Here is a 144,179-nt window from a genome sequence, read left to right as displayed (position 1 = left end):
TTAGAATTTAAACAGGCAATACGAGCATGACTGACCATTTTTTTTTCTTTCTTCTTACGAAGCACACAGTTCTTAATAAAATGACCAGAGCTTCCGCAATAGAAACACAAGCCTTCAGAAAGTCGGCGGTCTTTTTCCTGAGAGCGGGGTGCCATCGCCCCAATTTCCATCGGCTCTCCATTGTCAGCACAGAACCTCTCAGGACTCGAAGCTGACATAGCAGAGGATTTGCTCTCATTAACCCTTGCACGCAGTCTCCTGTCCACCCGTATAGCTAATTGCATTGCCTCCTGCAAGTTTCCAGGTGTGGGATAAGCAATCAGTAAATCCTTACCCCTTTCACCTAGCCCTGCCAGAAACAAGCTTTTCAAAGCTGAATCGTTCCACCCTACCTGGGCAGACCACCGACGGAAGTGAGAACAATATTTTTCCACATTACCTGATCCCTGCCTCAAACGTCTTAATTCAGACTCAGCAGATGAGACACGATCAGGATCATCGTACAACAAACCCAAAGCAGAAAAAAAACTATCCACTGAACTAAAGCACGGATCACTAGGTTGGAGAGAGAAGGCCCATCCCTGAGGATCTTTGCGCAAAAGTGACATTATGAACCCTATGCGCTGTGATTCATCACCAGAGGATCCGGGTCTCAAACGAAAATATAATAGACAAGCATTTTTAAAAGAAAAAAAATCTTGTTGTTCGCCAAAAAATAGATCAGGCAGACGTACCTTTGGTTCCACAAAATGCGCTCCAGAACAGCTACTCACGTGTTGTTGGAGCTTGGTCACCTCCAGAGAGAGTCCCTGCAAGCGTTGAGCCAAATCTTGCACCGAGATCATGATGGAAAACTGGAGGTCTTTCCCCAGAGAAAATCCTTTCCTTTTTATTTTTTTTTTTATGGCTGGACTTACTGTTATGATCTGCTACAGAGACTAAGGAAAGGCAGGAGATCTGTCCCTACAATAGAACTAAACTAGATCCCTACGATGTAACGGGGAACCTGATCCTGCGATCAGACCCGCTAAAGTCCTCGGCTAGTCTGAACGCAGACCTATAGATGTGGGGGAGGGATCCCTACAAGATCTAGGGACTGGGACAAGTTGGACACCTCCTAGCAGAAATAGTAGCAGTCAAAGACAAACACACAACAAAAAGCATAGAGGTCCGAAGACCTAGCAAAACTAACAGAGAACGGCAATAGAGCAACAAGCTAGCTCAACAGTAGTAAATACAAATGAAGTCCAGCAAAGCCAGGAGGGCGGAGCCGGATTAAATAGGCAAAATGGTCATGTGACCAGCAAGCTAAAAAAAAACTAACAGGAGAGTTGTAACATTGTTAGCGGACACCATGTCACGTTTGGAGAGCCCGTGATGTGCCTAAACAGTGGAGCTCCCCCACAAGTGACCCCATTTTGGAAACTATACCCCTCAAGGATTTTATTAAGGTGTATAGTGAACATTTTGAACCCAGAGGTATGACACAGAATTTGTTTACATTAGGCCATCATATTGAATAAGTTGTCATTAGTCTTGAGCGCAAGTGCTCGCTACTTGAGTTTGCATCGGGTACTCAGGTATGCACCATGTACAGCGTGTGCTCGAGTGACATGCTCGAGTCCCTGCTCCGCATGTTTCACGGTAATTAGACACCCGCTCGTGCATGGCAGGCAATCCCCGTAAAGTTTTTTTGGCCGTGAAGCATATGGGGCAGAGACTCGAGCATGTCACTCAAATACCCACGATACTCAATGCATACCAGAGCACCCGATGCAAACTCAAGTAGCGAGCACTTGCGCTCAACACTAGTCGCCATATCGTCATCTTATTTTCTTACTTTTGAAAAAAATCCCAACCCCATCACAACCCTAACCCCAACCCTAACCCTAGCACAACCCTAACCGTAGCACAACCCTAACCGTAGCACAACCCTAACCCTAGCACAACCCTAACCCTAGCACAACCCTAACCCCAAACCCAGCCCTAACCCTAGCCCAATCCTAACCCAAGAGTTTATTTTTGACGCCGTTCCTCGTGCGGTATAAGTGATTAGACGACTTTATTCTTCGGGTCGGTGTGATTACAGCAATACCAGAATCATATGGGGTTTTTATGACTGACAGCTGTCACACACTAAAAGACGCATTTTTTGTAAAATCTAGTTTTTGCATCACCATATTTTGAGAGCTATAATTTTTCCAGATTTTGGCAGACAGTCATGTGACGGCTTGTTTTTTGCGGGATGAGTTGACGTTTTTATTGGTGCTAATTTCAGGCACATGACATTTTTTAATCGCTTTCTATTCCGATTTTTGGGAGGCAGAATAAACAAAAACCAACAATTCAGGAATTGTTTTTTTTTTTTTTTTTTATTCTGTTCTGCGTGTGGTAAAATTGATAAGGTAGCTTTATTCTTCGGGTCAGTACGTTTACAGCGGTTCCACATTTATATCGTTTTTCTATGTTTTGCACTTTTACATAATAAAAGCAATTTTATAGAAAAAATTATTTTTTAGCATAGCTTTATTCTGCGAGCTATAACTTTTTTATTTTTCGGCTGATGGAGCTGTATGGCGGCTTGTTTTTTGCAGGACGAGATGACATTTTCAGCGGTACCATTTTTATTTATATTTGTCTTTTTGATCGCGTGTTATTCCATTTTTTGTTTGGCGGTATGGTGATAAAGCATTGTTTATTGCTTCGTTTTTTTTTGTTTTTTTTTACCGTGTTCACTGAAGGGGTTAACTAGTGGGACAGTTTTATAGGTCAGGTTGTTCCGGACGCGGAGATACCAAATATGTGTACTTTTATTGTTTTTTTTTTTTTTTATAATAATATTTATTGATGGGTACATTATATTTTTATTTTTGGTGGATTATTTTTTTTATTTTTTTTTTATATTTTTGCAATTTTTTTTTTTTTTTCACTTTCTGAAAGTTTATATACTTTATTACTTTGTCCCACTCTGGGACTTTCACTTTTTTTCCTCTGATCGCCTGCATGGCACAGGAATGCAGCACCATCCCTGTGCTATGCAGGCTATCAGCGCTGGATAGGGAGAAGATTGTTTGGAGATGCACTGCGCATGTCCAAACAATCTTCCTGCTGTCTGGTGACCCGGATGTTGTCATGACGACATCGGGTCATCATGGCAACACCCAGGAAGCCTTTGCAGACAGCGCTGGAAGCCGGAAGAGGAGGTGAGTATCTGCGATCACCTCCCCTTGCCCCCGCAATGCTGCGATCGACTTCGATCGACTTCGATCGCAGCATCGTGGGGGTTAATGTGCTGGGAGCGGTGCAGGACCGCTCCCTGCACATAGTATCGGGTGTCAGCTGTGACAATCAGCTGACACCCGGCGACGATCGCTCCCGCACAGCCTGTGTGCGCGCGATCGCCATGACGTACTAAAACGGGTCTGGCTCTTAAGTCCCAGGGCACAGACGCGTATTAGTACGTCAAATGTTGTTAAGGGGTTAATTATAAAACATATTATATGGTAACAATTTCTTTACAATGTTTGACAGTAAAGTAAGAAAATCACATAACAGAATAAATTATCAGAATACACTAGAATTCAGGGGCTGGTAGTTTAAAATGATCTACTGGTGGGAAGGGGAACTAGATTGTCATTAACTATACCAGGCAAGGGGCAGTCTTTTAAAGCCTTGGCAATACTCTGTTTCTATCACAACTCGCTGCCTGTTTCCCCCGTTACTCTCTATGCACATTTGCGATACCGCTCTGTCGTCTGCTGGTCTCTGTCTGACTACTGTCTTTCCCTCTATCCGTTCCCGGTACCATAGGTCCCTGTCAGGGGTAACGGCCCGTCTCGTGTGTCCTTCCTGGTCGCTGGCCTGACCGTGAATCTCTGATCTGACACCTCCGAACCTTCTGCGACGTCCTGTCGTTGGCAAACACATCTGAGAACCTTACCACCGCAACCTACTCCCATCCTATTGTGGCGCCCCTGAGGGTTCGGTCGCCACAGAGGTACTGCATCTCACCCAGAGATGTGGTATCTCACTCTCAGGTAAGGAAGGAGTACAGCTCAGGACCTTAACACCTGCATCCAACACATACCCGCAGTGGGGGTAGGGAGAGATTCCTCCTAAGGGAGAGAACAGTCCCAGGTCCCTAGCTGAGGGGAGGTGCTATGTAGTGGGTGTGGGTGGAGGACGTAGTTAGGGGAGCACATGAGAGGAAGGTATATATAGAGAAGCCATCTTGTTGAGTTGAGTCCAGATCAGAACAGTGAGCAGTGAGTGAGAACAGTCTACATTGAGAGGAGTGGAACAGGGCTCTGCAGGAGCTCTGCTCAGGCAGAGGGCCTGAGGAGAGGCCCAGGACTGAAGGAGAAGGAGAGGGAGCAGGAAGGGCTCCAGGAATGAGGAAGGGATCCCAGGGGTACGGGCAGTGCTGGAGGCCACCCGTATGCCCGAATCTACCAGGAGGTGGAGGGGTCAGGCCACACAAAGAGGACCGGTCCCTCAACTAGCTGAGCACTTTATGTCTCAGCTAGAAACCGGAGGCTACAGTATTTCAAGTCCTGCAGCCAACAGTCCATATCAGTCTCACCAAGAAGGTAGCTATAGAGGACCCAGGGGACGGAACAGACGTCGCCCGACAAGGCTCGCAGGTAACGGATTGGGACACTTGGTATGAGGTGCAGGGAGACGGCCAGAGAGAGGACACACAAGGGGGTACTCCGGAGCTATCTGAGGGTTGCCCGAACCCCTCCCTGAGTAAGCACAGCACGACGAAGGAAGTTACGCTGGTACCTGTAACTTGGACTGCAATAACCGTGAGTAAAGACCTTGAGGACTGCACCCCATTGTCTCTGTGATTATTGCTGCGCCATCAGACCCTGCACTACAATGCCCAGAACAACCTATACCATCTACACTGCCCTGGAGCTAAGCTCTACCTGTGGAGAGCTGAACCAACCCTGCTGCACTAACACCCGCTCCAGAGGACCTGCTCCGCAGCGGCGGCTCCACATAGCCGCATCCCACAGGTGGCGTCACAAACTTTGTATATAAAAACTATAAAATCCTCTTTTTACTGACCGCCCTGGGTCACGGACCAGGTCACTGCCACTGTGACATCTCCCCTAGCAACGACCGGCCCGGCACCGAGTACCCCACGGCCCAGGGGGCGCGTCACTGTCGACCGACGTCACTCGAGTGAGGAACCGTGACTGGTGTCGCTCGGATCTTTCAGGCTTGACCGTTGACGTCTGGGCTGGGATCCTTGACTGGCATTACTCAGGTCTTCGTGGCTTGATCGTCGTCGTCTGGGCTAGGAACCTTGACTGGCATCATTCAGGTCTTCGGGGCTTGACCGTCGACGTCTGGGCGCATGTGTGGCACTTTTCTTCTTGACAGGAACTCTGGACGCTGCTGTCGCTCTTCCCGTCATTCTCCTCGGTGCCAAAATCACCTTAGAACTTGCACATGCGCTGTTTTTCTCCTGAGTTGGTTTCCCTGACAACACTGTACCAGGTCCTGATCAAACGCCTCCCCTCTGGCACTAGTCCTCACTGTTCTGGTTCCAGTGTCTTGTCTCCTTGCATCATATCCAGTCTATGGCCTGCATCCTGGAATGCAGATGAGAGGCCTGTGCATGTCACCATGTGACTCATCTGACTCATTTCCGGTCGTCAAGGCACGTCATATCCGGCCAATGATCCGCATGGTGGAAAGCAGATGGGACGCCCACATATCTCAAAAATAAGGAAGAGGAGAAACAACTGTGCTCATTTATTCAATGATAATCAGATTTAAAAACAGGGATTCATGTGACAGGAAAGACGCCAATGCATCACAGGAATGGAAGCAAACAAATGCAAGAGGGAGAGAATAGAAAGAATAGATTTTTTGATAGGGTCTGTTTACCCCTTCATCCAGCCAGCCCCTACACCATCTATCCACCCCATATGGATAGATATCACGCTCTAACTAGCGCTTCTGTGGGATGTTGTTTCTTGATCACATGGACCCGCAGAAGAGCTAGTTAGAGCGTGAAACAGCTGTCGTCCACCTCCTCCCCACACTCCCTGCTTTCCATTTACTTTATCCGAATATGAAATAAAGGACTCTTATTTTTCATAAACGGTGAGTGCAACTTTTCATCATCTCCTTTCTACTGAATTATTGTTTCTGCATTTTACACTGTGTGCAGAATTATTAGGCAAGTTGTATTTTAGAGGATTATTTTTGTTATTGATCAACAACTCTGTTCTCAATCAGCCCAAAAGACTCATAAATATCCAAGCTTAATATTTTTGGAAGTTGGAGTGGGTTTTTTTTAGATTTGGCTATCTTAGGAGGATATCTGTTTGTGCAGGTAACTATTACTGTGCAGAATTATTAGGCAACTTAATAAAAAACAAATATAATCCCATCTCACTTGTTTATTTTCACCAGGTAAACCAATATCAGTGTAGAAAATTTAGAAATAAACATTTCTGACATGCAAAAACAAAAACAAAAAAATAGTGATCAATATAGCCACCTTTCTTTATGATGACACTCAACAGCCTTCCATCCATAGATTCTGTCAGTCGCTTGATCTGCTTTCGATCAACATTGCATGCAGCTGCCACCACAGCCTCCCAGACACTGTTCCGAGAGGTGTATTGTTTTCCCTCCCTGTAGATCTCACATTTTATGATGGACCACAGGTTCTCTATGAGGTTCAGATCAGGTGAACAAGGGGGCCATGTCATTATTTTTTCTTTTTTTAGACCTTCACTGGCCAGCCACGCTGTGGAGTAGTTGGATGCATGTGATGGAGCATTGTCCTGCATGAAAATCATTTTTTTCTTGAACGATATTGACTACTTCCTGTACCACTGCTTGAAGAAGTTGTCTTCCAGAAACTGGCAGTAGGTCTGGGAGTGGAGCTTCACTCCATCTTCAACCCAAAAAGGTCCCACAAGTTCATCTTTAATGATACCAGCACCCCACCTCCACCTTGCTGGTGTCTGAGTCGAAGTGGAGCTCTCTGCCCTTTACTGATCCAGCCTCTGGCCCATCCATCTGGCCCATCAAGAGTCACTCTCATTTCATCAGTCCATAAAACCTTTGAAAAATCAGTCTTAAGATATTTCTTGGCCCATTCTTGACGTTTTATCTTATGTTTCTTGTTCAAAGGTGGTCCTTTTTCAGCCTTCCTTTCCTTGGCCATGTATCGCACACCTTGTGCTTTTTGAGACTACAGTAACGTTACAGCTCTGAAATATGGCAAAACTGGTGGGGAATGGCATCTTGGCAGCTTCATGCTTGATTTTCCTCAATTCATGGGCAGCTATTTTGCGCCTTTTTTGGCCAACACGCTTCTTGCGACCCTGTTGGCTATTTGCCATGAAACGCTTGATTGTTCGGTGATCACGCTTCAAAAGTTTGGAAATTTCAAGACTGCTGCATCCCTCTGCAAGACATCTCACAATTTTGGACTTTTCAGAGCCCGTCAAATCTCTCTTCTGACCCATTTTGCCAAAGGAAAGGAAGTTGCCTAATAATTAAGCACACTTTATATCAAAGTGATCAAAATACGCAATTGCCTAATACTTCTGCACCGCAAGTTTATGCGATGTGTATTTGCCGTTAAGATTCAGGTGTGGTCATTATGCATTCAGAAGGTGCTGCAGGCTTACTCTTTATTTAGCTACATATATATTTTTGTGAACTTATAATTCATAGAACAGTCTCCCCCTCACTCCTTTGCCTCAGTGTCCTTGATTTCTGTGCCCCTGGCTAATTCCCCCCACCCTCCATATTCCTGAAATTCAGTGAGTGCACTCGCTCTATTTCCGTTTCTCTCACTCTTGCATTTGTTTGCTTCCATTCCTGTGATGCATTGGTGTCTTTCCTGTTGTCTAACATGCAGATCCCTGTTTTTAAACCTGATTATCATTGACTAAATGAGCACAGTTGTTGCTTCTTTCTCATTTTTGGGTGTCATTATGTGATTGTACATCCTAGTAATTGACTTTCATTTAAGGCACCCTGTTACCCATTCTATATAATTCTAAAATATTGGGTTTTAAAATAGATGCTTTTTTGATTACTCCTTTGGATAAATAATGATGCTTGTTTGCATCCTATTATGTAACCTGAATACAGGCCATGACACGTTACTGCCTTTCCTGCGTTCCACCCTGTCTGCTGCAGACCGTAAATTACATGCGGTGCGATCTGGAGGGGGAGACAAAGGATGAGATACGCTGCCATCCCGTCTGCATTCCACCATGCGGACCATAGGCCGGATATGATGCGCCTCGACAACTGGAAATGAGTCACATGAGTCGCATGATGACATGCGCAGGCCTCTCATCTGCGTTCCACCATGCAGGCCATAGACCAGATGTGATGCACCTCGGCGCCCGGAAATGAGGTACCAGTGAGCCCAGCGCACACATACTTAAAAAGCATATCGGAGTGAGAACCCTGAGAGATTTACTATGTCCTGTTGACCGCGGTTAAGCGGCTGGACAAACCCCCCTTTCTCTGGCTACTTATTGGATGGAGTATTGTCAGTCCCCCTGTTGAACCCAAGGATAGGTAGAAACGCGTCGGGTGAATACTCATAGCCAACATTTTAAACATTTTAATCTCTCTATGCTCTACTACCCTGACTGAATGATTGGAGTAATCAACTACCAAGCTGGGTGAGGTCAATCCGTTGTCTTAAGGTTTGAACCCTTTACCCCTGAGGGTGGTTTGCACGTTAATGACAAGGCCAATTTTTACAATTCTGACCACTGTCACTTTATGAGGTAATTACTCTGGAACGCTTCAATGGATCCCCCTGATTCTGAGACTGTTTTTTCAAGACATATTGTACTTCATGATTGTGGTAAAATTTCTTCGATATCACTGGCGTTTATTTGTGAAAAAAATGGAAATTTGGCGAAAATGTTTAAAATTTTGCAATTTTCAAAATTTGAATTTTTATGCCCTTAAATCAGAGAGATATGTCACACAAAATAGTTAATCAATAACATTTCCCACATGTTTACTTTACATCAGCACAATTTTGGAACCAAAATTTTTTTTGTTAGGGAGCTATAAGGTTTAAAAGTTGACCAGCGATTTCTAATTTTTCCAACAAAATTTACAAAACCATTTTTTTTGGGACCACATCACATTTGAAGTCACTTTGAGAGGTCTTTATGTCAGAAAATCCCCAAAAGTAACACCATTCTAAAAACTGCCCCCCTCAAGGTGCTCAAAACCACATTCAAGAACATTATTAACCCTTCAGGTGCTTCACAGGAATTTTTGGAATGTGGAAGAAAAAAATGAACATTTAACTTTTTTCACAAAAATGTTACTTTAGACCCAATTTTTTTTATTTTCGCAGGGTTAACAAGAAAAAATGGACCCCAAAATTTGTTGTGCAATTTCCCCTGGGCACGCAGATACCCCATATGTGAGGAAAAACTACTGTTTGGGCGCACGGCAGGGCTCGGAAGGGAAGGAGCGCCATTTGACTTTTTGATTGAAAAATTTGCTTGAATAATTAGCGGACGCCATGTTGCATTTGGAGAGCCCCTGTGTGCCTAAACATTGGAGCTCCCCCACAAGTGACCCCATTTTGGAAACTAGACCCCCAAAGGCACCTATCTAGATGCATAGTGAGCACTTGGAACTGACGCGCCCCCTGGGCCAGTGTTGTTTGGGGGATTACCCGGAGCCGGATCAGATAGGGGGGGGTTGTAGTCTCCGAGTGGCGGTGACCCGGTCCGTGCCCAGGGTGTCAAGCTCAGTGTGTGGCAGTCCTTATAGATGTTACTAGATGTTCTTTTATGTCGACTACGCCACCCGTTGAATTGCGGTCAATACGGCCGCCGCTGCAGCAGGGTCCGCTGAGGCTGGTGATGTGTGTGCAGCTCAGGTAGTATAACCCCCAACGGGAGGGGTATAGCCTCAGGGGGTCAGGTGTAGAGGATGGTGGTTGTGGAGGTGCAGTGAGGATGGTAATGAGACTCAGAGTCGGGCTGTGCAGTTCAGGGTCTTTACTTACTGCTGTTATGCTGGTCACTCCGGCCTTGAGTGACCGCCCGAGCCGTGCTGCGTCCACCAGGTCCTGGACTCGGCCAACTCCCAAGTAATTCTGGAGCGTGATCCTGAGCTCCCTTTCTGACGTTCCTTCTCTCTGGCCTTCCCCACCAGGGATCCACCTAAGTCCGGCTCCCTCGGGCCTCTTGTTGGTAAACCCTTGTCTCTGGGTTTCCTGACCCTATTCCTGGTCTGCCTTCCGGGTGGATTTAGTGGGTGGTCGTGGCAGATCCTGCCCACGACCTCCGGTCTCTGGCTAAGGATTAGGGCCCTCCACCAGCTTGGGATCCGGTACCCTTGTGCCAACTCTTCACCCGCTGATCTAATCTTGGGTTCTTGGAGTTCTCTCTTCTCCCCCTCTGGGTCCTTCTTTCTCCTCTCTCTCTCTGGGCCTTGGAGCTGCTCTTCTCCTCTGCTCTCTTCCTCTGACTCACTCTACAAAAGACTGACAGACTGACTGACCCTGATCTAAGATGGTTCCCACCTTATATACTCCCTCTATGTGTGAGCTCAGGTGACCAGCACCCAATGAGCTCCTAGCACTACCCAGACTGCTCCCCCTATCTGCCCCTACACTACTGGGATGTTCCACCCCCCTCCCACTCCAGCCAGGGACAGACACTGTCGTACCTGCACATTTCTCTAGTGGGAGTACCATTGGTCTGTCCCCCGGAAATGGGATGTGTGTAGTGCATGCAGCCTACTGAGCTCAGTTCCACACTCCATCCTTACCCGGGAGTGGAATACCACACCTCTGGATTGAGGTGTAATACCCCTGTAGCAGCCGAATCCTCAGGGTGCTACAGAACCCCTAGGTGCTTCACAAATTAATCCGTAAAAATAAAAAAGTGTTTTTTTTCCCACTTTTTCATTTTTACGCCCCTTAAAAGAAATGAAGGACTCATCCACGCAGATGTCCCTTTGAGGCACGTATACTTCACCAAACTTGTTGTTGAAGTACTCGATGACCGGCCGAACTTTGAAAAGACGATCAAAGTTCAGGTCATCGCGTGCAGGACACCTTGCATTATCTTGGTAATGCAAGAACTTGTGGATGGCCTCAAAACGTGTCCGGGTCATGACCATTCGGAACACTGGAGTGTTATATAAAACGTCAACACTCCAGTATTGCCGAACCTCTGTTTTTTTCAGGATCCCCATATGAAGGATCAGGCCCCAAAACTTCATCATTTCTTCTGCGTCTACAGGAGACCAGTTAGAAAATGATGAAGAGTGGTTTTGTTCCAAAAATTGATGAGCATACAAAAAAGTTTGGCCCACCATGAGGTTTATAAAATCCTCATAGAAAAAGACTTTGAAAAAGTCTATTTCTGTGAGGCCGGTGGTGTCAAACTTGATTCCTGATTCCGCCACAAAATCAGGAATCAGTGGCTCAAAATTTTCGGGGGGCAAGGTCCATAAGGGATCAGTAGTGGGGGCGCTGGAACATCTTCTCTCCTGCGACGACTGCGGGGCGGTCCAGCAGCACCTGAGGAGGAAGAGGAGGAGGAAGAGGAGGACGATGAGGCGTCGGAAAATTAAAGAAATGTGGGATCCTCGCCCTCGCTGTCAGTCTCAGTGTTGGAGGCAACAATAGCGTATGCCTCCTCCGCTGAATAGCCAGTTTGGGATGATGACATTGATCGCACCAATCAGAGATGGCTGGGGCCTGGGCACACACCACAGGGGGTCACAGGGAGGTGACAGGCAGGTCACAAGCCGGTCACCGCCCTGTGACCGCCCTGTCACCTGTGTTCAGGTACTCTGATTGGAGCGATCGATGTCATCATCGATCGCTCCAATCAGAGCTGGCTGGGGGCTGGCTGGGGGATCTATGACATCACAGGGGGTCATGGCGAGGTGACAGACAGGTCATAAGCCGGTCACCGCCCCGTGACCGTCCTGCTACTGCGTGGTCCCGCTGTGATCGGTGCGATCGATTTGATCGGCGATCGCACCGATCCTAGCAGTTTGGGGAGAGGGCTGGAGTTACTAGGCAACAGCCTAGGAGCACCGATCCTAGGCTGCACATCACTGTTTCCGGCAATCTGATTGCCGGAAACAGTGAGAAATGCTGTGATTGGCTGTTCAGAATTGAACAGCCAATCACAGTGATCGTGGGTGTGAAGGGGCGGCGACACCCCCCGAGATGCCGGCGCCATCTACCCTAAGGTAAGATGGCACTGGAATTTTAATGCTATCACCGCGACTTCGGTCGCGGTGCCGCATTAAAGATAGGGCGTATAAATACGTATCTGGTCCATAAGACCCAGGGCACAGATACGTATTAATACGCCCTATGTCGTAAAGGAGTTAAATACTATACACTATTATATGGTATGTTGAAACCAACTATGAATATTGTCATTGTTATAGCATCCCATGATTGATGTTTGAAAGATCGTGACTGGCATAGAAATAACTGTATTTACTCTGTGGATGACTTGACCAAAGCTACAGCATTATTTCTTAATCGACAACCACAGCAATATTTCTCTATCTGATTACTCAGTGATAGACTGTGATTAACTACATTCACTTTGCTGATGACACAGATAAGATCATACTTATTCTGTTTTATTACTCTGTCACAGTTCTTTCATACTTCCCTGTCTGGCTTACCGATGACAGACTGTGATGGATATTTGAGATATTTATATCTTTGATTGATCTTACACCCACAAACGGTGTAGTACTGGTTTTATTTTTAAAGCGTTTATATACTGTATGTATCTTCTTGATGTTGGTCTGTGAGGAGACCATTTTAGTTGTTATATATTAAAGGTTAAGTTTTAGATCCCATTCTTGCTGGCATTCCTTATAATAATGCCCCTGAGCAGTCCTGTGACGGCACATAAGAGCATGTTAGCAAATAACTTGGCACTCAGTTTGTGAATTAATTTAAATAATTTTTATAATTTTTAACCACAGTCCGTAAATTGTACGTACAGACGTTTCGGTCTATATCAGACCTTCATCATACGTCTGTATGTACAATTTTTGAACTGTGAATAAAAATTATTTAAATTAATTCACAAACTGAGTGCCAAGTTTTTTGCTAACATTATTAATGGAATTTGACCCTACTTGAGCCCCCTTTCCAGTGGTGCCATGGTTTACCCTATTATGGCATATAGGCGCAGTCACAGGTCATACCTCCAAACTTTTAATACATGGAAAGGAATATGTGTTGCCGGACTTAGTTATTTTGCCACTACTGAAGCCCCTTAGTGTTCTATCACACTATGGTACCCCTTCAATGCCCCCATAGAGTATGATGCCCCCCAAAAAAATCATCCATACAGAATGATGTTCCCACATTCTTCCACCTACCCAGCATGATGCCCCCACAAACCTCATACAATAAGATGGTCACTCCAGCTCCCCACACATTATGATGGTCACAACAGCCCCTCACACATTATGGTTGCCACCACTGACTCCCACACAGTTTAATGTTAACCACAGCTTCCACACAGTTTAATGGTCACTCCACAGCATGATGCTATCTTCAGCCCCCAACACAGTATGATGGTACCCCACACAATATAATGTTTACCCCAACCACAGCCCCCCCACAGTATGATGGTCCCCCCACAGCCCTCCACATAGTAAGATGATCCCAACAGCCCCAATACATTGATAGTCACTAGTGCCCCACACACGGTATGATGGTCCCCCCACAGCATGGTGGTCTCCATAACCATCCACAATTTGATAATTCCTCCACAGAAGGTGATGGTCCCACCACAGTCCCTCACACAGTATGATGGTCTCCACAGCTCCCTCACACAGTATGATGATTCAACCACACAGTAATATGATTCCACTACAGTATGAAGGTCCCCCACAGCATGATGTTTTCCACAGCCCGACACAAAGTATGATGGTTCCACCACAGTCCACTACACAATATGATGGTTTCCACAGCCCCCCCACACAGTATTACGGTTCCCCCACATTGTTCCACACAGATTGATGGTCCCCAAACATAGTATGATGGTCCCACTACAGCTCCAATACAGCGGGATGGACAACCCACTGTCGCCCATATACTATAATGGTCACCCACAGCCCCAATACAGTATGATTGTCCCCCCACAGCCCTGCATATAGTATCATGGTCCCCCACAGTCCCTATATAGTATGATGGTCCCCCTCACAGCCCCAATACAGTATGATGGTCCCACACAGCCCCATATATTAAGAGGGTCCCCCTTGCAGCCCCAATAGAGTATGATGGTCCCCACAGCACCCATACAGTATGAGGGTCCCACAGACAGCCCCAATACAGTATGACTGTCCCTCATAGCCACCATATAATATGAGGGTCCCTCTCACATGCCCAATACTGTACGATGGTACCCCACAGTTCCCATGTAATATGAGAGTCCGCCTCAAAGCCCCAATACAGTATGATGGTCCCCCACAGTCCCCATATAGTATAAAAGTCCCCCTCACAGCCCCAATACAGTATGATGGTCCCACACAGCCCCATATATTAAGAGGGTCCCCCTTGCAGCCCCAATAGAGTATGATGGTCCCCACAGCACCCATACATTATGAGGGTCCCACAGACAGCCCCAATACAGTATGACTGTCCCTCATAGCCACCATATAATATGAGGGTCCCTCTCACATGCCCAATACTGTACGATGGTACCCCACAGTTCCCATATAATATGAGGGTCCCCCTTAAAGCCCCAATAGATCATGATGGTCCTCTACAGCCCCCATATATTATTATGAACCCCTTTACAGCCCCCATATAGTATAATATTACCCCACACAGCCAAAATACTGTATGATGACCCCCACAGTATTATGGACACCACAGCTCACCAGAACTCACACAAAAAAAAACTTTATGCTCAACTAATCCAGCCTCCACATCTACTGCAGCTGCTACATCTTGTTCTATCGTGTCTTGCAGTGGATATGCACATGCCCTGGTCCGTTTGATTTTCTTGCGTTCCACGTTAAGCTTTGCAAGTAGCCTGGCATGCTCCCATGTGTTATATATCCTAGGCCTATATAAGGCCTTCCAAGACACACACCTGTGTCTTGGTTTTGCTCTAAGATTTGCTAGTAACTCTCTTAGTTGTCTGTGTACAATTGAAGTACACAGTCATCAGGATGTCTCCTGGCTTTCTGTAGTTTCCCATCCATGAGCTACTTGTCTGCGGTTTCCAGTAAACTTTCTACCTGTCAGAGGAGGACATCACCTACTTGTCTGCGGTTTCCAGTAACCTTGCTACCCGTCAGTGGAGGACCTCACCTGCTTGCATGCAGTTTCCAGTATTGCTACTTATTTGCCTGCAGTTTCCAGTATCGCAACCGGACTGCAGTTCCCAGGACATCTTCCTTGCTGTCTGGGGCTACCAAGTTGTTCAGACTGTCTAGTTTCTCTGGACTTCTGTGTGCTACCTGTTCCTGGTCTTGTAGGACCTCTTCTATTTGTCTGCCTGTGGTTTTCAGCGCATCCTCCTGGGTATGTGCAGATTCCATGGTATTAGACTTTCTTGTTACTCCAGAATTTTGTCTGCTACCTGTCTGTGATCTCCTTGACGTTCCCCGCCTGACAGTGGTTTCCAGCATCCCGTCTGCTTGCGTGTGGTCAACAGGAACGTTTCCTACTTGCCTGTGGTTTCCAGAGTGCGAGGATTCCACCCCTATGACTAAACGAGCAGGTATGATATAAGTATATAAAATGCTACATACTCATGATGACTCATAACCCAATTTTAATGAAAAAAGAGTGTTACAATGCAATGGGGGCAGTTTACATAGTAGATAGGACATGACAGGAGGTTCCCTTTAAACTCTAAGGCGAAAGGATAGTGGAGGAAGGAAGAGCAGACAGAATCACTAACACAGGCAGAAAAATGGATCCATGCTGCAGCTTCTAGCAAGTAATTTACCTTACCCAGAACTGGACAGAAATCCAAAGCAATCAATACTGCTGTATACCAGTCCACATGCTGCTTATAAATGTGTTACAGAGAAAGAAGATCAGGAACCCATATTTCTGTGTTTTCTATGCATGAAAAACATTATAGTAGCTAGTCTCCACACACTAAGTCAGAGAGAACACAAAATTGGAGATAGCGCTTGCAGAGAGTAAACAAGTTATATAACAGCCAAAAATAGTGTTATTCCTCATTAGCACACAATTCACACATATTCTATAAAGTTACCTGAAATGACAAGTACACTTTTACAACTAAAATGAAAAGCAGCAAAAAGTTTAAATGGACACTTCCGTCAATATTTTTTTTAATATTAATCCCTTCTTGCTACAGCCATTTGAGACGCTAGCCACTACTCATGGACTAGCCGTGAGGCAGAGTGGTCAAGAGGTCTAAGGTCAAAAGCCAGGAAGGTACGTCAAAGACAAAGGGATAAGGGGTTGTACAAATGGGTAGTCAAAAAGCAAATCCAAGGTCCGGCAACAAAAGATCAGAATATCAGAGCAAAGAGTAAATACATCACTGAGCTGAGGCTACAATTGACAATGATCTAACATTGCCAGCCAGTTAAACAGCCTGGCAATTATCCAGAAAGGAAAACAGCCCTACATGTTTCTGCTATCCATAGGGCGGGCGGCTGAGCTGTCACTCACAGCCTGACACGCCCTTGCTATTTAAAGGGTGGCTGATCGGTCACTCACAGCATCCCTAGGACACAGCGAATGGCGGGATCGTGACATTACCCTGTCTTCTAGGGGGCCAACAGACCAACTGGTTTTCCAGGAAACCGAAGTTGGAAGGCCCTGACCAGATGATTGGCCTTCACGGAATGAGCCGTAACCCAGGATCTCTTTTTGGGTCCGTATCACCTCTAATGAAAAAGATATTGGAGGGAATTTCGGACCCTTCGAGAATCCACAATCCTTTGCACCTCGTACTCTAACCTTCTATCAACGGAAACTGTAGGAAGTGGAGATGAGGGATCCAAACAGAAGAGATAACAACAGAGGACTTGTGAAAAACATTCGGAATATGAAGTGAGGGAGGAAGTTTCAATCTAAAGACAACTGAGATGCTTACCTCCAGAATCTCATACGGGCCAATAAATTTAGGACCCAACTTCAACGAAGGTACCTTCAGCTTAATATTTTTTTTTTATGATAACTAAACCTTATCACCTAGCCTGAATATGGGACCCGCCTAACGTTTCCTATCAGCCTTCCATTTTTGGAGAAGCTGAGCCACCCCAATATTCTTTTGGACCTCCCTCCAGACATCACAAAGTTTCTATATGGCCACCTGTACTCAAGGACACCCAGAGCTCAGCCTAGAAAATTCACCAAAATGGGAATGAAAACCTTAATTACAAAAAAAGTGAGGTTCCAGTAGACTGATTGATCTGACTGTTATAGGCGAACTCAGCAAGAGGTAAATTTGAGGACCAGTCCTCCTGCTGAGATGCAACAAAACACCTTAAAATTTGTTCCAACAACTGATTAGTCCTTTCTGTCTGACCATTGGTTTCAGAGTGGTAGGCAGAGGAAAATTACAAATCAATCCCCAATTTTCTATAAAATGCTTTCCAGAATTTGGGGACAAATTGAACCGCCCTATCAGATACAATGTTCAGAGGGATTCCATGCAGCCTCCCCACATGATTGATAAACAACATGGAAAGTATTTCAGCAATTGGTAGCCCCAATAAAGAAACAAAATGGGCTTGTTTACTGAATTGGTCAACCACCACCTAAATAACAGTCCATGGTCTTTCTGGAATTGATAATGGAGCCAATTCCCCGGCCAGCCGGTTATGACAGACTTTAGCGCATGCGCAAACATCACAAACAGAAACAAAATCTCCAATATCAATATATATTGATGGCCACCAAAAAAAGCCTTGCAATGGCTTTTGCGTAGCTGTGACTCCAGGGTGACCACTCAAGACAGAATCATGAAACTCTTGTAACAGACGCAATCTTAGGTACACCATTACAAATAATTTGGTCCTAGGAGTAGTGGGAGGAGCCCATGACTGGACTCTATGTATCTCTGCTTCCAACTCCGAGGATAGCATGGAAACCACAATGCATTGGGGAAGAATGGAGGATGGAGGTTCAGGAGGAGAAACGGAGTCAAGGCTGCGTGGTAATGCATCTACCCTCACATTCTTGGACCCCGGTCTGAACATAATAAAAAAATGTAATCCTGAGAAAAAGAGGGACCATCTAGCTTGTATTGGTGTCAACTGTTTAGCTTATTTAATGTAAGCTAATTTTTTATGAACCGTCACCACCGTGACTTGATGTACTGCTCCCTCCAAAAAATGTCGCCATTGTTCAAAACCTAATTTGACAGCAAGAAGCTCGCAATTCCCAACATCATAATTTCTCTCAGCAGATGAAAATTTCCTAGAGAAAAATGCACATGGCCATAAGTTGGTCATAGTTTTGGAACTTTTAGATAATACAGCCCCTACCTTGACCTTTGAAACATCCACCTCCACAATGAACCGACTCTGGAGATCAGGTTCGATTAAAACAGGAGTAGACATGAAACACTCTTTCAATTTATCAAAAGCCCCGATAGCCCCAATTGCATCTGGTGACCAAACTTTAAGATCCAGCCCCTAATGTGTGAGATCAGATAGAGGTTTAACGATCTGGGAAAAAACCCTAATAGATGTCCTATAGTAACTGGCAAATCCTAAAAAACGTTGTAACGCTTTATGGTCACGGGGTTGAACCCAATCAATTATGGCCTGTACCTTCCCAGGATCCATTTTAAACCCTTCAGCCAATACAATGAACCCCAAGAACGATATTTCTTGAACAAAAAAGTACATTTCTCCAAGTTTTTGTAAAACAAAAAGGACAGGTTTATAGCGTGAATCTAGTTCAGGCGAGAAAATAAGAATAACATCAAGATATACCACAATAAACTATCCAATACAATCAAAAATATATCACTCATAATGCAAAACCTACAAACGACAAAAAATATCTCATACCCTATCATCATTATATATAAATGTAAAGCAAAGTTGCATATGAAATATAGGGTACTTAGTGAACTATTTTTGATCAAAAAAAGTATACAAGCCGTCTCACCAGCGACAAGGTGACCCTAAATTGGGACGGTCCTACACTGTCTATATTAAAAACCTTACTGTATATCAAAGTTGAAGTAATGCATATAAAAGGGTAGACAAATAGAACCGGGTCCCAATATCAGACCACCTAAGCCCGTGGGAAGCTACATATATACTAACCAGCTCAACAAGGGGGATGCCACACCCCTAATTTGCACAGAATGCAAACAAGACAAAAAAACAAGCAATGTGAACTGAGGTCTAAGATGGTACACATGCAAGAAATAAGAGCATGTTCACACTAGCAAAAAGATGCAAAACCTACAAAAGACAAAAAATATCTCATACTCTATCATCATTATATATAAAAGTAAAGCAAAGTTGCATATGAAATATAGGGTACTTAGTGAACTATTTTTGATCAAAAAAAGTATACAAGCCGTCCCACCAGCGACAAGGTGACCCTAAATTGGGACGGTCCTACACTGTCTATATTAAAAACCTCACTGTATATCAAAGTTGAAGTAATGCATATAAAAGGGTAGACAAATAGAACCGGGTGTCACGGGTGTGTTGCCACGAAGATCGTCACGAGTACACAGCCTGACTTCTCGCAGCTGACTTCTCTCTCTCTCTGGGCTAGCTGAGGTCCAGCCTCGCCCAGCTGCAATCAATGCTTCTTTAGTGAGACTCCTTTATATTCCTGCAGGTCTGTTTGGGAGGTGTCGGTGAAAGCTTTTCATTCAGACTTACAGAGCGGATCGTGGTGTTTGGAGTTGCTGAGATAAGTGTATTTGGAAGTGTTTTTTCCCTTTCCTCGCTTTATCATTTATCTCCTTTCCCGTTGGTGTTCCCTCTGTTGTAGTTGTGTAGAAGTTGTATGCAAGGTGGTTTTGGTTTTTCCCTTGTACTGTCTCGTTCGTCTAAATACTGTGTGTGGGCATATTATTTCTGGTTCCCAATTGTTGTGATCGGGGTCCTTCTCAGGACTAGATTACTTAGGTGCAGGGATCCTCAGGAGGTAGGGGTTACGCTGGCGGCCTGGACCTCTGTACCTTTAACAGTACCTCCAGGGTGAGGGATTAGTCAGGGCCCCAGCTTAGGGTCAGCTTAGGCCCCCTACCTCCAGTATTCTGTGACAGTGTGACACCGGGTCCCAATATCAGACCAACTAAGCCCGTGGGAAGCTACATATATACTAACCAGCTCAACAAGGGGGATGCCACACCCCTAATTTGCACAGAATGCAAACAAGACAAAAAACCAAGCAATGTGAACTGAGGTCTAAGATGGTACACATGCAAGAAATAAGAGCATGTTCACACTAGCAAAAAGATGCAAAACCTACAAAAAATATCTCATACCCTATCATCATTATATATATGTAAAGCAAAGTTGCATATGAAATATAGGGTATTTAGTGAACTATTTTTGATCAAAAAAAGTATACAAGCCGTCCCACCAGTGACAAGGTGACCCTAAATTGGGACGGTCCTACACTGTCTATATTAAAAACCTTACTGTATATCAAAGTTGAAGTAATGCATATAAAAGGGTAGACAAATAGAACCGGGTCCCAATATCAGACCACCTAAGCCCGTGGGAAGCTACATATATACTAACCAGCTCAACAAGGGGGAAGCCACACCCCTAATTTGCACAGAATGCAAACAAGACAAAAAAACAAGCAATGTGAACTGAGGTCTAAGATGGTACACATGCAAGAAATAAGAGCATGTTCACAGTAGCAAAAAGATGCAAAACCTACAAAAGACAAAAAATATCTCATACCCTATCATCATTATATATAAATGTAAAGCAAAGTTGCATATGAAATATAGGGTACTTAGTGAACTATTTTTGATCAAAAAAAGTATACAAGCTGTCCCACCAGCGACAAGGTGACCCTAAATTGGGATGGTCCTACACTGTCTATATTAAAAACCTTACTGTATATCAAAGTTGAAGTAATGCATATAAAAGGGTAGACAAATAGAACCGGGTCCCAATATCAGACCACCTAAGCCCGTGGGAAGCTACATATATACTAACCAGCTCAACAAGGGGGATGCCACACCCCTAATTTGCACAGAATGCAAACAAGACAAAAAACCAAGCAATGTGAACTGAGGTCTAAGATGGTACACATGCAAGAAATAAGAGCATATTCACACTAGCAAAAAGATGCAAAACCTACAAAAGACAAACTGCTGGTGCATTTGTTAACCCAAAAAGCATGACAAGATTTTCAAATAGACCCTCCGACATTAAAAACCCCATTTTCCACTCCTCACCCTGCTGGAAACCTATCAAATTATAAGCCCCTCTAAGGTCAAGTTTAGAAAACCATTTAGCCCATATAAGCGGATTATATAGGTCAGGGATGAGTGGAAGTGGGTAAGTATTCTTAACCGTAATTTTGTTTACTTCACGAAAATCGGAAGGACGGAGACCACCATCTTTCTTTTTAACAAAGAAAAACCTAACAGCCACAGGCAAGTAAGAAGGACAGATATGACCCTTCCGTAAACTTTCATTTACATAGTCTTTCATGGCAGTACGTTCAGGTCCCGACAAATTGAGCAGGCGAGCTTTCAGTAATTTGGCATTAGGGACAAGATTTATAGCACAATCATAAGGTCGATGGGGAGATAATATCTCTGCCTCTTTCTCTGAAAACACATCTCCGGATTCTTTCAGGTACCCCGGCAGACCCTCCAGACTAGCGGAACAAATTTGTATAAAACTAACACAATTTTTATGACAATTGGGGCTCCACTTAACAACATCCTTCCAGATTATGTATATGTAGCCATGGAAACCCCAATACCAACCCAGCAGACAAATTCCAACACAAAGCATGAGATGGACTCAGAATGAAGTGTTCCCACTCTAAGTGTAAACTCCACTGTTACCAGCTAGACAAGGTTCTGGAGTAACGGTGTCCTATCAATGGTAAAAATTTTAATGGGTCTGTCCAACCTAACTGTCCCTATTACTAATTTCTGAACCAGTCCTGATTTCATGAAGTTGGTGGCAGACCCTCAGTAAATGCGAGCTAACATTGGTATCAACTGATTCTTAGAAAATACATTTAGAAGTAGCTTATCTGAGGAGTAAAAGGGTACATGGAAGTCTGAGTGACCTCAACAATCACCCAGACTTAGGCTTTTCTCGACAGCCTGTGCGCCTGAGAGCTTATTGAGAAGTTCTTAAGAATATGTCCAGCGTGACCACAGTAGAAGCAGACTGCGAGATCGCACCGCCATCTTCTCTCACTGGTCCGAGAACTGGTAGCTCCAACCTACATTGGTTCTGCTTTACATAAGTCGACCAATTCGGCAATAATGACCGAAACCTACTGTCGCTCTTCACGTTTCTCCCGAATCCTGCGATCCATCCGAATGGCCTGGATCATAACCTCTCCAAAGGGAAAAGTATGCAAAGCCAGTGTATCAGACACGCTTCTGTGGAATTGGACCATTGCTAGAACTCAACTATAGTCCTCTGCAGAGCGGACCCCGTGTCAGTTCATAATCTTTGCCTCTGCGACCTGGATCCTCTCAGGTTTATCATATGTCAACCTTCAGGTGTCAAAGAAGGCATCAACAGAAGGCTGTTCTGGAGCTTGTGAGGACAAGGAAAATGCCCAAATCTGAGGGGCCCCTCATAGTAGGTGTAACGGGTCTGGGAGGTGGAACCTCAGAGCAACTATACAAAGGGCAGTCCTTGTAAGGAAGCGGGTGGCTCCCAGGGAAGGCGGGCAGGTAGTCACGGCCAGTGACAGGGACAGTCTCTGGGTAGAGGGGCAGGTAGTCACGGCAAGTGACAGGGACAGTCTCTGGGTAGAAGGGCAGGAGGTCACGGCAAGTGACGGGGACAGTCTCTTGACAGGCGGATGGTCACGGCAAGTGACAGCAGGGTAAGAGTCTCTAGACAGGCAGGTGGTCACGGCAAGTGACAGCAGGATAAGAGTCTCTAGACAGGCAGGTGGTCACGGCAAGTGACAGCAGGATAAGAGTCTCTAGACAGGCAGGTGGTCACGGCAAGTGACGGCAGAGCCTCCAGGTAGGCTAGCAGGCAGGTAGCAGGTGAGCGCTCCCAGGTGAGCGGGCAAAAGTCTCTGGACAGGCACGTGGTCACTGCAAGTGACGGCAGAGCCTCCAGGTAGGCTAGCAGGCAGGTAGCAGGTGAGCGCTCCCAGGTGAGCAGGCAATAGTCTCTGAACGGGCAGGTGGTCACGGCAAGTGACGGCAGAGCCTCCAGGTAGGCTAGCAGGCAGGTAGCAGGTGAGCGCTCCCAGGTGAGCGGGCAAAAGTCTCTGGACTGGCAGGTGGTCACGGCAAGTGACGGCAGAGCCTCCAGGTAGGCTAGCAGGCAGGTAGCAGGTGAGCGCTCCCAGGTGAGCAGGCAATAGTCTCTGGACGGGCAGGTGGTCACGGCAAGTGACGGCAGAGCCTCCAGGTAGGCTAGCAGGCAGGTAGCAGGTGAGCGCTCCCAGGTGAGCGGGCGGGCAGATCCATAGACAGACTGACAGGTGTTGGAAGGCAGACTGTCGGACCGCAGGAATGCAAGCAGATAGACAGAAATCAGGTAGGAATCAAGCAGAGATCTGGCAGGTAACTTGGAAAGTGCTTGACAACTAGGTCACACTGTATAAATCCATGCAAACGGCATGGATTTATATAGTGTGACCGTAAAAATTAAAACAAATAAAGCTATACTCACCCCCGATGCCCCGGCGTGGCTGCAGCGCTGCTTCCTGTCTGGTTCCCGGCTGCCGGCATATCGCGAGACAGAGCGGTGAAGGGCCTGCGGTCACATGACTGTGACATCACCGCAGGTCCTCAAGTGATGCCGGCTTTCAGAGAGAAACCTTCGGACAGGTGAGTATAACTTTATTTGTTATTTTATTCTTTTTTTACAGGTACAATGGTACCCAGGTCTGGATGAGAGTCTCCTCTCCTCCAGAACTGGGTACCATCCGCACATAGAGACGCATAGAAGTCGCTTGTAAAAATGTACAGTCGCGGTTTCTATGCGTCTCAATGCAAGTCAATGGCGGGAGTTCCGCTGCGCTTCCGCAAAATTGACATGCTGCGGATTTTTGTACGCAGCATAAACGCTGCGGAAAAATCCACAGCATGTGCATAGAACATGCGGAATCCCCTTGGGGACCATGGGGTGCGGATTACCTAGCGTTTAACAAGCGTTTCCACTGCGGAAATTCCGCAGCATAAACGCTTGAAAAACGCTATGTGGGCACGCAGCCTTAATCCATGCCGTTTGCATGGATTTATATAGTGTGACCTAGTTGTCAAGCACTTTCCAAGTGATGCTATCGCCTGGAAAGTGCTTGTCAATCTGCATGCGGAAACGCATGTGGATCCGCATGTATTCTGCAGGAAAACGCATGCACAATCTGCATGCGTTTTTTCTGCCAGGGAGATGCAGAAATGCTGCAGAAATTTTCTGCTTCATTTCTGCATCGTGGGCACATAGCCTATAACTGAGAAGTGTGACGTAACGTGACGGGAACACGCAATCTGTGACGTCCGCAAAAGGGAACCGCCCCTAAACACAAACCAACCAATGACAGAACAGAACTCACGCCCCTTTGTTACGGCGCACGCACGGCTCTGTGACGTACTCAGTGGGAAGGAAGAGGAACCGGTGGCGCTTGGTGATCAGAGATGGTGGCCGTGATGATCCCGCAGGCCTGCTCGCAGTGTGACGCTGGGGAGAGAAGCTGAGCCCGGCGACTGCGATGGTCTTCACGGTGAGCAGACGGAACATCGTGCCCGCTTTATCGTGCGTGTCACTGCCTGGAAAAAGAGCGGAGCCTGACTGGCCGTGTAGGCAGCGTGCGCGCTGCTGGCCGGGGCCGTGCACTGGCTCAGTCATGGCAGGCTGCTCACTGCGAGGTCTGCTCTCCAGACGGGAAAGACCACAGTGAAAGCTGTCACATCTCCCCGGCCACGGGGGTCCCGGACTCTGCATTCTATATCCGCCCTGTAGGGGGAGTGCCAGACACCACCGCTATGAGTGCAGGGCTGGCATCACCCGCTGCTGACTGTCCTGTACATGGGGCCATTGCCCTGACTGACAGCACCGCGTACTCTACCGACTGACGGCACCGCGTACTCTACCGACTGACGGCACCGCGTACTCTACCGACTGACGGCACCGCGTACTCTACCGACTGACGGCACCGCGTACTCTACCGACTGACGGCACCGCGTACTCTACCGACTGACGGCACCGCGTACTCTACCGACTGACGGCACCGCGTCCTCTACCGACTGACGGCACCGCGTCCCCTACCGACTGGCGGCACCGCGTCCCCTGCCGACTGGCGGCACCGCGTCCCCTGCCGACTGGCGGCACCGCGTCCCCTGCCGACTGACGGCACCGCGTCCCCTGCCGACTGACGGCACCGCGTCCCCTGCCGACTGACGGCACCGCGTCCCCTGCCGACTGACGGCACCGCGTCCCCTGCCGACTGACGGCACCGCGTCCCCTGCCGACTGACGGCACCGCGTCCCCTGCCGACTGACGGCACCGCGTCCCCTGCCGACTGACGGCACCGCGTCCCCTGCCGACTGACGGCACCGCGTCCCCTGCCGACTGACGGCACCGCGTCCCCTGCCGGCACCGCGTCCCCTGCCGGCTGACCTGTAAGTGGGGCCATTGCCTTGCCTTGACTGACAGCACCGTGTGCTCTACTGACTGACAGCACCGCGTGCTCATCATTGTGGCAGGTAGTGATGGCTGTAGTAGGCTCCTGCCTGGACATTACTGCCATCATTTATTTGACTGTGATTGACAGCGATTATTTCACTGCCTGACTGACCTTAGTCGGTGCGGATCCATGAGGTTTTGCACATACTGCGGACACTAGCCAGACCTACGTGTGGGGCGATTGAGTTCATAAGTTTGCAGTAACATATGAGGTATTACTGATAAACCCGTTCACAGTGGCCCCCGAGGTGGGTATGGGTTTTTGTCACATGTGGCAGCACATCGTGGGACTTTACCCTTAGGAACAGACTTGCATGTACCGAATTCTAAAACTCGGCATCTTCTCTGAAGAATTACTGTAGTTGTTTTTCTTTATAAATTCACCAACACCTGATTATTTCATTGTCTGCGCTACATGTAAAGAATTCCATTCTTTAAGGAAGAATTTGGAGCAGATCTGTTTCAAAATCCTCCAGAAATAAACTTTGTAAACCTAGCCATTCATTCTGTGCATCATGTAATCAGCTAGAACTAGTACCACTTCTGCCTTCTGTAATAACTTATCATCTCATACACTATTCTCATCAGTGACCAAATAGATTATCAGTTTACAGTCAGGAGTCTGAATGGTCATCATCTTTATTGTAGCTGGCTAACTGGAGCTGTGTAGCCATCATCATTACTATGATAGGAGTTTGTTTCTACCTTTTGGAAAAGGTTACATTAGACTCATTATGCAGCATGGTCTGGTGACTGAAATGGTGACCTCCATTAGATAACATGGTACTTCTCAGCAATGGTCATAAGATCACATAACTTAACGGAGGAGAAAATAGCCTTCATTTTATAGATTTTTTAAGTAGTCTGGGACCCTTGCCATTGGAATGGTCATGTCTGTGGAGCTGAAAGAAATGGCCAGAGTGCTGTACTCTAGTCCGTGAATGGAGAAGCAATGGGCATGCTCTTCCTTCTAACTCCTCCTCCCTGACATTGAGTAGTGAGAAGGAATGGTGGATTCCCCATCATCTCTAGATTGTTAGTAGTAGCTGTGCTGTGAGTGACTCCAAAAGCTGTAATCCTTACAGGTGGCTGAATATCTGTCATACGTGTCAAACTCTGTCCTGTGGGCGAAATCTGGCCCTCAGGGTGATTTTATTTGGCCCGTGACACCAGAACCACCACCTCTATGTGGGCCCCATTATACTGTATGGAGGACTATGTGGGCCCCATTATACTGTATGGAGGACTATGTGGGCCCCATTATACTGTATGGAGGACTATGTGGGCCCCATTATACTGTATGGAGGACTATGTGGGCCCCATTATACTGTATGGAGGACTATGTGGGCCCCATTATACTGTATGGAGGACTATGTGGGCCCCATTATACTGTATGGAGGACTATGTGGGCCCCATTATACTGTATGGAGGACTATGTGGGCCCCATTATACTGTATGGAGGACTATGTGGGCCCCATTATACTGTGTGGAGGACTATGTGGGCCCCATTATACTGTGTGGAGGACTATGTGGGCCCCATTATACTGTGTGGAGGACTATGTGGGCCCCATTATACTGTATGGAGGACTATGTGGGCCCCATTATACTGTATGGAGGACTATGTGGGCCCCATTATACTGTATGGAGGACTATGTGGGCCCCATTATACTGTATGGAGGACTATGTGGGCCCCATTATACTGTATGGAGGACTATGTGGGCCCCATTATACTGTATGGAGGACTATGTGGGCCCCATTATACTGTATGGAGGACTATGTGGGCCCCATTATACTGTATGGAGGACTATGTGGGCCCCATTATACTGTATGGAGGACTATGTGGGCCCCATTATACTGTGTGGAGGACTATGTGGGCCCCATTATACTGTGTGGAGGACTATGTGGGCCCCATTATACTGTGTGGAGGACTATGTGGGCCCCATTATACTGTGTGGAGGACTATGTGGGCCCCATTATACTGTGTGGAGGACTATGTGGGCCCCATTATACTGTGTGGAGGACTATGTGGGCCCCATTATACTGTGTGGAGGACTATGTGGGCCCCATTATACTGTGTGGAGGACTATGTGGGCCCCATTATACTGTGTGGAGGACTATGTGGGCCCCATTATACTGTGTGGAGGACTATGTGGGCCCCATTATACTGTGTGGAGGACTATGTGGGCCCCATTATACTGTGTGGAGGACTATGTGGGCCCCATTATACTGTGTGGAGGACTATGTGGGCCCCATTATACTGTGTGGAGGACTATGTGGGCCCCATTATACTGTGTGGAGGACTATGTGGGCCCCATTATACTGTGTGGAGGACTATGTGGGCCCCATTATACTGTGTGGAGGACTATGTGGGCCCCATTATACTGTGTGGAGGACTATGTGGGCCCCATTATACTGTGTGGAGGACTATGTGGGCCCCATTATACTGTGTGGAGGACTATGTGGGCCCCATTATACTGTGTGGAGGACTATGTGGGCCCCATTATACTGTGTGGAGGACTGTGTGGGCCCCATTATACTGTGTGGAGGACTGTGTGGGCCCCATTATACTGTGTGGAGGACTGTGTGGGCCCCATTATACTGTGTGGAGGACTGTGTGGGCCCCATTATACTGTGTGGAGGACTGTGTGGGCCCCATTATACTGTGTGGAGGACTGTGTGGGCCCCATTATACTGTGTGGAGGACTGTGTGGGCCCCATTATACTGTGTGGAGGACTGTGTGGGCCCCATTATACTGTGTGGGCCCCATTATACTGTGTGGAGGACTGTGTGGGCCCCATTATACTGTGTGGAGGACTGTGTGGGCCCCATTATACTGTGTGGAGGACTGTGTGGGCCCCATTATACTGTGTGGAGGACTGTGTGGGCCCCATTATACTGTGTGGAGGACTGTGTGGGCCCCATTATACTGTGTGGAGGACTGTGTGGGCCCCATTATACTGTGTGGAGGACTGTGTGGGCCCCATTATACTGTGTGGAGGACTGTGTGGGCCCCATTATACTGTGTGGAGGACTGTGTGGGCCCCATTATACTGTGTGGAGGACTGTGTGGGCCCCATTATACTGTGTGGAGGACTGTGTGGGCCCCATTATACTGTGTGGAGGACTGTGTGGGCCCCATTATACTGTGTGGAGGACTGTGTGGGCCCCATTATACTGTGTGGAGGACTGTGTGGGCCCCATTATACTGTGTGGAGGACTGTGTGGGCCCCATTATACTGTGTGGAGGACTGTGTGGGCCCCATTATACTGTGTGGAGGACTGTGTGGGCCCCATTATACTGTGTGGAGGACTGTGTGGGCCCCATTATACTGTGTGGAGGACTGTGTGGGCCCCATTATACTGTGTGGAGGACTGTGTGGGCCCCATTATACTGTGTGGAGGACTGTGTGGGCCCCATTATACTGTGTGGAGGACTGTGTGGGCCCCATTATACTGTGTGGAGGACTGTGTGGGCCCCATTATACTGTGTGGAGGACTGTGTGGGCCCCATTATACTGTGTGGAGGACTGTGTGGGCCCCATTATACTGTGTGGAGGACTGTGTGGGCCCCATTATACTGTGTGGAGGACTGTGTGGGCCCCATTATACTGTGTGGAGGACTGTGTGGGCCCCATTATACTGTGTGGAGGACTGTGTGGGCCCCATTATACTGTGTGGAGGACTGTGTGGGCCCCATTATACTGTGTGGAGGACTGTGTGGGCCCCATTATACTGTGTGGAGGACTGTGTGGGCCCCATTATACTGTGTGGAGGACTGTGTGGGCCCCATTATACTGTGTGGAGGACTGTGTGGGCCCCATTATACTGTGTGGAGGACTGTGTGGGCCCCATTATACTGTGTGGAGGACTGTGTGGGCCCCATTATACTGTGTGGAGGACTGTGTGGGCCCCATTATACTGTGTGGAGGACTGTGTGGGCCCCATTATACTGTGTGGAGGACTGTGTGGGCCCCATTATACTGTGTGGAGGACTGTGTGGGCCCCATTATACTGTGTGGAGGACTGTGTGGGCCCCATTATACTGTGTGGAGGACTGTGTGGGCCCCATTATACTGTGTGGAGGACTGTGTGGGCCCCATTATACTGTGTGGAGGACTGTGTGGGCCCCATTATACTGTGTGGAGGACTGTGTGGGCCCCATTATACTGTGTGGAGGACTGTGTGGGCCCCATTATACTGTGTGGAGGACTGTGTGGGCCCCATTATACTGTGTGGAGGACTGTGTGGGCCCCATTATACTGTGTGGAGGACTGTGTGGGCCCCATTATACTGTGTGGAGGACTGTGTGGGCCCCATTATACTGTGTGGAGGACTGTGTGGGCCCCATTATACTGTGTGGAGGACTGTGTGGGCCCCATTATACTGTGTGGAGGACTGTGTGGGCCCCATTATACTGTGTGGAGGACTGTGTGGGCCCCATTATACTGTGTGGGCCCCATTATACTGTGTGGGCCCCATTATACTGTGTGGGCCCCATTATACTGTGTGGGCCCCATTATACTGTGTGGGCCCCATTATACTGTGTGGAGGACTGTGTGGGCCCCATTATACTGTGTGGAGGACTGTGTGGGCCCCATTATACTGTGTGGAGGACTGTGTGGGCCCCCATTGTACTGTGTGGAGGACTGTGTGGGCCCCCATTGTACTGTGTGGAGGACTGTGTGGGCCCCCATTGTACTGTGTGGAGGACTGTGTGGGCCCCCATTGTACTGTGTGGAGGACTGTGTGGGCCCCCATTGTACTGTGTGGAGGACTGTGTGGGCCCCCATTGTACTGTGTGGAGGACTGTGTGGGCCCCCATTGTACTGTGTGGAGGACTGTGTGGGCCCCCATTGTACTGTGTGGAGGACTGTGTGGGCCCCCATTGTACTGTGTGGAGGACTGTGTGGGCCCCCATTGTACTGTGTGGAGGACTGTGTGGGCCCCCATTGTACTGTGTGGAGGACTGTGTGGGCCCCCATTGTACTGTGTGGAGGACTGTGTGGGCCCCCATTGTACTGTGTGGAGGACTGTGTGGGCCCCCATTGTACTGTGTGGAGGACTGTGTGGGCCCCCATTGTACTGTGTGGAGGACTGTGTGGGCCCCCATTGTACTGTGTGGAGGACTGTGTGGGCCCCCATTGTACTGTGTGGAGGACTGTGTGGGCCCCCATTGTACTGTGTGGAGGACTGTGTGGGCCCCCATTGTACTGTGTGGAGGACTGTGTGGGCCCCCATTGTACTGTGTGGAGGACTGTGTGGGCCCCCATTGTACTGTACGGAGGACTGTGTGGGCCCCCATTGTACTGTACGGAGGACTGTGTGGGCCCCCATTGTACTGTACGGAGGACTGTGTGGGCCCCCATTGTACTGTGTGGAGGACTGTGTGGGCCCCCATTGTACTGTACGGAGGACTGTGTGGGCCCCCATTGTACTGTACGGAGGACTGTGTGGGCCCCCATTGTACTGTACGGAGGACTGTGTGGGCCCCCATTGTACTGTACGGAGGACTGTGTGGGCCCCCATATTGTATACTGGTTGGCCTGCGACATTGTCCACGTTTTTCATTTTGGCCCTCTGTGTGTTTGACGTCTCTGATCTATGTTGTAATGTACAGGATCTCCATAAATAGATGAAATAGCACATTACTGATGGGAGACACGGTACAGTAATCTGAGTTCAGCTGCTGCACCTGGCAGAAGAATGTGGCTTGTGCCCCCCGCAGCGCAGCAGGGAGTTTCAGATTTGCATTTTCTTTCTCCCTTTTAAAAGAAATGTTGTACCTAGTAATGGAAAGTAAGACCGCCGGATTCAGAGATGACAGAGATTTAGGAAAACTGGTGCAATGGAATAATTGCTATAGCAACTAGTTTGCTTCCTTAATTATCATATGGGCTTCTGAGAAATTTAGAGAAACCAAGAACAAGAAAAATACCCAAATAACTGAAAGTAGATGTATAAATCGCACAGTGCAAAAATAATAATAAATAATAAAGGGTATTTAGTTAACATAATTTTGATCAAAATAATGTGAAAGCCATCCCGCCACTTCACGGCAACCATTATGGGACAGTCCTAACTCTAATATTAAAAACCTTACCATTTGTCATTTCTGAGAAATTGAGTCTGATTGCTAAGATCAAGTGCGCAGGTTTTCAGAATTCGCCCTTTATGCCTATTCGGCAAAGATTTTTGTAAAATCAAAATTGTATCCAGTTATAATCATGGCTAAAGGTCAACGAAGCCTTGAATAGGTGGCATATGTAAAGACTTTTCCTTAAGTTTGTAACACTGTATATTTTGCATGTACTGCAAATACACCAAGCGTATGGACAAAATAAATCCATAGGTTGTTACCAAGTTTGTTGTCTTGGCCTCAGGGCTGTGGAGTCGGAGTCGGTATAAAATGGACCGATTCCTAAAATATATAATAAATTGGGTACAGTAGTACAATGCAGGATGTGCTGTAAATGTTTTCATAAGAATTTGGGAAAGTTGTGAAATGTCCTATAAATGTCTGTTCTGTTCCTGATGTAAGGGTCTCAGCTTAGGTGAGATGAATCTGTGCTGCACTTTATGTACACGCTCAGCAGTGAGGCCGTGCTGTGAAGACGGACATCAAGGGGGCGAAGGTTTGGCTTACTGACTCCACAGCCCTGCTTGGCATACGTTCAGTGGGTATATGGTGACTATACCTTTCAGTGCAAAGTGGCCCATTATGGGAAATAATCTAGCATGTTTTTATTGGCCATGTAAGCACCTGTATTGTGTATGGGTGCATATGACTGGAGTGTCCTTTCTGTGCTTATATATATAATATACTGGTGTAATATTACTGTGTTTTCATTTACTTTGTTTAATTTCAAATTCTTGTTTTTCCTCTGAAAGAAAAATAAGATGCCGAATCTTGAGGCCCAAGTAACTAGCAGCTTGCTGCAATTTCCGGAGACCACAATAGAAGCTCTCCAGGAGGATGAAATTAACCTGGAATCTGTCTTGCGTGCAAAGTTTACCCCAGGTAAGAGATATGTAACATCTAATAGAACGATGGTCTGTTTGCTCATTGTTTTACCAAATGAATGGTAAACGTTTTTTTTTCCAGTCTTCTTTAATCTTTTCTGATAAGTGATGATTGTTAGATTGGTGGGGTAAAAGTAGGACTAAAGTGGAGTTCATACAAGCGTATCTTGTGGTCCGTATACGGGCTGCATCGCCTGACCTCGTGGCCGGCTTCCCAACCTTAGCTTACAGCCTCGGGTCTGAAGCGGTACGTTTTGGACCTTGTGCTTCATATACGGACTGTAAAATACAGTTGTGCGAGCCCTGCCTTACACCGATCTAACAGTTATCCCCTATACTATGCAGCTAACTCTCTGTTGTGGGGGCATATGCCCAGTGTTTCTTGTAAAAACTTATATCTTTAATCTGTTTTTACAAATATGAAGTTATAGGCTCAGAAAAGGTTGGCAGTGCATGTGTGTAATTTATTTCTCTTTTCTGTAAAGGGAGAGCTGGGCTTGCTTGGCTCGCATGTGGACCGCAGCTTGAAGTTACCAATTCAGTAACGGGTGAAAGACTTTCTGCATACTGTTTTAGCTCAGTGACTGAGAGACCTCCCACTGTTGTCGCTGTCAAAGAGTTTTCATGGCAGAAGAAGACAGGACTTCTTGTGGGTCTGCTTGAAGCAGAAGGCAGTGTTCTTTGCTTGTATGATGTCGGCATTTCAAAAGTTGTTAAAGCAGTGGCGCTCCCTGGCTCGGTAAGCACTTCTAAACTTGATTGATTTGCTCGATCCTTTTTGGGAAACTGTTATAATTTATATATTTTCTTGTGCTTTCAGGTAACGGCTGTTGAACCCTTAGTGAATGATGGCGGAGCCAATGCAAGTACTCAGCATTTACACCAGAGTCTAAGATGGTTCTTTGGCGTGGCAGCTGTGGTTACAGATGTTGGGCATGTTCTTCTTATTGATCTATGTTTAGATGATATCTCTTGCAATCAAGATGAGTTGGAAGCGTCAGGTATTTTTCTTAATAAATCAGGATTTTTAAAATGTATTTTAACAAAACTAAATCAAGTTGTGTTAAAGGGGTGACCACATTTTAGTAATTGATGGCATATTACTAGGATTTGTCAGCACACAATAAACACAAGGGGTCTGACCTCTAGAGCACCCAACAATCCTAGGAATAACCTTTCCCTTCTGAACATTGGTGTGAGGCCACCTGCTGCGGCACTTCTTCATTCAAGTGGATGGGGCTCTTTGCCTTTCCCAGCACAGTTCAGATATCACGACCACCTTTGTGCAGAAAAAAAATTAAGAGCCTGAAATGCGCCCCCCCCACCCCAAATTGGTTTGGGGCCCCAGAGATCAAGTGATGGCATATCACATATCAGCATTATGCTATTTACTTGATTTGGAATTCCCTTTATGATTTCACAAAACAACATAATGCCATTAACCTCTTTAGTGCCTTTGCGATATACTGTCTGTATTCATTCCTCGTGGTTTTTAAGATGTCTGCTTGCTGTCCTTTATTAGTAATATTCATTGTTTGCTTCTGGTGGATAAACATTTTGCACTGGTCATGTGATGGGCACATAGCTACAGCGCTGTGTACACACGTGCTTCTCACTAAATTAGAATATCATCAAAAATTGTATTTCAGTTCTTCAATACAAAAAGTGAAACTCATATATTATATAGAGTCATTACAAACAGTGATCTATTTAAGTGTTTATTTCTGTTAATGTTGATGATTATGGCCTCCAGCCAATGAAAGCACAAAAGTCATTATCTCAGTAAATTAGAATTAAAAAACACCTGCAAAGGCTTCCTAAGCATTTAAAAAGGTCCCTTTAGTCTGTTTCAGTAGGCTCCACAATCATGGGGAAGACTGCTGACTTGACAGATGTCCAGAAGGCAGTCATTGACACACTCCACAAGGAGGGTAAGCCACATAAGGTCATTGCTAAGGAAGCTGGCTGTTCAGAGTGCTGTATCAAAGCATATTAATGGAAAGTTGAGCAGAAGGAAAAAGTGTGGTAGGAAAAGGTGCACAAGCAACTGAGATAACCACAGCCTTGAAAGGATTGCTAAGAAAAGGCCGTTCAAAAAAATAGGGGGAGATTCACATGGAGTGGACTGCTGCTGGAGTCATTGCTTCAAGAGCTGCCACCGCACGGACGTATCCAGGACATGGGCTACAAGTGCCACATTCCTTGTGTCAAGCCACTTATGACCAATAGACAATGCCAGAAGAGTCTTACCTGGGCAAGGAGAAAAAGACCTGGACTGATGCTCAGTGGTCCAAGGTGGTGTTTTCAGATGAAAGTAAATTTTGCATTTCATTTGGAAATCAAGGTCTGAGAGTCTGTAGGAAGAGTGGAGAGGCCACAATCCAAGCTGCTGGAGGTCTAGTGTGAGGTTTCCACAATCAGTGATGGTTTGGGGAGCCATGTCATCTGCTGGTGTAGGTCCACTGTGTTTTATCAAGACCAAAGTCAGCGCAGCCGTCTACCAGGACATTTTACAGCACTTCATGCTTCCCTCTGCGGACAAGTTTTTTGGAGATGGAAATTTCATTCTTCAGCAGGACTTGGCACCTGTCCACACTGCCAAAAGTACCAATACCTGGTTTAAAAGCCATAGTATGACTGTGCTTGATTGGCCAGCAAACTCGCCCGACCTTAACCCCATAGAGAATTTATGGGGTATTGTCAAGAGGAAGATGAGAGACACCAGACCCAACAATGCAGACGAGCTGAAGGCTGCTATCAAAGCAACCTGGACTTCCATAACACCTCAGCAGTGCCACAGGCTGATCGCCTCCATGCCACGCCACATTGATGCAGTAATTGATGCAAAAGGAGCCCCGACCAAGTACTGAGTGCATTTACTGAACATACATTTCAATAGGCCAACATTTCGGATTTTATTTCATTTTTCAAGCTGTTATAAAGTATTCTAATATACTGAGATACTGACTTTTATGTTTTCATTGGCTGTAAGTCATAATCATCAACATTAACAGAAATAAACACTTGAAATAGATCACTCTGTGTGTAATGACTCTATATAATAGATCCCTCTGTCTGTAATGACTCTATATAATGGATCCCTCTGTCTGTAATGACTCTATATAATAGATCACTCTGTTTGTAATGACTCTATATAATCACTCTGTTTGTAATGACTCTATATAATAGATCACTCTGTGTGTAATGACTCTAATAGATCACTCTGTGTGTAATGACTCTATATAATAGATCACTCTGTGTGTAATGACTCTATATAATCACTCTGTTTGTAATGACTCTATATAATAGATCACTCTGTGTGTAATGACTCTATATAATCACTCTGTGTGTAATGACTCTATATAATAGATCACTCTGTGTGTAATGACTCTAATAGATCACTCTGTGTGTAATGACTCTATATAATAGATCCCTCTGTGTGTAATGACTCTATATAATAGATCCCTCTGTGTGTAATGACTCTATATAATAGATCCCTCTGTGTGTAATGACTCTATATAATCACTCTGTGTGTAATGACTCTATATAATAGATCACTCTGTGTGTAATGACTCTATATAATAGATCCCTCTGTGTGTAATGACTCTATATAATAGATCCCTCTGTGTGTAATGACTCTATATAATAGATCCCTCTGTGTGTAATGACTCTATATAATAGATCCCTCTGTGTGTAATGACTCTATATAATCACTCTGTGTGTAATGACTCTATATAATAGATCACTCTGTGTGTAATGACTCTATATAATAGATCACTCTGTGTGTAATGACTCTATATAATAGATCCCTCTGTGTGTAATGACTCTATATAATAGATCCCTCTGTGTGTAATGACTCTATATAATAGATCCCTCTGTGTGTAATGACTCTATATAATAGATCACTCTGTGTGTAATGACTCTATATAATAGATCCCTCTGTCTGTAATGACTCTATATAATAGATCCCTCTGTGTGTAATGACTCTATATAATATATAAGTTTCACTTTCTGTATTGAAGAACTGAAATAAATTAACTTTTTGATGATATTGTAATTTTGTGAGAAGCACCTGTAGTTATGAGCTATGCCCGTATGTGTCTTGTATTACAAAGACTGACTTTCACTAGGCAAATTAAAGGTTTCTATTCAATTACATCAAATGGAGGTATTGAAAACTGTAGAGAATTAATGTAGAAAGTCTATTAAAATATTGTATAACTTGTATTTAAAGAAACCGTAATATATTTAAGGGAAGAAGTAAATTTAATCTAGTGTAAAACAGTAAAGAGAGGCGAGGGATTTGCTGCAGTGGTATCTTTCATTTACACATTATAGCACTTGCTCACTTAGTTTGGGAATTAGTCAGACATCAGCATAGAGAAGACCCAAAATGGATAGGACAGACTGCACGATGTAAAATGTGTCAAATATTCCTATTGTTTTTCTACCCTCCGCTCCTCCCTCCTGTCCTTATATTTGTTGCAGGATCTGTCTTTTGGTAGGACATAATGAGACTTGGTGTAAGGAGAAGCACAAATCAAGATGGTGCAGGGAGGTGGCGAGGGTGGACTTCGGTTTTGCTTCAGTTTGGGCATTTTAAAACGTTCAGAACAAAATGGGTATCTAGGAGCGAGCTTTACTCCAATGTTCTTAATACGGACAGACCTTTTTCAGATTCCCAATTGTTATTCAAAACTCCTTTTAAGTGGTCACTGATTCTATAACCAACGCTGAAATCAATACTACAAACCGCTCATCGCTTTTTGCATGTTTAACTTGCTGCCTCCTGATAAAGTGGCTGAAGAGCTGACTAAAATGTATTTTTTTTATTTTCCCTTTTAACAAACGTTCTGCGGCTGTTGGTATTATTCCCCTGTACCTGGGATAGGTTGTGTTGGATGTAATGACATGACAGCGTAGCTCTTCTCCTAGGGGTTTTCCAGGGGGTTCCTGGCCCTTGTAATGACTGTAAATGCTGGAAGTGAGATCTGAGAGTGATGAGATTTTTTTTTCCAAAACTCGCCATTCCCTCTGAAAAAAAAAACCACAGCTAAAATGTGTTTTATATCACCTTACTGCTGGTTGTACTGCTGTATTATAGCCATGCTACTTTTCTGTGTTCTGCATAGGGGCAGGAGAGCAGGAGCCCCTCATGTCTGTATAGGAGACATCATAGCTAGTCTTTACTTAACAACTTATTCCACTGAAAATCAGAGAGGAAATGTAACAAATGTTTGTTCCTCATGTACAAACACGACAGCTTATGTAATTACAGGCAAATAGACTTAAAGGGGTTGTCCACTACTGGGACAACCCCTTAAACGAAATGTTCGGCCCCCCAATAAAAAAACCCTATATTCACATCCCGTGCCGGCTTAGTTCCAGCGGTGTCAGCACTCGCGGTCCCGGGTCTGTGATGCGGTGGAATGACCTGTGATGCCCGGCGCCCAATCAGTGCTGGCGTCAGTCTGCGCCTTCGTACAAACTGAACATGGAGGATCCCAGATTTCTTCTTCATGTTTAGTTTGTCTGAAGGCCGGGACTCTGACGCCAGCACTGATTGGGCGCCGGGCATCACAGGTCATTCCACCGCATCACAGACCCGGGACCGCGAGTGCTGACACCGCTGGAATGGAGCCGGCATGGGAGGCGAGTACAAGTTGTTTTTTTTGTTTGTTTTTTTTATCAGGGCTGAACGTTTAGTTTTAAGAAGGTGTTAGTGACAACCCCTTTTAATGTTGAAATGCTTGTTTCTGTCAATTTATTTATAGACCTTGAAGTCATTAGTGGGATACCTGCAGAAATCCCTAAACTCCGAAAAGCGGCTAATCGAGAGAGACGACACATAGGTCTTCAGCTGCTTGCACCTTCTGGAGCCATGGTCACCACAGTCAGCTATATAGCTAGAACTAATCACCTGGCTGTAGGATTCTCTGATGGATACCTCTCTTTATGGAACATGAAAACTTTAAGACGAGAGTAAGTAAAGTTTTGTTTATTTTTCCATATTCAAATGCATTACTTCATTCTTAGATACATTTCAAGATTTTCCCTCACGTGGCTGTATTAAGCTTGTTTTATTAGGGAAAATTGTTATTTTTTCTGGCCACACATTATTGTACATAGTAATTTAATATATAACTTTGATTAAAATGTGTATATAATGATTTTTTTCAAAGCTACTGCATATACTCGTGTATAAGCTGACTTTTTCAGCACATTTTTTTTTATGCTGAAAAAAAAAAAACCCTCGGCTTATACTCGAGTATATACTTACATTCTGGCTGTGGGGTGGGAGAGGTTGCGGCGGAAGAGCGGTGCACAGTCGGTAGCCGGCTGCTGCAGCTACCATGTGTGCCTGCTGCTAAAGAAAATTAATATTCACTCTTCTCCACGCCCATGGGGGTGGAGAGGAGTGAATATTCATTTTCTTTAATAGCGCACACTGTCAGTCGCAGCCACTGGCTCCGTTATCCTCTGTGCATGCTATTGGAGCACACCGTATCGCTGAGCTGCTGCAGGAAACAGACTGCTGCGACTGACACTGCGCTATTAAAGAAAATGAATATTCACTCCACTCCACGCCCATAGTCCCGGCGTGGAGAAAAGTGAATATCCCGGCAGCTCACCTCAGCGTCTGAGGGCGCATGGCAGTGGCGTCATGCGCTCATCAGCTGCTGGAAGAACAGGACGCAGCACTGGAGCAGAGGGAAGGTGAGTAGAAGTGTGTTATTTTTTTTCATGTGTGCATTGATGGGGGGCCATGCATACCAGGATTGGGGATGAGGATGATATGCACACCAGGATAGGGAAATTTACCAGTAGCTGCTGCATTTCCCACCCTAGGCTTATATCCAAGTCAATACATTTTCCCAGTTTTTTGTGGTAAACTTCAAGACTTATATATATATATATTTTTTTTTATTCTGTCCAAGTTGCATTGAAAGCCAATGGGAGGTGGGAAATGCTTAACCCCTTTACCCCCGAAGTTTGTTTGAACGTTAATCACCAGCGCAATTTTTACAACTCTGACCAGTCTCCCTTTCATGCAATAACTCTGGAACGCTTCAACGGATCCCACTGATTCTGAGATTTGATTTTTTTCATGACATATTGCAATTTGTGATAGTGGTAACATTTATTTGATATGATTTACGTTTATTTGTGAAAAAATTCGAAATTTGGCGATAACTTAGAAAATTTTGCAATTTTCAAACTTTGAATTTTTATGCCCTTAAATCAGAGAGATGTGTCACACAAAATAGTTAATACATAACATTTCCCACATGTCTACTTTACATCAGCACAATTTTAAAACCAACATTTTTCTTTGTTAGAAGGGTTAAAAGTTGACCAGTGTTTTCTCATTTTTACAACAAAATTTACAAAACTATTTGTTTAGGGACCACATCACATTTGAAGTGACCTTGAGGGGCCTTTATGACAGAAAATACCCAAAAGGGACACCATTCTAAACATTGTACCCCTCAAGGTGCTCAAAACCACATTCAATACATATATTAACCCTTCAGGTGCTTCACAGGAATTGTTGGAATGTGGAAGAAAACACTGAACATTCTACTTTAGACCCAATTTTTTTTTTTTCATTTTTGCAAGCGTAACAGGATAAAATGGATCCCAAAGTTTGTTGTGCACTTTCTCCTGAGCACGCAGATACCCCAAATGTGAGGGAAAACCACTGTTTAGGGGCATGGTGGGGCTCGGAAGGGAAGGGGCCCTGACTTGGCTATTTGAATGTAAAATTTTATTTTTACACCAGGACACACCGGAAGCAGAATACTACTGTCAACATTGTTCCTTGCTCGTGCTGATGCATCGGCATGGGATAATGATGAGGGCAGCATTGATCACCCAGCGCTTGGGAACAGCGTTAACTTTACCACTGATTCCCAGGTGCCAGTTCGTGTGCTCCTGATGCGGCACACAGTTGCCACACGTATGTCACACAGGTACACACGGACACGGTTATCTCCGGTACCAGTATTTCCTTTACCGGAAATATCAAGACGCGTGAAACCGGCCTTACTCTGGACTCAGTCTGGCCTCTGTTTAGCTGTGTCCTGTTTTTCAGTCGTTAACAAAACTGTGCCCGACGGCACTTTTATGCACGCCTAATAAAAAGACTGACAATGTTGGATCACAGGCCAGACGGCGTCCACGGTGCCTCCATCTGCCTCATTACAGGGAATCTTCCGCTGGGGGTTCCTTCTGAATCGCATACTTACATGGAAGCCCTAGCGTAAGCGCTCAGCACAGAGCGCAGGATAAATGTGAGCCGAGCCATACTGCGATCTTTGGGAGGCAGAATGAACAAAGCAGCAGATGAAGAATTGTTTTAATTTTTTACGCCGTTCCTCATGCGGTGTGAGTGATTAGATCGGGTTTTTATCTTTGGTAGCTGTCACACACTAAAAAACATTTTTGTTTTTTTTGCATCACTATATTTTGAGAGCTATAAGTTTTCCATATTTTAGCCGACAGTCATGTGACCCCTGACGAAGCTGCTAGTGGGCAGCGATACGCGTGGGTGACCACAACAGGTATACTAACTTTGACCTCTTAATAGCGCATACAGTTATTATATTACACTCTGTATACTTTTGAACTCTGAGTGCCTGCATAGTAGATGGTTTATGATTAACATTATGATCAGGATGTTTAGGCGATATTATTAGATGTCCTCCTCTTTTGATTGATCCTATTTATGCATCTTGTATTGTATCAATATTCTATATACTACTGCACTTTATAGTCATTCACTATTGAACCTTATGATCATGTACTTTTCTATCTTGGGCTATTTATGACTTTCTTTATGGTCACTATGACACATGTCTTGAATGATGACTGATTTTTCTATTCTAGTTAACCTGTTGGTGCATGTGTGGGATATTACGCCCTCACATGGTTTTGCTTTCCTTTTTTAAATGCTTTTAATGTTTTTTGTGTGGTCTAATGTCTTTTTGTCAAACTTCTGTTCAATAAAATGTTATATATTTTTGTAATACAAATATTTGGGTGCCTGGCTCTTTGTACCTGTGGCTCTTTCTCCTTCTTTCCACACCATGGCAATGATGTCACTGGGTCTCCGATTCAAGAGCAGAGCGGCATTTGTTTTTCTGCTCGCTCGCTAAATGCTGCGATCGCAGCATTTAAGGGGTTAAAGTGCTGGGAGCGGTGCGGACACTGCTCCTGGCTCTGGGTTCCAGGTATCAGCTGGCACCCGCCGGCAACCGCGGCTGCACAACTTGTGTGGGCGCGATCGCCGAGAAGTAATAACACTTACCTGGTCCATAAGGTCCAGGGCACAGGGACGTATTATTACGCACAATGTTAGAAAGGGGTTAAAAAATCTGAACATTTTAATGTAATGATTTTGAGAATTTGGAAAAACCAGAATGAGCACCAAAAATGATTTTCACTGCAGGCGCTATGTAGAGCACTTTGATATTTTGCTACAGACTCAATCAAACATCGGACCACAATGATTAAAGCGAACCTGTCAGCAGGATTTAGCCCTTTAAATTAAAGGCATGGCGATAATAGCACTGTGGTGCTGATTACTGATACCTGATGTGAAGGGATCCGCTCAGTGGCTGTTGAATACTCACCTTTATGACGTTTTCAGAAAATGACGTCTTGTGTGCGTCAGAGGCGCTGCATATGCAGTGATGGCTGCGTTGTGGAATTTTATAAAGTATGCGAGTCCCTGAATAATCTGTTACCTGCTTCAGAAATAGAGGAGTCTGGTGTGGAGGGGTGGAGAACCAGAAGACAACCCAGCCCCCACGCCCTGTCCTGAAGCACAAGACACCATTTTATGAAAACTTTATAAGATGAGTAATCAGCAGCCACTGAGCGCATCCCTTCACACCAGGTATCATATTAATCAGCATCGCCGTGCTATTATGGCCATGCCTTTAGTTTATAGGACTAAAATCTGCTGGCAGGTTCTCTTTAACCGGTGTGAAACGTGCTTGCCGGCGCTTAGTGTGGTGGGCTGCATCATGTTTGTACAGGCCGGATATCCAGAAGCCGTGATGTGTTATTATAGCAGCTCTGCATGCAGTTATCATCTGGGATAAATCATAATTGTATGTCGCTTTGTGTAGGACATTTTAATGACTTAATGTGTATATATATATATTTTTTCAGATACCATGTTCAAATTGAAGGGGGCAGAGTTCCTGTTTTCTCCGTCACTTTTCAAGAACCTGAGAATGACCCCCGAAACTGCTGTTACCTTTGGGCTGTTCAAACGAGTCAAAGGTAATTGTTAAAATCCAATTACTAACATTGCATCCTTTCCCCAAATTATTTTACATTTCAAAATTAAGAGTTCTGTATTTTGTCATTTCTTTAGCTCTCCAGTTATGTTCTCATCATAACCTTTTAATCTTTTCTACTATAGTGGTAGAGATTTAAGCTTTCATTTGCTGCAGTTGGCTTTTGGGGACAGAAAACGTTTACCATCAGGACAAATTATGTATGAGGTAAGATGTCTGTATATTTTTATTCTGTATGGTTTGTAATGTAAAGGGGGCATTCTCAAGTTGTCTGTAGAGCACCTCACAGCTCTGAACCCTCCTTACTTCCTTGGTGAGTGCTCCTCCTCGAGTGACACTTCTGGTCAGGAGCTTTGTTTTATTACAACATTCACACTGTCATTGTTTGTTCTGTTACCACTTTATTTACATTATGGATGTATACACATTTGACTGCTTTAGGATCTTCACCCACCTCCAGCTGGTGGTCACTGTTCACTTTCCACTACATCTCTCCTGTGTCCCTTGCTGTCTTTGGTTATGTTTAAGTCCTTGCATATATTGTGTAGGGATTCATGCTCGGCAGTAGACTGCTTTTACACAGGCACTGGATTTTATTTTTTAAAGAAAACAAAACCATAAACACAAAATCCCTAGCCTTGTCCAGGCACTAACTGAACAAAATAGACCTTGGCTACTCATACACGACTCAGCTAGTCCAAGTTTGGTCAAACAAAACTGCTATTGTCCAAAGCAACCACTCATATTTGCAGTTTGGCGCACATGGCCTGTGTAGTCTCTTCTCAGAGTGGAATTCTGGCTTGTCTCTCTCTAACATCTCCAACACAACCCACTCTGCTTAGTCTTCCCCAGCTGACTGACTAAGGTGAACACCTAGCCTGGCTATATGCAGAGAAATCCAGGTGCACTTAATCAGAATCTGTAGGGCTAGGTTTTAACCCTTTGCACCATCTGCCAAAACAGAGCCTATAGGGCTTCAAATTGATTCAAATGTGAGGCTTGATGAGCTGCCACTAGATTCACACTGCCTGAATTATAGACGGCATGAAACATCGTGGTTGTACGATTATAGCCGTGTACACTTTTCACTGGAACCCCGCAGCATTTCAGAGAAAAATTTGTTTGAAAAGCCAGCCATGGACTATAGAAATAGACCTGACAAATCCGGCATGGTCCTTGGCTCACTTGTTCCTGCCCGCTCCAGTTGATTGATTTTGACAGGTCTCCTCCTATGTACACACACATGGTACAGACCTGTCAACCACCTGGAGTGGGGCAGGGAGAGGCTAGACTAGGTATATCTATTCCTATAATATAAATCTATCTATCTATATGTCAATTATTCTTTCTTTATTTTTTTTACAGAACTTGGAATACTGTGAGGAAAGGTATAACCTGGATCTTTCAGCGAATACCCTATTTTTAAGAGGTCAAACAAACAGCATGAAGTTACTGGGCTGTCAGACTATAGAAAAATTCCATGCTCATAGCGAAAGAGAAGACGGTCTCCATGATGGTTTGTTTTTCTGTATTTTTCTCTTTCATGTCTTTTATTATGTTTGCAAGGCATATACAGAAACTGATCTGAAATTTGACTATGTAGAGTACAACAAAGTCTTATCTCATACATCATTGTTAATCAGAAGCCGACTAGATTAAGTTTCTTCAAATGTAAAATATTTGGACCATCCTGGTCTGTCTGTACACGCTATTGTATACGATCACTTTCAAAAATTGGAAAATCCCTTTAACCCCTTAATTTTGGGGTCTTTAGGACAAATATATATTTTTTCATCACATTTTTTGAAGATATAGCTGAATGAGGGCTTGTCTTTTGTGGAATGAATTGTATTTATAGGTGGAAATAGAAAAAATTACAAATGTATGTATGTGTGTATATAAAACACACATATATACATACACTTTGCATTGTTCACCATGCAGCTTCGCATAAATGTTGATATCATTATAGTAATCAGAGATATGGAATGTTTTTCAAAGGATATATATATATTTTTTACACTACAATATTAGTACCCTAAGGGAACTTGAACATAAAATCTCATGATCATATTGTTAACGCACATCGCTACAGTGGATTACCTAATTTATCCCCGTCAACCTATCAAACCCCGACTCTGGCAGTATCTGTTAAACTGTACTGTATGGCAGACCAAAAGGCCATTTTCGGGCTCTTGGTTGCCATAGTCCATTGGCACCGCTGCGCACATTAGAGGTGCTGATGATGGTCTGACAAAGGGAGCGCTCTTTTTTTTTTGGTCAGATTCTTTGTGTGCTGTTGTCACTATCGGCATATCAGATTGAACTGCTAAACCTGGTGAGAACACATCAGAATCCTGGCTGTGTATATCAATTGAGCTCCTGCTGCTCCGATGCAGAGGCTGTACCGTACAGATCCCTCAAGCAGTGCACAAAGTGACCTGATCATGACGGTTTTATACATCAGTTTGCGTTAAGGAGAGAATGTTTTCAATCCCCAGAAGTACTTGAATCTACAGTTAGGTCCATATATATTTGGACAGAGACGACATTTTTCTAATTTTGGTTCTAGACATTACCACAATGAATTTTAAACAAAACAATTCTGATGCAGTTGAAGTTCAGACTTTCAGCTTTCATTTGAGGGTATCCACATTAAAATTGGATGAAGGGTTTAGGAGTTTCAGCTCCTTAACATGTGCCACCCTGTTTTTAAAGGGACCAAAAGTAATTGGACAATTGACTCCAAGGCTATTTCATGGACAGGTGTGGGCAATCCCTTCGTTATGTCATTCTCAATTAAGCAGATAAAAGGCCTGGAGTTGATTTGAGGTGTAGTGCTTGCATTTGGAAGGTTTTGCTGTGAAGTAAACATGCGGTCAAAGGTGCTCTCCATGCAGGTGAAACAAGCCATCCTTAAGCTGCAAAAACAGGAAAAAAAAACATCCAAGAAATTGCTACAATATTAGGAGTGGCAAAATCGACAGTTTGGTACATCCTGAGAAAGAAAGAAAGCACTGGTGAACTCATCAATGCAAAAAGACCTGGGCGCCCACGGAAGACAACAGTGGTGGATGATCTTAGAATAATCTCCATGGTGAAGAGAAACCCCTTCACAACAGCCAACCAAGTGAACAACACTCTCCAGGAGGTAGGCGTATCAATATCCAAATCTACCATAAAGAGAAGACTGCATGAAAGTAAATACAGAGGGTTCACTGCACGGTGCAAGCCACTCATAAGCATCAAGAATAAAAAGGCTAGACTGGACTTTGCTAAAAACATCTAAAAAAGCCAGCACAGTTCTGGAAGAACATTCTTTGGACAGATGAAACCAAGATCAACCTCTACCAGAATGATGGAAAGAGAAAAGTATGGTGAAGGCGTGGTACAGCTCATGATCCAAAGCATACCGCATCATCTGTAAAACACGGCGGAGGCAGTGTGATGGCTTGGGCATGCATGGCTGCCAGTGGCACTGGGTCACTAGTGTTTATTGATGATGTGACACAGGACAGAAGTAGCCGAATGAATTCTGATGTATTCAGAGCCATACTGTGTGCTCAGATCCAGCCAAATGCAGCCAAACTGATTGGTCGTCGTTTCATACTACAGATGGACAATGACCCAAAACATAAAGCCAAAGCAACCAAGGAGTTTATTAAAGCAAAGAAGTGGAATATTCTTGAATGGCCAAGTTAGTCACCTGAACTCAACCCAATTGAGCATGCATTTCACTGGTTAAAGACTAAACTTCAGACAGAAAGGCCCACAAACAAACAGCAACTGAAAACCACCGAAGTGAAGGCCTGGCAGAGCATCAAAAAGGAGGAAACACAGCGTCTGGTGATGTCCATGAGTTCAAGACTTCAGGCAGTCATTGCCAACAAAGGGTTTTCAACCAAGTACTAGAAATGAACATTTTATTTACAATTATTTAATCTGTCCAATTACTTTTGGTCCCTTTAAAAACAGGGTGGCACATGTTAAGGAGCTGAAACTCCTAAACCCTTCATCCAATTTTAATGTGGATACCCTCAAATGAAAGCTGAAAGTCTGAACTTCAACTGCATCTGAATTGTTTTGTTTAAAATTCATTGTGGTAATGTCTAGAACCAAAATTAGAAAAATGTTGTCTCTGTCCAAATATATATGGACCTAACTGTAAGTAACTATATTCCGCAAAAGCATGAAAAAAAAATCTAAATGTTTAAACCTTTTCTGCTGTTTAGTAGATTTACTCTTTCAGAGCACTAGATGCTGTGCATTAGATGAAATTAAAGGGGGTGACCACTGCTGGACAACCTCTTAAAGGGAAACTGTCACCCCCTGGGACTTTTCAGACCTCTAATATGGGCATACAGGTGATAGAAATGTAAATCTATACATACCTGTATGCCTCATATTAGAGGTCTGGTTGGTTTGAAATGTCTTTTTATTCAATCTGTTTACTGATCCTTGGGGGACGGGAAGAAATCCCCACCTACTTTATGAATTACAATGTCCCCCACACCCACTCCCTTGCCCTGTGACATGCAGTCTCGTCTTCCAAGTCCCGCTCATGCTCACATCACCTTTAACACAAGGCGCACTTTTTTTTTCTCCTAGCTATGTGACTCCCTGGCGTCTGCTCACAAGATCACTGCTGGAAACATAACCGGGAGAAAAAAGTGTGACTCGTGTTAAAGGGAATCTGTGGCCCCCCCGGGTGATATCATACCACTACTATGGCCATACAGGTTATAGAAAAGTAAGGCTATGTGCCCACGATGCAGAAATGCATGCGGATTTTACATGCGTTTTTCCCGCCAGGTAGAAGCGTTTGTCAAGCGTTTTTGCATGCATTTCTACATGCGGGTTATTAAGCGCTTTTCAAAGCAATTTTAGCATCACTTGGAAAGTGCTTGACAACTTGGTCACACTATATAAATCCATGCAACCGGCATATATAGTGTGACCAAGTAATAGTTAAAAAGGAAAATAAAAATAAATGAATAAAATAAGAATGGTGAAAAGTAAAAAATAAAGATTGTACTTGCCTTCCGATGGCCCGTGGTCTTCTTCTCTGATGTGTCCAGTTTCCCCTGTGTCTCGTGGTGGTGTGAAGGACCTGCGATGACGTCATTGAGTCATGTGACAGGTCACGCGACCGCCGACGTCAGTGGTCGCGTGACCTGTCTCATGACTCAATTACGTCATGTCAGGTCCTCACACCACCGCGAGCCGCCCAACACACCGCACGCATCGCTGAGGAGACCGGGAGGACATCAGAAGGTAAGTGTAATCTTTATTTTTTTATTTTAAATTCTTTTTTTTTACAGGTACCATTTTACAATTACGCTGCGTGTCCGCAAAATTAATGGACATGCTGCGTATTTTTCCGCATTGATAATCCGCAGCGGAAATTTCCGCACAGCACATGCGGATTATCATTGGGGATCATGGGGCACATATTACCAAGCGTTTTTTAAGCGTTTTCGCTGCGGAAATTCCACGGCAAAAGCTCTTGAAAAACGCATAGTGGGCACGCAGCCTTAATCTATACATACCTGCATGGCCCATAGCTGAGGTCTGATTGCAGAGAAAAGCACTTTAATTAATTATTTTTTCCACAGGCTTGAAGCAAACCCCGCTTATGTGCTTATTATTCCCCTAAATCCCCGCCTCTCTGCTTAATTATCATATCCCCCCACTCCCCTGCATGTCACAGGACCCTGTGTGGTGCACTGTGCTCCCTGACTTCCGGGCATGCGCAGAGGGCCGCTCACATAGAGCGCGCTTTGCTTCATCCCGGCCTCGACTCTCCGTGCACTGTGCTGCAGGGTTCTATTGCGCAGGCGCCGGGAGTCACCGTCACTTTCCGGCATCTGCGCAATAGAAACCTGCAGCGCAGAGCACAGGTAGACGGGCCTGGATGAAGCAAAGCGCGCTCTATGTGAGCGGCCCTCTGCGCATGCCCGGAAGTCAGGGAGCACAGTGCACGTCACAGGGTCTGTCACAGGGCCCTGTGACGTGCAGGGGAGGGGGGATATGATAATTAAGCAGAGAGGCGGGGATTTGAAGGAATAATAAGCACACAGGCGGGGATTGCTAGGCGTCTCCCGGACACCAAGCCTATGGAAAAAAGAATTGATTAAAGTCCTTTATGCCCAGAGGTCTGATATTGCCCAGGGGGGTGACACATTCCCTTTAAAGGTGAGGTGAGCGTGCGCGGGACCTGGAAGCACATGCAGGGGAGTGGGGTTGGGTAACATTGTAATTCCCAAAGTAGGCGGGGATTTCTTCACCCCAAGCATCAGTATACGGATTGAATAAAAAGACATTTTGAATCAACTAGACCTCTACTCTGGGCCATAGCGGTAGGTATACATTTACATTTCTATCACCTGTATGCCAATATTAGAGGTCAGATAAGGGCCAGGGGGTGACAGATTCCCTTTAATAATGGACCAAGTTGCTATCTAAATTAATAATGGTGAAAAAAAGCAATATGATGTTGCTCTTCTGTTTTTAGCCTTCTGTTCCCCGCTTGTCTCTTAACATACAAATATCCCATAATTGCTGCCGTGGTCATGTGACATTTGTTCATGCCAGGAGATCGGCAGAGTACACAGGGCTGAGGGCAGAGGTGCAACGCCGACAGATTGGTAAATCCAACATGGTAAGCTAAACCTCCGACTCCACAGCACGGCCTCACTACTGAGCGTGTACATAAAGTGCAGCACAGATTCATCTCACCTAAGCAGAGACCCTTACATCAGGAACAGAACAGACATTTATAGGACATTTCATAACTTTCCCAAATTCTTACGAAAACATTTACAGCACATCCTGCATTATACTACTGTACCCAATTTATTATATATTTTCAGAGTCGGTCCATTTTATACCGACTCCACCTAAATGGAGACCGACTCCACAGCCCTGGTTACATTTATTAAATCAGTAAGGTGACTGAGGTTGAGACGTCAGTGGAGTAGCTGTATAGAGCTACTATATATGCATATGTGCTAATCAAACTGCCCTGCAGTTACGCAATGTGGCACTTAGCAGTGGTATTTTTGTGCCAGACATCCATATAACTGATTTGTGAGCTACAGTGTATAGTTTGATGGATAGATATATTTGTGTGTGTATGTATATAAATTAACACATGTGGAATTATATACTTAACAAGAAAGTGTGAAACAACTGAAAATATGTCTTATATTCTAGGTTCTTCAAAGTAGCCACCTTTTGCTTTGATGACTGCTTTGCACACTCTTGGCATTCTCTTGATGAGCTTCAAGAGGTAGTCACCGGAAATGGTCTTCCAACAATCTTGAAGGAGTTCCCAGAGATGCTTAGCACTTGTTGGCCCTTTTGCCTTCACTCTGCGGTCCAGCTCACCCCAAACCATCTCGATTGGGTTCAGGTCTGGTGAATGTGGAGGCCAGGTCATCTGGCGTAGCACCCCATCACTCTCCTTCTTGGTCAAATAGCCCTTACACAGCCTGGAGGTGTGTTTGGGGTCATTGTCCTGTTGACAAAATAAATGATTGGCCAACTAAATGCAAACCGGATGGAATAGCATGCCGCTGCAAGATGCTGTGGTAGCCATGCTGGTTCAGTATGCCTTCAATTTTGAATAAATCCCCAACAGTGTCACCAGCAAAGCACCCCCACACCGTCACACCACCTCCATGCTTCACGGTGGGAACCAGGCATGTAGAGTCCATTCGTTCACCTTTTCTGCGTCGCACAAAGACACGGTGGTTGGAACCAAAGATCTCAAATTTGGACTCCTCAGACCAAGCACAGATTTCCACTGGTCTAATGTCCATTCCTTGTGTTCTTTAGCCCAAACAAGTCTCTTCTGCTTGTTGCCTGTCCTTAGCAGTGGTTTCCTAGCAGCTATTTTACTATGAAGGCCTGCTGCACAAAGTCTCCTCTTAACAGTTGTTGAAGAGATGTATCTGCTGCTAGAACTCTGTGTGGCATTGACCTGGTCTCTAATCTGAGCTGCTGTTAACTTGCGATTTCTGAGGCTGGTGACTCAGATAAACTGATCCTCAGAAGCAGAGGTGACTCTTGGTCTTCCTTTACTGGGGCAGTCCTCATGTGAGCCAGTTTCTTTGTAGCGCTTGATGGTTTTTGCAACTGCACTTGGGGACACTTTCAAAGTTTTCCCAATTTTTCGCACTGACTGACCTTCATTTCTTAAAGTAATGATGGCCACTCGTTTTTCTTCGCTGCTTTTTTCTTGCCATAATACAAATTCTAATAGTCTATTCAGTAGGACTATCAGCTGTGTATCCACCAGACTTCTGCACAACACAACTGATGGTCCCAACCCCATTAATAAGGCAAGAAATCCCACTTATTAAACCTGACAGGGCACACCTGTGAATTGAAAACCATTTCCGGTGACTACCTCTTGAAGCTCATCAAGAGAATGCCAAGAGTGTGCAAAGCAGTCATCATAGCAAAAGGTGGCTACTTTGAAGAACCTAGAATATAAGACATATTTTCAGTTGTTTCATACTTTTTTTGTTAAGTATATAATTCCACATGTGTTAATTCATAGTTTTGATGCCTTCAGTGTGAATGTACAATTTTCATAGTCATGAAAATACATAAAAATCATTAAATGAGAAGGTGTGTCCAAACGTTTGGTCTGTACTGTATATATAATATATGTATGTGTGTATGTGTATATATATATATATCTATATCTCTATCCATATGTATATTTGTCACAGGGCCCTGTGATGTGCAGGGGAGGGGGGGATATGATAACTAAACAGAGGCGGGGATTTAGGGGAATAATAAGCACATAGGCAGGGATTTCTTGACATTCTACAGGAACGGGGAAGGAGACAGTAGGTTGGGGGTGGTTGCAGTAGCTTTGGTGTTGAGGTTGCAGCAAGCAAGGTCATGGCAGGCTGTAAGCTTGTTTGAAGAGATGGGTTTTCAGGTTCCGTCTGAAGGATCCAAATGTGGAGGCTAATCAGACGTGTTGAGGCACAGAATTCCATAGGATGGGGAGAAATCTTGGAGGCGATTGGGTGAGGAACGAATTAGTGTGTAGGAGAGGAGGTGGCCTTTGGAGGACTGGAGATTACGTGAGGAAATATATCGGGAGATTAGTTCAGAGATGTACAGAGAGGAAAGGTTATGGATGGCTTTGTAGGTCAGTGTTTGTAGTTTCAACTGGATATTCTGCGCAATTGGGGGCCAGTGAAGAGATTTGCAAAGGGGGGTAGCGGAGGAGTAGCGATGCGAGAGATGAACCAGTCACGCAGCAGAGTTGAGGATGGACTGGAGGGGTGTGAGAGTGGTAGCAGGTAGGCCACAGAGGAGCATGCTGTTGTTGTCGAGGCGGGAGATGATGAGGGCATGCACAACCAGTTTAGTAGATGGAGGGATTCTGGAAATTTTTGAGCTGCAGGCAACAAGAGGTGGCGAGAGCTTGGATATGGGGTTTGAAGGACAGGGAAGATTCAAGGGTTACTCCGAGGCAGCGGATTGCCGGTACTGGGGAAAGTGTGGCGTCATTTATTGTGATAGAAATATCAGGTGGGGAAGATACGCAAGATGGGGGAAAGATGAGTTCAGTTTTGTCCACATTGAGCTTTAGGAAGCAAGAGGAGAAAAGGAGGATATGGCTGATAGACATGCTGGAATTCTGGACAGCAGAGCGGTGACATCTGTGCCAGAGAGGTAGATCTGGGTGTCATCAGCGTACAAATGGTATTGGAAGCAGTGAGATTTTGAGCTGTCCCAGGCCAAGGGTATAGATTGAGAAGCGTAGTGGTCCTAGGACAGAGCCTTGAGAGACTCCCAGAGTGGGGGCGGGATGAGGAGGTAGCGTGGGAGATGCTAAATGTGCGGTTAAAAAGGTATGAGGAGATCCAAGATAGGGCAAGTTTTTGATGCCAAAGGAAGAGAGGATCTGTAGTAGGACTGGCAGTGGTCTACTGTGTCAAAGGCTGAGGACAGGTCAAGAAGGAGAACAGAATTGTCAGCTTTGGCTGTAAGTAATTAGTAATTTTGGTAAGGGCAGTTTCGGTGGAATGGTGTGGGTGGAAGCCAGATTGTTAGTTGTCGAAGAGGGTTAGATGAGAAGTGAGAGGAAAGTTCAGCGTGAACGTGTTGCACAAGGCTTTTGGAGGCAAATGGGAGCAACGATATAGGGCGGTAGCTAGACAAGGCGGTTGGGTCGAGGGATGGCTTTTTGAGGATGGGCATGATTGTGGAATGCATGAAGGCAGCGGGGAAGGTACCAGAAGTTAGTGATTGGCTGAAGAGATGGGTAAGGGATGGGATGAGTGTGGGGAATGAGTGTCGAGGGCGACCAAGTCAATAGCTGATGTGAGAATGGCATTGTAGAAAGCAGTGGCGTTGACGGTGTCGTGGAGTGAGGATATGGATATCAGTGGTAGAATAGAGTCAGAGAGTGTACGAGTGTCTAGATGTGCAAGGTTTCTGCGGGGGTGTGCTAGTTGCTGGGCATGGGTGGCAGGTGAGGAGAACTGGGATGAGAGAGTATATGGTGGTCAGATAAGGGTAAGGGGGGGTTTTGAGGTTAGATCGGGAGCAGAGTCGGATGAAGGTGAGGTCTAGTGTGTGTCCGTCTGTGTGGGTAGCTCAGGAGGACGAAGTCCAAAGGATGAAGTAAGCGACAGGAGTTTAGATGCTGTTGACTGGCGAATGTCAGTGGGGATGTTGAAATCACCCATGTTGATTGTGGGAATGTCAGCAGAGAGAAAGTAAAGAAGCCAAGAGGAGAATTGGTCAATAAAGGCAGTGACCGGGCTCTCAGGTCGGTATGACAGCCACTTGGAGGGAGAGTAGATGCGGACAGAGTGGACTTCAAAAGAAGGGAGGGTAGAGGTGGGATAGGGATAAAGGTGTAGTTGGTAGAAAGGAAAAGACCTACTCCTCCACCATGTCTGTTACCAGGGCGAGGAGTGTGGGTGAAGTGGAGCCCACTATAACACAGCGCAGCAGGGGAGACAGTGTTGGCGTGTGTCAACCATGTCTCTGTGATGCCCAGGAAGGAGAGATGGGCCTCTCTGAGAGGTAAAGAGGTCGTGGACAAAATAGAGCTTGTTGCAGACAGAGTGGGCGTTCCAAAGTGCTCCAGAGAGAGGGAGCAGGGGGGTGGGCGTTAGGGGCACGGGTTTTATTTGGGAGAGGTTGCGGTAGTTTGCAGTTGGTTGGAAGCGATAGGAGGAGGAATTGGTGGGAGTTGTGAATTATGGGGCTCCAGGATTGGGAGAAGGAGAGTGTCCGGCTTGTTTTATGTTTATAGATAGATCTGAGGTTGAGGAGCAGGTGTGCAGATGAGGTCAGGTGAGGGGGTAAGCGGGAAGGAGAGATTATTATTTGGTTAGAGAGTGCTGGGGTTTGGGGGATAGTGAAGGAGAGTAAGGATTAGTGGTGCAAAGACAGCAAGGGCGTATGTAAGCATAATGAAGGTTTAAGTGTGAATGAGAGAGAGAAACTAAGCACAATTAGTAAATAGTTACTCCTACCTTCTGGCCTACTTCCGGCTTATTTCAGATTAAGACCCTTAAGCACGACCCTTCAGAGCCAGACCCATCTTTATCTAGAAGTTTCATCTCTACCCAATGTGGGTTTGCGTTTTTTTTTTTATTTATTGGGATTCGCCCTTTTATGATTCAGAATAAGATGTTTAGATTTTTTCCAACCGCTTCAATTAAGTGCTTATGACCTGCTATTAAAGGGAATCTGACATCTGATACTTGCTGCCCAATCTGAGGGTGGCATGATTCAGGCAGTGGCTGAGATCAGTTAGTGGATTGGGCATGAAGTGTCAGATGTCAGGTTCACTGTAAAGCGCTTGCACGTACTGTGTGTGTTCGGCTACTGCTGCTAGACTGCATTTGTGGCCGGTTCCTTTGGCAATAAGCTGTAAACAATAAAAAAAGAAAATTTTTAAGTAACCTGTCGCCATGAAAATGCAGTCCTATCTGCAGGCATCATGTTATTGAGGAGGAGGAGGAACAGATTAGATTGATATATAGTTTTGTGAAAAAAAAAAATTCAGTGTAAGCTGTTTTCATCACCTAAATCTGTTCTTTCTGAGACTTTCAGTCCAGTGGGCAGTCCTGTCAATGATTGACATCTATCACTGTAAGTACACTTGTACAGAGAAAGTTGTCAATCACTGATAGGACCGCCAACTGGACAGAAAATCTCAAAAGGCAGAGGTTTGTGATGAAAATACGGGTTATACGGAACTTTTTTTCAGTAAACTATAGATCAATCTAATTTGATTTTCCTTCTCAATAACATGATGCCTGCAGATAGGACTGCATTTTCATGGTGACAGGTTCCCTTTAATATCAGGAGAACAGATGCAAATTTTAATGAAAAGTAACTGCAACAGTGATTATGTATTTTATCAAATGCAACATATGTAATATTTTATGTAAGATTCACTTCTACGTCATTAAAAACACATGCAATAGAACATCTAAATAGGTTTTGTGATACTAACACACAAGGTTTCCAATCCAGTTAAAATGTATTACTTTTATACTGCAGTTAAAAGGATTGTTCACCACTCGGGGAAACCCCCTCCTCAATCCCTATGTTTTCCCCTTGTAAAATAATACATATACTCACCTCTGTTGCCGGTGCTGTTCCCGAGGTGTCTACACGGGGTCTCCCAGGGCTCGCATAACATTGTCATACGATCCTTGCGGCCAATCAGCGCTTGCTTCACTCTGCCCTATGGGTGTTATTTTACTGGGCCAAACAAGGATTGAGATGGGGTTGTCCAAGTAGTGGACAACCCATTTAAAGACCGCGTCTGTCTGAAAATGCAGTACTTTATATGCATGTACTTTGTGGAGTTTTAAAATCTTCTAATAAAAATTGTGACCTGCAGGTTAAAACTTATTTCAAGATTTGTCAATGAAATGGAAAGCCCTCTAGGGTATTATTATAGACTGCAAATAATGTTTTTGTACATATTTCTAGCAATATGATTTCTTTTCAGTTACATCGCCTGATACCAGTGTGTCAATATTTAGCTGGCAAGTTAATACGTATGGACAAAATAAGCCTTCAATTTACATGGGAGTGTTTGATATAAATCGTTGGTCTCAAGCACAGATGCCGGATTCTTTAAGGTAAGATTTTTTTTTTTGTGGGAGAGGAGAGTAATGGCATTCCTTTCATTGTATACTCCAATTATTTTCTTTCTCTCACAGGCCTGGTCAGTTTCTTAGAAACTGTTCATATGTTGCATTTTGGTCTCTTGAAGCCTTGACAAACATGACTGATGACACCATCTTTGATGTTCTTGTACATGAACGTAGTTTGAGTAGAGGTGTTCCACCTGCATATCCACCACCAGAACAGTTCTACTTTCCAAGCACCTATAATTTTGGTAATGATTATTTTTAATTATTATTGATGGCCTTGAATAGTAAATTAATTTATATATATTTTTTCCTATATAAATTAGACCTATTTTAATATAGTAATGTTTATGTACCCCTCCTGCTACAGTTTGACCCTGTGATAGTACATGCTCTGGCATTATTTCGGCACCCTGATTTTGTGCCATTATTAGTCATTGTTCGCTTCTGGGATTTGAACTGAAAGCGGTCTAGAAGCCAGTGCAGTAGCCATTGAGCTATACACTGAATAAATCTAGGCGTTCTATTAGGTTATATGATTTTCAGTGCAAACCAGTCTGCAACTCATTGGGACTTTCACACATACCTCCTCCAAGCCAAATATAAATGATGTGTGACTTTGATATGTGATTCTGATATCTGACTTTCTTCAAACATCAGAATCACAGTGACTTTTAGACACCTCGGGTATTTTCATGGTTGATCTCATAAGCCAAGAAAAACTTCTTTCATCAATTGAGTGAATAGCTCAATGGTAAGTGCACTGGCTTCTGGACAAAGTTTTGGGTTCAAGTCCCAGCGAATAGTGACTTTTTTTTTATCACATGTCAGTCAGTTCTCAGACAAGGTATTTAGCCTCAAACTGGCATTATTCTGATGTTTGACTTTGATGTCTGATCATGTCCTAAAATGGACACTGTAAGTTGATTCCCTGTCATAAACAGGTACAGTGTTCCACCTCACCCATCTCCTCCTCACCCTTTCAGCAGCAATAATGTGCCATCTGTCCATTCCACATCTCATCCCTATAGATCACCAAGAACAAATGCCACTTCTCCATCCCACCTGTCATCAGGAATGATGCACCCCTTGTCTGTCCCTCTCCCGTCCTCACCTGTGATCAGTAGGAATGATGTGCCATCTCTCCATCCCACGCCTTATTAGCAGGACACACAGTGCATTGTGAAAGTATTTGGCCCCCTTGAACTTTTCTACCTTTTGCCACATTTCTGGCTTCAAACATGAAGATATAAAATTCTAATTTTTTGGGGAAGAACCAACAACCAGTGGAACACAATCATGAAGTGGAACGAAATTTCTTGGATATTTTAAACTTTTTAAAAAAATTAAAAACTAATTTAGGTTTAATGAGTTTTCTGACGATATTTTTTTTGTTTTCTGTCATATTGAAGATGCTACTTGCTTGTTGAATTCCGGAGTTATCCACATCACATGCACTGGCTTTCATAAAGAGGTAAAAGAACAATGAAATCTTTCCTATCTAAAATTGACAAATTTGCTTGAGATTTTTATTTATTGAAAATTATAATTTTTTTCTTTAAAAGGAATCTGTCAGCATGTTTTTCCTATGTAAATTAAGGACAGCATGACGGGGATAAAGCACTAAACTCAATGGTGTCATATGTCCACGCTGTGTGGTGGTGTTACACTTTAATCACCTTGATTAACATTGCTGTGAGGATCCGGCAGGCCGGCAATCGTCCAACTCAGCCCCCTTCTGTGATAAGCACCTCACTGTCTGTAGAGAGCCTGGTGTGGGCAGGGGCAGCTTTCTCATCTCTGCTGCATTGCTAAACCTAAAAATTGTGTCCCTACTACTGCGCCCAGTAATCAAAGTGGTACATCGTTGGATTCAGGGTCTCTTTGCCTACATCAGGCTGCTTAGAGGAGGTAGCAATAATCTGCTGAGAGATTCCCTTTGATCATTAAATCTTCTTGGAACAGTTTATATACAGTAGATGCACTTTGTTTTTGCAACACTTTTCACCTACTCAAATGAATGGGAAAAATAACGTTTTACATACATACATACATACATACATACATACATACATACATACATACATACATACATACTACATACGTACATACATACATACATACACCATACATACATACACCATACATACATGCATACATGCATACATACATGCATGCATACATACATACATACAACAAAATGCACGTTTGTACGCAGTGTTTTTTTTTCCAACGCTTTGTTTTGGGGCAGAAGCATTTGCAGCAAAAATGCAATGTCTGAACATTTATGTTTCTGCTTGTCAATGGAAATCATTAAAGTGAACCTGTCACAAGGTTTGTCCCATATAAGATATGGCCACCACCGTTCAGCCCTGATATACAGCATTCTATAATGCAGGGTCTATGCCCCCAAGCCGGCCTGCAAGACAATAAAAAGATGTTTTATTATACTTCCCTGCGTGGCGGTCGAGTCTGGTCCGAGGGGTGTCGCCCGTCCTTGTCCAGCGTCGTTGTCCTCCTTGCTTTGTGTGGATGACTCGTCCTGTACGTCATCCACAGATTCTCCCGGCATCGTGCTCCTACACAGGCATACTTCTCTGTCCTGATGAGGGCAGAGTACAGTAGTGCAGTGCGCATGCGCCTGGGCTCTTTGACCTGTTCTGGCACATGCACTGCAGTACTTTGCTCTGCCCTCGACAGGGCAGAGAAGTAGGCGTGCACAGGAGCGCAATGGCAGGGGACTGTATAGATGACATACGGGACGCGTCATCCACGCAAAGCAAGGAGGAGGATGACATCGCAAGAAGGGAGGCACCGAACCAAGACGAGCGACACCCCTCCACAAATTTTCCAGTGATCAAGACCTCCTGATGTCAGGCTCGAGAGGATCGGGATTCTTCGCATTCCTCTTTCCTTTTGCCGTGGTCCGGAGGCCGACATCTTGCTGATCAAGGGGTCCCTCAGCCTGTCCGGTTGAGCCAACGCTCCCGAGGAAAACTGCTTCCCCCTCGGGGGGCTCTCAGTTCACGCTGCTCAAGCCCTGCGTGCAACTCCTATGCGTCCTGAAGATTGAATTTGCAGCACTTCCGGTTATAAAGGTAGCGACATGCAGACCTCTAGTGCCCGGTGAGCGTTCCACCGTGGAACGCACTGCTTCTTTTTTTTTTTTTTTTTTTTAAATGGTGCCAAATCCTAAATTTAAGGTGAAATGCCTTTTTGATGATTCTGATGGAAAACGGGTGTGATAATACTATTTAAGTATTGTTAGAGGGGAGCTGAGGTTACCAGTGCATCCAGAATGACCGCTATGGAAGGACAAACCACTGGTCGCTCTGATACACCTGCTGAACCACCAGTACAAGTCAGTTATCTGGGGATTACTCCCTTTCTGTTTCACTTACTGATTCCATCTGTCTTCTTTAGTATTTTTATTCTATGATCCCTTGTTCTTATAGGACAAGGTGATCCCTGAAAGATCTGTGATGCCTTTGGCCACTAAGAAAAGAGGGAAATGATTTTCCATCTGTAACACAAAGCTACCGGATACATATGGGAAACAATTATGCACTGACTGTATTGCCAAGGTGGTTAAGGAGGAACATTCCTCTTTTATGACTGATATAAGCACCATAATGTGGGAAGAATCTAGTTCTGAGGAGGAAGAATTGTCAGGTTACTCTGATCCTGAACAAGAGGAAAGAGAAGGATCTATCTCCGTTTCCCCAAAGGATAAAAATAAATCTTTTTTCCTGGGAAGATACTGATGTACTTCTATCAGCCGTGAGAAACACCATGAAAGTCGAGGACACTCACCAGCCCTCCCCGGTACAGGATAAAACGATCGAGGTTTGAGAAGCCGTATGAACAGAGTATTCCCCGTTAATAATCATATTAAAGCCATGATACTAGAGGAGTGGAAAGACATGAAAAATACACTAATTTATTCCCAGAAGTTTCAAATCACGTCTACCGTTTGAACCAGAGGCAATTAAAATTATGGAAACAAATCACTAAAATTGATATCCCGATATCCAGAGTAGAGAAGAAAGCATCCACCCTATTTGAGAACTCCTCATGTTTGAAAGACCCTATGGACAGGAAAGCAGACTGTCTTCTCAAAAAGACCTGGGAGACCTCTGCTACAATAATAAAAGCTTAAATAGCAGCTACCTCGGTAGCAAGGTACATGAATATATAGTTAAAGCAATCAGAAGGTCATCTGAGGAAGAAGACTTCCAGAGATGAGGTCCTAGAATCCATTTCATTACTAAAAATGGCAATGGGATTTATGGCTGACTCCTCAGCCGAGTCAATTAGATTTGCCGCAAGGAATGGGGCACTTTCCACCATGGCTAGGCGAGCAATATGGCTAAAAACTTGGTCAGGTGATAGCCATTCAAAGAACAAACTGTGTTCCATCCCCTTTTCTGGCCTTTGAGTATTCGGTCCAGTTCTGGGCGATATGGTATAAAAAGCCTCAGAGGAAAAAAAGGGGTTTCCAGAAGAAAAACCTAAAGTATCATCCTTTCTGAGGCCTCGTTCCTATCAAAGACCAGAATATACTGGGAAGATGGAGCTACCCGAAGGGAGGTAATAGAAGGAATATCTTTGCCAGTGCAGGAAATGGCACGTGTAGACAATGATGCGAAGAGAGTAGTTGGGAGACTCCAATACTTAAAGCATGGACAGAAGTATCCAACAATCCATGGATACTCCAATCAATTGCAGAGGGATGCAGAAGAGCTTTCGTAGGGAAGATTCCACCTATCTACGCAGTCCCCACAGGTCTCCAGAAAGCTAATGACGGATGTGGAAAAATTGGTGGATTCAGAGTAGTAATACCAGTGCCAGAAGCAGAATGGCTTGTGGAATACTATTCAAACCTATTTTCAATAAAAAAAACAAAACGGGGGGGGGGCGATTTATAAATATAAATTCTCTAAACATGTCAGTGGCATACAATAAATTCAAGATGGAGTCGATAAGATCATCTATTCCACTAATAAAACATGATGATGTGTACGATAGATCTATTTTCATGTACCCATTCACCCTCACAGTCAAAAATATCTAAGATTTGCACTGAAAAAGGGGGAGAACATTCTGCATTATCAGTTCAGATGCCTCCTATTTGGTCTATCCTCAGCCCCACGTATCTTCACCAAACTAGTGGCAGAAGTTATGGCTTTCCTGAGAGAGCAGGGAGTATTAATTGTCCAGTATTTGGATGATTTCCTATTAATTGCAGAGTCACCCCAGCGACTAAAAGCCAGTATAAGGGTATGTGCACACGATGCAGAAATGCTCAGGATTTTTTCCTGAGCGTTTCTGCATCTCTCTGGCAGGAAAAAACGCATGCGGATTGTACATGCGGTTTCCTGCCAGGGACATGCGGAAATGAAGCGGTCTTCACTTTCATTTCCGCATGCGGGTTGACAAGCGCTTCCCAAGCGATTTTAGCATCACTTGGAAAGTGCTTGTCAACTTTACACTATATAAATCCATGCAACCGGCATGGATTTATATAGTGTGTGAATGTCAAAAAATAAAAAATAAATCTATACTTTACCCTCTGATGGCCCCCGGTGTCCTGCTTCATCGGTCCCGGCTGCCGGCAGTGAAGACTTTAGGACCTTCCGACGTCAGCGTCACGTGACCCGTCACATGACTCTGACGTCAGCGAAGGTCCTTCATTCAACCGCGAAGTGCCCGGGAAGCCAGCAGGACGCAGCGCGGGCCGTCAGAAGGTGAGAATATATATATTTTTTATTTTATTCTTTTTTTTTTAATGGTACCTGGGTCTGGATGAGAGTCCTCTCATCCACACCCGGGTACCATCCGCACATTAGACCGCATGAAAAGCGCATCAACATATACAGTGATGCGGATTCCATGCGGTCTAATGCAAGTCAATGGTGGCAAAAGAGCAGCGTTTCCGCAAAATTAATTGACATGCAGCGGATTTTTGACCGCAGCGTTTACGCTGCGGAAAAATCCGCATCATGGGCACAGCACATGCGGATTTCCATTGGGGAACATTGCTGCCCTTCTACCATGCGTTTTTCATGCGTTTCCGCAACTGCAAAAACGCCGCGGAAACGCATGAAAAACGCATCGTGTGAACTCAGCCTAACTTCAACCGTCTTGATTATAAAAAAAAATCTGGGATGGATTGTAAACTGGAAGAAATCAGATCTTATACCAGGAAGAAGAAGAAACATCTTCCTAGGAATCCTCCTAGACTCAAAACTAAAAATATCCCTTTTACCAGTCATAAAAACAAACTTAGAGACAGAGTCCTCTCTTTCGGAAGGAAATCACAAATCTCCATCTGGGAAAGCATGAAAATTTTAGGATTAATGACAGCTTCTATACCCAGAGTTCAGTGAAGCCAATTCCACTCGAGACAACTACATCAGATTCTAACAACCTGAAACAGGAAGATGGACGGTCTAGACAAGAAAATAAGCTTGTCTGTGATAACCAGGAAGTCATTAACATGGTGGACTTCCAGGGCCAACCTACAGAAGGGGATTATGTGGAAGTTGTCTCCATTTGTAACAGTCACCACCGACGCAAGCAACAGTGGCTGGTGGGGTCCATATAAACGATCAGTACCTACAAGGTACCTGGTAGGGGCGAAACCTTCCCAGATCATCAAACCTCAACTCCAGGCAGTCTGGGAAACATTAAAAAGATGTCGGGCAGACCTAAAGAACCAATACATCAGAATCCTGTCAGACAATATCACAACAGTGGCCTTTCTCAGACATTAAGGGGAATCAAGACATCACCATCTGCAAGATTTAGCAGGAAAGATTTTTTAGTGGGTAGAAGAAACAGTACTATCAGTAAGTGCAATACACCTGAAGGGGTCTCAGAACTCCGTGACAGATTTCCTCAGTCGGGAAACAGTGCAACAGTCAGAATGGGAACTAAAGTGGGAAGAATTCCATCGCATAATACATCGATGGGATACTCAGTGGTATCTGTTCATCACAAGGAAAAACGCACAAACAGCCAAATTCTTCTTCCTCGATCCAAAAGACAGGCTAACAGGGGTAGATGCTTTGTCCCAGAAATGGGACATGGACTTGGCATATGCCTTTCCTCACTTGCTCTTAATTCCAGCAGTGCTAAGGAAGATACTGGAAGACCAAGCCAAGGTAATAGTAATATTACCCTTTTTGGCCCAGGAGAAGCTGGTTTCCTTTACTGAAAAAATGTCCCTAAAAGATCCAATCGTTCTTCCAGAGAGACTGGATCTGCTGATCCAGGGGCTGATATACCATCCCAACGTAAAGTTCCTCCAACCTGCATCCTGAGAGGCAGATCTTGAGATCTAAAGATCGTTCAGATTCCGTCAAATCAACTATGCAAAATAGTAGAAAGCCAGTAACATCAGCAATATACACGAAAATCTGTGGAAAAAATTGTGCACAGTATCAAGAAACTGACAGATTTCTAGTCCTAACATTCTAAATATACTAGAGATTCTACAGACTGGATTTCATAAAGGCCTAAGAGCTAGCACCCTAAAAGTGCAAATTGCAGCCTGTGGAGACACTGGGTCTTTCATGGGCATAATACTACTCAGACAACACAGGGTGAGAGTAAAACAGTGTGGCAATACTTTATTAAACCACCAATAACACCAAGGCGGATGGGAGAAATACAAGCATCGTCAACGATCCATACCTAAGGCTCTAGACGACTGCATTACCGTCAGGCTAGATCCAGCTTTTTTTTTACCAAAAGTAGTAACTTTTCATATGAGCAAGGAAATAGTCTTACCCTCTTTTTGCCAAGGCCATAAAAATAATCAAGAACTGACTTCACTCCCTGGATGTCAGGAGAGTAGTCCTCCATTACTTGGAGACAACAAAGGACTGGCGAGTAGACCCTAACCTGTTCGTACAGTTTGCAGGCAAAAACCAGGGGAAAAAGACATCAAAAACAGTGCTGGCAAGGTGGGTTAGGTCAGTGAGAAGTCTGACCTGTTCGTCTGAAGGAAGATCCTCTCCGGATAACATCAGGGCCCATTTGGCTAAAGCAGTAGCCACATCACGGGCAGAACGAGCAGGGGCCTCGGTGGACCAGATTTGCAGAGCTGCAACATGGACAAGCCTGAACATCTTTTGCAGACACTATAAACTGGACATTCTATCAGGCCAAAAAATGGCCTTCAGAAGAAAGTCCTCAAAGTAGTTGTCCCACCCTGAATGTATACTCTGGTATTCTCCTGATGGTGATGTCAGGAGGGACATTCTGGAAAGTAGGCATTAGTCCACCGGTAATAGGTTTTCCAGGAGTCCATCATGACAGCACCTATTACATTCCCTCCCTAACATTCCAGTCTGCGTCTGTGAAGGTAACATAGATAGAAGGAAACTAAATAAAATAGAGTGCGTCCGTCATGGTGTGGTACTTGGAAAATTACTGGGGTTTGGGTGGAGGGAGAGCCTTTTATCCTCTTGTGTGTTCCTGTCCCTATCAAGGATACGAAGGACGACCTCCTGATAGGTTTTCCAGGAGTCCATCATGACAACACTATTACCGGTAGGACTAATGCCTACTTGTCTTGCAGGCTGAGTTAGGGGCATGTATACAGCATTGTTATACTGCTGTATATCAGGGCTGGAAGGTGGTGGTCTTACCTCATATGGTAAAAACCTGTTGACAGGTTCCCTATAATGAGTAACTAAACCTTCACTCTAAGTCTGGTGTAAAAAGCCTTGAAAAGTCGCAACATTTTTGTACAACACGAGGCTGCTCAAAAATTTAGCAACTTTTGTCATTTTCACACCCAAATCTACCAGCTACAAAAGGTTGGAGAGACGGAGTTTGGCAACACCCCCCCCCCTGTTTGTAAAATTTATGATGAGCTTATGGTGTTCCATCAAGACAAGCGTGAAAAACGCCAGTCTTGATGAATTGGTGCTTTTAATGCTTCATGTAGATTCATTTCCAATATAAAGTGATGGTGAACTCTAGGTATATACTTAGTTACAATGTTGGTTGTCCTAGCGGTGAAGATATCATACTGCATTATTTGTTTTAAGACTCTGCACTACTTAAAGAATATTGGATCATCTTTGAATGAAGAGATTGCAGATGGTTATACCAGATGCTTAGTAGCTGGTCTCCTGTCTCCAAGCCTTGCTGATGTTCAGCCTTCCAGCCTGACTCGGGTAAGCTCCCCTTACTGCCATGTTGTATTTCACTTCCTATAAAATTCAGCCTTTACAGCTTTTATCTGATATCTAGGAAGAACAGCTACAAGCTGTGTTATCAGCTGCCATTGAAACTAGCTCCATCAGTCTTTTAACTCGTTGTATCAAGCAATGGATTGTAGAAGGTAAGTGTAAACAACAAAAAATGTATTCACATTTCTATTTGTGCAAAATACACTATTTTGACTTTTCTCACCTGGTTCTGACTTGTGTAATTCACTTTGAAGAGAAACCCAGGTCAGCTCCAAACCTTCGCTTTGTGCTTGAATGGACGTGGGATAAAGTGGTCCTTACGAAAACCAATTTTGACAGAATTGGTAAGTTTTTGTATTGTTTTTTTGTAAGTATATACTGTACATGTGGTAATGGCTCTTATATATATGTCAAAGGTAGTGTCCCTGCCTTTAATGTGAGATCGCATGCTGAGCTCTCATCTTTCCCTGCACTTGATGGCTGATTTAATCAGCCATCAAGTGCCTCCGCAGATGCAGCGGTTCTCCACCCGCGGCTGTTAACCTGTTAAATCCCGCCGACAATCGCTGATAGTGGGATTTAACACTTGCCCACCACAAGCATGTCATGTGATCGCGAGGTGCCAATGGGTTGCCATGACAGCCGGGGGTCTGCTGACCCACGTGCCTGACAGTGTGAATATCCTGTGACCATTGTCTCGTGGCCATCACTCATAGGAGAATCATCATTTCCGCAATACATGCTGGAGCACTGCAAAAATATGCAATAAGAGGCAATCAAAGCATCGCGTCTAACCCAAAATGGTATCAATGAAAACATCAGCCCAGAGCGCAAAAATAAGCCAACACCCAGCCCCAGATCCCGTAAAATGAAGAAAACATTACAAGTCTCTGAAAATGGCGACAAGTGATATTATTTTTGTTTTTTTTTAAAAAAAAATTTCCAGTTTAGGAAAAAAAAAAAAAACTGCATGTTTGGTAGCTGCGTACTTGTATTGATCTGGGGAATCATATTGCTAGGTCAGTTTTACAATATATAGGGAACATGGTAAATAAAAAAAACAATTGTGGAATTGTGCTTTTTTTTTGCAGTTTCTCCGTATTTGCAGTTTTTGACTCGTTTTCCAGTACACTATGTGGTAGAATGGTGTCATTAAAAAGTACAAGGATGCATGATGGGATTAGATACACCAGTCTGGGGCGTATTGCGCATGATTGAATTGGATACACAGGTCTGGGGTGTACTGTGCATGATAGGAATAGATACACCGGAGTGGGATGTATTGTGCATGATGGGATTGGATGCATCACTGTGGGGCGTATTGCGCGTGATGGGATTGGATACACCGGTCTGGGGTGTATTGTGCATGATTAGATTAGATACACCGGTCTGGAGCGTATCTCACATTTTGTTGCTCACTGTCAGTGATACTGACAAGTAGACTGTCACCGAGGATGGCCGGCAGCTCCGATTCTGTTAGTTGGTGCTGCTCGCTGTATCATAAGCTGGAGATAGATATGTGACCCTTTTGCCATAGAAGTGGACGGAGCGGGGTCACGCTTGCCACCACTGCTGCCATAGAAGTGGACGGAGCGGGGTCTTGTATTACACCACTGCTCCCTTAGAAATGTGTGAACCTGCTCCATCCACTTCTATATGAGCAATGGTGTAATGTGTGACCCTGCTCTATTTACTTGTATGGGAGCAGTAATATAGTGAATGGAGCAGGGTCACACATTAAACCACTGCTCCTATAGAAGCGGACGGAGCACGGTCACACATTACACCTCTACTCCCTTAGAAATGTGTACCCCTGCTCTGTCCACATCTATGGGAGCAGTGGTGTAATAGAATGGATAAATGTCCTGTAAATATATAATTTCACAAGCTCTCTACATATAATAAACTTACACCCTTTAGTGCCTTTCGTTTGGCACTAAAGGGTGTTTACCCTAATAAATGAAGAAAACGACGTGGGGTTCCTCTTATTATTGGTAACCAGCCAAGGTAAAGCAGGCAGCTGCGTGCTGATATTATCAGCCTGGGAAGGTTCCTGGTTATTGGGCCCTTCCCAGCCTAAAAATACCAGCCCACAGCCGCCCTAAAAGTGTTGCATCACATTAGATGCGCCAATTATAGTGGTTTGCCCAGCTCTTCCCGACTGCCCTGGTGCGGTGGCAATCAGGGTTATGGTAGTTGAGTTTGACAGCTGTGATTTGTCAAAAATCACATCTGGCATCAAGCCCTGGTGTTAGTAATGGAGACTTGTCTATCAGACACCCCCACTACTAACCCAGAAAGACAAAAACACAGACAGAGAAGTACATTTAAATTGAAAAAAACATTCCCCGGCACTTTCTCTGGTTCACCAATCTATTTTGGGGTGGTGGGGGGGGACTCCATGCTGGTCCGCTGTAGTCCAGGGAATCCTCCGTAGTCCACAAATGGAAACCTGAAGAAAATAAAGAGAGAAATAGACAAGACATTGGCCCTCGTTCACCAATTTATTTAAAAAAAAAAGTTCCCATGCAGGTCCGACGTAGTCCATGGCAACGCTCCATAGGCTGTAGCAGCAGCCACTCCAGGTACCCATGTGCTCCACGAGACCCGGCGGCTGTGATGAGCGGTGATGTAACTACACCGCTCATCAGTCACATAGTGCTCCATACAGTATAATGGCCCCATATAATAATAATAAGCTTTATATAGCGCCAACATATTCCGCAGCGCTTTACAATTCAGAGGGACATATACAACAGTCATAAGTAACATGGTTAAAGATAATACAATAATTAAAGCAAAAATAATGACGACCCTGCTCGTAAGAGCTTACAATCTACAATGAGGTGTGGGTAACACAAAGTACAGGGGCTTATTTACAATAATGGTCCATTTAGTGCTCCATACAGTATAATGGCCCCACATAGTGCCCCTCCCTACGGGGTGATGTCCCCACATAGTGCCCCTCCATCCTGGTGTAAATGGCCCCCATCTATACAATGCATATAGAAAAAAAACACTTGTGTTTACCTTCCCTGTGCGCCCATGCAGCACGGCTTCCTGTTCTGTGTGTTTTGATCAGAGCACAACAGCTTGATGATCTCCCTGCTGTGCTCTGAGCAGGTTGATGGGGAGCACAGCATGTGTATGTGTGTATGTACACACATACACACACACTCTCACTCTCACACACACTCTCACTCTCACACACACTCTCACTCTCACTCACACACACACACACACACACACACACACACACACACACACACACACACACACACACACACACACACACACACACACACACACACACACACTTCTCAAAAAAATAAAGGGAACACTTAAAGAACAGAATATAACGCCAAGTAAATCAAACTTCTGTGAAATCAAACTGTCCACTTAGGAAGCCACACTGACTGACAATCAATTTCACATGCTGTTGTGCAAATGGAATAGACAATAGATGGAAATTATTGCCAATTATCAAGACACACTCAATAAAGGAGTGGTTCTGCAGGTGGGGACCACAGACCACATCTCAGTACCAATGCTTTCTGGCTGATGTTTTGGTCACTTTTGAATGTTGGTTGTGCTTTCACACTCATTGTAGCATGAGACGTACTCTATAACCCACAGAAGTTGCTCAGGTAGTGCAGCTCATCCAGGATGGCACATCAATACGAGCTGTGGCAAGAAGGTTTGCTGTGTCTGTCAGCGTAGTGGCCAGAGGCTGGAGGCGCTACCAGGAGACAGGCCAGTACACCAGGAGACGTGGAGGGAGCCGTAGGAGGGCAACAACCCAGCAGCAAGACCGCTACCTCCGCCTTTGTGCAAGAAGGAACAGGAGGAGCACTGCCAGAGCCCTGCAAAATGACCTCCAGCAGGCCACAAATGTGCATGTGTCTGCACAAACGGTCAGAAACCAACTCCATGAGGGTGGTATGAGGGCCCGACATGCACAGATGGGGGTTGTGCTCACAGCCCAACACCGTGCAGGACGCTTGGCATTTGCCACAGAACACCAGGATTAGCAAAGTGGCCACTGGCGCCCTGTGCTCTCCACAGATGAAAGCAGGTTCACACTGAGCACATATGACAAAGCTGTGATATTTCTATTGTATCAAACTAAGCCCGTGTGTGATCGTAGTGCAGAACTGGAATAAGCCTTCTATGGTAAACATTCATAAGGCCGATCATCAGCTAACGTGTTCTCTCTCCCGCAGGTGCACAGCTTTTTGATGGTTCATGCCATTTCATTGATTCTCAGACACTCCAGTCTCTACACCACTGTCAGCTCCGCCTCAGTAACCTTACAATTGTCTTGAACTGTTTTAGGAAAGAGGCCAAAGAGCTTACAAAACAAGGTACACAAAGGTCTACCTAACGCATCTGTGTTTTGTTTTTCTTTGTTTTTTCATAACAACTCTAATTATAATAATATAAACAAGCTAGAATTTTAAGTTTGCCTATCATTACGAAATCTAAAACTTATAAAAACTATCGACGGATGAAACAAATGGGAATTTGTTCGGTTTTGAGAGCAGTGACCACTCAGCAGTGAGTGTCTGTTGCTGGATTTGCAAGTGGAGTCAGAGGCCGGGCAGTCACAGCTGAAGTGCTACAAGTGCTGAGCTGCCACCATCCTTTCAGATCCAAACTTCTTCCATGTCAGCAGGTTTCTCAGTCAGTATCAACATTTGAATTAGTTTGTGATTAGGACAAAATGCTAAGAACCCTACAAAAACGTAACTTTTTCTACATAGACCCTTTCCCTCACCATGGGGTGCATTTCATTGAGTTTTTCTAGTACCCAGAAGTTAAGGAAATCAAGTTGACAATTATTCTTCTTGGCTTCTACCCAGTCTAATGCAGTTTTCATTTGTCAGCGGATTTTTGCCCTAGGCAGTATCATCAAATAAGTAATGTGTATCAAATACAGCAAAATATTTTAACGTGTTTCCTACATTATTTGACTTAAACATTTCCTATTTTCCTTCATTAGGATTAGTTAACTTAACCAATAAGCTTTCAGTGACCAAGCTCTTAAGTCACTATGCCTCTGTAGTCCTTTGGTTTTGTCGTTGTGGTCTTCTGCCAGATAACCCAGGTAAGGGCTTGCTCCCACTTGCTGTTCAATCCAATAAAAAAATCAGATTGCACTCACCCCAATGTTACCCTATGGTGTAGCTCACATCTGCGATTATTTTCTCATGCGAAAACGATTGTACCCGAGAATTGGATTGTACGCGCCCATATAAGTCTATGGGTGCGTGTGAAACATCACACTGCACTTGGATATCACCCGAGTGCAGTGCGATTCCCGCCGGCAACAGGAGATGGAGAAATGACTTTCTCCGTCCCCTCTCCAGCTGTGCTGCGATCCCCTCATGCGAGAGAATCCGGGCACTGACACTCGGCTCACGCTCCCAGCAGAGCAGGAGCCCACACTCATTAGCATTTCTGATGCCATAAGCTAGTGGGACCCCGGCATAAACCTTCAGGGCAGAAAACATCTCCAATGCACAGCCTTTTTGGGTCCGAGAACAACATGGTCTGATCGAACCAACTCCATGGCCTGCAATAGTACTAAAGACTTACCTTCTGAGACATTTACTTTATATTGAAAGTATGTGCCATAAATAACAACTAGTTGCTGGATCAATTTATAGAGCTCCCACTCGTGAGGAAAATAGAGGTACCATTCTAATTGGTTTGCTGACCAGAAAGTAAGAGACCATGCATTCAGCTCTATACATTGTAGTATACAGTACAGACCAAAAGTTTGGACACACCTTCTCATTTAAAGATTTTTCTGTATTTTCATGACTATGAAAATTGTACATTCACACTGAAGGCATCAAAACTATGAATTAACACATGTGGAATTATATACTTAACAAAAAAGTGTGAAACAACTGAAAATATGTCTTATATTCTAGGTTCTTCAAAGTAGCCACCTTTTGCTTTGATGACTGCTTTGCACACTCTTGACATTCTCTTGATGAGCTTCAAGAGGTAGTCACCGGAAATGGTCTTCCAACAATCTTGAAGGAGTTCCCAGAGATGCTTAGCACTTGTTGGTCCTTTTGCCTTCACTCTGCAGTCCAGCTCACCCCAAACCATCTCGATTGGGTTCAGGTCTGGTGAATGTGGAGGCCAGGTCATCTGGCGTAGCACCCCATCACTCTCCTTCTTGGTCAAATAGCCCTTACACAGCCTGGAGATGTGTTTGGGGTCATTGTCCTGTTGATGCCTTCAGTGTGAATGGACAATTTTCATAGTCATGAAAATACAGAAAAATCTTTCAATGAGAAGGTGTGTCCAAACTTTTTGTCTGTACTGTGTGTAGGACACTGAAACAGTCGAGTGTTTCCCTTCTCCCATCATCTACAATGCATATAAGGGCCATTCACGCATGTGACATTTCTTCATCTGATCTACTCCTTTCTGTGCTACAGGAATCAGGATTCGCACATTCTGCCACAATACGGCTCCCCCAGAAATGACCCCACAGCACACCATAATTACCTTCCCTTTCAGTGCTATGCCTCGCTGGTCTTCTCCATGACATATAAAATACATATGACCAAGCACATGGTTGAGGGCACACTGAAGGGTATCCTGGGCCACAGATTATGCACTTTTGATCTAGAGCAAGAATTTTTTTTTTTAATTAGCCAATGGCCTTGTTGGATAGGTCATCAAATTTGTTGTGACCGAACAACCCCCTTAACTAATAAATGTTTTGCTGCAATTGTCACGATTTTCTTGACCAAAACAAAATGAATGTACTTTTTGTTTTTCATTTTGCTATATACTTGTGTTTATTCTCCCTTTTTTTTCCTTGTTCATTCGGTCAGATGGAGCCGTGCAGTTGACCAGGCCATACTACAATTATCAACTGGTTCAGCACTACTATGCTGAGCGTCGGAAAAAGTTGGAGCATTTGTCTAGGTAGTGAAAATGTTGCTCTGTTTTCTGTAATACGGACTTCAGTTCCCTACCACTTTTTCTAGTCAGTTTGTCAGAAATCCCTATTGGAGCTCATTCAGACGTCCATAAAAACTGTCTGAGATGGAACTGCAATGCACATTCTGGCCAATGCTCTCCAGACTCGAGAGTGACCGGCTCATAGAAATACATGAAGCTGTCACGCTTGGGTCTGGAGACCCGCAGCCAGTCTGTGCATTAGCGTCTGTGCTTAGACGTCTGAATAAGCCCTTTGCTGATGGTGGTTTTTTTTTTTTTTCCCTTGACACAAAATTGAAAAATCTAAAGGAAAGAGTCTTGCTCCTTTTATTGGATTTATTCCCCAAAAATTGCATGCTAGGTAACACATTCATCCTTCTCCATCACCCCATTTCTGCCGCATGAAAGTGCACACATTTTAGTTGGAGCAGAGAGCTTTTGGTGTAAATGCCATCATTGGGACCGGATTGGATTAGGTTCTTCTGTATAGATCAGAGGCTGTTAATTGCTGTCCGACCTACATGTTACTTTGTGCTGCTGGAAAGCCACAATTACAAGGTTCTAGAAGCGCTGGAGTGTCCAGGTCTGACCGTATATAAATGACTCTGGGCTGAATACTTATTGACAACATCCAAATCTGAGACTGTTAAGGGGGAGAAAAAAAGTAACATTTAATTAAATATAAGAAAACATTTTAAATTTGTAAATGTATATGGCCATGATAACAGATGAATAAAACTTCTCAGACATTTTCGGAAGGCAGAGATTACAAAATTAAAAAATTGTTCTGAAGGCCAAACGTGACCCTTGCCTTTAAGGAGTTATACAAACTGATTAATAATATTGCGCAACATTTTTTTTATTGCTTTTAGGGGTATAAAGGTAACACTTTTTATGTTTCCTATGTTACAGAGGTAAATGGAATTCTACCTTGATGATCGATAACCTGATTTCTCGGCTTGGAGAAAGAGTTGAGCATTTATGGAAGAGAGACGGTGGCTCAGGCAAATATCCACCTGCTACCTTGCATGTAAGAAAAACCAATAAGGCAATCTTATGTTTATGCCATAACTGTTTAGTACTGTTCCAATCACTTCAAACCCATTTAACTATACATCACAGGCCAAGTTCTTTCTCTTCCAAAGTGTTAATGCTAATTGGGTGCTGAAGTGGAACTTACAACTGAACCTCATTGAAATGCATGTTCAGTGTAAAACAGCATGGAAAGTATCTGATCTGTTTCTGCTGTGGACTCTTCATTATGATCAGTAAAGGTTCTGGTGTGTGGTCCTCTTTAAGCGTTTGAAAACATTTTCATACCATCTTTTTATCGATTACTTCAATAAATTCTTGGATGTTAGAAGCTGGAACATTTTTCCATTGCAGTTTTAGACCTTTATACTTTATCCGGTAGCTTTAACAAAAGTTATTGGATATATCGCTACTATTTCAAATGTCTGCCTCTGAAGTTGATGTAAAGTTCCTAATGCTTAGCGGGCAACAGAAGGTTGTCCAGCAACTCAATGAAATAACTTTTATTCCTCATCCATCTCCGCCGGTCATCGATCCACCAAGGCTGATGCTGCAGTGGAGTGCTATTGAGCCCCTAATCCGTAGAGGTTCCTGAAGGGTTTAGCCTGTGGACTTCCAAAAAAAATTGGAAGGATGAGTATTATAACCCACCCTCCCCCAAATCGCACTGTTGCCTACTGAATTGCTCCTCCAAACCTCTGCCTTAGGGGCTTCCTCCTGGGTTTGTTTGGGGATTGTCTCCTTTTTATTTCCTAATTTTCAAAATCTAATTTGTAGTGCTATATCATAAAACTATTTTATCTCGCTCTCCCTGCTCGGGATAATCTGAGGCTTGACTTTTTGTTGTCAATGGGCACTTTTCACGCTGTTTGTGGGACGGTCACTTTTTTTTTTTACTGGCTTTCAGTCCTGGGCTTCTCCTTTGCCTCCATCTGATCTTCCTGTTCGTCTACACCTCCTTTCTACAGCTCCAGCCACCTTTCTGCTGCCAACATAATTTTGGGACGCAGTTCTGTGATTTTACGGCTCTTGAACCTCTCCCTGGTACTTTTAGGCGTCGTCCTGGTCCTATTTAATTTTTTTCTATGTGCCATGTCCTTTTCCAAGGGAGAACTTATTTTAGGAAGCTTTCCCCCTGTTGCACTGGTCACCTATTTTGTTTGTTTGCTCTGTGACAAATGTTTATCATGTGGTCAGTGAGGCTGCCTTAACGCTTCGCCTACTCACAACCCCTTAGATTCCCCTAAAGAACTGAGCAGCATGTGCCAGATCTTTGACTTTGGCTCAAAGTAACCTGGCCACCCTCTCCCAGTCCACAGTTGATTTCTCTAGATCGCTTGCTAGCCCAACTTGCGTGTCAATGTTTTCTTTCCTAAGTCGAGTAATTCTGCCCTGTCTCACATAGAAATTGAGGCGCATACTTCCCTATGCACAGATGCTTTCACAAGACATAGGATTTCTTCCCACACATCCTCTGGCATTCCTCGGACAGTGCCACCGCGGATGAGATTGCGTCTGCCCCTGCCCAGTCTGATTCTCCAGGGGTTACCTCTGAGTGATTCTGAGTCTGAGCAGAATACTAAGCTAGCCTCTGCATTGCATGACCTTTGCTGGGCAATGAGGGCCACCCTCGAAGTCAAGTAAGTAGTGTCCTCCTCTCCTTCCCAAAAAGTAGTTTCCTTCCGTCAAGTCCGGCAACCATTCTCTTTTCCAACCATGAAGACTTGGTGATGCTCTTACCAAAGAATGGCAGTACGGACTGACTCGTGCCTTCCTCTAGGAGGTTTGAGGTAATTTTCTCCTTGCAGAGTAATTAGTTGTCAAATTTTCTATACCTCCCTCTGTTGAAGCCCAGGTAGCTAGTGTCTAGAGCCACTACCTTGCTCTTCTCTCATTCAGTATCCCTCAGATAAAAGTTCAGGACTCTAAAAAGTGGCAGCAAGTTGATGTCATGCTTCTGTGGCGTGTCTCGTATTTACAAAAGGTGTGATTTCTTGTGGCAATAACCTCCATTGATAGCGTGCCTGAGCACACTTCCCTTTCCTGCGGGGCTCTCTTATTTTGTTCCCTATCAGGACAAGCTGTTCTTGTTCTCTGTGCTACATTGTTTTCCAAAAGTTGATCAAGTCATTCCCCATTAATGATAACATTGTTCTCCCCTCCTTGTGCCTATCCTCCTGCTGGTCCCTGTGAGTGTTTTCCCTCTGTCTAGATATGGTCAGAGCCATTAGGGCCTATCTTTCTTATGGAAATCTTCCAGAGATCCAATTCTCTTTTTGTGATCCCTGATGGGTCACACTAGGCTGGTCAACCTCCAAGACAACCATTCCCATATTGATCAGTTTCACTATTATGCAAGCTAACAAGACCAAGGGTAAATCTCCACTGTTCAAGATTACTGCTGATTCCACAAGGTTGGTCGGAGCCTCCTGGGCAGTCTGGTTGGCTGCTATCTGGCCTCTGTCCACACTTTTTGTAAAATTTTACAAGATTTACACTATGGCTTCTGCCAACTTGTGATATATGGTGCTGCAGTCTGGTATGCGGTTTGTTATTTGTTGTTTTTCCCCAACCATTGGGCGTTCTCTGGGATGCTCACGGTCCTGTAACTCGCAATTATAGAATTGTGAAAATTGCATTTTTCTTACTGTAAAATCCCTTTCTCATTGAATATACTGGGTCACATTGCTGTTGTCTTCCCATTTTTCAGTACTTTATATGGTATGTTGAACATCTTTTTTGATTTTTTTTCTTATTCTTTCAATATAGTAGTATGAAAAATTTAAAAAAAAAGTAAAGCTGAAACTTACAAATGTTCAATTTCTTCATAATAGTCCTATGCTACTTTTTATCTCCCTAAAGCATCTCTCTCAACTAGTTTTAACCGGACAGCCCCTTTATCACTTATTTGCAGTATGGGTGATGACTTGCTAATCGGTTGGTGTCTGGGTGTTGGGACCCACACCAACGTGGAACTTTCATTCCCAAAGAGGAACATTTATCCCCGATTAGAAATGGAGCATCATATCGGATGGCTGCCCCTATAATCATGCACAGAAAATATGATAGTCATACAACTTAACTCGGAAGAAGAATGATATACGATATGGTATTATTTACCCCTTCACAACATCTGCCATATATGTACGGCACTTTGGGTAGTGCATTCCCGCAAACTGCTGTTCATGTACGCCGCTGCGAGGTCCTGTCACTGCGCTGAATCACGATGGCTGCTGTCTCTTACAGCTGACCATCCCTGCACGTTGTCAGTTGTCATTCCAGTAACTTGGGTATCTATGGTTATGATAAATCATATAGTGAGTTAGTTGCTAGTGGTATTATCCATGGATGCACATGAGGTAAGCGACATAGTGAATCTGAAGAACTATACTTAATTTTTAATTGGAGGTATTTGCTAATATTATAACTACTGCTTGATCTTTGAGATGGGAATACCCCTTTTTAACTTTTTTCGTTCTTGCTAACTGATCTTTAACACTGTGTGTTGCAGGCACTTCTAGACGTGTATCTACTAGAAGATACAGATGAAATAAACAAACACACAATTGTATCCTTTTTCCGTTTACCAGATGACCTAAAACAAAAAGGTCTCATGATTTCCACCATATTTGTGATTTATGCCAGACAAAGGCGTATGGTTTAGTGGAAAAGGCCTGGCTTAAAGTGCAACACTGTGGGCCAAAAGTTCACCAATTTCTTTCACAAATTAAGCTAGAGTTCTCTTGTCTAAACCAAAACATATAGTTTTGTGCAAAACATTTATAATTATTTACAAGACTATGTATTGCAAATAACCTTAACCACTTGTATACCAGATGGTCTATTTTTTGTTGGATGTCATGTACTCGTTCTCAGATAAGCCGGATTCTTCCATAGAATCATTTCCCGCAGCTTTTTCCATCCCTTGTGGTCTAATAAAACTTACTCAAGGCTTTTGGCTTCTGGATCACAATGATTATCAGGTATTGTTTTTACTGTTTACTTGTATTTTTAATTATTATAGTACCCTTAAGGTTGTGTAGATATCTGGGCTGGTAATATCATCCTGGTAATTCTACTGAACTCAACCGGTTCAGTAAAAATACCTTTTCACTTTGCTTTATAAAGAAGAAACCCCTTCAGAAATGCTGACATGTAGCTGATCTGGCTCTAATAGAAAACGGGGAATTTAGAGTTTTGTCCTTCCACACAATCCATACCATTTTACTTCAGATACACACTTCATTTACAGGGGTTGTCCACTACCGACAAACCCTTAACTCCATTCCCCCTAGAAATGAAAAGTAATGTATATTAGTCTTCCGCAACGGTTGGCAGTCAAGCGAGATAGGCGCTGCTATTCCTGGCAGGTGACATTGTTGTTTCACATGACTGCCGCAGCAAATCCGCAGCGTATTGACTGCAGCCTTTACTATTTTGTCAGAGCAGACGTCTGCGATTCTTGTCTTGTGTCCACATCAACCTGTCACCCGCTGGGAACTACAGCATCGTCATTGCTCAAGGTGCTGCGGCAATTGAATATACAGTGTGTGTCTATGTATATATAGTCTATAATTGATGTTATGTATGTTAAAGGGTTTGGGACTTTAATATTGATTCACAATCTTTAGGATAGGTCACCAGTTTCCAATCATTGGGGGTGAGACTCTCCACACCCCCACTTATCAGCTCTTCCAGTTGCCAGTGGCAGCCAGACGTACTCAGTTGTGAAGCGGAATTACACAGTCCGACAACTGCACAGTAGTCTCTTCCGTGTACTGTACAGGCGGCAAATGTGTAGTACCAGGTTGTGGCCACTTTACAGTTGATGGCGCTGTGCAGCTCCACAGCTGACACTTAAAGCATCTGATTGGTGGGGGGGAGTTAAATGTCACACCCCCAGCATTCAGATATTGATGACCTATCGTAACGATAATCCGTCACTAGCAAAGTCCCAGACAACTGCTTTTAAGGATTTTATTACTCATTTCTCTGAGCTGCCGGCTTCTGCACATCTTTAAGGTAACCTGTCACCTCCAAAAAAATATGCTATTTATCTGCATATATAGTGGTAATCTGCAGGTAAGTGGCTATGGAATCATGTCTGGAAAGCTTACTGGAGAAAGGGATGAAAAAAAGTTAATTTCCCAGAATTAGGACATGAATTCACATCCTAGGAAGGGGTCCGCATGTGTGGAGGGGACTTAGGAGCTGAGCGTCTTCCACACTTGGCTAATGCTGGCTGTAAGACATAGCTGACATCAGTCTCTAACAGCCGCTGCCGGAGAGAAGTTTCCGTTGCGATGGTTACCAATTTAAACACTGCTGCCAATCTGGTGGGGACCGATTAGTTACTATGACAGCCGGTGGTATGCTGAAGATTCTGTCATTGTCCTCTTAATACCACGATCTCAACTACAGTGGGGAAAAAAAGTATTTAGTCAGCCACCAATTGTGCAAGTTCTCCCACTTAAAAAGATGCGAGAGGCCTGTAATTGTCATCATAGGTAGACCTCAACTATGAGAGACAAAATGAGAAAACAAATCCTGAAAATCACATTGTCTGATTTGGAAAGATTTTTTTTTTAAATTTTGGTGGAAAATAAATATTTGGTCAATAACAAAAGTTCATCTCAATACTTTGTTATATATCCTTTGTTGGCAATGACAGAGGTCAAACGTTTTCTGTAAGTCTTCACAAGGTTGGCACACACTGTTGCTGGTATGTTGGCCCTTTCCTCCATGCAGATCTCCTCTAGAGCAGTGATGTTTTGGGGCTGTCACTGGGCAACACGGACTTTCAACTCCCTCCAAAGATTTTCTATAGAGTTTAGATCTGGAGACTGGCTAGGCCACTCCAGGACCTTTAAAAATGCTTCTTACGAAGAAACTTCTTCTTTGCCCTGGCGGTGTGCTTAGTATCATGGTCATGCTGAAAGACCCAGCCACGTTTCATCTTCAATGCCCTTGCTGATGGAAGGAGGTTTTCACTCAAAATCTCATGATACTTGGCCCCATTCATTCTTTCTTGTACACGGATCAGTCGCCCTGGTCCCTTGGCAGAGAAACAGCCCCAAAGCATGACGTTGCAACCCCCATGCTTCACAGTAGGTATGGTGTTCTTTGGATGCAACTCCACATTCTTTCTCCTCCAAACACGCTGAGTTGTGCTTCTACCAAACAGTTCTACTTTGGTTTCAGATGACCATATGACATTCTCCCAATACTCTTCTGGATCATCCAAATGCTCTCTAGCAAACTTCAGACGGGCCCGGACATGTAATGGCTTATGCAGGGGGACACGTCTGGCACTTCAGGATCTGAGTCCCTGGTGGCGTAGTGTGTTACTGATGGTAGCCTGTAAAGTTGGTCCCAGCTATCTGCAGGTCATTCACTAGGTCCCCCCGTGTGGTTCTGGGATTTTTGCTCACCATTCTGGAGATTATTTTAACCCCACGGGGTGAGATCTTGTGTGGAGCCCCAGATGGAGGGAGAATATCCGTGGTCTTTGTATGTGTTCCATTTTCTGATTATTGCTCCCACAGTTGATTTCTTCACACCAAGCTGCTTGCCTATTGCAGATTCAGTCTTCCCAGCCTGATGCAGGGCTACAATTTTGTTTCTGGTGTCCTTCGCCAGCTCTTTCGTCTTCACCGTAGTGAAGTTTGGAGTGTGACTGTTTGAGGTTATGGACAGGTGTCTTTTATAATGATAACAAGTTCAAACAGGAGCCAGTACTACAGGTAATGAGTGGAGGACAGAGGAGCCTCTTAAAGAAGAAGTTACAGGTCTGTGAGAGCCAGAAATCTTGCTTGTTTGTAATTGACAAATACTTATTTTCCACCAAAATGTGAAAAAAAAAATCTTTCCAAATCAGACAATGTGATTTTCAGGATTTGTTTTGTCATGTTGTCTCTCATAGTTGAGGTCTACCTATGATGTCAATTACAGGCCTCTCATCTTATTAAGTGGGAGAACTTGCACAATTGGTGACTAAATACTTTTTCCCCACTGTATATACTGCATTACTGTATGTGCTATAAACGATCACCGGTTTCACAAAAATGTGAATAAAAAGTTTTTAAAAGTTGAATAAATTAAAATCGCCCCCTTTTCCTCAGTTTAAAAATAAAGGAACAAAAACATTTGTTGTTGCTGCATTCATAAAAGTACAGTCCATTAAAATACGTAACGAATTAACCCATTAACCCATAAAAAAAAAAAGCTAGAATTTCATTTTTTTGGGTCACCTCACCAACCTGGAAAAAAGTAATTAATAAGCAAACCGTGCATTATATGTACACAAAATTGGTTTCAATAAAAATGTCAGGATAGCACACAAGAGTCTAGGAAAATGGCAACACAAAATAATGTTTTGCTTTCTAAGACCACTTAGAGGACCGGTCACCAAATTTTCCATGTTCAACTGGATATAATAATGGTTGCAGAGCAGTATAAAATGTTTGTTTTGTGTTTTTTTCCTCTTTTTTTTTTTTTTTTCTTAAATTTTACCCCTAATGAGTTATCACAGAGATGTCACTGGTGACGTATGGTTCTTACACCTGTATGATGCTGACCAATCCATAAGCCGGCAGCAACATAGCAAACACGCCCCACCATAGCGTAGAGCAGGTTTGTCAGTGAGTAGGATGTAATCCCGTTTATGTCTGCAGTGCGATCAGTGATTAGAAAAGAGCTGACAGAAGGGTTTATGGGACACATTTAAAGGGAACCGGTCACCCCCCCCCCGGTGATATCAGACCTCTACTATGGGCATGCAGGTGATAGAAAAGTAACTCTATACTACCTGTATGGCCCATAGTAGAGGTCTGATGGGAATCTGTCCCCCCCTGGGAGATATCTGACCTCTACTATGGCCATACAGGGTATAGAAAAGTAACTCTATACTACCTGTATGGCCCATAGTAGAGGTCTGATGGGAACCTGTCACACCCCCCCCCCCCCCCCCCCCCCCCCCCGGTGATATCAGACCTCTACTATGGGCATGCAGGTGATAGAAAAGTAACTCTATACTACCTGTATGGCCCATAGTAGAGGTCTGATGGGAACCTGTCACCCCCCCGGTGATATCAGACCTCTACTATGGGCATACAGGTGATAGAAATGTAACTCTATACCTACCTGTATGGCCCATAGTAGAGGTCTGATGGGAACCGGTCACCCCCCCGGTGATATCAGACCTCTACTATGGGCATGCAGGTTATAGAAAAGTAACTCTATACTACCTGTATGGCCCATAGTAGAGGTCTGATGGGAAATCTGGCAACCCCCCCCGGTGATATCAGACCTCTACTATGGGCATGCAGGGTATAGAAAAGTAACTCTATACTACCTGTATGGCCCATAGTAGAGGTCTGATGGGAATCTGTCACCCCCCCGGTGATATCAGACCTCTACTATGGGCATGCAGGTTATAGAAAAGTAACTCCATACTACCTGTATGGCCCATAGTAGAGGTCTGATGGGAATCTGTCACCCCCCCGGTGATATCAGACCTCTACTATGGGCATGCAGGTTATAGAAAAGTAACTCTATACTACCTGTATGGCCCATAGTAGAGGTCTGATTGCAGAGATATGTGTTTTTATAAAAGCACGTTTTCTATCCCCTGTATGGCCATATTAGAGGTCTGCTATCTCCCAGGGGGTGGCAGATTCCCTTTAAACTCCGCTGTACTGCCCCTCCCTGCACACTGCCACTCATGCAGGAGGTTAGGCTAGAAGAGGTACATCGCACACTGAGAAACCTGCTCTAAGCTATGGTGGGGGGTGTTCTTTATATGCTTTGTTGCTGCCTGCTTATGATTGGAGGAAAAGTGCACAACCCCCTGTGGAAACAAGAACACCCCCTTGCACTTAACAATTGTTAACTTGTTAGGTGCAAAATACATTGCTAATATCATCGCAACAGAGCCAAAATGAGAAAAAAACCATATTTATTCCTCACTGCAACCATTGTGTCCAGTTACACATGAAACATGTTCTCAAAGTCTCTAGTTAAATATAGAGAAATTGCTGCATGTTTGGTATCACTGTAATCGGACTGCCGTCAACCGCCAAATGAACACCCTCAAAAAAAATAAAATCCAATAATGGAGGATTGGGATGCATTTTTTTTCCTCCATTTGAACCCACTTGAAGCTTGTTTTACCATTATTCAGTATATTGTGTGGTAAAATGATTGGCACTATTCAAAATTAAAATTTGTCCTGTAAAAAATAAGCCCTCATACATTTTTTGATGGCGAAAGGTAAAAAAAATGACTGCAAAAATAAAAAAATCACCATGCCCTGAAAGGGTTAAGTTTTATTGTAGATTTTTTTCCTTTTTCTTTGCTCTCTTCCATAGGATGGTGCAGGGAGCTGCTAGTCCATACAGTGAGCGTGACTGGAATCACTGTCCCTGCAGTTGACGCTCTGCAGAGCAGCCAGTCAGTCTGCAGAGGGCCATTATTACCACTCATTTTGCAGAGAAATATGTTTTTTGGAGGTGATAGGTTCCCTTTAAGAAAGAATAACAGATCTTTTTTCCACTTCTAGAATTCAGTGGACTGTCTGCTCCATCCTGCCACAAGTAAGGTAATGCCATGGCAGCACAATCTGATTATAGAGACCTTAATGTGCCATGGAGACCACAGACTGGCCCTACGCTATATTCTAGCTATGAAGCCTCCAATATTCAACAGTGCAGAGGTCAAACGTCACATGACTGTATTTTTAGAAAACAGGTAAGTTTTGTTGCCTTTGTCACATGTTAATTTCTAGTTGTCTTTAGACAATTAAAGAATCATGATGAATTGGGGCACAGCGATAGGTTTATGGTATCCACTGGCTGTATATTTAATGACCTATCACAATTTGTAGGCACATTTTTGAGGCCTGGAATCTGCAAAAGCTCCACTCCAGCCGATTGAATGTTGAAGAGCTGCTGAAACATATGTATGAAACATGTCAAGAAATGGGGCTTGTGGAAGATTTGCTGAAGCTTGCCTTCACAGATTCTGAACAAGTAAGAGGCCATAAAGCCAGCATAACCATGACTGTAGAAAGTTTCTTTACTCTGTCTGTCTCGTTCTCGCTATCGCAGCTTTTAGAAGCCCTCTCCCACCCAATCAGCACCCCTGCGACACAAACACGGGCTCCTGATGGCAGTCATGGCAATCTGAGGTCAAATAATGACCTCCGTCTGCCAGCTACAGTGGCCTGTTAGACCATGCAAGAAGGATGGCCTAAAAGTCTTTTGTTTGTGTAACACTGACAGGTGTAATGCATTATCCCAGTGATCAGAGTAATAAAAGGTAAAATCCCATAAAGGAATGAAGTAAAGTAAAAAAAAAAAAAAAAAAAAAATTGAAAAAATATTTTAAATAAGAACAAAAAATTAAAAATAATTCAATAAATATGTATATGTCTGTAAAGAGAAACGAAAAAGTGCTCATTTTGTATTACCACATCCAAAACGACCCGAACTATAAAACTCACTATTTAACCCCTTCAGTGAACACCATAAAATGGCAAACTATGCTTTTTCATCATACCATTGAAAAAAGTGGAACAAAATGCAATAAAAAAGACGTATTTAAATAGCTGGTAACGTCGTCATCTTCTCCCTCAAAAAAAAGACGCCATACAGCTTCATCAGTGGAGAAATAAAAAAAAAAAAAAGCTATAGTCCTCACATGACTGTCAGCAGAAATATACAAACATTATAGTTCTCAAAATATGGGGATGCAAAAACTGTTGTGTTTTTTTTAATAAAAGGGGGGGGGGTTTAGGGCGCAAAAGTGGCCAAACACAAAAAAAGTAATAAACCTGGTGTCTCTGTAATCATGCTGACCCACAGTGAAGGCGTTAAAAATAAAACCAATTCTGTTGATTTGTTCACTTTGCCTCCTAAAGATTTAAGTAAGGCTCAGCTCACATTTATCCTGCTCTCTATGATGAGAGACCAGACCGAGTACAGAGGAACTCTGTTGCATCATCATAGAGGAGAATGGATCCCTCAGGGGTTTCATCTGAATCACATCATTCGGAGATTTAGATGGAAACCCCAATGTAAGTGCTCAACGTAGAGCACAGTATAGATGTGATCCCAAATGTTATGTAAAATGTTCCCAATAAAAGCTTTGATTTAATTCACAAAAAAACAAGTCCCCACTCAGGTCCGTCACCTGTCAGTGGAAATATAGAGGGTTTCCACCTTACTGGTTGCACAAAGGCTCTGGAAAAGTGAAATTGCTCACCGCAAAAGAAATCCAGCAAATTCTGCACTCCCAGATCCAAATGCCCCCCTCCGTCTAAGCTGCACAATGTGCCTAAACCACGTTTAGCGTCCACAAATTTGGCACTTCTGTAGCGTTGAGGGCCCGCTTAAATTACGGGGTACATGTTTCCGGAAGCACAGGTTGGGCATAATGTATGGGCACTACAATGGCAGGTTTGCATTTTTAACTCTGCATCATCCATTAAAATTGTCACTACACCTGTAAATAAATTCCCAATTGGGTGTAATTTCCAAAATAGGGTTACTCGAGGGGGAGGTTCTGCCCTTCTGGTACGTTGGGCTCTGTATGTGGAGTCCACAAACTATTCTACAATAATTTATTCTCAAAGAGTCCTAGCGCTTCCTCCCCCCCGAGTCTCACCATGTGGGTAAGCAGTACTGTATAGCCACATATGAGGTATTGCTTGGTCAGCAGAAATTGTGTGATAAACTTTGGTACCATTTCTACCCATTTTCCCTCGTAAAACAACATTTTTGTGGTATGAATACAGGATAAAAAATATCTTTTTACTGTGTTAGACAGTAGATAGAAAAATATTCAAATTTAAGAGTCCTCAGTGGTTGATGCCTTTTAATTGCTAACTGAAAAGATGGTAACAAATAGCAATCTTTTGAGACTGCTCGGGTGTCTTCGTCAGGTATTATTCTGTGACACATTCTACTATAACTTGTTCACAGAGAGACAAATAATGCTCCTTCCATCCTGAGTCTCGCTGTATGGCTAAGCAGTGCTGTATTGCCACATTCAGAAGAAATTGTGTGGCAAATTTTGGTACCATTTTTACCCATTTTCCTGTGTGAAAATGGAAAATTAAATTATTTTTCTTCACTGCTCAATGGTATAAAATTCTGTGACACACCCGTGGTGTAGGGTGAATTCACTGAAGTGTAGTTTGTAAAATGTGGGTCACTATTGGTAAGGTTCTGCTGTTCTGGCACCTCAGGGGCTCTTCCAGTGGGTCATGGCACCCGTAAATCATAACAGTAAAATCTGTACTACAATATGGTGCTCTTTCCCTTCTGAGCTTTCCACTGTGCCTGAAATGTAGTTCCTGCTACATGTTGGGTATTGGTGCTCTGGGGGAAAAATGGACCTCACAGGTAGTTGTGCAATTTTTCCTATTAATTCTTATAAAAATGGAAAATTTAAGGCTAAAACAACATTATAGTGTTAAAAATGTGATAATTGTTTCTTCACCACCCAATGGTATAAAATGCTGTGAGACACATGTGATGTCCACATGTTAACTGCACCCTTGCATGAATTTATTGAGGGGTGTAGTTTGTAATGTGTGGAAATTTATTGGTGGTGTCTGTTTAACTGGCAATGTAAGGGACACTGCCAATGAAACATGGCACCCTCAAACCATTCCAGCAAATCTGCACTCCTATGGTGCTCCTTCCCTTCTGAGCCTTGCACTCTGCCTTAAAACTAGCTTTCAACCACATATGGGGTATTGGCAAACTCGAAAAATTTATCCAATTTGTTAATCAATTTCTTCAATTTACTCAGTCCAATATTATACAATTCTGTGAGTCACCTGAGGGTTAAAAATGCTCATTTCACCCCTAGATGAATTTCTCAAGTGGTGTAGTTTCCAAAATGGGGTCACTTGTGGGGGGTTTCTCCAATAAATTCCAGTCAAAATGGCACACCAAAATTCAAATATGTCTCCTTTACTTCCGAGCACTGCCTGTAGTTTTCCCCTAAATATGGGTTATCGACGTACTCGGGAGAAATTGCACAACAAATTTTGTTGCCCAATTACTCCTGCTTCTCTTGTGAAAATGAAAAGTTTGGGGCAAAACCAACATATTTGATGGAAAAATGTGATCTTTCATTTTCACGGGTTAGCGTTATAAAATTCTGTGAAGCACTTCTGGGTTCAAGGTGCTCACCAAACCTCTAGAAATATTCATTGAGGTGTGTAATTTCCAAACTTGGGTCACTTGTCAGGGGGATTCCACTGTTTAGGCACATAGGGGCTCTGCAAACACGACATGGAGTTAACTATCTATTGAAGGCAATTTTGTAGTCAAATGGTGCTCTATCCCTTCCAAGCCCTGCCGTGCGCCCAAATAGTAGTTTTCCTCCACATATGGAGTATCTGTGTACTTGGGAGAAATTGCAACAAATTTTGGGGTACATTCTTTCCTTTTTCTCGATTTAAATGAAACATTTGGGACCACAGCAACATTTTTGTGGGAAAAATGTAAAATTGTATTTATTTCTTCCATATTGCTTTAATTCCGGCGAAGCACCTAAAGAGTTAATAAACTTCTTGAATGTGGCTTTGAAGACTTTGAGGGGTGCAGTTTTTAAAAGGTGTTACTTTTGGGTATTTTCTGTCACATAGGCACCTCAAAGTCACTTAATTTACAAAACCAACATTTTTTATTTTGTTGGAAAAATGAAAAATTGCTGATAAACTTTTAACAATTGTAACGTAACAAAAAAATTGTTTTAAAAAAAAAAGTTGCTTATGTAAAGTAGACATGTGGCAAATATTAGTTTATTTATTTTTAGTGGTATGACCATCTTTTTTTAAAGGCATAAAAATGAAAAGTTTGACTTTTTTTTTAATTTGTCAAATTTCCAATCTTTTCATAAACACAAAGCATATTGACCTAAATTTATCACTAATATGTGTCATAATTACTGAGATATGATGTCGCATTCCAGAATTATTGCCACACATCGGTCAGAATTGAAAAATGTTGCCTGGTCAGGAAGGGGACACCATGACTTTTTGAGGGTTTCCAATATAAATGCCCCTCAGTCACTTCAAAAATAGATTTTGTAAATGTCTATAAAAAATTGCTGCTTAACTTTTAAGCCTTCTAACAGCCAAGCAAAATAAAGAAATGTTGGAAAAATTATGTTAACGTCTTAAATGCTTAACTATTTTTTTGTGACCTAGCTATCTGGCTCCATGACAGTAAATTCTGAGTTTCAAAATTTCTAATTTTCCAAATTCTAAATCGTGCTGCTCTCAGATTACATAGCAAAAATTTGGTGACAGATTCTTTAACCCCCCGAGGGTGGTCGGCTCATTAATGACCAGGCCAGTTTTTACAATTCTGACCACTGTCACTTTATGAGGTAATAACTCTGGAACGCTTCAACGGATCCCCCTGATTCTGAGAATGTTTTTTCATGACATATTGTACTTCATGATTGTGGTAAAATTTCTTCAGTATGACTTGCATTTATTTGTAAAAAAAAAAGACATTTTCAAACTTTGAATTTTCATGCCCTTAAATCAGAGCGATATGTAGCACAATATAGTTAATAAATAACATTTCCCACGTTTCTACTTTTACATTTCCCACGTGTCGACTTTTACATTTCCCACGTGTCTACTTTTACATTTCCCACGTGTCGACTTTTACATCAGCACAATTTTAGAACCAATTTTTTTTTTTGTTAGGAAGTTATAAGGGTTAAAAGTTGACCAGTGATTTCTCTTTTTTCCAACAAAATTTACAGAACCATTTTTTTAGGGACCACATCACATTTGAAGTGACTTTGAAGGGCCTTTATGACAGAAAATACTCAAAAGGGACACCATTCTAAAAACTGCACCCCTCAACGTGCTCAAAACCACATTCAAGAAGTTTATTAACCCTTCAGGTGCTTCACACAAATTTTTGGAATGTGGAAGAAAAAAATGAACATTTTTATTTTTTTTTCACAAAAATTTTACTTTAGACCACAATTTTTATTTTCGCAAGTGTAACAGAAAAAATAAAGCCCAAAATTTGTTGTGCAATTTTCTCCTCAGCACACCGATACCCATTATGTGGGGGAAAACCACTGTTTGGGCGCACGGCAGGATTCAGAAAGAAAGGAGCGCCATTTGAGTTTTTGAATGTAAAATTTGCTTGAATAATTAGCAGACGCCATGTCGTGTTTGGAGAGCCCCTGATGTGCCTAAACAGTGGAAACTTCCCACAAGTGACACAATTTTGGAAACTAGACCCCTCAGGGAACTTATCTAGATGTGTGGTGAGCACCATGAACCCCAAGGTGCTTCACAGTAGTTTAGAACATGGAGCCGTAAAAATAAAAAAATCTAACTTTTTCCACAAAAATTATCTTTTAGCCCCAAATTTTTCATTTTCACAAAGGTAAGAGGTGAAAATTGACCCCAGAAAGTGTTGTGCAATTTCTCCTGAGTGCACCGATACCCCATATGTGGGGAAAATAGACTGTTTTGGCGCACGGCATGGTTCAGAAAGGAAGGAACACAAAATTGGCTGGAATTGAGAGTGGAAGCCATGTCGCGTTTGGAGAGCCCCTGATGTGCCTAAATAGTGGAAACCCCCCACAAGTGACCCCATTTTAAAAACTAGACCCCTCAAGGATTTTATCAAGGGGTATAGTGAACATTTTGAACTTAGAGGTACGACACAGAATTTGATAACATTAGGTCATCAAATTGTCATTAGTCTTGAGTGCAAGTGCTCGCTACTTGAGTACTCGGGTATGCACCATGTATCGCGGGTGCTCGAGTGACATGTTCGAGTCTCCACTCGCATGTTTCATGGTTGTTAGACACCCAAAAAAAAAAAACATGCTTGGACCACTCGTGCATGGCAGTCAATCCACGCAACTTTTTTTTTTTTGGCAACGAATCATATGGGGCGGAGACTTGAGCATGTCACTCGAGCATCCGCGATACTCAGCGCATACCTGAGCACCCGATGCAGACTCAAGTAGTGAGCACTTCCGCTCAACACTAGTCACCATATCATCTTTTTTTTTTTTTTTTCACTTTTAAAAAAATCCCAACCCTAACCCTAGCGTTTATTTTTTACACCGTTCCTCGTGCGGTATAAGTGATTAGACGACCTTATTCTTCGGGTCGGTGCGATTTCAGCGATACCAGATCCATATCAGATTTTTATGATTGACAGCTGTCACACACGAAAAGGTGCTTTTTTTTTTTTTTTTTTTTTTTTTTTTGCATAGACTAGTTTTAGCATCGCCATATTTTGAGAGCTATTATTTTTCCATATTTTGGCCGACAGTCATGTGATGGCTTGTTTTTTATGGGACAAGTGAATGTTTTTATTGGTACCATTTTTGGGCACGTGACATTTTGTGATCGCTTTTTTCTTCCGATTTTTAGGAGGCAGAATAAACAAAAACCAACAATTCAGGAATTGGTTTTTTTTTTTTTTGTTTGTTTGTTTTTTTTAATGCATTTCCGCATGTGGTAAAATTGATAAGGCAGCGTTATTCTTTGGGTCAGTACGTTTACATCAGTGCCACATTTATATATTTTTTTTATGTTTTGGCGCTTTTACACAATAAAGAGTGTTTTATTGAAAAAAAAATTTTGTATCGCTTTTTTCTGTGACCTATAACTTTTTTTATTTTTTGGCTGATGGAGTCTTCTACATCTCCCTTCTCCACTGGTAGAATCTCCTAGCTGGTTATCCAGTATGCATTCAATCAGACAACGCCACAGCCGTGGCATACATACACCGACAGGGCTTAACAAGCCGCAAATCCGTTATCACGGCGGTCTCATGGATTCTGGTCTGGGCCGAGTGACACGTGCCAGCAATATCGTCAGTACACATTCTGGGGGTGGACAATTGGGCCGCCGACTTCCTTAGTCATCAGACTCTCCTCGGGCGAGTGGACACTCAACCCCATCGTGTTCGATAAGATCTGTCACAGATGGGGCACCACCGACGTCTATCTAATGGTGCCTCACTTCGTAGCCAGGTCTCGCTACCCCTCTGGCAGTCGGTTATGACACCCTCCTCATTCCATGATTTCATTTTCATCTTCCTTACCTCTTTCCGCCTCTGCCACTGATCCCGAGAGTCATCAAGAAGACCAAGGCAGAGGGAGTCCCAGTAATCATGGTGGCTGTAGACTGGCCCAGAAGGGACCTACTCTCTCTCTCTCAGGGTCCCCTCTTCCACCAGAATTCTCTGTCTCTGAATTTAATGGCATTGGTTTTGAGAGAAGCATGTTTTTCATCCCAGGTCATACAGACCATGGTCAGAGCAAGAAAGCCCGCGTCCTCACGCATTTAACATCGGACTTGGAAGGCCTTTTTTTTTTCTTTTTTTTTTTTTGATGGTGTGAAAACAACCTTTTCTGCTCACATGTCTTTTTCTCTTCCATCCATCTTGGCTTTTCTCCAGTTGGGACTCGACTCTGGGCTTTCTATCAGTACTCTCAAGGTTCAGATCTCTGCACTCTCAATTCTTTTTCAACGGAATTTGGCTTCTCGTCCCAAGCTCAAGACCTTCCTCCATGGAGTTGCTCGCCTGGCTTTGCCATATTGCCCTCCTGTAGGCTCTTGGGACCTTAATCTGGTCTAAGCATCCTTCAGCAAGCCCCCTTCGAACCTATCCATGACATCTTGTCGTCATTCCTTTCCTGGAAGGTTGCCTTTTTGGTAGCCATCACGTCCTTCAGAAGAGTTTGAGCTGGCAGCTCTCTAGTCGCTCTCCTTTTCTCATTCTCCATCAGGACAAGGTAGTTTTCAGACCAGTTCCTCCTTTCTTAAGGTAGTCTCCTCATTCCACATCAACGAGGACATTGTTCTGCCTTCTTTCTGGTCATCTCTGGTTCATCCCCTTGAAAGATCCCTTCACAAGCTGGACCTGAGCAGAGCTCTGTGTCTACCTATCAAGGACCGCTTCATTCAGATGTTCTGACACCTTGTTTGTCATCTGAGGGTCATCGCAAGGATCTCCCTGCTACAAAATCTAACCATCGCTGAATTCGCTCGGCTATACTGGAGGCATATCGCGCTACACACAGGCTACCCCTTCCGGGAGTAAGAGCGCTCTCCACCCAAGCGTTGGGGGCTTCTTGGACTGTTTGCCAACAGGCCTCTGCAACCCAGATTTGCAAAGCTGATACCTGGTCATCTCGTTACACTTTCACAAGGTTCTACAGAGTAGATATCTACGCCTCGGTCTATGCTGGCCTAGGTATGAAGATTCTGCAAGCGGTGGTCGCCTGCCGTCCAAGCTGATTTGGCAGTTATTCTATTCCCTCCTTGGGACTGATTTAGGACATCCCATGGTTACCTGTGTCCCCCAATGAAGCAATAACGAAAGAAGGATTTTTTGTACTCACTGTAAAATCTTTCTTAGAGCCTTCACTGGGGGACACAGCATCCTCCCTGGTTTATGCCTATGTTGGGCCTATGTGCCTCTGTTGGGCCTGTATATAGTTCGGTTGTTTGTTGCTTCTCTTACTGCTTGTTCACTAACTGACGAGCTTTGTGCCAGTCGATGGGTGTATACTGCTGAGGAGGAGCTAATTCTTTTTTTGCCTAGCGGCCTCCCAGCGACAGATGCATACACTCATGGCTATCTGTGTCCACCAATAAAGGCTCAAAGAAAGAGCTTTTACGGTGAGTACCAAAAATCCCTCTTTTGCGGGACGAGTTACAGATTTTTTTGTTGCCATTTTGGGGCACATAATGTTTTATGATTGCTTTTTATTCAGATAGTCAGACACAATGAACAAAAAACAGTAATTTAGTTATTTATGTTTTTTATTTTTTGCGCCGTTCACTGTGTGGTAAGTGATAAGACTGATTTGTCCATTGGGTCGGTACGATTACAGAGATACCAGATTTATATTGTTTTTTTTATGCTTTGCTATTTTTACACACTAAAAACAATGTTTTACAAAAATGAATTAGTTTTTACATTGCCATATTCTGAGAACTGTAACTTTTTTTTTTTTTGCTGAATGAGCCATATTGCAGTTTTTGTTTTGCGGGACGGTTTGGCGATTTTAATTTATACCATTCTTTTTTTCTTCATATGACTTTTTGAAAGCTTTTTATTAAAAATTTTTGTGAGTCAGTCTGATGAAAAAGTGACATTTTTGGTGTTTTTTTTTATTTTCTTAACGCCGTTAGCCGTAAGGAATAAATAACGGACCAGTTTTATAAAGTGGGTCGTTCTGGATACGGTGTTAACAATTGTGGGGTTTTTTGGGTTGTTTTTTTTCACAAACACTGCTTTTTGAGTGGCAAAATGACTTTTTGTGATTTGGGTGTGCTTTTTTGGGTGTGTTTTTTACATATTTTATTTTACTTTTTCACTTTTCTTTGTACTTCGTCCCACTGTGGGACATTTTTCGTGTACTGCAGTGCATGAGACGGTCAGTGAGTCATGGAGTGTGCTTGTGAGACCAGGCTTATAGCTAGATCTTACGGACCATCGTACCCTGGGGTCATCAGATGACCTCTAGGTACCATGATAACCATCGGTACCCGCAGTTTTCATTTTGTGGGTCCCATGGTTACAAAGGGGATCTTGCAACCCCCTTACAACCAGTTAAATAGCTCTGTTGCGATTGACAGCAGTATTTGAGGGGTTAATTTGCCCGATCAGTTACAAAAGCGGCCAGGGCCGATTATAGCAGGGTGTCAGCTGTCGCATACAGCCGACGGGCAGCGCTACAATCTTATTCCCAATCGCCGTTTTAAAACAAATCAGGAATAAGGCCCCTTTACAACTGCCGTTCTAATACGTATCGGCAGTCGTTAAGGGGTTAAAGTTTCAGCTGTTTTCAAGACATATCCACCTAAATTTACCCCTGAAATAAAGCACAGTGTCACGAAAAACCCTTTATATGGCCTATTCAGAAATGCTAAAACTGGCAGTGACAGGAAAAGGTTAACTGCCACAAATTGTAGGACATTTTCCCTGTGCGATTATACGACGTTTCTTTTAGAATTGTCACTTTTGTTCCGGTAGGAACAGTGATTCAGACAGAACGTGAAGGTTTCCTTTTGCCTTATGCTTTAATAAATCTTTATTTTTATTATAGGATTACTTGCATACATATTTGCGCACAAACGGAGGTATTCAAAATCAAGAGATCTTGTTGGTACATCATTTACAGAGAGCAAATTACATACCAGCTTTGCGGCTAAACCAGTCACTGAACAATTATCACCTAGTAAGTCCTCTGTTTCATTTTAAAGAGTATCATGAATATATATGTAAGTAATAACAATAAGTGAAAGTGATTCCATAGTTCTGTCTTTTAAGGACTGGAAGGGCTATCTCTCCTTTTCAAAAATAGTTTCTCTGACTGTTCTGTCTGAACACTGAGATGGTGAGGTGCCAGCGCCGAATACATGCCTTATAATGCCCCTTTTAAATACAGTATATAGATGCTTGCAGCTTCACCCCCAGTTGGAGGTGTCTGTTTTCAGGAAACATAGGAAAGGGTTCTTTACAGTCAGAGCAGTCAGACTGTGGAATGCCCGACCACAAGAGGTAGTAATGGCAGACACTATAACAGCTTTTATACAAGGCTGGATGATTTCCTTGATACACGTAACTTTGTGGGTTATAGTTAATTTAGTGACAAAATGTACAATTGGTGGAAGAAGGTTGATGGACCTAGGTCTTTTTTGCAACCTATGTAATTATGTAAAATATCTTTTTATTTTGTGTTTCACACATTTTTTTAACATCATTAAAAAAAATTTTCTTTTTTTAATTGTTGGCTTGGCATATTATCCCCCATTACAGAGCAAATCTATCGCATCAATGCATTGTAAAGCTCATCTCGATCTGGTCTGGCTCCTTCCTGACACTAATTGGTCATATAATCGCTGGGATCAAAGTGTAATGGGAGATTACGGCTTCCTAAATGGCATACATCCCTGACTTGAGTAAGAAATCAGTCCAATGTTGAAACATGTAGCCTTGTATTCCTTTAATAATTTCTGTTGATGACTTTACCTGCCTGTCATACTCTGCAACGCTCGTATCACCCCTTTTTTTTCATTTAATTTATAAACTTTTTGTTTGATCTGTATACATTGCTTTTTTCAGCAATGTATACAGCGATCGTGTAATTTCTGCCTTCTTTACGGGCAGTTCTCCATTCCTGCTGCTGCACATCTCCATGCAGCTGCTGATTCTGCAAGGATGTTCCAAAACTAAATTGCAGAGTCATATGCAGACCTCACAGACAATTTTGGCAATCAGCAGGTTATTAATTATGTAATAATTGTTGGCTAAAGCAATCCCCCATAGTCATTTTGCTATGTAAAGATTACGTTGCATTTCGTGAGGAGAGTATCTGAAAAATGTGTTCAGCTATGGATGTATTTTTATACTTTTTCTTTTCTGTGCAGAATGATTTTGACAGATGCCAGCTGGAAAGAGGAGCTGCCAGAAACTCTATAGTGGATCACTATGTCAAAATACTCCCAAGTGTGCAGCAAACTCTGGCCAGATCCTATCCTTCTATTGTTTGGAAGAAAGGTAACTGAAAGTTGTAGCTTTCGGCTGTATGTAATATCTTATTAACTTCACCTTCATTAATTTTGAGGGGACAGATATTGGAATTGCTTTGGCATTTGCTGGAAATTCATAGTTTTCAAGTCAGATGAACTTGAGGTTACTTTGCTTACTTTCTATTACAGCTGTTTAAAAAACATTTAAAGGGATACTGTCACGTTTAATAATGGTACAAACCTGGCAATATAGCGTTAATCTGCAAGTTAGGCTGGGCAGGACTTAAAGGAGTTGCCCACTGCTTTAACATTGATGCCCTATCCATAGGATAGGGCATGAATGTATGATCGGCCAGGGTCCCGCCCGCGGCATCCCCACCGACCAGCTGTTATCGGTGCAGCGGCCGCCGGCCGGAAGTCCTTGCCTGCGGTGCTTGGCTGTCTGTCTGTAGTGGCCGCCGCTTGTAACTGCACATCCTCCTCCCATTCATCGGGAGGCCGATGTTCAGTTACAAGCGGCGGGCACTGCAGGTAGAGACTTCCGGCTGGCGACACCTGACACCGATAACAGCCGATCGGCAGGGGTGCCGCGTGCGGGACCCCAGCCAATCATACATTGATGCTCTATCCTACGGATAGGGCATCAATGTAAAGTAGTGGATAACCCCTTTAAAGCTACTTTGTTCTGAAAGTGCAGCTTCTTAGAGAAAATGAACTATATTACTCCAGGGAGTCGCTGACTTTAAGCCTTACAGACAGGTGTGCCCGGCCAGTCACCGCTCACAGCACTTTGACTGACATCTGGCTCTGCACTGATGCACATAAGTAATATAAAGCCTCAAATGTTCCACCCCTCGCTCCAGGTCTGATCTGAGCTCTGTAAGAAATGACCGATCAATACACCACATGGGTCTGTTAGGGGCACCGACGTGTGACGTACAAATAAAAACAATATGCATGTGTCAGAGATGACTAATGGAAGTACCAAATGTAAATGTATAATGTACAGGTAAGAGCAATGCGTATTCAGTGAAAAGAAAGCGATATATAGTGGGACTGCGCATATGACCTTGATCTCCAGCTTGATAAATAGTGTTCAATTCTTATGTGCAAAAGTTCTGCCCATAGACCAATGTGTAAATGCCAAGACAGGAACATTATGGATTGTCGTCTGCCTATTAATACAAAAATGTATGCATAAAATAAACAGAAATGTAGTATCAACATATACTAGCGCCAAAGGAGATGGTAAGGAAGAAATACTAGGCTGCAGCCAGAAGCACGGGTCCTGTGTGACGGCCCGTAAATAGTCATAAATAGATGGTACTGTCGCACTGATTGGAGGTAGCAGAGAATAGAAAAGAGGAGCACGCAAAACAGAAAGTAATATCTAGAATTTATATTAAACAAATTTCACAATGGAAATTAACTTGGACAATAAAATAATATTCCTAAGGAGACAAGCTATATATGATATTTAGGCAAAGCGTTAATAAATATAATGTTTCTCTGTTTAACGTCCATTTGCATGGTAAGAAATGCTGCTGCTATTGGAAACGTGCCTGCTATGCCGCTAAATAGCTCATAGTCTGTAAGAATGAATACACGGTGCTTAGTAAAAGCATACAGTTAGTGGGGCTGGTCCCTTGATTAGAGGCGTGAATTCCTGGTGAGTAAAGAGTGCGGGGTGTCTACTCCCCTGTACGTACTCCGAAGCCCACAGTTACCTGCTGTCAGGTCCTGGGCCATACAGTAAAGCAGGGAGCTGTAATCTCCTAAGTGGTATGTAGAGCCAGGGCACTCCGTCCGGTAGCATCCCTGGTAACCACACGGGCGGAAGGAGCTGGTGACGTCATAGCTGCTGACTATGGTGTCCTATGAAGGCCAGAAAAGAGGCTTCATTATTCATCATTCTTCAGATGATTTGTCAGTGTAGATGAAATAGTATTAAAGGAGTTTTCCAGGCTAAAAAGAATTCTGCAGTCTGTGACTGCACACTGCCGAATTGTGATAAGTTTACAATGCGCACACTGCCACAATTTCCCTTTCAATTGGGTATTTATACAATTTGCATAGTTGCAGCCAGTTTGACTCTCTCGGCCACTACTCTCAATGAAGTTGGCACATGACCACCCACTCTTGTTTAGAATATAGGAGAATTGTTAATTTGTGCTGATTGCACTCAGTCATGATTCGGCAGTCTTCAGTTACATGGTGACGGCAGACAGTTCTAGCGGGCAGCAGAGTTGTCACCGGATAGCGGCCTGTAATGTCTGTAGGTTTGACTACTCTACCATTGTTAAAATACAAATACATATCCAAAATATTCAACACTAAGCAACAGTTTCTTGTTTATTCTAGTGACAAGACCCAAACCTTTATCTACTGTTGCAAAACCGGCTCCCTCAGGGAGTGTGATTACCGAAGCTGACTTTATCCGTAACGTGCTGCTGAAAATAAAGGAAGTGTCTGCAGCTAGTGAGAGTAGAGACTTCTCTCCTTATAAAAGGTAAGAAATGTGCCTGGGCTTTCATCTGAGAATCCATTTATGGTACTCCCATTCCTACACAGTACTTAAGCTCTTCTATGTTTGAACCAATGTATCTTTTGTGGCACAGTGACATTAAAATGCTTTTGGTAGGAGACCATTTCTGTAGAGTTCTGTAGCTGTAGTCAAGAGACTTGTCTTGTTCTGCTTAGTCATGTAAAACTCAAATGGTATAAATTAATAGAATAGTGAGACATTAAAGGGTTGTCTGATATAGAAATATCATTTAAGTATGTTTCTCTTATGAAGTGCTCTTGGTCCCCTGACTGCAGCAGTCAGCCTGGACTGGACATGTAATGTGCTGGAAAGTGAGTATGCCTTTTTTTTTTAAATACATATTTTAAGTGCATACATGCATTGCAAATATATATTTTTCCAATACCGGACAACCCCTTTAACTGACTTGTTTAAAACAAAAGGTTTTTTTTTGTTTTTTTTTTTAAAGTGGTTGCCCATTAAAAGACTCCTTTATTGCTGGCCCCATAAATTAAAAAATTCTCTACTTCCTGGATCTGCATTGCTCCTAGATTGTGTACTCCGCCAGTGTCTTGATGAACAATAATGTCTCATGACTCATGTAAGCCACTGATTGACTACAATCTTCATAATTACATCTTTGCAAAAAGTTTATTCGCCTCAGGATAGAAATGTGAAGGCTGCTGTCAGTCTGCAGCCACCAATTGACTGCGGCAGTCATGTGACCTCAGGAGACATGAAGATGAGTGTCCGTCCTGCTTCGTGTGTGCTCAAGTAGGATTCTACCCTAAATATTTATATAGCAACATTGATTCCATGGTGCTGTACATGAGAAGGGGTTACATGCAAAATACATATCACTTACAGTAAAGAAGCTAACAATGATAGACTGATACAGGAGGAAGAGGGCCCTGCCCTTGCGGCTTACATTCTACAGGATGATGGGGAAGGAGACAGTAGGTTGAGGGGTTGCAGTAGCTCTGGTGTTGGTGAGGTGGCAGCAAGGTCATGGCAGCCTGTAAGCTTTCTTGAAAAGATGGGTTTTCAGGTTCTGTCTGAAGGATCCGAATGTGATGGCTAATCAAACGTGTTGGGGCCAGATTTCCAGAGGATGGGGAATATTGGGGACAAGTCTTTTAGGCGATTGGGTGAAAAACTAATGAGTGTGGAGGAGAGAAGGTGGTCTTGGGAGGACTGGAGTTTACGTGAGGGAAGATATCGGGATATTAGTTTGGAGATGTACGGAGGAGAAAGGTTATGGATGCCTTTGTAGGTCAGTGTTAGTAGAAGTTTGAACTGGATATGCTGGGGAATTGGGAGCCAGTAAAGGGACTTGCAAAGAGGGGAAGCAGAAGAGTAGCGAGGACAGAGATAAACTAGTCAGGCAGCAGAGTTAAGGATGGACTGGAGAGGTACAAGAGTGTTAGCAGGTAGGCCACAGAGGAGGATGTTGCAGTAGTTGAGGCGGGCGATGATGGGGTATGCACAAGCATGTAGTAGATTGAGGGTTTAGGAAAGGACGGATTCTGGAAATATTTTTAAGCTGGAGGCGACAGGAGGTGGCGAGAGCTTGGATGTGCTGTTTGAAGGATAGGGCAGATTCAAGGGTTACTCTGAGGCAGCGGATTTCCGGTACGGGGGGAAGCTTGATGTAGTTTATTACTACAGATAGATCAGGTGGGGAAGATATGTGAGATGGAGGAAAGATAATGAGTTCAGATTTATCCACATTAAGCTTGAAGCGAGAGGAGGAGGATATGGCAAATAGATACTCAGGGATTCTGGACAGCAGAGGTGGATCTGAGTGTCGTCAGCATGCAGATGCTACTGGAAGCCATGGGAATTTGAGTGGTCTCCAGCCAAGGGTATAGATGGAGAAGAGTAGGGGTCCTAGGACAGAGCCTTGAGGGACTTCAACAGAGTGAGGGCCGGATGAGGAGGTAGAGTGGGAGATTCTAAATGTGTGGTTGGAAAGGTATGAGGTGAGGGCAAGGTCTTTGATGCCAAAGGAAGAGAGGATTTGTAGTAGATGGCAGTGGTCAACTGTGTCGAAGGCAGATGACAAATCAAGGAGGAGTATTGATAATTGTCTGTTAGCTTTGGCTATAAGTAAGTTAGTGATTTTGGTCAGGGCCGTTTCAGTAGAAAGGTGAGGACAGAAGCCAGATTGTAGGTCGTCGAAGAGAGTTAGATGAGAGGAAAGTTCAGCGTGAACTGCTGTTCAAGGAGTTTGGAGGCGAATGGGAGCAGCAATATGGAGCGATAGCTGGACTTAGCAGTTGGGTCGAGCAATGTTTATTTGAGGATAGACGTGATTGTGGCATGTTTGAAAGCAGAGGGGAAGGTAGCAGATGTTAGTGATAGGTTGAAGAGATGGGTTAGGGATGGAATAAGTGTGGTGGTGAGGTTGGGGAGGAGGTGGAATGCGATGGGGTAAAGTGCACAAGTAGTGAGGTGTGATTTGGAGAGGAGATGAGGAAGTTCACCTTCATTGATGATCGAGAGGGTGGTTATGGCATAAGGGCATTAGTCTGGTATGCAAAGGAGTTTGTGGTGGTCGAACAATAAAGACTTGCCTTGTTTGGTCAATCTTATTTTTGCAGTGTGTGGCAAAGTCCTCAGCAGCGATTAGGGAGGTCGGAGGGGACAGTGCTGGACGGAGGAGGGGAGTTAAGTGTTGAATAACTGTTTGGGTTTGTAGAATAAGGAAGATACAAGGGATGTAAAGTGGGCCTGTTTAGCAGAGGTGAGGGCTGATTTGAGTGCGAGTGTTGCGTGTTTGAATGCAGTGAAGTCCTCTTTCGAATGTGTTTTCCTCCAACACCGCTCCGCAACCCTGGACACTTGCCGAATCTTTTTAGTGAGGTTATTGTGTCAGGGATTTCTTTTGATTTGTCGCACTCTGCCATGCACGAGTAGGGCGACCGCGACAATAGCTGATGTGAGAGTGGCATTGTAGAAAGCAGTGGCGCTGACTGTGTCGTGGAGTGAAGATATGGATGCTAGTGGTAGAATAGAGTCAGAGTGTGTGAGTGTCTAGATGTGCGAGGTTTCTGCGGGGGTGTTATGGTTGCTGGACATGGCTGACAGGTGAAGAGGACAGGGATGAGAACGTGAGTAGATGGTGGCCAGATAAGGGGAGAGGGGAGGTTGTGAGGTTAGATAGGGAGCAGAGTCGAGTGAAGATGAGGTCTAGTGTGTGTCCGTCTGTGTGGGTGGCTCAGGAGGACCAAGTCCAAAAGATGAAGTAAGCGACAGGAGTTTGGAGACTGCTGACTGGCGGGTGTCGGTGGGGATGTTGAAGTTACCCATGATGATGGTGGGAATGTCAGCAGAGAAAAAGTGAAGAAGCCAGGTGGAGAATTGTTCAATAAAGGCAGTGGCAGGGCCGGGAGGTCGGTATATGACGGCCACTTGGAGGTTGGAAAGAGAGTAGATGCGGACAGTGTGGACTTTAAAAGAAGGGAGGTTTAGGGACTGTAGAGGTGATATTGGGTTGAAGGTCCAGTTGGTAGAAAGAAGACCCACTCCTCCACCATGCCTGTTACCAGGGTGAGGAGTATGGGTGAAGTGGAGGCTGCTGTAGCACAGCGCAGCAGGGGAGGCAGTGTCGGAGGGTGTCAGCCCAGGAAGGATAGATTGCGAGAGTTAAAGAGGTCATGAATCACATGGAGCTTATTGTAGACAGAGCAGGCATTCCAGAGTGCTCCAGAGAGGGGGAGCAGGGGGGTGGACGTCGAGACGTGTTTAATGTAGGAGAGATTGCGGAAGTTCATATTAGGTAGGCAGCGATATGAGGGGGCATAAGAGGGAGGTAGCAGCTGTGTGGGGGTCCAGGATTGGGAGATATGTCGCCAGCAGTGAGGACAAGCAGAGTGCAAGAAAGCAGGTGAAAGGAAAGAGGCCGGCTTGTTTTATGTTTTAGTAGGCGAGATCTGAGGTTGAGGAGCAGGTCTGCAGATGAGGTCAGGTGGGAGGTAAGAGGGATTGAGAGATTATTATTTGGATAGAGGATGCTGGGGTTTGGGGATAGCAAAGGAGTGAGGATTAGTGGAACAAAAACTGTAAGGGTATATACAAGCATGGTGGTAGAGTAAGTGTGGGGGAAAAAGAAAAGCGAAGTACATTTAGTGAACAGTGTTACAAAGAACTTGGCACTCCAGGGTAAATGCTGATGAACTATACTTTTTATTTAGAAAAGCTATCCACTGTAAAAAAAAAATAAAATTGACACTTCAGTCTAAAATTAGACATTTATCAATACTGAAAGATACAAAAGAAAACAAAATAATCAAAAATTTAACAATTTAGGCATAACAAGTATAAGTATAAACCTGGTATGCATGAGATACAAAGGAATGTAAGAACATAATTCCCAATTGGCTTTGGGATGCGGTAGAATAATAATTAAAAAGTACATTACTATTACATACTATCGCCCAGTGGTAGCTCAGTAGACTATTAAATAGGGAGGCAGAGTATTTTAATAGCATGGTAGGGTATAAATCCCATAAATTATAGTGTATCATGTACAGTGGGTACGGAAAGTATTCAGACCCCTTTAAATTTTTCACTTTGTTTCATTGCAGCCATTTGGTAAATTCTAAAAAGTAAATTTTTTTTCTCATTAAAGTACTCTGCACAACATCTTGACTGAAAAAAATAGAAATGTAGAATTTTTTGCAAATTTATTAAAGAAAAATTGAAATATCACATGGTGATAAGTATTCAGACCCTTTGCTCATTTAAGTCGCATGCTGTCCATTTCCTTGTGATCCTCCTTGAGATGGTTCTACTCCTTAATTGGAGTCCAGCTGTGTTTAATTATACTGATAGGACTTGATTTGGAAAGGCACACGCCTGTCTATATAAGACCTCACAGCTCACAGTGCATGTCAGACCAAATGAGAATCATGAGCTCAAAGGAACTACCCAAGGAGCTCAAAAACAGAATTGTGGCAAGTCACAGATCTGGCCAAGGTTGCAAAAGAATTTCTGCATTACTCAAGGTTCCTTAGAGTACAGTGGTTTCCATAATCCTTAAATGGAAGAAGTTTGGGACCACCAGAAGTCTTCCTAGACCTGGCCGTCCAGCCATACTGAGCAATCATGGGAGAAGAGCCATGGTGAGAGAGGTAAAGAATAACCCCAAGATCACTGTGGCTGAGCTCCAGAGATGCAGTAGGAAGATGGGAGAAAGTTCCACAAAGTCAACTATCACTGCAGCCCTCCACCAGTCGGACCTTTATGGCAGAGTGGCCCGACGGAAGCCTCTCCTCAGTGCAAGACATAGGAAAGCCTGCATAGAGTTTGCTCGAAAACCCATGAAAGACTCCCAGGCTATGAGAAATAGGATTCTCTGGTCTGATGAGATGAAGATAGCACTTTTTGGTGATAATTCTAAGCGGTACGTGTGGAGAAAACCAGACATTGCTCATCACCTGCCCAATACAATCCCAACAGTGAAACATGGTGGTGGCAGCATCATGCTTTGGGGGTGTTTTTCAGCTGCAGGGACAGGACGACTGGTTGCAATTAAAGGAAACATGAATGCGGCCAAGTACAGAGAGATCCTGGATGAAAACCTCTTCCATAGTGCTCTGGACCTCAGACTTGGCCGAAGGTTCACCTTCCAACAAGACAATGACCGTAAGAACACAGCTAAAATAACAAAGGAGTGGCTTCAGAACAACTCTGTGACCATTCTTGACTGGCCCAGCCAGAGCCCTGACCTAAACCCAATTGAGCATCTCTGGGGAGACCTGAAAATGGTTGTCCACCAACGTTCACCATCCAAGCTGACGGAACTGGAGAGGATCTGCAAGGAAGAATGGCAGAGGATCCCCAAATCCAGGTGTGAAAACTTGTTGCATCATTCCCAAGAAGACTTATGGCTGTACTAGCTCAAAAGGGTGCTTCTACTGAATACTGAGCAAAGGGTCTGAATACTTATGACCATGAGATATTTCAGTTTTTCTTGTAGAAATTTTTGCAAATTTATTAATTTCTGATTTTTTTTTCCGTCAAGATGGGATGCAGAGAGTACTTTTAACCCCTTAATAACATCTGACGTACTAATACGCGTCTGTGCCCTGGGACTTAAGAGCCAGACCCGTATTAGTACGTCATGGCGATCGCGCGCGCACACAGGTTGTGCGGGCGCGATCGCCGCCGGGTGTCAGCTGATTGTCACAGCTGACACCCGGTACTATGTGCAGGGAGCGGTCCTGCACCGCTCCCAGCACATTAACCCTCGCGATGCTGCGATCGAAGTCGATCGCGGCATTGCGGGGGCAAGGGGAGGTGATCGGCGATACTCACCTCCTCTTCCGGCTTCCAGCGCAGTCTGCAAAGGCTTCCCGGGTGTTGCCATGACGACCCAATGTCGTCATGACAACATCCGGGTTACCAGAGAGCAGGAAGATTGCTTGGGCATGCGCAGTGCATCTCCAAGCAATCTTCACACTGTGCACTTCTGACAGCCTTCATGGCATAGGGATGGTGCTTCATTCCTGTGCCATGCAGGCGATCAGAAAAAAAAAAGTGAAAGTCCCAGAGTGGGACAAAGTAATAAAGTGTATAAACTGTGTGAAAGTGGAAAAAAAAAAAAAAAAAAAAATGTGCAAAAATATTATAAAAAAAATAATACACCAAAAATAAAAATATAATGTACCCATCAATAAATATTATTATAAAAATAAAAAAAAAAAAAAAACAATAAAAGTACACATATTTGGTATCGCCACGTCCGGAACAACCTGACCTATAAAACTGTCCCACTAGTTAACCCCTTCAGTGAACACGGTAAAAAAAAAAAATGAAGCAAAAAACAATGCTTTATCACCATACCGCCAAACAAAAAGTGGAATAACACGCGATCAAAAAGACGCATATAAATAAAAATGATACCGCTGAAAACGTCATCTCGTCCCGCAAAAAACAAGCCGCCATACAGCTCCATCAGCCAAAAAATAAAAAAGTTATAGCTCTCAGAATAAAGCTATGCTAAAAAATATTTTTTTCTAGAAAATAGCTTTTATTGTGTATAAGCGCCAAAACATAGAAAAATGATACAAATGTGGTACCGCTGTAAACGTACTGACCCGAAGAATAAAGCTACCTCATCAATTTTACCACACGCGGAACAGAATAAAAAAAAAAAAAAAAAAAAACAATTCCTGAATTGTTGGTTTTTGTTTATTCTGCCTCCCAAAAATCGGAATAGAAAGCGATCAAAAAATGTCACGTGCCTGAAAATGGCACCAATAACAACGTCAAGTCATCCCGCAAAAAACGAGCCGTCACATGACTGTCTGCCAAAATCTGGAAAAATTATAGCTCTCAAAATATGGCGATGCAAAAACTAGATTTTACAAAAAATGCGTCTTTTAGTGTGTGACAGCTGTCAGTCATAAAAACCCCATATGATTCTGGCATTGCTGTAATCACACCGACCCGAAGAATAAAGTCGTCTAATCACTTATACCGCACAAGGAACGGCGTCAAAAATAAACTCTTGGGTTAGGATTGGGCTAGGGTTAGGGCTGGGTTTGGGGCTAGGGTTGTGCTGGGGCTAGGGTTGTGCTGGGGCTAGGGTTGTGCTGGGGCTAGGGTTGTGCTGGGGCTGGGATTTTTTTCAAAAGTAAGAAAAAAAGATGACGATATGGCGACTAGTGTTGAGAGCAAGTGCTCGCTACTTGAGTTTGCATCGGGTGCTCTGGTATGCATTGAGTATCGTGGGTATTTGAGTGACATGCTCGAGTCTCTGCCCCATATGCTTCGCTGCCAAAAAACTTTACGGGGATTGCCTGCCATGCACGAGCGATCCCCGCATGTTTTTTTTGGGTGTCTAATAACCGTGAAACATGCGGAGCAGGGACTCGAGCATGTCACTCGAGCACACGCTGTACATGGTGCATACCTGAGTACCCGATGCAAACTCAAGTAGCGAGCACTTGCGCTCAAGAATAATGACAACTTATTCGATATGATGACCTAATGTAAACAAATTCTGTGCCGTACCTCTGGGTTCAAAATGTTCACTATACACCTTAATAAAATCCTTGAGGGGTATAGTTTCCAAAATGGGGACACTTGTGGGGGAGCTCCACTGTTTAGGCACATCACGGGCTCTCCAAACGCGACATGGTGTCCGGTAACAAATTGAATGGAAAATCGGCTCAAATTGTTAGCGGACGCCATGTTGCGTTTGGAGAGCCACTGTGTGCCCAAACATTGGAGCTCCCCCACAAGTGACCCCATTTTGGAAACTAGACCCCCCCAAGGCACCTATCTAGATGCATAGTGAGCACTTGGAACCCCTAGGTGCTTCACAAATTGATTCGTAAAAATGAAAAAGTGAAAAAAAAAACACTTTTTCATTTTTATGAATCAATTTGTGAAGCACCTGGGGTTCCAAGTGCTCACTATGAATCTAGATAGGTGCCTTGGGGGGTCTAGTTTCCAAAATGGGGTCACTTGTGGGGGAGCTCCAGAGTTTGGGCACACAGGGGCTCTCCAAACGCAACATGGCGTCCGCTAATTATTCAAGCAAATTTTACAATCAAAAAGTCAAATGGCGCTCCTTCCCTTCCGAGCCCTGCCGTGCGCCCAAACAGTGTTTTTTCCCCAAATATTGGGTATCTGCGTGCCCAGGGGAAATTGCACAACAAATTTTGGGGTCCATTTTTTCTTGTTACCCCTGTGAAAATAAAAAAAATTGGGTCTAAAGTAACATTTTTGTGAAAAAAGTTAAATGTTCATTTTTTTCTTCCACATTCAAAAAATTCCTGTGAAGCACCTGAAGGGTTAATAAAGTTCTTGAATGTGGTTTTGAGCACCTTGAGGGGTGCAGTTTTTAGAATGGTGTCACTTTTGGGTATTTTCTGTCATAAAGACCTCTCCAAGTGACTTCAAATGTGATGTGGTCCCTAAAAAAATGGTTTTGTAAATTTTGTTGGAAAAATGAGAAATCGCTGGTCAACTTTTAACCCTTATAGCTCCCTAACAAAAAAAAATTTTGGTTCCAAAATTGTGCTGATGTAAAGTAGACATGTGGGAAATGTTATTTATTAACTCTTTTGTGTGACATATCGCTCTGATTTCAGGGCTTAAAAATTCAAATTTTGAAAATTGCAAAATTTTCAAAATTTTTGCCAAATTTCTGTTTTTTTCACAAATAAACGCAAGTGATGTCGAAGAAATTTTTCCACAATCATGAAGTACAATATGTCACAAAAAAACACTCTCAGAATCAGGGGGATCCGTTGAAGCGTTCCAGAGTAATTACCTCATAAAGTGACAGTGGTCAGAATTGTAAAAATTGGCCCGGTCATTAACGTGCAAACCACCCGCGGGGCTTAAGGGGTTAATGAGAGAAAAAAAAAATTTACTTTTTAGAATTTACCAAATGGCTGCAATGAAACAGAGTGAAAAATGTAAAGGGGTCTGAATACTTTCCGTACCCACTGTAGATTAATGTTTTTGTAGCTTGCTATGAGCTATGCCAGTCACATCATCCAGAAACAGATCATATATAGAACAACCAGAATTCCCAGAAACACATGAATCAAAGAATAAGTTGGAATCGCATCTGAATATCATCCTCTGAGAAACAAAACAACGGAAACTCCCTTGATCTGGTCTTTGTACGGCTTTGTTCAATCCCCTACCTAGATAACTCCCCTCTTCCCCTCTCTGATCATAACAGTCTCTCCTTCACACTCACAAATCCTTGCCCACCCCAGCACACTCCTACCTATCACACATTCAGAAATTTACAAGCCATTAACCCTCATAGACTCCCTTCACTCATCACTGTCCCCAATCTCCTCTTTTTCCTGTCCTTATCTGGCTGTAAATCACTACAATGACACTCTCAGAAGCACCCTGGACCAACAAGCGCCCCTCACCCTCAGAACCTCTAAACACAAAGTAAAACAGCCCTGGCTGACACCGCAAACCCGATTTCTCCAGCGATGCTCTAGGAATGCTGAACGCCTATGGAGGAAAACTCGCACACTAGAAAACTATCCACTATGAATTTGTTAAAAACCTATAACTCTTCATGTTGCCAAACAGACATACTTCACCACCCTGATCTCTTCACTATCCAACAACCCAAAAAACATCTTCGACACCTATCACTCCCTCCTCAGTCCTAAAGTGCTGGCCCCTATCACAGACATTTGTGCTGACGACCTGGCCTCCTACTTCGCAGAGAACATTTATCAGGAAATCAGCTCCCAGCCACCATGTTCCGTGACTCCCATCCCTCCCCACATCTCCTCTGGATCACTCTCCACATTTGACCCAGTCACAGAAGAAGTAGTCTCCAGGCTCCTCTCTTCTTCTCATGCCAGTCCATGCACCCTATTCTCTCTCGCCTACTCCAGTCTCTCTCTTCAGTCATCACTACTCGCCTAACTAAAATCTTCAACCTCTCCCTCTCATCTGGTAACTTCCCCTTCTCCTTCAAACATGTCATCATTACTCCATTATTAAAAGAGCCCTCTCTTGACCCTTCCTGCACAAACTACTACAGACCAGTCTCCAATCTCCCCTTTATCTCTAAACTCTTGGAGCGCCTGGTCTACTCCCGCCTTACCCTTTACCTCTCCATTCACTCTCTTCTAGACCCATCACAGACCGGCTTCTGCCCTCTACATTCTACAGAAACTGCACTCCTCAAAGTAACCAATGAACCTTCTGACAGCAAAACGTAACGGTGACTACTCTCTGCTCATTCTTCTTGACTTTTCTGCAGCTTTCGACACCGTTGACCACCACCTCCTCTCTATGCTCCACTGAATTGGCTTAAAAAAACACTGCTTTCTCCTGGTTCTCCTCTTATCTATCTGACCGCTCTTTGTGTATCATTCGCTGGCTCCACTTCTTCCCCCCCTTCCTCTTGCTTTTTGGGTTCCTCAGGGTTCAGTCCTTGGCCCACTTCTCTTCTCTCTCTACACTGCCCCAATTGGAAAGACCTTCAGCAAATTTGGCTTTCAGTAACATCTTTATCCTGATGACACACAACTATACACCTCATCCTGTCTGTCCACAGTTTCCAACATCATGTTCGCTCTTTATCTGAAACTCAACCTTTCTAAAACTGAACAACTTCTGCTCCCACTTTTTACTCACCTCCCTAAATCTGACATATCCCTCTCCGTGTGTGGCACCACAATGACGCTGAGCCAGCAGACGCGCTGTCTGGGCGTTGTGTTTGACACCAATCTTTCCTTCACCTTCCATATACAATTTCTTGCCCGGTCTTGTCGCTTGCACCTGAAGAACATCTTTAGAATCCGCCCCTTTCTCTCCTTGGAAACCACAAAAACCCTCACTTTTGCCCTGATCCACTCCCGCCTTGACTACTGTAATTCTCTATTAATTGGCCCCCCCCTCACTCAACTTTCCCCTCTCCAGTCCATCCTTAATGCTGCAGCCAGGGTCATCTATCTGGCTAATCGTTACTCAGATTCTTCCGCTCTATGCCAGTCATTGCACTGGCTGCCTATACATTATAGGATCCAATTTAAATTGCTTATTCTCACCCGCAAAGCTCTACACAGTGCAGCACCCCCCTACATCTCCTCCCTCATTTCTGTTTATCAGCCTACTCGTTCTCTACGCTCCGCAAGCGACCATCGACTAACATCCGCACTAATCCATACGTCCCACTCCCGGCTCCAAGACTTCTCCCAAGCTGCACCTATACTTTGGAATGCTCTACCCCAAGAAATTAGGACGAGCCACAACTTACACGGTTTTAGGTGCTTCCTAAAAACACACCTGTTTAGGGTGGCCTATCGCGTTCCCTAATCGAAGTGTTTTTATATTTTTATAGCCCATTCATTATTTCTCCAAACATAAGTCTCCACCGAACCCAAAAGCTCTACAGATTCTGGCTGGTGACGAGCTCATGCAGCCTTTATCTATCGCTCATCCCCTCAAGATGGCTGGACGATTATTGTGAATAGGCCCCTGCACTTTGTGTCACCCCCCACCTCATTGTAGATTGTAAGCTCTTACGAGCAGGGTCATTATTATTTTTGCTTTAATTATTGTATTATCTTTAGCTATGTTACTTATGACTGTTGTGTGTGAACCTCTGAATTGTAAAGCGCTGCAGAATAGGTTGGCGCTATATAAGTAAAGATTATTATTATTTACTAGATTGCAGGACTGAGAGAAAAGACATAGCACAAGGTCTGTGGCAACAGCGCTGAGGAATGGCATAACTTTCAGTGCGTAGAGCGCAAAGTGTTATCTGCTGCTTTATCTAGAAAGCTGATAATGTGGGCCGCGCCATGTTTAAGGCGTGTGACCTCTAATGACATGTGACGTTGCGCTCCAGCACAACACGTGTCGCCTTAATGGAGCATTAGGTGGAGATCATGTGACCAGAGGTGACATATCACTATGTCTCAAGTGGTCACTTAAGAAGATGCCCCCTGCAGTGAGATCCTCCCACAGGAGAGAATGGAGAATATTTTCCTGGCATGTGTATGTGGATATGGATATGTGGAATGAGTTGTGTAGGGGAAGCAATGAAAAGATAGAATGCCAAGGTAAAATAAAGCCGAGAAAATACCAGAAGGTAAAAGAAAGGGAGTAGAAAAATAAGCGGAAATAATAATAAAATAGAAATAGAAAAAAAAGATTTTTTCCTTTTGTGCAGCACCATTCTGGGACCATTTAATAGTGGGTTGTCCATTCATGAAAAAACTCTTTAATTACTTTTCCATTCCATAACCCTATTAGAGATGGAAATAGCTGAATGTGATTTTTCTGCTCTTCAGTTTGACAGATGAAAGCCCAAGTCCAGTTTCTCAAGATGCCAAAATGGAAATATCTGATGCTTTTGTTGGTAAACCAATATTGAAAACTAGAAGAGACTCCAGGTTAGTGGTACATTTTTTTTCCATGCTGCTGCCTACTGTGCTTTTGGATTGGTTTGTACACACAGAAGGGCTCCCGGTCCGTAATCAGTTATGTCCTGTGTGGACCAACCTTGTTAATTGTTATAGCATTTTTTTATCATGTGTAATTGTGATGCCTTTTATAAACCTAGTTGTTTGTATGTTACAGGCTGTTGGACTCTCCCGTCCACCCTGTCCTGGCAGAACCCTCCTTTGGCACAGATTTTGCAAATGTCCGTTACAAAACACCTTGCAGATCTTTCCTGCTGACTTCGAGCCCTGTCCAATCAAGTCTTCTCAAATCTACACCGATAAAAAACCTTTCCAAAGCATCGGAGTTTAGCTTGCTGCAGACACCTCTGGTGGTAAAGGTAAGGGTTCAGCATCATACATTTTTACTTTGTTTAGCAAAGGATTGAGATGCATCGCACAATAGCTTTATGCTCTACTCCATTAATTACTCGGGCTTTGAGTCCTAACATTTGTTCTACTGTCTGTTCATTTGTTGATGCTGCTCATCAAATTTTATTGTAGTAACGTTTTTTTTGTGTGTTTCTCTTTAGAAGGCAAAAGCCTTGATGGCAAGCACAAGGGCTTCTGACTATATTGCACGCACTCGCCAATCTGTTCTGAGGTCCAGTACACACACAACTCCTTTGGCCTCTCCTTCAGTTTCCCCTGGAAGATCAATTGCACCTCCTTTACGGTCCAGACAACTAAAAATCTCTTTTATGGAGCAAATTAGCAAGAAATTTAGTAAAGGGGTAAGTCTCGCATTATGCATAGTGGTCTGATTTGATGTGGGCATGCTTAACGTAAGTATATTACACGGTTTTTAACATTTATGAATTGAGCACCTTTTTATGTCATGTTAAAAAAAAAAATTGTGTTCGTTAACACCTTAAATAGTTTTCCTCTAGTTCTTTTTTTGTCGCATCATTTTTTTTTAATACTAAGCAATATTTTACTAACAGATTTTGTCAACTGAGCAAGAAGAGCCCAGAATTTCTCCTGTTCTGAAGTCTGGTCGAGACACTATGTGGGCAGAAAGAGTGGCTATGCTTACCGAAAATGATGCCAATACAGACAATGATGAAATGGATGAATCTTCATCTGGAATTCAAGATGGAAGCCCAAGCAAAATGGAGGCTAGCAAAGACGCAAGCCATGTGTCTGCAAGGTCTAACCAGACAACACTAGAGTATCATGATGCTCCAACACCTGAGGACAAGGTGGTTTCAACAACTGTGAATTCTTCAGGTAGTGAACAGCAGCCACATGCTGAGCTGGACCGTGTGCTAGTAACTGGAGATGTCCACCACCCAATTGTGGAAGCCCTGGAGACACCAGAGAAAGGTATGTCACATCCATGATGTCCTGTGTGTGCTCATGTTTGATTGCAGGTAGAGCAGCGCATAAAATACTCACACACCATTGTATAGAGGCGGCAGAGATTGACATGTGGCTTTGGAGGAAATCTTTACCATAATTAGCAATGTAATTATATCTCCTCTGCCACATTTATGCCTATGAGGTTGTTCATATCAAGGTGTGAGACCCGCAGATAACTTGTGCATTATGGTCTGCGCTCAGACCAAGTTTCAAGAACCTCTGCATGAGCATTAAATAAGACTAAGAATTAATTTAGAGTCCCCCTCTTTTTTTTTGTGCACAAAAAAAGCCAGACTACATCAGTTTGTTTCAATTCTCATCCATTTAGAGCACATGGATCCGAGGGTTCGCTTTTATTTTGTATGGATCCATTTAGGGGACGAATTTGATGTACAAATTAGATCAGAAGCAGACATGTTTCTATTCGTATATTTGTCTTCAATTTTTTTTTGCAGGCAATCGGTCCACAAAAAAATTGATGTCAGCATGCTCATCGACTACAATGGGTGTTATGCTTACTCACGGTCAGAGCGGCTGCATCACTAGATGAGGCGCGGCCTCGCTGCATACAAGTGTATGAAGCAAGGCTGCGCCCACTGGACAGCTGCGTCACTAGACGAGGCGCGGCTTCGCTCCATACAGGTGTATGAAGCAAGGCTGCACCCACTGGACAGCTGCGTCACTAGACGAGGAGCGGCTTCGCTCCATACAAGTGTATGAAGCAAGGCTGCGCCCACTGGACGGCTGCGTCACTAGACGAGGCGCGGCTTCGCTCCATACAAGTGTATGAAGCAAGGCTGCGCCCACTGGACAGCTGCGTCACTAGACGAGGCACAGCCTCACTCCATATAAGTGTATGAAGCAAGGCTGCGCCCACTGAACGGCTGCGTCACTAGACGAGGCACAGCCTCACTCCATATAAGTGTATGAAGCAAGGCTGCGCCCACTGGACGGCTGCGTCACTACACGAGGCGCAGCTTCGCTCCATACAAGTGTATGAAGCAAGGCTGCGTCCACTGGACAGCTGCGTCACTAGATGAGGCGCGGCCTCGCTGCATACAAGTGTATGAAGCAAGGCTGCGCCCACTGGACAGCTGCGTCACTAGACGAGGCACAGCCTCGCTCCATACAAGTGTATGAAGCAAGGCTGCGCCCACTGGACAGCTGCGTCACTAGACGAGGAGCGGCTTCGCTCCATACAAGTGTATGAAGCAAGGCTGCGCCCACTGGACAGCTGCGTCACTAGACGAGGCACGGCTTCGCTCCATACAAGTGTATGAAGCAAGGCTGCACCCACTGGAAGACTGCGTCACTAGACGAGGCGCGGCTTCGCTCCATACAAGTGTATGAAGCAAGGCTGTGCCCACTGGACAGCTGCGTCACTAGACGAGGCACAGCCTCACTCCATATAAGTGTATGAAACAAGGCTGCGCCCACTGAACGACTGCGTCACTAGACGAGGCGCGGCCTCGCTCCATACAAGTGTATGAAGCAAGGCTGCGCCCACTGGACGGCTGCGTCACTAGACGAGGCGCGGCTTCGCTCCATACAAGTGTATGAAGCAAGGCTGCGCCCACTGGACAGCTGCGTCACTAGACGAGGCACAGCCTCACTCCATATAAGTGTATGAAGCAAGGCTGCGCCCACTGAACGGCTGCGTCACTAGACGAGGCACAGCCTCACTCCATATAAGTGTATGAAGCAAGGCTGCGCCCACTGGACGGCTGCGTCACTACACGAGGCGCAGCTTCGCTCCATACAAGTGTATGAAGCAAGGCTGCGTCCACTGGACAGCTGCGTCACTAGATGAGGCGCGGCCTCGCTGCATACAAGTGTATGAAGCAAGGCTGCGCCCACTGGACTGCTGCGTCACGAGATGAGGCGCGGCCTCGCTCCATACAAGTGTATGAAGCAAGGCTGCGCCCACTGGACGGCTGCGTCACTACACGAGGCGCGGCCTCGCTCCATACAAGTGTATGAAGCAAGGCTGCGCCCACTGGACGGCTGCGTCACTACACGAGGCGCAGCTTCGCTCCATACAAGTGTATGAAGCAAGGCTGCGCTCACTGGACGGCTGCATCACTAGATGTATGGAGCTGAATAAATATGGAGTATGGAGTAAGTATGGAGCTGAAGAATAAAGCTGCCTTATCAATTTTACCACACCCGGAGTAGAATAAAAAAAAAATAAAAAAAAACAACAATTCCTGAATTGTTGGTTTTTGTTTATTCTGCCTCCCAAAAGCTGGAATAGAAAGCGATCAAAAAATGGCACGTGCCTGAAAATGGTACCAATAAAAAACGTCAACTCATCCCGCAAAAAGCAAGCAGTCACATGACTGCCGACCAAAATATGGAAAAATTATAGCTCTCAAAATATGGCGATGCAAAAACTAGATTTTACAAAATGTGTCTTTTAGTGTGTGACAGCTGTCAATCATAAAAACCCGATATGATTCTGGTATCTCTGTAGTCGCACCGACCCGAAAAATAAAGTTGTCTAATCACTTATACCGCACTAGGAACGGCGTGAAAAATAAACGCTGGGGTTGGGGTTGAGGTTAGGGTTGTGCTAATGTTAGGGTTGTTTTTTTTTTTTTTTTCAAAAGAAAAAAAAAATGACGATATGGCAACTAGTGTTGAACGCAAGTGGTCGCTACTTGAGTTTGCGTTGGGTGCTCGGGTATGCATTGAGTATCGCGGGTGCTCGAGTCTCCGCCCCACATACTTCGTTGCCAAAAAAACCTTGTGGGGATTGCCTGCCATGCACGAGCGATCCCAGCATGTTTTTTTGGGGGTGTCTAATAACCGTGAAACATGCGGGCAGGGACTCGAGCATTTCACTTGAGCACCCGTGATACATGGTGCATACCCGAGTACCCGATGCAAACTCAAGCAGCGAGCCCTTGCGCTCAAGACTAATGACAACTTATTCAATATGATGACCTAATGTCATCAAATTCTGTCTCGTACCTCTGGGTTCAAAATGTTCACTATACCCCTTGATAAAATCCTTGAGGAGTGTAGTTTCCCAAATGGTGTCACTTGTGGGGGTTTCCACTATTTAGGCACATCAGGGGCTCTCCAAACGCGACATGGGGTCCGCTCTCGATTCCAGCCGATTTTGCGTTCAAAAAGTCACACAGTGCTCCTTCCCTTCTGAACTCTGCCGTGCGCCCAAACACTGTATTTTCCCCACATATGGGGTATTGGTGTACTCAGGAGAAATTGCACAAAAGTTTTTGGGGTCCATTTTCTCCTCCTACCCTTGTGAAAATAAAAAAATTGGGGCTAAAACATCCTTTTTGTGGAAAAAGTTTGATTTTTTTATTTTCATGGCTCCATGTTATAAACTTCTGTAAAGGACTTGGGGATTCAAGGTGCTCACCACACATCTAGATAAGTTCCCTGAGGGGTCTAGTTTCCAAAATGGTGTCACTTGTGGGGGGTTTCCACTATTTAGGCACATCAGGGGCACATCCGCTAATTATTCAAGCTAATTTTACAATCAAAAAGTCAAATGGCGCTCCTTCCCTTCCGAACCCTGCCGCGCGCCCAAACGGTGGTTTTCCCCCACATATGGGGTATCTGCTAACTCAGGAGAAATTGCACAACAAACTGCATAGTGCAATTTCTTCTGTTACCCTTATGAAAATGCAAAAATTGGGGCTGAAAAACATTTTTGTGGGAAAAATGTGAAAATTTTATTTTTACGACTCAATGTTATAAACTTCTGTGAAGCACCTGGGGGTTCAAGGTGCTCACCGCACATCTAGATAAGTTCCCTGAGGGGTCTAGTTTCCAAAATGGTGTCACTTGTGGGGGGTTTCCACTGTTTAGGCACATCAGGGGCTCTCCAAATGCAACATGGCATCCACTAATTATTCAAGCAAATTTTACATTCAAAAAGTCAAATGGCGCTCCTTCCCTTCCGAACCCTGCCGTGCGCCCAAACAGTGGTTTTCCCCCACATATGGGGTATCTGCTTACTCAGGAGAAACTGCACAACAAATTTTGGGGTCCATTTTTTCCTGTTACCCCTGCGAAAATAAAAAAAAATTGGGTCTAACCAATTTTTTTTTTTCAACCACATTCCAAAAATTCCTGTGAAGCACCTGAAGGGTTAATAAAGTTCTTGAATGTGGTTTTGAGCACCTTGAGGGGTGCAGTTTTTAGAATGGTGTCACTTTTGGGTATTTTCTGTCATAAAGACCCCTCAAAGTGACTTTAAATATGATGTGGTCCCTAAAAAAATGATTTTGTCAATTTTGTTGGAAAAATGAGAAATCGCTGGTCAACTTTTAACCCTTATAGCTCCCCAATAAAAAAAATTTTGGTTCCAAAATTGTGCTGATGTAAAGTAGACATGTGGGAAATGTTATTTATTAACTATTTTGTGTGACATATCGCTCTGATTTAAGGGCATAAAAATTCAAATTTTGAAAACTGCTAAATTTTCAAAATTTTTGCCAAATTTCCATTTTTTTCACAAATAAACGCAAGTGATATCGAAGAATTTTTACCACTATCATGAAGTACAATATGTCACGAAAAAACAGTCTCAGAATCAGTGGGATCCGTTGAAGCGTTCCAGAGTAATTACCTCATAAAGTGACAGTGGTCAGAATTGTAAAAATTGGCCTGGTGATTAATGTGCAAACCACCTTGGGTTGTAAAGGGGTTAAAGCCCTATTCACACTTTGCAGAGGAATGGTGTTGATTTGAGGACAGTCTTTGAGTAATGAAATGCACAGCATGTCCATTTTGTTGCCGATACTAAGCAGATATGCTGGGTCCTCTGTAAAATCAGCCTGTCAATACAATGTGCAAAGTGTGGCTGTGCATGATAAGACCATGTCATTTCCCCTTACACTTGCCATTTCTTGAATGCATGTGATCATATGCGAGCTGACCCTCAAAGAACACTAAAGCAAACCATTAGGGATATCCTGAATGGCTCGTCTGTCATGGTTGCACTGTAAAGATGGTCGTTTTAGAAGATTGATCAGCAATTTGTATTTATAAAATATGATGCATTCTCTGCTGTTATCTGTGGCCTAGTGTCAGCATAAATTTATGCGATGCAGATCTGCCATCGAAACACTTTTCAACTACAGCCAGCACCCAACAACATCCCCTCAAAAAATCCAAAACTTACTTGCATTTTTCTTAAGATATCTGCATTCAATCTTCATCTGTCATAAAAAGGCATCAAAATGGAGTTTAATCTTAATGGGCTTTTCCAGCCATCTAGAACCTGAAGCGTATGGCCTATTTTATCTACAACTATCTATGCAGTGCAAACTCGATTCAGGGTTTATGTTCTACAACAGTCTTCCCCAAACTGAAGTGCTCAAGGCCCACCAACAGGTCACGTTTTCAGGATTTCATTAGTATTGCTCAGGTGATAATTACATTACCTGCACAGGCAGTAATTCCATCACCTGTGTAAGGGTATTTGCGCACGATGCGGATTTGAAGCTGAAATTTCCTGAGCGTTTTTGTCTCTCCTTGGCAGATAAATCGCATGCGGATTTTACATGCAGATTTTACATGCGTTTTTTCCCCTCACCCATGACAGCACACCTTGAGAGGGATCCGCCCCACCAAGGACAGGAAACTGTCTGAAATAAAAGGGCGGTACCTCTCCATCGCTTCAGTTGGTCTCCTGTCCTTGAAGGGAACCTGTCTGTGGAAGAAAAGAATGCTGTACCTGGGTCTGTTCCAGTGTGAAAGAGCGGGCACCGGCCTGTGCATCGGGTTCCAGGCTCCAGAAGCGCCGTCCATGGTTCCCTGGGGCCGTGTCCGAGCGTGCGCAGGCGGTGAGCAGGGCTCCGGTTCCCCGCAGACCACTGCGCCTTGGACGGCGCTTCTGAAGCCTGGAACCCGGTGCACAGGCCGGTGCCCACTCTTTTACACCGGAACAGATCCAGGTACAGCATTCTTTTCTTCCACAGACTGGTTCCCATCAAGAACAGGAAACCAACTGAAGCGAGAGAGAGGTACCTCCCTTTTATTTCAGACAGTTTCCTGTCCTTGGTGGGGCGGAACCCTCTCAAGGTGTGCTGTCATGGGTTCAGGAAAAACCGGCTACCGATAAGTAACCTTGGTGTTTTACATGCGTTTTTTACAACGTTTTTGTACTTCAAAAGCTAGTCACATTCACCCAGTCTTAATTAGCATTTCTATTCATGTAAATTATGCGGCTGCTGTGAGCTGGTATTTTTAGCCTGGGAAGGTGCCTAGTCCCTGGCCATTAAATAACAGCTCACTGCTGGTTCATTAGCCGCTACGTCCCTCCGATCAGCACTCAGCAGCACTTTGAATGCAGCATATTTTTGTTGCGTCCAAAACGCTGTGTTCTAATACCGCATTTTTGTTGTCTGTACATGTGAAACCACCGCATATAATGACACTACAATCGGTCAAAATAATAGTAAGGAAATCCTGAAAACATGATCTGCTGGTGGGCCTTAAGGACTGGAGTTGGGGAACCCTGTTCTACCAGATTGGAAATGAAAATGGTAAAATGGACAGGGGTATCTGCACTTCTCAGTATTAACAGCTTGTATGTATTTGAATGGCGGCCCTTTTTTTGAAAAAAAAAAATAAAAATTATATATATTTCTTTTCTTCAGCTGTGATTAGTATTCATGATAGTGAAGAAATTGAGAGTACCCATTCTGAAAATCTTGGTCAAGAAAAGAAAGCGCATGAATCTGAGCTGCAAATTATGGAGGAGAATGTTCTAATTGTTAAGGAAATTCCTTCTATCGCACCCCTATTTTCTCACTTTGCGGAGATTCAGGTAATGATGGTTACCACAGTTTGCTTCTAAGCTTACTGTAGAAGTGTGAGAAAAAGTTAGGCTTCGATGCATTGTCTATCTTTTTTGTTGTTGTTTTTTTTTTATGTAAAATTTGTTTCTAACAGGGTTTTTTTGTTCATTTTTTATTAAACAAAACCATTTTACCTAGAGCTTTCCGTTTGTATTACAGCCAGGTATGTCATTCTTTTAAACACAATGGTGTTTGAGAGAACAATTAGTTTGAAGAGCCAGTCAGGGACCATAAGGAGAGACCTGACTAGTACGACGCCATGCCCCAGCCGACTTCTCCTTGCGCTGCTCTCGTCGATTGAACTTTCCCATCTGTGTGCCTTTCAATCAACTAAACCAGTAGGAGGAGAAGCCGGCTCTGAAATGTCAGAGCAGTTACTGGAAGAACATACCTGACTGCAATCATAGAGCCCGATTCACTGGTGACCGCTTCCCTTTAAACACTATAATATTTAAATAAAATCAAACCTTACCGCTGTGGTTTAACCTACAACGACCTTGTATTCATATAATGCTAGCTTTCTGGTGTGCAGTGCTGGTTGTCATAAGTGTATCTACAAGAGTTTCCATTATTATAGTGTTCTTATGTTGTATTGTGTTACTGATATTAGCTGCTATTTTCTGTTACCTAGCACCACACCTTTATTCCTTTACTCTGATTGCAGACCATTATTTTTCTCTTGCTTGCCTCTGTTCTTCTGCTGCAGCCCCATTTGTTTGCAGATCTAATGACATAATTTTGATTGAATTGGCAACAGGACAGTTTTCACCCGTCAGTATGGGGACTGTCCAACTGGCCTCAGTAGTGTCATCCCGTGAAATCGTTATCGTAAGATTATTTTATCTGTACCTGGAGCTTTTGATTCTCCTTGGTGGCATCCAAATCTTCTATGTCTTCTGCTAAATTGCTTTGTTCTGATGTCCTAAGAGGACACAAAATAGTCTAAATGTCAAAATATTACTCTGCTGGCGCTGCTATGATGATTGTCAGCGTCTTTTTCATGCTTCTTTGACACTCTGCACTACATTCATCAGACAAATGAATGAGTAATGTTAACAGAGGTGCAAACAAAAAAATGCTTTGCAATCAGGGGACATAAAGGTATGGTTTTACTTTTTTTGTGGCCAAGACCAATATTCTGTTACGCCTCTGTATTGCATGAATAATTTCATATACTTGTTGACTTTGAATTATATTTCCACTTATAAGGAAGAGCAAGTAGTCATCTAGACCAGAGGTCCCCAACCGCCGGTCCGCGGACCAGGACCGGGCCGTTGGGGTTTTTCAGCCGGTCCGCGGGGAGAGGGGGCCCCTCCAGCCTCCAGCAGGGCCGCCATCAGGGCATGACTGCCCTGACTCCAGCATGCTGAGCGCCGGGTCCGGGACATCTTAGCGCTGCGCTGCTGCGGCAGCACCTTCATGATTCCCCTGACTTCCGGTCATGTGACGGCGCCGTCACATGGCCGGAAGTCAGGAGAACCTGGTGTCAGCGATTTGGACGAGCGCCAGGATTCTGCAGGGATCGCATGGGGGTAAGTATAACAAGTTTTATTTTTTTTTAAATACAATTAACTAGGAGTGGGGGGAATGGGAGATGCACATGGGGGGAGGGGAGAGATGAGAGATGCACATGGGGGAGGGGAGAGATGAGAGATGCACATGGGGGGGAGGGGAGAGATGAGAGATCCACATGGGGTGGAGGGGAGAGATGAGAGATGCACATGGGGGAGGGGAGAGATGAGAGATCCACATGGGGGGGGAGGGGAGAGATGAGAGATGCACATGGGAGGGAGGGGAGAGATGAGAGATGCACATGGGGGGAGGGGAGAGATGAGAGATGCACGGAGGGGGATGAGAGATGCACGGGGGTGAGCTGCACATGGGGGGGTGAGAGATGCACATGGGGGGGGTTATGTTTACATAACTTTGTTGCCTTATGAAGGGCGGGGGGGGCCCCCAAAAATTTCTTGCACAGGGGCCCACTACAGTCTGTGTCCGCCCCTGGGATGAAGTACTGAACAGCAGCTGTCAGGACAGCTGCCCTGTCCTGCTGCAGGGCGTGATGGGGCCTCAGTGATGCGGCTCCTGGCACAGCACATTATGTGGGGCTCCTGGCATAGCTCCTGGCGGGGACCTGGTCTACACTATATGATAAGTATGCACTAAACTCCAAATCCCTCCATTACCCCGCCCCCATATGACCAAAGCCCCGCCCACCCCACCCCCTCCTTGCTGGGCCATGGAAAAATGATCTTGCTTCAAGCCGGTCCCTGGTGCAAAAAAGGTTGGGGACCACTGATCTAGACAACCGGATGACACCAAGTTCCTCTCCTGCAGACAGCAAAGCAAAATGACTGCTAACTTGTCTTTTCTTTTACTTATCAACTGTCACTATGTGTTATAAACACTATAAGTTGTTTTTTTCTCAGGATTTGGATTACACCGTGAATATTAAAGACCCTGAACCAGAGGTGACATATCAACAAATAAGTTCAGCCGCTGAAGACCCTAATGGGGAGAATAATGCTGACCTTTATTATTTCAACAATTATGAATCTGCCTTAAAAACCTTAAAAGCACCGTCAATGGATCCATGTGATCTCAGTGATGAAAAGGTCAATTTGACAGCTACAGTTAGCAGTGATGAAACTTGTGATAATGCCTTGGCTCTTGGCACTGAGGAAGGGACTAAGGTTACTGAAACACTGCCTTTTATGCCTGAGCCTATCAATGCAGCCATTGCAGAAAACGTGCTCGATGCTCTTAAAGAAAATAGGGATAAGGATTTTACGGAAGAAGTTAATAGTGATTCAGTTTCTGAAAATGAAACTGAAAGGAAACTCAGAAATGCACACGATATCGCTAGGACACCTGTAAACAAGGTTAAGCAAACAAACTCTAACACAGTTCTAAGGATAACACCCCCTGAAAAAGTAGATGAGCAGAAGCTTAATCTGGATGAATTTCAGACTTCTCCAACTGAAGGCAAATCTACTATACTAATAAAGCCTCCAACCTCTCGCAGAAGTATCAGGAGAACTACTAAGGTATCTGACAATACCAACAATACCCTTCCACTTCCTACAACCCCTAAAAGAGGCAGTAGAAAAACCAAGGATAATCCTGAAAACTTAAGTACAACATTATCAATCCAACAAGAGGACCAACCATCCATTACTACCACAAGAATTTCTAGAAGAACTAAAAATTCTGCTTCTGATCAAACTCAGTCCACAGAAAGGGAAACCACTGTTACAGAAGAAATTGTAACAAAGATGCCAGCCTCTCCTGCTAGAACCCGCAGAGGAAAAGCTGCAGCATTGGATAACCACATAAATACAGGAGATATTGTGGATGTAAAAACTGTAATGCCGACAACACCTACTAGAATTACTAGATCGTCCAAAGTACTACAAGAGAGGGAAAGTGAATCAAACATTGAGAATGTTGAGACTGAACCACTTGTTTCTACACGTACAAGGGGACTAAGGAACAAACAAGTTGTGAATGAGTTGGTCAAACACTTTGAGCTTGGTGCCTCACAGGCTTCCAACAAACCTGACTCCAGCCCTCCTCATTCTCCTAAAAGGCTACTCTTAAGATGGTCTAGAGTCAAATCAGAAAATCAGATTGATAAAAAAGATACAGATGACAATATTGTCACAGCACAAGAGGTGATCACAGTCAATTCTAGAAAAACTGCAAAAAAGTCTATTGGTAAAACAGATATAGAGGCTTCTGCTGATGTCGATGAAGAGCAGAAGAGAACAACCCGTTCAACAAGGACTAAAGCTAACATTGTTACAATGCCAGATGCCACTCCTGTTGAATTTGCATTCTCATCACTTACACCAAGACGTGGAAGAAAACCAAAAGGTTTGTTTAGACCTCCGTTTCCTGTTAAAATAATGGTTCCATGCTAAGAAACTTTAATGTTGACGCAACATGTGGATTATGGTACTACTGGGTAAAACTCTGATCCCCATAGAAACATCATGGTTTAGTAGACTCATACTATGTATAGGTGCTGAACCTGTGACATAGTCCCTAACGTGCAGGAGTATTTCAGCCATCTGATATTCTCCATGATATCCGGCTTCTAGACAAATACATTTTTTCTTTAAAATTCTTTTTATTAGGAAATTTTTACAGTATAGCGAACAAGGGGTCTGGAAAGGGATGAAGGGAAAGGAAAGGCAACCAAATAAAGGGAAAGAGAAAATGGGGTAGGGAGGAAGAGTAAAGAAAAAGAGAGGGGGAAAAAAAGGAAATGAGGAAGATCGTCTTAACATAATTGCACCACAGTGTTCACATAGCAAGTGCAAAAACAACATAGAATGAGGTATAGATTAAAAGAATTCTGGCAAAGTAATAAAACATCATATAAAGAGTCTTCTCTTGCTTGGAGGAAAAATTGCGTTCCAAAAGGACCATTTGGAAAATACATTGATTTTTAAAACCACTTATTTGTTTCATGAATCAAAAGTAAAAATGGAGATCAGAAACTTTTTGTAATATATCTTATTAGAGAAAAATGATTCTTTCTCCACTTATCAGCCACTTTGTTTCCCAGCACTGATGTATTCTCAATACTGATCTGTCTGTGGTGAGATAACAAATTACACTTGCTGTTATAAAAGGGCAGGCAAGGGAAACTGTAGGGAAATAAAAGCCGAAAAGCACATGGGAAATTGCTGCATCTTCTAGTTCAGAGGTAAAAACTGCTGAAAATGCCTGTGCAAGTCATAATGGCTAGAAATAGTGTTCCTAATGTACTGTACCCTCATCAGTTTGTTCTGAAAGGTCACCTGAAAATGCAGTGAAACCATTAGTGTTTCACTTCTTTCTTTTGGGTGTCTGAAACATGTATGGTTTACAAAGCATTGGATGTAAAGTTTACTGTTAATTTGTAGGGGAAAGCTTGTCTACTTGTATATATACTAAAGTATGGCCTGTTAAATTGTATCCTTCAGTTGAGGTTTTAAAACTGTGTATTTGCAGCTAATAGCAATTCCTAACTGTTACAGCAGTTCTGTGCATGTGGGAACTACCTGTAGTACAACACATGGGTGCAGAAATCCCACACATATATTGTTTCATAGACACGCTGCATTCATTTAATCATTTAAAGCTTTGCTAGAGGAACATTTGCGATATTGGTGGGCTCCTACTCTTCATCCATGGCTGTAGTTACGAAACGAGACACAAGATGCAACTTGACCACAGAAGATGTATTGCGTTTTAGAGTTGCTAGAGAAGTATAAGGCCTTAAAGGGAACCTGTCACCCCCTGGGCGATATCAGACCTCTACTATGGGCATACAGGTTATAGAAAAGTGAATCTATAAATACCTGTATGGCCCATAGCAGAGGTCTGATTGCAGAGAAAAGCACTTTAATAAATTCTTTTTTCCACAGGCTTGGTGTCCGGGGGACACCAAGCAATCCCCGCCTATCTGCTTATTATTCCCCCAAATCCCCACCTCTCTGCTTAATTATCATATCCCCCCTCCCCTGCACGTCACAGGGCCCTGTGACAGACCCTGTGACGTGCACTGTGCTCCCTGACTTCCGGGCACGCGCAGAGGGCCGCTCACATAGAGCACGCTTTGCTTCATCCCGGCCCCGTCTACCTGTGCTCTGCGCCGCAGGTTTATATTGCGCAGGTGCCGGAAAGTGACAGTGACCCCCGGCGCCTGCGCAATAGAACCCTGCAGCACAGTGCACGGAGAGTCGAGGCCGGGATGAAGCAAAGCGTGCTCTATGTGAGCGGCCCTCTGCGCGTGCCCGGAAGTCAGGGAGCACAGTGCACCACACAGAGTCCTGTGACGTGCAGGGGAGTGGGGGGATATGATAATTAAGCAGAGAGGCGGGGATTTTGGGGAATAATAAGCAGATCGGTGGGGATTGCTTGGCGTTCCCCAGACACCAAGCCTGTACAAAATAGAATTGATTAAAGTGGTTTTCTTTGCAATCAGACCTCTGCTATGGGCCATACAGGTATGCATAGATTTATTTTTCTATACCCTGTATGCCCATAGTTGAGGTCTGATATCGCCCAGGGGGTGACAGGTTCCCATCAGACCTCTACTATGGGCCATACAGGTAGTATAGAGTTACTTTTCTATCACCTGCATGCCCATAGTAGAGGTCTGATATCACCGGGGGGGGGGGGTGACAGATTCCCATCAGACCTCTACTATGGCCATACAGGTAGTATAGAGTTACTTTTCTATACCCTGCATGCCCATAGTAGAGGTCTGATATCACCGGGGGGGGGGTGAGAGGTTCCCATCAGACCTCTACTATGGGCCATACAGGTAGTATAGAGTTACTTTTCTATCACCTGCATGCCCATAGTAGAGGTCTCATATCTCCCAGGGGGGACAGATTCCCATCAGACCTCTACTATGGGCCATACAGGTAGTATAGAGTTACTTTTCGATCACCTGTATGCCCATAGTAGAGGTCTGATATCGCCCAGGGGGGGTGACAGATTCCCATCAGACCTCTGCTATGGGCCATACAGGTAGTATAGAGTTACTTTTCTATCACCTGCATGCCCATAGTAGAGGTCTGATATCACCGGGGGGGGGGGGGGGTGGTGACAGGTTCCCATCAGACCTCTGCTATGGGCCATACAGGTATGTATAGATTTATTTTTCTATACCCGGTATGCCCATAGTTGAGGGCTGATATCGCCCAGGGGGTGACAGGTTCCCTTTAAATGTCTGTTTTATTTCATCAGCATTTTGAATCGGACATTCCTCAGTTTTTGGTCATTATGTCCCTTTTTACAGTCAGTGTTTCAGCAGTAATTTTCTTGTATGCATTAAAAAAATCACAGCCTTTTCTACCTTCCAAATGTTAAAAACTGCATATTGATAGCATTTTCAGATCCATATATTTGTATTGATTGGATTTTATCCGTGATTTTAAACAAAATCAGACACACAAAAACATGATCCTCACCATAGACTATTAGGCTATGTGCATATGTTGCCATTTTTGCTGCGTTTTTCAGTGCAGATTTGTCACAACCTGAAGGATTTCCTGAAGCCAGCAAAGTGAATGAGAATCCTGAAGTCTCATGCAGACATTGCTTATTTGTGACTTGCAGATTTGGTGCAGCTTTAAATCTGCAGCATGTCAATTATTTCAGTGTAAGGGTACGTGCGCACAATCAGTAATCGCTGCGGATTGGAAGCAGCGCACTAGCGCTGCGTGCAATCCGGAGTGGCCAGATGTTACAGTATAGTGGATGGGATTTCAAGATATCCCATTCCCACTATGCGTCTCTGTGCACCTGCGGATCACCCTCGGACATGCGGTGCGTCTTTCCAGACCACAGCATGTTAATTTCTCTTGCAGAGCAGGCTAGTCTCCGCAACAGAAATTAGATCACTACAATTTATTGATTGCGGTGAATCCGCATGGTTCAATTTACACATGCGGATTCACCCGCGTGCAGCGATTTGGACGCAGCATAAAGTATGCTGCTTTCAAAGTGTTGCCAGTCCCAACCGTGTGCACATACCCCTAGGCTGTGTGCACATGTTGCAGATTTAGTGCTTTTTTTTTGTTGCGGGTTTTTTTGTGCGCAAATTTGTGATAAAACCTGGTGCTAGCAAAGTGAATGAGAAACCTGAACTGTCATGCACATGTTGAGTATAGAAAATAATCTGCAGCATGTCAATTCTCTGTGCTTTTTTGCCTGCGTTTTTCAACCATTGAATGCACTGAAAAAACTAGGCAAAATCGCAACATTTTTGATGCTGCGTTTTCCTGCCAAGAGATACAGAATTTTCTGCACCAAATACCCTTAGGCTGTGTGCACACTGTTCGTTTTAGCAACATTTTTTCCGCTAAGAATTGGGCAAAAAACGCTAGTCAGGATTTGCAATGCGTTTAAAACTGCTGCATGTCAACTTTGTGTGGTTTTGCCTAATTCCCTTTGCCCATGTCACTTGTAAACAATAATAAACCACTATATACTCACATATCTGCCATAATCCCGAGTGTCCCACGGCAATCAGATCATCCAGCAGCCAGCGATACACTGACAGGAGTGTGATCGCTCCCGGCAGTGTATAGCGCTGATCTGCCGGGAGAGAGGTCACCAGAGTTCAATCAGCTGATGAGCTCCAGTGACCTCACTTACTGCACCGTTGCTGTGTCAGAAAATTCTCATGCAGCAGTGGTGCCGTGAGGTCACCAGAGCTTATCAGCTGATTGAACTCCGGTGACTTCTCTCCCTGCAGCTCAGTGCTGTGCACTCACAGGAGCGATTTTATACTCCTGTGTCCATGTATAGCCTGCTGTGACTGCTCTAGAACTGACCCAAATCTTCGTGGGACACTGGATAATGTCATCACCTCGAACAGATGAGGGATATGGTTGTAGTTTTATTTTATTTTTTTCAGGTGACTGGCTTCAGCGGATTGGACGTTAGGTGAGTATTTTTATTTTCTGTTTCTTTTACAGATGACAATGGCTTCAGGGGATTAGGCGTTAGGTAAATATAACTGTTTATTTTTAAATAAATGATTAAAACCGTGTGGACTTTTATTTCAAATAAAGGATTTTTTTCAGTCCGTGTGTTTTTCAAAACCATACTATGTGGTTAGTAATGGGGGTGTCTTATAGACGCCCGGTATTACTAACCTGGGCTTCATGCCAGCTGCCAGCTGCTAATGCAAGGCTGACATGAACCCCAACATTATTACCCCACTTGCCACCGCCACAGGGCAAGTGGGAAGAGCGGAGACTAAGCACCAGATTTGGCGCATCTTACGGATGCGCAATTTCTAGGGCCGCTGAGGGCTGATACTATTAGCCTCGGAGGGAGCCAGTATCCATGGCCCCTTCCTTGGCTATTAATATCTGCTCACAGCTGTCGGTTTAGCCTTTGCTGGTCAGATTTTATATGGGGACCCTACGTCAATTTTTTTCATTGGTCCCTCTTGTATCTAGCCAGTAAACGCGAAGGTAACAGCTGTGGGCTGTTAATAGGCAGGGAACATTTTTGGCTAATTGCCCCTTCCCTGGCTAGTAATATCAGCCCCCAGGTTTCCCTCTGCTGGATATGAAAATGACGCGGGTGCCCACACCATTTATTTTACTTAATTCATTTTATTTCATAAGAAATCCCATGCCCACTGCTTGTTTTTGACGCTGTGTAAACTCACCGGCAGCATGTCAATTTGCAGATTTTGACCGATTGAAATGTCATTACATGCAGTGGATCCACATGTACTGACAAAACAAGTGCAGCATTAGAATGCAGCATTTTGGGCGTAGTCCAAGCGCGCTGCTGGTTCCTGATCGTGGGGACGTGCCCTAAAGGCTTAACCAAACAGCTGTGAGCTGTTAATAGCCAGGGGACATATTGGCCTAATAGCTCTTTCTAAGCTAAAAAATACCAGCCCTCCGCTGCCCCAGAAATGACACTTCATATTTAATGTTCCAATTCTGGCACTTAGCCCAGATTCTTCCTGATGCATCAGGGTAATGGGATTAGGTGTCGCTGACATAAAGCCCAAGGTTTAGTAATGAAGAGGTGTCAGCCAGACACCCTTATTACTAAACTTGTAAGTAAACAGTGAAATAAACACACACGCCAAGAATAAAACACTTTCTTTAACCCCTTCACGACATGCTCCGTACATGTACAGCGCATGTCGTGTCTCCCCTTTTGGTGCGGGCTCCGGTGCTGAGCCTGCACCTTTCCGGGCAAATGACCGCTGATCTGGACATGCCCCTAACAGCCGCAGGTGGAATCGCGATCTACCCGCAGCTGTTAACATGATAAATGCTGCTGTCAAATTCTGACAAAAGCATTTAACATGATCATGCCGGAAGCGTGTCACATGATCGGGGGTCTCCGATGGGTTGTCATGACAACCCGGAGTCTACAGGCGACCTCTGTGGTTGTCATAGCCAATCTGCTATGAGCGGCGGTCGGCGTTCACAGCCGATGAGCAGTTTTGTTACACATAGCGGGACTAATGCCCTGCTATGTGTAACACAGGTGATCGGAAGATGGAGACTATTGAAGCAAGTAAAAAGTAGAAAAAAAATGTTTTTAAAAGTTTAAATCACTCCCACCCCCACTTTTGCCCTATTCAAAATAAAACCATAAAAAAATCAAATATACACATATTTGGTATCCCGCTTTCAGAAGCGCCCGATCTATCAATATAAAAAAAGTGTTCATCAGATCGGTAAATGGCGTAACGAGAACAAAAATCCAAATGCCACAATGAAATTTTTTTTAGTCGCCGCAACATTGCAATAAAATGCAATAACAGGTTATCAAAAGATCGTATCTACACCAAAGTGGTATCAATAAAAACATCAGCTCGATGCACAAAAAATAAGCCCTCACCCGGCCCAGACCACGAAAAATAAAGTCTCGACTGGTCTCGGAAAATGGCGCCTTTTTTTTTTTTTTTTTTTTATAACAAAGTTTGGATTTTTTTTTTCCACTCAAATAAGAGAACATATACATATTTGGTATCTACGAACTCGTATTGACCTGTAGAATCATAATGGCAAGTGAGTTTTAGCTTTGAGTGAACATGGTAAAAAAAAAAGGCGGAATTGCACTTTTTTGCAATTTCGCCGCACTTGGAATTTTTTTCCTGTTTTTCAGTACACAATATGGTAAAACCAATGGTGTCGTTCAAAAGTGCAACTCGTCTTGCAAAACACAAGCCCTCACATGGACATGTTGAAAAAAAATAAAAGTTATGGCTCATGGAATAAGGTGCGCAAAACCAGAGAAGGGTTAAAGCGATGTCCCACGTATCTTTTTTCAAATATCTTTAGCTCCAAAAGGCATTCCTTGCTGTAAAAAAAAGCGCATGCAAAAACCGTGCTTTTTTTCTGCCAAGAGATGCAGAAATATCTGCACCCAAATACTGAACGTGTGCACATACACTTATGGCTGCATGATCTATTTGTGATTATGGAGACCATGTTAAACAGATGTCTGAATGAGACTTTACTGGTTCATCTAAGGCACCAAGTTTTAGGTTTAGCATAGTTTTGTTTAAACATTATCTTACAGTTAGAATGATAAATGTTACATTTGTGTGCTGATTCCCAGTTACTCTGCATCATCACCCAGAGCCGCACTAACGGCTCAGCTAGTTCTGTGCTGTCATTTTTTCACTGAATTTTATGTACATGCATAAGAGACAAAAGGACAGTGAAAAAAGCGCACCAAAAAACAAGCAAAAAAGCAAGAAAATCCTGAACAAACCTCCTGGCAAGAGATCAGGTTTTGCTGCAGAAAAAAAAACCACGCAGCAAAAAACGCAATGTGTGAACATAGCCTCATCTAAATTGTGTGTAAAACTCCATGTTCACACTGGAGAAGCCGCCCCAGGAAGCTTTATGGAGCAGATTTGATGCCTCCAACACCTACTACATATCTGCTGCATGTGAGCAGAACTCTAGCTATTTGAGTGCCGCTCATTTATGTAGAATGTAACTCTGGATCAATAATCGGGATAATTAAGTGGCATTTACAAACCAAACTTTTCTTATGTTATCAATAATGGGTGAACCTACACTTCTGGCTACATTAATTTGTGAAACCTGATGTGGAAGAAACCAGTTTGTTCCAATCTTGTGTCTTCAGGTCCAACAAATAAACTAGAAAAAAAGCCGCTGTGTTGCTGTTTTCATAAATTTCAATCTTTGTGCTCCATGGGCACATTTTTAGCTTTCCAGTACTTTAAAAAACATGGACATACTTGTAACAATAACTGAACAGCTATTTCTCACGTAATGAACTTGTTTGTTCCCTCTGCAGCTCAGCAAACAGCTCTCCTTATTTCTCCCACTAAGACGCCAGCACCAATAGCTTCAGAGTACCTGTTTTCTCCACCATCTCGAAGTACAAGGAGGACAAGGACAAAACTCTCTACCAGTGTAATGCTGGAAGAAAAGGTCGGATATCATTGTTTTATGTTGCTGGGCTTTCCTTTCCTTTTACATTGCAGAAAATCTTAAGCCCTAATTATGCGTTTCCCTAATTTTTAGGATGTAACTGTTAAGGAGTCGCATGAAATAGCTCATGTTCCTGACACACCAGAACTAAAGCGACCAAGAGGCAGACCTTCAAAATGCCGAGTAAAGGAAGACGACCAGTAAGTATTTGTTGTAGTGTTTTCCTTCCTTCTTAATTTCGGTAAAATCATCTAACCTGTTACATATATACACACTTTTGGGCCTGATTCATCAATGTGTAACCACCAGAATTCAGCCTTAAAATACCTTAGATGTTGCAGTTTTCACAGCAGTTTTGGCCGCTACACCAAATTACTTGGAACTGGGGCGAGACAGAATATTGCAACACCTGCTTGACAAATTTATTACAAATTGCTCATACCTTACAGCAGAAATGTTACTTCAGTTTGTCTGGATTCGCGATCTAATCCAATTGGAGTCATATTATTAAAATCTAACTATTATTAGTTCTATTAAGAAATAAGGTGATTCTGAATCACAAATATCTAGAAATGTTGGACCAAATGTAGTCTGTGAATGCTGTATTAAATATTAGTCTCAATTATGAAAGTCTTCTCCCATGAGCGACTAACATTAACTCCCTTTTTTAAAAGTTTGTTCCCATTAATAGTTAGTGGGTCCTATATTATTTGATTCTATACGTTATCTAATCAACCAGTCTCAGTTGTGAGACCATCTATTCCCATATCGCACTCTCATCAGTGGATCATTATTGGTTGGCTAGTAAATATGTAGCATTGAGAGTGATCCAGTTATGAACTCCCTGATCACTTCCTATGTAAGAACAGACTAGCACATTCAAACATTGGCACTGGAGATAAAGCCCTACGCTTTTCTTCAATGATTGATTACTGCTTTGAGTATATAAACAGTATAAAATGCGCAGTAATCCATGAGAACGTATTGGCATGATTGCTGGCTGGAGTAGCATATTTGGCAAGATGCATGTCCGTGATGAGGTGTACCGAATTCATAAGGGGTTTGCACATTTTAATTCTGCACACCCATCATTAAGACTGGTGTACAAAATTCCAGTTTTAATGAATCTGGCCCTTTATTCTGACAGGGTAAGTATGCTTAACAGCAGATGCTAAAATATATTTGTGCCACCTCCATGGGATGGCTTCAATAAGGCACATTGGTGATTGACAGCAGTCTTGCGTGTTAGTCTACTTTTCCACTCCTCATCTTTTTTTATAGTCTGTGGCTTTAGGAGCAATGTCCATTACCTTATACTGTTGGGCGCCGTCAGTGTTCATGTCTGGCATTTCAAACATCACCCTTCACCAAGTTATATAGAGAAGTCTATAGAAAGCTATAATAAAATTATTAAACTGATTATGGACTTAAAGCAACTAAACCACTGCTAAGAAAAAAGGACTATTAGGATATCACCTAGGGATCTGCTTTACCAGTAGAATCTGGCATTACTGATTGACGTCTATTTAATAGGAGCAAAATATCTAGGTGGTCTGACCTGATTGCTGAAAATTTACGGATTATAGAATAAAGGGGAAGAGGGAAAAAATACAAGGAATAGGTTTACAGAAAATAAATGTTTCAATTTTGACAGTTTTTTATGAACACCTATTTATTAATTCCATTAAAGGGATTGTCTGGTTTAAAATGAAAAGTGTGCAGTCACTCTGTGCGACTGCAGACTTGTGAATCCTCCCAGGGCACGCACTGTGTGTTGTGAGGATTCGTCGTTTCCTGCCCCAGAAACGGCGGTAAGGTACTCTACATGCATTCTCCATGGCAAAACCCATCTAGTGGGCGCGACCTCGCTCAATACAGTTGTATTGAGCGAGGTCGCGCCCACTAGACTGGTTCAGCCTGGAAGCATGCATATTACATACCTGACCGCTGTTCCCGGAGCAGAGAACGGCGAATCTTCGCAGCACACAGTGCGTGCCCTGGGAGGATTCACAAGTCTGCAGTCTCAGTCATACCTGACCACTTCGGCACCCACCATCCGATTCACTTTTCTGCATCGCTGCGTGCTGTTTCTCCGGTCTCTTCACCATAGACCAGTAATTCCATACAAGACCTTATGACATGCAGTGACCTGCGGTCTGGATGTGTCATGAAGTCCTAATCCATAGTGAAAAGGCCTTAGAAGCAACGCGCAATGGCAAAAAGAGGAGGATCAGACAATAGCCGGAGAGGTCAGCTTTAATCATGTGTGTTTTTGTTTAACAGGCATACGTAATTAGGGGTCATACGTAAGTTGGATGTTTGGAAGTCGGGGACTTCCTCTATACTACTTAAACTTATTTTGTTGTTCAAAGTCTGGATATAGTATATCATTAATACTGTAATATATTCACTCATGCTTCTTATACAGATTTCTCCATATAATACACTGTATCAAAGTTCCTGAACATTTCAATTTGTAGGAAATAAAGTGCAACATTGTTCTCTATTGGGTGGCACTTCAATAACTGTCTCAATCATATTGCTATCCTTTAAAGGATCAATACACACTAGCTATTGAACCCGTTCTACGCCCTGGTGGCGAGCATTTTTATTGGTATATGGTCTCCCATGCTGGTATGTCCTGCCCCCTCCTGTCCCCACCATCCTACCCTGGTATGCATGGCACTCCTCACCCCCAATCCTGGTATGCATGGCACCCCTCACCCCCCCAATCCTGGTATGCATGGCACCCCTCACTCCTATCCTGGTATGTATGTATGGTACCCCTCACCCCCCCCCCCCCCCAAATCTTTGTATGCATGGCACCCCTCATCCCCCAGTCCTGGTATGCATGGCACCTCTCATCCCCCAGTCCTGGTATGCATGGCACCCCTCATCCCCCAGTCCTGGTATGCATGGCACCCCTCATCCCCCAGTCCTGGTATGCATGGCACCCCTCATCCCCCAGTCCTGGTATGCATGGCACCCCTCATCCCCCAGTCCTGGTATGCATGGCACCCCTCATCCCCCAGTCCTGGTATGCATGGCACCCCTCATCCCCCAGTCCTGGTATGCATGGCACCCCTCATCCCCCAGTCCTGGTATGCATGGCACCCCTCATCCCCCAGTCCTGGTATGCATGGCACCCCTCATCCCCCAGTCCTGGTATGCATGGCACCCCTCATCCCCCAGTCCTGGTATGCATGGCACCCCTCATCCCCCAGTCCTGGTATGCATGGCACCCCTCATCCCCCAGTCCTGGTATGCATGGCACCCCTCATCCCCCAGTCCTGGTATGCATGGCACCCCTCATCCCCCAGTCCTGGTATGCATGGCACCCCTCATCCCCCAATCCTGGTATATATGTATGGTACCCCTCACCCCCCCAATCCTGGTATGCATGGTCCCCTCGCCCCCAATCCTGGTATGCATGGTCCCCTCGCCCCCAATCCTGGTATGCATGGTCCCCTCGCCCCCCAATCCTGGTATGCATGGTCCCCTCGCCCCCCAATCCTGGTATGCATGGTCCCCTCGCCCCCCAGTCCTGGTATGCATGGCACCCCTCGCCCCCCAGTCCTGGTATGCATGGCACCCCTCGCCCCCCAGTCCTGGTATGCATGGCACCCCTCGCCCCCCAGTCCCGTTATGCATGGCACCCCTCACCCCCCCAATCCTGGTATGCATGGTCCCCTCGCCCCCCAATCCTGGTATGCATGGTCCCCTCGCCCCCCAATCCTGGTATGCATGGTCCCCTCGCCCCCCAATCCTGGTATGCATGGTCCCCTCGCCCCCCAATCCTGGTATGCATGGTCCCCTCGCCCCCCAATCCTGGTATGCATGGTCCCTTCGCCCCCCAATCCTGGTATGCATGGTCCCTTCGCCCCCCAATCCTGGTATGCATGGTCCCCTCGCCCCCCAATCCTGGTATGCATGGTCCCCTCGCCCCCCAATCCTGGTATGCATGGTCCCCTCGCCCCCCAATCCTGGTATGCATGGTCCCCTCACCCACCCCCCAATCCTGGTATGCATGGTCCCCTCACCCACCCCCCAATCCTGGTATGCATGGTCCCCTCACCCCCCCCCCAATCTTTGTATGCATGGTACCCCTCAGCCCCCCAATCTTTGTATGTATTCTACCCCTCACCCCCCCCCAATCTTTGTATGCATGGTACCCCTCACCCCCCCAATCTTTGTATGCATGGTACCCCTCACCCCCCCCCCCAATCTTTGTATTCGTGTTACCCCTCATCAGTTTCACGCTGTACGCATACAAAAAAATAAACACTTATACTCGCCTTTCTTCCTTGTGCTCCAGCGCTGCTGTGTCCTGTTCTGCCGGAGGCCGGTGGAGGAGTGCGGCGCGTGCCCATACCGCGCTGTCCGGCGCCATTTTGCTGTAGACACACTGTAAATGTGTCTTCAGTAAAATGCCGCCGGATAGCTCTATGCGCATGTGCCGATTCCGATGCCTCACTCCTGCCCCGATCTCTGGGTCAAGAGAGGCGCCGCAGCAGCGCTCCTCCCGGTCAGGTAAATATGGCGCTGAAGATCGTGGTATGTGCTCAGTGTCTACGCATACCGTGATCTCCGGTGCCATACCCTCCTCTTACCTGTAACGGCTGGATGCGTTCTTCTGTCTGGAGCCAGACTGCACAGGCGTGTCGCGCTTGCACAGTCTATCGAGGCTTCAGACAGAGGGACACTTGTAGTGTTATATTATAGATATCAAGTGATGCTTAAAATCGCTTGGAAAAGTGCATGTAAAAACGCCTAAACGCTTCTCCCTGGCAGAAAAACCGCATGTAAAATCTGTATGCCTTTTTCTGCCAGGGAGAGGAAAAAACGCTCAGGAAATTTCTGCTTAAAGTCTGCATCATGGGCACATACCCTTATAGTCCGAAAAATACCGTATTTTAATATTTTATTTAATTAACAAAATAACTTTCATTTTATTCACTTTCTTTACTCCCAGACCCTTTTCTCCCCCTTTTTTTCTCATTTATTCTATATTTATTCTAAGTGGTATATGCTAATGTGAATAGTTTAATAACAAAGGTGGGATTTCTGCTCTGAGACTCTCACGGTATGCATACACTAACATTTTACAGTTTTGGGAACACTTATGTACTAAGTGAACTAACATCTGGATGTAAATTTGGTAGTTTGACGCAGTATTGAGAGATGGTGCTCACCAATATGACAAAGGGGATACGGGATTGGAAAAAAAAAAAGTGCCTAACCACAGACAGGCAGGTAGTTGCGATGTACCTTTCTGTTGTGCCCAAAGCAGTCACAGGCTTCTACTGAGGTCACCGCAGCAGAGCAGCAGTTTCTCCTCCTGTTGACAGGACGGGACCACTGGTGTCATGCTGATTGACAGCTGGCTCTCTGCTGCCTATTTGGGGGAAGCCGGCCGTCAATCAGCATGACACCAGTGGTCCCGTCCTGTCAACAGGAGGAGAAACTGCTGCTCTGCTGACAGGGGGAAGCAGACTCTCCAGCAGGAGCGGTCAATGACCGGCGCCGCGTACAACAGGCAGGTAGTAGCCTGATTCAGCAACTTCATTCCTATTTTTAATGTCCCAGATATCCCCTTTAATGAACTTAATGAAATGGTTTGCTCTCTGTCCTCCACACTACTTTCTCCAAATGTATGAGCTATATGGACCTACTCTGCTGTCTTTACCAGAAACGTCAAAGGGCTCGTTTGATATGATTCTGTATATATTTGCATTTTAGACACATTGAACATAGTAAGTTTTGGCTAATAAGTTTTAGAAGGGGCACAGTAAAGGATATTCAGATGTGACTTTTTTCACATCTGTGGTGCAGTTTCCATAAGTAACTGCAACCACTACCCAGTGTCAGATTATTTTTGACCTCAATAGCACCCCCCACTGGCCTTGTTGATTTCTAATGGGCACTGTTGTGGTGTTCCTCACTTTTGATAGTGCTGCATGCAGAGTTATTCGTCCTGCGTCTACTATGTGTCTGCTATGGCAATCCGTGATGCAGAGCCATACCTGTATACATAGAAAATGTTAACACATCGTTGTTCACTATAGGCATGTAATGTACTTACTACTCCTGTGCACTTCAACTTGTTACTTCTGGAATATTATAGGGCAGAAGATCACCCTCCTATAAAGATTCAGCTGCTGTCACCCCCAGAAAAGGCAACTGGTGATTCAGAAAGTACAAAGCCTTCATCTTTAAAATCTAAAGCTTCTGATCGAAAGCAGTCCAGGAAAACCAGGAGAAGGAAAATTATATCAAAACCAGTCAATCGCAGGAACATCAGATGATTGATGAACGTTGTTGATTTTAATGTGCTGTGTAAAATAAAATAAACTGTGTAAAATATTAAAATCGGCTCACTGGGAAGAATAATTTATATAAATTATTGTAAATGGTCTTAAAAGCTTGAAGTTTAATATTTCATTAGAATTTTCTTCCCAGACATTTTTTCTATTTTGTATCGTTTTGTAAAAAATGTATCTATAGCTTCTTAATATGTTAAATAAATGAGAGAATTAACAATATTTTACTTTTATTATAAAACTCAGTTTCATTTTCTTAACTTAATCATTGTTTTCCATAATGACTCTCTGAAATTTACTGCATCCTTGACCTTTTTAAGGCAAAGGCCATAAATCCACTTAATGTAAATGTTGCATTTTTTCTGATGTGTTATTTTGTGCACAGAAAGTCTGCTACATTTTAAAGGAACATTCACACGGTTTTTGAAAGTTGGTCCATTAAAAAAAACCTGCAATATCACTTAAATGCTTGAGACTCTTCCTATTCATTTCTATTGTAGAACCGGTTTACTGTTTCTATATGCAGTTTTTTTCCGCTTCAGGTTTTAAAAAATGTTTGGTGGAATAAAAGTGCATGACACTACTTTTGAAGTGGCTTCTGATGACATCCGATCCAAACTACTGGACACTGTGAAATCAAATAGCTGCAACAAAGAAAAAGTTTTCAAAACACTTCAATAACTCTTCAAAAATACTTACAAGATTGTCCCATAAACAAAGTGTATTTTAATCAATGTCTATTGGTATAATAATAAGTTCCACAATTTGATTTGTTAAAATGTTCCTGTGCTGAGATAATCTTATAAATGTGCACCTGCTACATACTATTAAATGGCTGTGTCTGATCATACCACAGCACCTTGCTAGGGAAGGATACAAAAAAGTATACGGACAGGACAGCATGGGATTGCAGCGGATTCTTTTTGTGAGGCAAAACATTTCCTTACCTGTTTTATTACAGGAATCAGTTCTTTTGCTGCGTCTCTAGCACTCTGCTCATATTGGAAATCAAGTCAGTGACACCTAATGTCAGCTTACTTGATTTATGATGAACTCCACACCCACGCACAAAGACGGCCACACACTGGACCTCATCTTCACCCGCCTCTGTCCCCTATCTAACCTCTCTAGCTCACCTCTCCCTCTTTCTGACCACAACCTACTCACATTCTCTTCTCTCTCCTCTCCAGGGCAACAATCCCCACTCCACAAAGTTGCATACCCTCGCAGACATCTCAAACACCTTGACCTACACTCTCTCTCTGAATCCCTCCTCCCTCTTACAGACATTAGTTCCTTACATGATGCAGATGTTGCTGCCACTTTATACAACACCACAACCGCTGCAGCTCTCGATTCGGTCGCCCCCCCTCACACATACCAAGGCTCGCACAATCAACAGACAACCGTGGCACACCAGCCTAACTGAAGAACTGCGACGGGCCTCCAGGGTTGCTGAACGTAGATGGAAAAGGTCCCAGTCCAATGAGCACTTCATCGCATTCAAACAGTCCCTCACTACCTTCAAGTCCACATTCACTGCAGCAAAACAAACATACTTCTCATATCTTCCCTGTCTCACAACCCTAAACAACTATTCAACACCTTCAACTCTCTCCTCCCCCAGTGCCTCCTCCCTCTCCTCTTATTTCAGCCAAAGACTTTGCCTCATTCTTTAAGTAGAAGATTGACACCATCAGACAAAGCTCTTGCCTAAAGCCAGACAGCCCCTCCCCACACCTACTCAACCCTCTTCCTCCAAAACCACCTTCTCCACCATTTCTGAAGATAAACTTTCCTCTTTACTCTCCAAATCACACCTCACCACCTGTGAACTTGACCCAATCCCATCCCACCTCATCCCAAACCTTACCACTATCTTCATCCCAACCCTAGCCCACCTCTTCAACCTGTCACTAACAACTGGTGTCTTCCCCTCATGCTTCAAACATGCCTCAATCTCACCCATCCTCAAAAAACCCTCCCTTGACCCATCCTCTGTGTCTAGCTATCGCCCCATATCACTTCTCCCCTATGCCTCAAAACTACTGGAACAACATGTCCACTCTGAGCTGTCCTCCCACCTCTCCTCCTGCTCCCTGTTCGACCGCCTACAATCTGGTTTCCGACCGCACCATTCTACTGAAACTGCACTGACTAAAGTCACCAATGACCTACTAACCGCCAAAGCTAAGCGACACTACTCTGTCCTCCTCCTCCTAGACCTGTCATCTGCCTTTGACACAGTGGACCATTCCATATTACTACACTCTCTCATCTCTCGGCATCACAGACTTGGCCCTATCCTGGATCTCCTCATACCTAACAGACAGGACATTCAGTGTCTCCCACTCACACACCACCTCCTTATCTCGCCCCCTATCTGTCGGTGTCCCCCAAGGTTCAGTTCTAGGACCGCTGCTCTTCTCCATCTACACCTTAGGCCTGGGACAGCTCATAGAATCTCATGGCTTTCATTATCACCTCTATGCTGATGACACACAGATCTACCTCTCTGGACCCGATATCACCTCCTTACTAACCAAAATCCCACAATGTCTGTCTGCTATCTCATCCTTCTTCTCTGCCAGATTTCTAAAACTTAACATGGACAAAATGGAATTCATCATCTTTCCGCCATCTCATTCAACCCCCCCAACTGACCTATCTATCAACGTCTATGGCTGCCCACTCTCCCCAGTCCCTCAAGCTCACTGCCTTGGGGTAACCCTGGACTCAACTCTCCTTCAAACCACATATCCAAGCCCTTTCCACTTCCTGCCGATTCCAACTCCAAAATATCTCCCGGATCCGCACATTGATAAACCATGCATCTGCAAAAAAACTAGTGCACGCCCTCCTCATCTCCCGCCTTGACTACTGCAACCTCTTACTCTGTGACCTCCCCTCTAACACTCTCGCACCCCTCCAATCTATCCTAAGCTCTGCTGCCCGACTAATCCACCTGTCGTCTCCCCCCCACCGCGCTATTCCCCGGCCTTTCCTCTCTGTCAATCTCTCCACTGGCTCCCCATTGCTCAGAGACTCCAGTTCAAAACCATAACCATGACATACAAAGCCATTCACAACCTGTCTCCTCCATATATCTCTGACCTAGTCTCCCGATACATACCCGCACGCAACCTCCGATCCTCACAAGATGTCCTTCTCTACTCCCCTCTGATCTCCTCCACCCACAACCGTATACAAGATTTCTCCTGTGCATCCCCCCCTACTCTGGAACTCTCTACCCCAACGTATCAGACTCTCGCCTACCGTGGAAACCTTCAAAAGGAACCTGAAGACCCACCTCTTCCGACAAGCCTACAACCTGCAGTAACCACCGCTGCACGACCAGCTCTACCGTCACCTACTGTATACTCGCCCATCCCTTGTAGATTGTGAGCCCTTGCGGGCAGGGTCCTCGCTCCACCATACCGCTGCACGACCAGCTCTACCCTCACCTACTGTATCCTCACCCATCCCTTGTAGATTGTGAGCCCTCGCGGGCAGGGTCCTCGCTCCACCATACCGCTGCACGACCAGCTCTACCCTCACCTGTATCCTCACCCATCCCTTGTAGATTGTGAGCCCTTGCGGGCAGGGTCCTCGCTTCTCCTGTACCAGTCGCTGTCACATTGTGTTCAAGTTTATTGTAATTGTTCTTGTATTATACTGCTTTTTCACATGTAAAGCGCCATGGAATAAATGGCGCTATAATAATAAATAACTCTGGAGACTAGTGATTTGGGCAAAAACACTCACTTCTATGATAAAACATAGGGGCAATGTTTTACCTCGCAGAAAGCAGCAGCTGCAAACCATAGTTATGTCATCTGTATAATCGCTTATTCTTCCTTCCTTGGCCAGGAATTGTAATATGTGCTGACCATCTTCCTACTTGGTCAGACACATCAAATGCTGCTACGTACTATATAATGGCTGTAAGTTTACGTCATGGTCTGGAAGGGGTTCTTGACTTGAGCTATGCCTGCACGATCGCCGCCGCAAGTTCAGCTTAATGGGGTTGTCCACTACTAGGACAACCCCTTCTTAATGTTCAGCCCCGATAAAATAAACCTTTACTCGCCTCCCATGCTGGCTCTGTTCCAGTGGTATCTGTACTCTGTCCCAGTGCTGTGATGTGATGGAATGACACGTGATGCCTGGTGTCACTGTCCCCACCTCCTGTCGAAATGAACATGAAGAGGAAGTCCAGGATCAGCTGCAGCCGGACTTCCGCTTCATGTTCAGTTTGTACGAAGGCGGGGACAGAGATACCAGCGCTGATTGGGCGTCACGTGTCATTACACCGCATCATAGCCCTGGGACCGCGAGGTTTGTTTGTTTATCTGGGCCATACATTTAGTTTAAGAAGGGGTTGTCCTAGTAGCGGATAACCCCTTTGAAGAAGTGCTCCCATCAACTTTTATCCTCTTAATATATTGGAATCATATTGTATAGCACTGTGTACTTATAATTGCTCATTTTACCCAGCTAATTATTCTCTTTTCCATTAGTTCTTCGACATCACGTGATTAAAAACTGACTTAGTGAATCGTTAAAAGTAGTGATGAGCACAAGAGCTCATTAATCAAGTTTGGCCAGGGTGCTCGGGTATGCTCCGAGTATCGTGGGTGCTCGATTGACACGTTTGTGTCCCCACGGCCGCATGTTTGGTGATTGTCCAACAGCCGCGAAACATGCAGCTGCGAGGACTCAAACATGTAACTCGAGCACCCGCGATACTCTGTGCATACCCGAGCACCCTAGGCAAACTCGAGTAACGCTCAGTGGCGCTCATCGTTGCTTAAAAGGATTTAGTAAGTCAGTTTTTAAGTCCTGTGTGTAATGCTGTGGTTGAAATATAGAAATTTACATGCAGCAAAATGGCCCCGCTGTATACGCAGTAGCATTTCTTGTTTGCCGATAGATGCTACTGCGCAAGCGCGGCCGGCGGAGCCATATTGATACAAGCAAAAAAAAATTTCCTCCAGCAAAACAGCTCCCATGTGTGTGCAGTAGCATCTATCGCTTGCCGGCGCCATTTTGTTGGAGGAAAAAAAAGTTGCAGCATTATGGTGCTGCACTTGCGCAGTAGCATCTATCGGCAAGCGAGATATGCTACTGCACATGCGCGGGCAGCAGGGCCATCTTGCTTCATGTCAATTTATACATTTCAACCACAGAATTACACATGCAGTATTAAAAATAGGAGGCAGGTTACTGAGGGCATAATGACCTGTCAGAAGGCATACAGTGGAATACATAAGCAGAGCACCAGATAAAGCCCCTCCCCAAAGGCTGCCCCAAAGCCCGAGAATATAATTTTACCAGGTCCTCTAGGGACAGGAAACACATGAGAGGTTAAAAGCCCCCCTTCACCTCACCCTCAGTGTTTTTCCAGTCCCTAGCAGGACAGGACGGTAGAAGACCATTGAAAAGGGTACCTGTGAGCTAGGGAGTTTGGGGGGGATCCATTTCTCCCCTTCCCCCTGTCAAGATGCTCCATGCTGATACCCCACTGGGCGGGGGTCTCTCAGCCAAGTTAGTGGAAGCAGGGGGGCTCCCAACTGCGCCTTTCCCTCTCATAGAGGGCTCTCGGCTGTACGCCAGCAGACTTCTAGGTCTTGCCTGATTGTATTCCAGGGGTGGAGCGCATGCCATGCCTGCCGGCAGTCTTCCGGCCTGCGCGTGCGTTCCGGTAAGGAGGTCATGCGATATCCACCAGACGAACTTCTCGATTCCGGCATGCGCTCCGGGGGCGTAACGCGCTTCCGGGACGCACTTTCATGAGTCGTGGGTTCCAGACTGGAACGCACTCTGGATTTACACAAATGTCGCTTGATTCTGGACAGCAGGGCATACATCCCTGCAAGGTATTGTGGGGGATAACGAGTTGGAATGTGCCACAACCACCTTGACCAGGTAATACTCTATAAAAGGGTATTCTTACAAGTGTGCACATTCTGATACGATGGATTCCAATCCTGCACGTTCAGAAACCAGCAGAGTCCCCGGGTAGTGTGAGTATAGGCCCTGTTTATTGTGCCTCAATCTACTGAAACACACAGAACAAATTTTAAATAAAGTTCCCGTGTCTCCTTCTAAAAAAAACAAGATAGAGGAACCCAGAGGTCCGGATCTTCCTCACGGAAGAAACCCCGAAAATGCTTATGTGGCTCTAAGCGCCAAGATTGCTACAAAAATCAGCTGTGTAAAGAATGCATTGCCAAGATTCTCAAGGAAGAGAAAGCAAACGTTCCTAACTGACATGCGTCCTATAATTAGAGAGGAGGTCCAGAATACAGTCTCCAGCCCCAGACGCCTCAATTGCCCCAGGCAGTGCAGCCCCTCTCCCGCCACAAGAGACCTAGGTGGGAGACGGAGGAGTCATCTGGGGAAGAAGAATATCCAGATTCGGTCTCAGACCAGGATCTAGAGAGGGGGGCGGAGGAACCTTTTTACCATCAGAAGAAATGATAAAATGTATCTGTTCCCGGCTGAGCATACTGATGATTTGCTTAAATCAGTGAGGCATACTATGAAATTAGAGGACGCTCATATAACCCATTCCATACAGGATGAAATGTTTGAGGACATGGAGAAATAGGGTGTTTCCTGTTAATGAGTACATCAGGGCCATTTTGGAAAATTGGGCAGACACAGAAAAAAGGCTGATTATTCCGAGAGATTTTAAAGCCCGTCTTCCATTCGATCCGGAGGAAATTAAATTATGGGAGGAAATTCCCAAAGTAGACATTCCCATTGCAAAGGTTGCAAAGTAAACGTCCATTCCCTTTGAAGACTCCTGCATTAAAGATGCAATGAACAGGAAAGCCAAGAGTCTGCTAAAAAGGTGCTGGGAATCCTCCACAGCAACCATTTAAAAAAAAACTAAGGCTGCGTGCACACGATGCGTTTTTCATGCGTTTATGCTGCGGAATTTCCGCAGCGGAAACGCATCAAAAACGCATGGTAATCCGCACCCCATGGTCCCCAATGGCATTCCGCAATGTCAATGCACATGCTGCGGATTCTTCCGCAGCGTTTCTGCAGGGCTCATAAATCCGCAGCATGTTCATTAATTTTGCGGAAGCGCCG

The 144,179-nt window shown here is 44.2% G+C and overlaps 1 protein-coding gene across 1 annotated transcript; it reads left to right on the top strand.

The window, feature by feature from the left end:
• The first annotated feature begins 24,749 nt into the window (after nt 1-24,749).
• Nucleotides 24,750-137,297, top strand: LOC141219301 (protein ELYS-like). The gene is made up of 34 exons (XM_073666069.1): nt 24,750-24,907; nt 32,759-32,888; nt 33,376-33,629; nt 33,711-33,891; nt 38,665-38,872; nt 43,070-43,183; nt 43,326-43,407; nt 44,566-44,716; nt 56,213-56,345; nt 56,427-56,605; nt 57,770-57,831; nt 65,420-65,548; nt 65,625-65,715; nt 65,818-65,907; nt 69,787-69,927; nt 70,566-70,670; nt 72,424-72,517; nt 73,445-73,562; nt 77,076-77,132; nt 77,401-77,547; nt 83,124-83,311; nt 83,448-83,592; nt 93,695-93,826; nt 95,019-95,148; nt 97,482-97,629; nt 110,448-110,549; nt 110,737-110,938; nt 111,131-111,331; nt 111,542-111,923; nt 118,598-118,767; nt 121,228-122,674; nt 130,619-130,755; nt 130,849-130,955; nt 136,880-137,297. Exons 1-34 carry the CDS (start codon nt 24,896-24,898, stop codon nt 137,058-137,060), a joined length of 6,150 nt encoding a protein of 2,049 aa, XP_073522170.1. The 5' UTR covers nt 24,750-24,895; the 3' UTR covers nt 137,061-137,297.
• The last annotated feature ends 6,882 nt before the right edge of the window (nt 137,298-144,179 follow it).

This window comes from Phyllobates terribilis, unplaced genomic scaffold (genome assembly GCF_046119375.1).
Source record: "Phyllobates terribilis strain yellow unplaced genomic scaffold, ASM4611937v1 Scaffold_260__1_contigs__length_2691941, whole genome shotgun sequence".
Classification (NCBI taxonomy): Eukaryota; Metazoa; Chordata; class Amphibia; order Anura; family Dendrobatidae; genus Phyllobates; species Phyllobates terribilis.
The sequence above is the reverse complement of the archived record's forward strand: the minus strand, read 5'-3'. Positions and strand labels throughout refer to the sequence as shown.

Bases quoted from the DNA above. Each gene is read 5' to 3' on its own strand.
- LOC141219301 (XM_073666069.1), top strand. The intron at 33,630-33,710 runs GTAAGCACTTCT...TTGTGCTTTCAG, and splicing joins CAGTGGCGCTCCCTGGCTCG to GTAACGGCTGTTGAACCCTT. The intron at 65,908-69,786 runs GTAAGTTTTTGT...TCTCTCCCGCAG, and splicing joins AACCAATTTTGACAGAATTG to GTGCACAGCTTTTTGATGGT.